Raw genomic sequence first — 144,179 nt, 5'->3', positions numbered from 1 at the left:
TGTTGCCATAAGAATCACAGATAATATCCAAATTTTAGACGAACCAGGCAGAGTGAAACAAACATGCTTCAAATCTTGATCCCAGGAGTATACCTTACTTAATTATTAAAGGTTTTATATAGTTCAAAGTTTCCTGGATTCTGAAAAAACATGGATAAGCAATATTCCAAGCAAAGGTTAAAAAAATTTGATTCCGTTTCCAGAGTTCAGTCCATTTAGTTAAATCTTGTTTTACTTGATATTCATCAACATTTTAGCTCTTTATCAGTCCTATACATTTTCCTTTATTCCAATGCTACAATCTCTATAGTTAACAGAGGCCTGTATTTGAGAGCACCTGTTAAAAGTTCTATAGCTCATTATAAACCGTCTTTGAACAGGATTAAAACAAGACAACAATTGTCTGTGAATAGCAAAATGTCCAGAGTAGTTACAGTTAGAAACATGATTGGCAAAGAAGTTTGATCATTTGTGTGGTTTAAAATAACTTAACATAAAAACCTTAATTATGATTGATAGCATATACTCAGACATTAGAATTTTAGAAATACCATTCAATTTTGGAACATATATAAGCATTATTTACCAAAAATATGACCTAAAGAAGATTGAACATCATTTCGGCCATCCCACGTACCTGAATATGCCAAATAATCGTGTTTGCCTCTCTTTTCTGGATACCTCAGGGGTCCTCTGATGTATTGGAAAAGCCAGGTGCCAGGGAAGACAATTTTGAAACTGAAGTTTGATTTTGGTAAGGCTGTTAAATGTCTGAGGTTTAAAACACTTGATATTATTAAATAGAATTCCAGATTACCATAAGTTATTTACTTTACCTAAATAATGACTCAGACATTTTAAAGAAGCAAAAACCTTTTATATCCATTTACAGAATTTTGCAAAGAGCAGATTAGAGCCTTAGGAAAACTTTGTTATGCTTTTATTTCAATGCTCGATTTACAGAAAAAACACATAATATCATTTTTTTTGAATTTAGTCAATATGTTCACTCAGAGAACCTCTTCTGCAAGATTATTTTCCACCACTTTTTGAACCTTCAGCTTTTTCCTAATTTAACTCAAAACAATTCTTTAATCCTGGCAGAAGTTTACATTTCCAGGCCGTTTTATAACCTTTTACTAAAAAATACATTTTACTATTCTTACACACCTCGCATGTAAATCTATTTCTAATAGTTTCAATTAACTCCTACCAATTTTTAACTTGAAAACTTGGTTAAGTTGCTTTGTGTGCTAACTGCAGCCAAGGTTTACCTTCTAAGTTAAGGGCTTGGTTAGTTCCATATGTCCCCAGACCCTACAAATTGTGAAGCTGCCAAGCCAAATAGGTCTCAAAACCCAAAAAGCAGTTTGTAACCTCAAAACACTTAGCAAACCTTGCATCTGACCTGCATAGTTTAGTTCACCTATTTATATTTTAATTATACTTGCATTTTACTGATAGTCTTTAGAGCTATTTTCTTTTTTTTTTTTTTTTTTTTTTTTTTTTTTGAGACGGAGTCTTGCTCTGTCGCCCAGGCTGGAGTGCAGTGGCGCGATCTCGGCTCACTGCAAGCTCCGCCTCCCGGGTTCACGCCATTCTCCTGCCTCAGCCTCCCGAGTAGCTGGGACTACAGGCGCCCGCCACCACGCCCGGCTAATTTTTTGTATTTTTAGTAGAGACGGGGTTTCACCGTGTTAGCCAGGATGGTCTCGATCTCCTGACCTTGTGATCCGCCCGCCTCGGCCTCCCAAAGTGCTGGGATTACAGGCGTGAGCCACCGCGCCCGGCCCTCTTTAGAGCTATTTTCATTTCTCAAAAATTAAAGTTATGTGAACTGAAAGGTTCCATAGCTTTTAACTTCTCTTTAAAAAATATTACATCCAAGCGCTTGTCTTTTTTAGGCCAAATTAATTAGAGCTCTTTTTACAGACATCACACACAGTATACAAACAGACAGGCAGAAGAGAACCCAGTCGCTGGCTGGGGCCATTTGAAAAACAGAGCTAGGAAAACATGCAGATATGGGACCTGAGAGGGCTCATCCCATCAGGCAGGATGGCTAAACAAAGATGCCCTCAGGATATAAAACAAGATGGAGGCTTGATTTCACAACCAAAATTTTGCAGAGAAAAACAGTGATAGTTGTGGGGGCATGGCCTAGTAAAACATCTTCTAAAAGGCAAAAAACAATTACAAGTTAACTGCTGAGGAGGTAGAGAAGGGGAAGAAAAAAGGTTTAAAAACGCCTGGGGAAGAACCTCTTATTCTTATGCAAGTGGTTCCTCCACCAAGGAGACAAATTTAATTGCTGTGGGTCACAGCTGGCCTCCCTGTCCCCGGGAGGAGGAGACTCTGTGGGTGTCTGGCAGAACAACACCAGCCAGCTGCCCGCCACACCTTAGGCCAGGCCTCCAAGTCCTGGCAGGGAGGGGAGAGCGCTGGGGAGCTGCTGGTCTCCAATCAGTCCGGAAAAAGAAAGGAAAAGGCCATGAATAGGCCCCGGAACGACAGGGTTGGGAGCATGGTTTCCCTCACCCTCAGATGTCTGAGGATGAAAAGGCTTAGGAGCAACAGAAAGAGGTTTTGAATCCCCATTTCACTCACCACTTCTTGAGTCCCCGCGGTTGCACACCAAAAATGTTGCAGGACTTTCCTTAGTTCGGTTCTTGTCCGTCCTACAGCCACAAAAATTCACGCTTGCAGATGGTTTAAAGGGTGAGTAAAACAGGGTTTTATTGAGTGAAAAGGGAAAAGAGGGAAACAGGGATCCTCCGCAAGGCCAGAGTCCCCTGCTAGAGTGCTTCCCATCCACCGTTCCAATCCCAGATTCCACGCAGAAGAGGAGGGACCGGGCTCCTCCCTGCTGCGAATGTCCTGAATTTCTCGAGGCTCCACCCCAGTGGAAAGGCTGGTTGGAGTTTCTCCAGGGGCCCCCTCCCACTTAGGTGTCTCAGTATCTCTCTTGGACATACCAGGTACAAAAGCAGACACCAAATGACACAAGTAACAGGAAGCTTCGCAAGTGGCAGAGACAGAATGCTTGGATGACTGACTTTTCATATCCTTCGTAACTAAGGTCATAAACAGGATCTTAGGCCTGCTATTGAGAGGTCATCATGGTACCTTCCAGTGTTAGGAAAATGCAGGGCAAGGAATTACTGAAGCCAATTCAGTGTCAAAGAGCAGAGACAGTTTCAGGTGAGGCAAGAGAATGGAAATGTCTATTCAGCTCTCCCAGTGAGACACTTAGGCCTTATTCCAGCTGATACCTCATCCTGGTGTCTTCTCTTGGCACAGTCGCTGTCCTCATAAACCCTGGAACTCAGTTTAAGGTAGCTGTCTCCTCCATAGTATTTAAGATACGGCATATTTAGACAACAGAGAAAGAGATGCATGCACGTGGCATGGGGAAGGAAGGTTGGGAGGGAGGGTCTTTCTAGCCTTCTATAAATTTAGTGAACGAATTTATGATCCAACTGTGGGATATGGGAACGCACTCTTAGAGAGACCACCCTGGCTAATGGCAATATCCCGAGATTGGGAAACAAACAACGACACTGTTGATCTCATTCTGGTAGAAGTATTTAAACTTCTGTTTCTCACTAAAAGATATATTGATTCAGGTGCTTAATTACCAGATAAACATATGATGTCATATAAATAGGAAGTCCTAAAATCTCTCATGCATAAAAAGAGTCCCTTCATAGCTAATAATTTGGATGACTTTAATTATTAAATTAAGAAAATAAAAGCAAAGATAGAACACAAGTAACTTTCTCATCGCAGGAGCAGCAGTAAAATCTCTTTATAATGCTGGCATAAAGGGACAGATGTAACATCTGTAATTTAGATTAATCACGCAATATTTATTAGCTTCCAAAGGTGGTAGTAGATAGTCACAGACACACTTAGAAAATGTCAAATTCTGTCTGCCTCAGAAACCTTTTGGTCCCTGGTAGTCTAGTCATTAGGATAAAAAGGCAAAATATGCCCCAAAATGTTAAAAAAGAAACCTTTATACAAATATCTATTATTACATATACATATTAGTCATTTTCCAAATTTATTCAAAGAAAGTTGACAATCACAAAAAAACTTTAATTTTTTTTGTCATTCAAATTCTGTTACATAAAAAGTAAAACTTTAAAACAAATTTGGAGTGCAAAGCCCCTCAAACCAATTCAATTAGGTCTCCAGTCCTGGGATAATTTCTCTCTTTTTAATTTTCTGGGTTCCAGGTCTCTTGTTTTTGGGGTTTGGCAGGGGTACATTTAGCTAGGTTGATGGTAAAGTCAGAGATGGGGGACAGGGGGTTTGTGGATTTAATCGGAAATAGTTCATGAAATTGAGCGGATGTGCGTGAACCTACATGCCTGAGTGTGCGTGCGTGAGTGTGCATGTGTGTCCATTGTTATGTCTTTGAAGCATGAATTAATTAACAGCTTATGGTTATTATGCCAGCCCGGAATATTCAATATAAGCTCAGCTTCTACTAAATGATCTGGCAGGAATCAGATCTGAGTTCATCTACAGCAGATTCAGAGGGGAGAAGGCCTTCCTCGATGGTGAGTGATAGCGTCTACCAAAGTTAAAAATCCCAAATGCATGAGTGCTCCCGTGACTGGTTAATAGGATGGTAGTCATTAGTCCATCAAGATGCCTTATTTAAGTGGAATGTGTGGGCGATCTTGGCTTTATGACCCTGAAGTAAGAACCAGATGCCAGGTATAGTTTCAAAATCGTCACCCCCTAGTATTATGGCCCCGGAGCGAGGAGGGTAGTACTCCCGAGCCGGATGATGATTTCTCGGAGGTTGGTAGATTAAGAGACCAAAATTTAGTAGGAGATATCCATGTTGACGAGGGATTTCTTGATTGAAATGTGCTATGTTCGATGAACAAATGTGTGCACTATGTAATATTAAGCATTCCTAATACGGGTCAATATTCGTGTGGATTAGGTTTTATTGTACACTTTATAATAGTAGATGTGCGATAGTTAAGGAATTGTTAATTTGTGCTTATATGCATGTGGACTGGATTTGTAGTATATTCTTATATATGAATGTACTATGTACAAGTAGGCAATTATAGTACTATATATTATTCATGGGGATTAGCAGTAATGCACGAAGTACATAAAAGCACTAATGTGTTAGTGCTAATTGATTAATACTGACATGGTAGTCAAAGTGTGTGCTGGGAAAAAAATCAGGGGGTAGTTTAATTAGAATTTCAGCCATGGGTGTTGACGATGAAGCGGGAATGCTTTTCCCTTGAGTTGTCCTGGGGAGGGGATTCTCCATTTCTGGTTTACAAGACCGCAGCATTGAATTGTAATACAAGGGCATTTTCATTTAAGTAGTTTATATTCAGTGGTATAAGGATGAGGATGATAGAGAGGTACTTAATAGATGCTGTCTGTCCGATGGCAATAATAGGATATTTGATGGGCTGTCCTCTGATTCATGTGAGTGTAAGCAGGTCAGCCACTGAGGTTCAGTATAGGCATTGAATTAATGGCTTGAATATTATGCTTTGTTGTTTAGACGTCTGAAGTACAGGAATAACTGCTAGAACGAGAATGGAGAATACAAGGGCCAGTACGCCTCTTAGTTTGTTAGGGATAGATTGTAAGATTGCGTAGGCAAACGAAAAGTATCACTTTGGCTTAATGTGGGGTGGGGTATTGAGGGAGTTAGCTAAAGTGTAATTATCTGGGTCGCTGAGGAGGTCAGGCGAAAATAGTACTAGAGTTATTAGAAGGAGGAGGAGAAAAATTAAACCTAGAATATCTGGATTCTGTTTTTAATTTTCTGGTCAGTCTGAAGCCCACTAGCTTGGTGTGGTGCCTGAGACATCTCCCATGATCGCCTCTCATATCCTAAGTGAGTGTGTGTATCTTTGCTGCAGCTGTTAAGGGATACATCTAGTAAATACTTCAAGCTTCCATTTTAGTGACAGTAATATTAATGGATCAAAATCATTGACAAATTCTCCCACTGCCTTTTGTTTCTAATTTGTTTTCTCTATAGCTTTGAGCATTTTGAAGTTCCGAGGGCCAATATCAGGGCATGGCTTAGGCCAGGGAAGCACAGCCGGGTATACCATGAAGTTGGCCTCGAATGTAGAAAAGCAGAAAAAATACTCTGAGCCTATGTGTGGTTCAACATGGTACGTCAGAATAGCAAAGTTCTAGGAGTTTGAAGCCAAACACCAGATAAACTTCATTGAAGTGTACTATGAGGGCTATGGATTCCTCTGAAACCTTTGGCGGAGAATTTGGGGATTAGGGGTATATTGAAGTTACTATTTTCATCAGAGACATGAGATCCTTGGAAGCACAACTTACTTGTCACTACTGTGTACTCTTTAGTTCTGATTTTATTGCTGAGACTCAACATGTAAATCTTTTCCAACTTAACCTGATCCTACAATTATTGCGTGAGGCTACTTTTTACGGAAAGTAACTGTGGTGATATTACACTATCTTCAAGTTTTAGCTCACAAAGTGACTGCCCACTTGGTTCCAGAGATCAGATAAAACTAAACACTGAAATTACATTTAGAATATTATTTTAACTTCATTTGATTATAAGAGGGAAACTTTCTCTTGGAATCAGGAAATAAAGCTATAGAATAAAAAACTTTTATTTTTGTTTATTTTCAAGTAAAATAATAAGGGCAGTAGTGTTTCCTTATGACAGTGGCACTGTGATTTGGTTTCATACAAACTCATTTCATGCTGGGTTTCTGACAGTTTGACAGATTCTGTATCTTGCTTGAAAACATGAGCCTGTAGAGAGCCTTTTGATGACATAGATACACCTTTCTCTGGGGAACATCATTCCTTTCAAGGCAGTTCCTGCTGGTGACCTGCCATCAGTGTTTCTGCATTATGTATGATTCTGTAGAGTGACTGAGATAAACCAGGGGGATATAGAAGAATTATACTGAGGGATCCAGAAGGCAGTAGGACCCTGGCATTCTGGAACCATGAGCAGACCTGGTGACACTTAAAAAAAAAAAAAAGAGGAGTAAGTCCGTAAGTCCTTATGCAGGCAGATCATAGTAGAAGGTATTGTCATTCTGATTCAACCAGCAATGTCATACATACCAAGCAGAGCTTGTCTCAGTGACTATTAGGCTGATAGGTACACATTTTCTAGAATAATATACACAATGAGATATATGAAAGATTATTTTAAAATGTGTTCCCATATAGAAATAAAAAGAAAAAGAGACAGAACTCCTGGAGATGATTCCTAGTGTCAGTCCTGATCACATATTACTGAAATAAACTATTTGCCTATTTCCAAAATAAAATGCTAATTTCATTTAAATAGGAATTTTGTTTCATCACTCTCTGGATAATAACTCTGGCATACAGTAGGCAACCACAATACTGTTAGTTCACTGCTTAAGAAACAGAATATAGCACGTGAAATGTTTAAAGATAAATGATAAATTATTATTTGATAAATGATATGGAGATAAATAGTTCACTGCAAAAAAATTGGGTAGGATATTTTCCTTATATGAAAACAGATTTTAGCTAAATTAAAGATTTAAATAAAACATCATAGTATTATAATGTAATCAAAAAAAGGTCCAATTTGATTTTGCAATTCAGAAAGACTTCAGGGATTTCCTATGCATCAGAATACTGATAGAAACCTAATTGAAAAAAAATAATACATTTGCATATAAATAAAAATGTAAATATTTTTGAAATTCTCATAATCCGTAAGTAATAAATAATAAAGTAGAAAAAGCATTATATATGGAAGATTAGTATATATGGAAGATCAAAGATTAATAGCCTCCATGATCAAAGATTAATAGCCCCAATTCAGAAATAACCTTTGTAAATTAATAAGTAGAGAAAATATCCTAATAGAAAAATGGGTAAGACATAATTTTCAGAAGAAGAAATACAAATGGTAAATACCTATGTAAAAAAAAGTTTAACCACTGTAGTAATCAAGTAAATCCAATTTAAATAAATATTATTATAGCCGAGAATGATGGTTTCCAGCTTCATCCATGTCCCTACAAAGGACATGAACCCATCATTTTTTATGGCTGGATAGTATTCCATGGTGTATATGTGCCACATTTTCTTAATCCAGTCTATCATTGTTGGACATTTGGGTTGGTTCCAAGTCTTTGCTATCTCAGCAAACTATCGCAAGCACAGAAAACCAAACACCGCATGTTCTCACTCATAGGTGGGAATTGAACAATGAGAAAACATGGACACAGGAAGGGGAACATCACACACTGGGGCCTGTTGTGGGGTTGGGGGAGGGAGGAGGGATAGCATTACGAGAAATGATGAGTTAATGGGTGCAGCACACCAACATGGCACATGTATACATATGTAACAAACCTGCATGTTGTGCACATGTACCCTAAAACTTAAAGTATAATACTAAAAAAAAATAAAAATTATTGTAGCCTATTAAATTAGAAGAAAAGATAGATGATACACCAGATATCCAATAGTAGTAGGGGCACTATGACATAGGTTCTCTAATCTGCCACTGGTTAAAATGCACCTTTTTGGAAGGCATTGCTCTATTATATCAATTAGAAATTAAATTGTCTATAGCAAAAGCTGAAGGAGTCGTAATTTAAACTATTCTGGTGTTTTGTGCTCTCACATAATAGGAATACTGGAGATGGAAAATCCAGGGATAGTACCCATCTCCATAAAATCATCAGACACATCCTCTCTCTTCTCTCTCTCTTACATGCACTCCCTCCGCGTGCATGCACATCCAGCCATTATTAGATTGCTATTCATTTTCCTGATGCAGTTGCTAGAACGCCAGTTCTGTGATGACATTCCTGTCTCCACATTCCAGTGCTACAGGTACAATAGAAGGATGTCAAAAAAGTCAGACTTTCATTAAAGAACTTTCCCCGACGTCCATCTTGAATTAGATCTCGCTGGATGGAACTCTGTCACGTAACATTCTGCAGTTAAGGGCATGTGAATGGCCACAAATCTTTTATAAGAGAGAATCAATTTGGGTAGGCAATCAGCAGACTCTGTCACAGCCTCAAAAATTCATACCGAACCCATCGATATCTCAATATCACTTGTAAGAATTAATCTTAGCCACTAGACATATGTAAAAAAATTATTTTACAAATACACTTATCAAAACAGTAGTTATGATAGTAAAACAAATTGACACTATTCAATAAGAGAGGAACTGTTAATTTAATCAAGTTATGGTCACATTATTAATATACTAAAATAAGGTTTACAAATACTTCAGTAAATAAACCTAACAGTTAAACTATATATAATATTGTTGGGAAACAAAACACTTAAATCTCTATCTTTAGAAATTTATACATACATACAGTTTAACTAACTCATAAAAAATATTAGTGCTTATGACTGATTTGTGAGATTGTGGCCATTTTTATTTACTTTTGCTTATTTATATTTTCCAAATGTTAAAAAATTGCATGTTTTTAACATCAAAAAAACTAAGAATATATTTCTAATAAAACATAGTCAATATTTATAGCTGTTACTGTCAAATGGGAATTCTCCAACAATGGTGAGAATATAAGTTGGCCATTTTTTATGGAGGTATATTTGAGAAAATTTATCTATACTTTTATTTCATCTCATTTACCTTAGTGACGAACTGTTAATATTCTGTTCCTTAGTTACACAGCATCCTCTAGTGACAGGATCAGTTCTGCCCTCTCAGACAAATGGCCCAATAATTTTCTAACATCAAATATTTTATATGTGATTTGCTTTTCTATTGTAAATAATTATATTTAACACTGTATGATGTAGTTGTACTTGAATAATTTGTGATAGAGGAAATACAATTTTTTGAAAAATCCATGAATTAAAAAATTTTAAACTCAAATTGCACTTTATTGCTTGCAAAATTAAAATATATTTTTAGATGGTAAAATATTTGGCAAAGTAGTTAGGAGGGAAATCATATTGAATGCACAATTGAACTTTAAAAGAATAATAGCTGAAAGGGAGTAATGATTAGGATAAATTTTTATGTTATTTATAATACTGAGAAATGAACATCAAATAATATATGTGTGGAGTATACTTTCTAAAACTTTTATAAATTACTTATAGAAATATTTTCTTGGGTCTTTTTGCAAAGATATAAATATTAAAACATTAGGATTTAGAGAGCATGTCTTGTTCAGCAAGAAGAGTATGTCTTGGTCTGTAAGAAATTATGAGACTCAGTAGTGTTATTAACAAGGATAGTACATGGTTTTAAACTTTTTCAAGTTGTTTCTGTGAGAAATTTATTCAAAAGACAATTATTGATATTTTATAGAAAAAAAATTAGCTGATGATAAAAGAAAATGGATCAAGCCTGCTTGCTTAAAAGAGTCATGGGCATATTGCCTGCCAATCTTTTCTATCACTTGGGAGAAACTCAACCTGAATCAAATATTTGCTGTTAATACTAATTGCCTCCCATATTTCATATCCTACCTGTTGTAAATCTTAATTTTAAAATAAGAGGGTTTAAGAGTCAATATCCCATAAAAACACTGATACATATTAATTATTCACCCAAGAGATAATGCTTCATATGTCTGTGGAAATTCTGACTCCTCTTACTAACAGCCCAGGTGCCCAGGGATCTGCAGTGCACAGTTGCAAGCCATGTTCAGCCTCTCCTCCCTCTTTCATGCATTCAGATATCACCCTTAGGTATAATAAACTCAGGGCCTTCTGTAATTCCATAAATTTAGTAATCTAACAAATAGATTTGAGTTCACCTGTTAACAGAAGCATCAACCTGAAGCTTCTGGATTCTAGGTGAACATGATTAGAGACTGAGCACAGGTCTCCTCCTAGGAAGCTGTCTCAACCCATCCTCTCTCTCCATAGCATTCTCGTAGTAAGAGCTTCTCCAAACTGCAAACATCACTACACACAAAAAGAATTGATCTCAGTGGCTTTTTAACAGAGAAGTTTGACTCATTTCCTTAGTAAAAGTGTTCTAAGAATAAAAAGAAATAAGATACTTTAAACTTTCATTAAGATTTTTTAGTAATATTGATATTATATGAAAACTATTTTTATGTTGTCTTATAAGTCCAAGAAGTAATTATGTTAATTGTATTAAGATTCAATATTTGTTAATGTAATGGAAAATTAAAAAATAAGTGAAATCATTGCAGTATTAAAGTTGAATTTTATTATTGTGAATTGGTGATTAAGAATCTCGATTTTTTTTTCATGTTATCCACTAGGAGTTTTATAGTTTTACATTTTGCATTTAGGCGTGTGACCCATTTTAAGTTAATTTTTTTGAAGAGTGTAAAGTTCGTGTCTAAATTCATTTTATTTTTATTTTTTTTACATGTGGATGTCTAGTTGTTTTAGTCCCGTTTGTTGAAAAGACTATTTGACTCCTTGGTATTTTGCTTTTGCTCCTTTTTCAAAGATCAGTTCCCTATACGTAGTTGGACTTATTTCTGCTCTCTATTATGTTACATTGATTCATTAGTCTATTCTTTTACCAAAAAGACACTGTCTTGATTACTGTAGTTTTATAGTAAGTCTTGAAGTAGAGTCAGTTCTCTGACTTTACTCCTTCAATGTTGTGTTAGCTATTCTGAGTCTCTTGCCTCTCCGTATACGCTTTAGAATCAGTTTGTTAATGTCCACAAAATATTTTGCTTGGGTTTCTATTGAGATTGCATTGACTCTATATGACAGTTTTGGAAGAACTGACATCTTGAAAACATTAATCCATATTCTGCATGAACATGAAGCATCTCTACATTTATTCAGCTTTTCTTTGGATTCTTTCACCAGATTTTGTAGTGGTTTAAAAAACTAATCCTGTACCTATTTTGTTTGAGTTAAGCTAAGTATTTCATTTTGAGGTCAGCATGAAGCAGCTTATCAATTTGGTATTACACTGCACAAATTACAAGATTTCAAGAACAAAAAATTAGTCAGTTGAAAAATCAACCAATGAAACTCCATGAGTCCAAAATTGAGAGAGAGAGAGAAAGAGAGAGAGAGAGAGGAAGGGAGGGAGGGAGGGAGGGAGGGAGGGAAGCTAGCTAAAAATTGCCATTTGAAGCAGCAATGAAACTAACCTACTCCTTTGAAAATTGGTAACTAACAGGAAAAGATAAAACATACATTTTAATTTTAAATTAGAAATTGCAATTGGCATAACCAACTAAGCCCTGTTGACGATGAAAAGTTCTATTTTGGATAAGAATAACAGCTAATAAATGATAGAAAAAACAAATCACCCTTCCACAATCCCCTCTAATGAAAATATTAACTCAGACAAGGATTATAAACTGATGTCAAAACTATTAGTCATATAGTTAATGAGAGAACAGGAAATTGTATGGTGATATCAAAGTTATATCACATTTTAGCTTCTAGTGGCAAAGAGGGAAATGTGAATATACGGTTGAGGGGTCAGACTATCATGATCCTAATCAAGCAATGAGTCATCAATATTAATGACAAGACAAACTGTATGGTATGTGTTATCTGACAAGATGGAATATAAAGTATACATTACCACTTAGGATGTGTTTTTCCAAACTTGCTTAACTTAAACATTTTAGCCATTATATCTAATCTTCATATTACAGGATCCACAAATGACAAACAACTTAAATGACACCGTAAAAAAGGAACCCCACAAATGTAGAAAAGTTGGCTTTTAGTAGGACCTCAAGCCAGGTCTTCTCAAAAAACAAGAGTAATTAAAAGTGACTTGCTAGGTAAATGCAGCTAAGGAAAAGTAAAAATCAAATGAAATATGTGCCTCTTGAATGGATTATCTTAAGACCAAACTGATTGCAAAGACATATTGGAGACATTTGAGGAAATTTTCTCATACAACTTACTGTAATATAAGATAAAAATGTATTCTTTTGGAAGATGGAGATTATTAACTGAAGAAAGCGTATTATGAAATTGTACGTATAATTTCATTTTGGTAAAAAAATGGACATGCATATATAAGTAGAACAAGTATCTGTGAGGATATATCAAAAGGTAAGACAAACAATCCTCTCTCAGATTGAATATGTGTTTTTAAATTTAATTTAAGTTTTTGTGATCTGTGGTCTCAAAATTTCTGCAAAACAGAAGTTGCTTTTGTAAAATGATATTATTTATTAAAAATAAAAATATCACCCCTATATGATACATTAGCCTATTAAGAAACCATTCGTATGATCTAAAGTGGTGACTAATGTCAGGCAAAGCAGATATAGTGACAAGCTGGATGATGATTATTTTGAGGGAATAGAAAGGGGGCCATTTGTGCATGTATAAAATCAATTCACAGCAAAACAAAGCAATGGAACAAAAACAACTCAATATAACTATGGCTGACACCAACAGTAGTTTTCCTGATGAATCCCTAAAGCAGAGAGGGTTCTTGGAACAATTTTGCTGAGGATGCCGTCAAGTGCTAGAGGTTTGTCTGTGCACTTTTATCATGAATTTGAAAACTGAGCTACAACACAAGTGAATCCTGACACCCTTTTGATGGTGACAGATCATGAAATACTCAGGATGGAGACATCTCACCATCCCCCTCAGTCTCATTAACACTTTATGTTGGTTTTTTATGACTTTCTGCATCTGGACAGCTTTGTGTTAATGGGAAGGAAACATCTGAACTTTCAAAATCTTAACTGTGTGAAGTCAGCACAACCATTTGCCTATGGAAAGTAAACGTCAATACTGACGCCGATATTTTCAAAACTAATATATGAACCTCTCATAAATAATAAACATATCTTAATTGGTACCTTAGAGTTCTATCTTTGAAAAGGGAAACATTTAGTCAGCATTCCAGTTTTTTACTCTTTGTATATGCTAAACTTTTCTTTTGAAGAAAATGCTCTCAAGAACATTTTCATGGTTCAGTTATGATACCTGAAAATGGCAGTGTCTTCCCAAATAAAGTGCTTGCTCCCAAGTTTATGAGACATCTGTAATAATGGCAAAGGGTTTTATTTTTATTTGGAAAAGATTTTACAACAAAGAATCCTAATTATTTTAAGGATGATGAAATTATAAATATCTATATATAATCTATTCTCACATACTTATATACATTTATACATTATTTTTAAAGTCACTATGAGTTTCAATTTTAATCTTAAATTTTTTAAAGTTTTCATTATGTATAGCCTTTTACATTTCTAGGATATTTTCAAAGACAGACAAATATTAATGTATAATAATGTTCATCATAGAATTTTGATTATAAATTTAAGTCAGGCACTTCATTCAGCATCTTTATAATATTAAAAGTCATAAGTTAATCAGGTATCCACTGATTAGGGAGTAGTTAAATACATGTTGAGAGCTTGAAATGTAATCACTAGGGAAAATAAGTTGATATACAGCAGTGTTTCTCAATAAGACGTAGCGATTTTTGCCCCCACAGAGGGCCTTGGTGATGTCTAGACGCATTATTGTTGCCACAGCTGGGGGAGTGGAGGTCCTGCTACCACTGTCTAGTGTGTGGAGCTCAGGGATGCTGCTATACATCCTGTAATGCACAGGACAGCCCCTAGCAGCAAAGAGTCATCCTAGCTAAAGTGCCTAGAGTGCCAAGGCTGAATAAACATGGTCTATGTATATTTATATATATATATATATATGTATGTATATGTATATATATGTGTGTATATATGTATATGTATATATATGTATGTGTATATGTGTATATGTATATATGTATGTGTATATATATATAGACAGAGAAAATATGCACCTTATATATTTAAACGAAAATAAAAAACAAACCAATACATTTAAAAGATTTTTATTAGAAATTATATAACCACTGAAAACCTATAATTTTTGTAATGATACATCAAGACATTCTAGACACTATGCTATTTTACATGAATGATTCTATTAGACCTTCATAACAACCCTATGAAGTAGGTTTAGCAATTAACTTTGCATAAGGAAGCCAAGACATAGCAAGTGTAAAAAACTGGCCAGGCCAGGCGCGGTGGCTCACGCCTGTAATCCCGGCACTTTGGGAGGCCGAGGCTGGCAGATCACCTGAAGTCAGGAGTTTGAGACCAGCCTGGCCAACAGGGTGAAGCCCTGTCTCTATTAAAAATACAAAAATTAGCCAGGTGTGGTGGTGTGCACCTGTAATCCCAGCTACTCGGGAGGCTGAGGCAGGAGCATCACTTGAACTTGGGAGTCAGAGGTTGCAGTAAACTGAGATCGCACCAGTGCACTCCAGCCTTGGCTACAAGAGAGAAACTCCATCTCAAACAAAAACAAACAAAAACAAAAACAAAAACAAAAAACTGGCCAAAGGACACTAAGCAATAAACTGGACTTAGCTCTCTAGACAGGGTGAGGAATTTCCACCAAAGGGTGAAAGGTGCTATCTTTGAAGGAAAGATTAGAGGAAGAATTCACTTCTTATACATTTGTATTTTATTATTATTGTATCATATATACATACTTTTAAAAAATAAGGTGATCCTATATAGCATCTAATGAAATAAGACAACCTGTTTTTTCGCTAGGTCCTATCTCTATGCCCCATTCCCTAGAAGCAACAATTTTTGACTCATTTAGCTCTTTTTTTAAAAAATTTATTTCCATTTTCCCAAATAAGCTCATAGCTTTATCTGTGGACTTCCTAGTATAGTATTCAGTGGAGCCCCATGTACTCTTCCTGAAATCATAAATACCCATCTTTTGTTTTTCCACTCAAGCTGTATGATAACTTTCAGCAAACTAATATTACTGTCTTCACCATATAACTATGTCAAGTAATATTACAGCTGGGATGCACTTTGATTAACTGTATGGTTTTTCACCAGTTAATAATTACATAATTTCATTTTTTTCTTTCCTTTTTAACTATCACTAGTTTATCCCCAAACTCTCAAGTAAAATGTTCATCATAACACCACTAAGCACATCAGGTAAATTACCTCTGTCATTTTTAAAATCTGAAATCTCCCCTCCTAGGTGTCTTTTTTTCTTCTCTTCTAATGGGAACTGAATGTTCTGTGTAAGATGCAGACCATTTATTCCAGGATGCCCTCCCCGTTGTCCCCGGGAGTGCCTTCCCCTTTCTCCTTTGCCAGCACCCACCCCTGTCTCCTTGACCGTCGTGGCTTCCTCTTGTTCAGTTTACTCCTTCATTCCATTGAACAGCATCTTCCTCTGTTTGTTTGTTTTGGTCCTTGTTCTTATTAAAGCATTCTTCACATGGCTGACAAACATCATGCGTTTTAATGTTAGAGTGACTTCAAACTCTAAGAATAGGCAGGGCTCATCATACTGGGCCACAGAGTGACATGAACTAGTGGGATATGGTGGTTTAATTGGGGAAACTCCAAATAACAAGGCATATAAGTGTGTTATCTATCCTTCCACCTCCAGCATAATTTTGCAACTTCTTTTCCAGAAGCTGAGGGAGGAAGTTAGAGTATACAGTTGGGTGTAGGTTTGTACACAATCTCCCTGTCTTCAATATGGCTCCTCATTCATCCCCCTCAGTTCTTCCTGGTGTCCCAGAGTCCAGGGCTCTTGAGCCTTTCTGCCTCAGCTTGCTTTTTGGCTCCCAGGAAAGGAGATTGTTTTTATATAAACAAAATACATTGTCCAGATAGTAAACTTCTAGCCTTTTCTGCCAGTAAGAAAAGAATAGTTGCCTGACATAGAGAGATGTGGTCATTAAGTGTGGGGATGTATATGTTCCTTAACATTTTTTTAGGAAAGCCTAAAATCTTGTACATTTTAAAATCATTTCCTAGATCTCTGCCTTCAAACAGTGTTTTCAATTCCTGAGACTTTCTGATGGTCTGTGACACAATTTTGCCTCTTTGCCCCCCATTCCTTCTTTCTGCCTTTGATAACAATTAACTCTGCTTGACAAGCCAGGATGGTTTTAGGTTTAAATTAACAATTAAAATCATAAAACACAATACAGTTCAGCTAGTACCAAGTTTATTTAGTTTTTAAAAAAGAGTATAGCACAGGGAGAAGACCAAACTTAGCAGCAAGCAGCTAGCAGATGCCTCGTGATTCCCAGAGACAGACTCCAAATGTCCCAGTCATTTCCCATTGTATCTAAGTCTTCATGTGAGAGGAGGCTGAGGAGAGCCATAAATTGGTGTTTTTAGTTATAACTCATTTTTATGCAGCACTCCCAGGGGTATTTGACTAATTCTCATTCCCCGGTGAAACTGCATCTCATCAATGGCCCATTACTCTTCAATTACAGCTTATTCATCAATTTCATGTTATTCATCAATAATAGCTTACTTAATAAATAATCTCTACAACCAGGCAAGGGAGTTTGATTTGGTACAAGCTAACTTCTGCAGGACCTTCATTTACCTTGGAGAAAAAATACAAGACTTTCCTTACATTGGTCTTTCAAGGAGGATTTATTTGAGGGTCAAATTCTCAGGCATCCCTAAACCTAAAGGAAAGACAACAGATTAGCTGTTAATGCTGCCATAGGTGCTTAAGTAAGTGGAAAAGTGGAACGTAAGTTCACTGTCACTTATGCATCCAATTTGCATCTTCCAAATCTTTTTTGACATTTTTCATCTGCCATCCTTCCTCTCCCCAGTTCTCTCTCGTTGATTTGATTCCTCTGCCATCATTTTTTTTTTTTTTGGTATAAGAGAGGATGCAGAGAAGAAACATATGCATATTTAATCTGTAATATGTAAATATATAAATGCTATAAGAATGCTTTGGATACATACATGTTTTAAATCATAGAAGAAAAGACTGAAGGAAATAATGTTTCTCAGGTATGTAAATTAATTTTATACAAAATTTTTTGAAAAAAAGGTATATTGTTTTCACAAGCCACTAAAATGTGATTTGAAAGTGGTTTTATGGTAAAAGACATTTGCTTGATATGACAACCATTTCTCTAATTAGAATAACATAGGAAATAAATTCTGCATGTGCATTAGATGTGGAAAATATGGATATGCTACAATGGTCTTCTGAATCCTTAATGAAGTAGACAATCACAAACTGAAACAAATTAGTAGCAGCAGTTAATACTGAAATATATATTATTGGGTAAATTATATACAATGTGATGCAAACAGTAGTGTATTCATAAATACCATTAGGTGTATATCACATAAAATCTCTCTGTTTAATGTTTGTGTATAAAACACCTTCTGACTTTTAATATCCAAATTTTATAGAGCTTACACACTTTATACAGGAAAAAAGTATATTTATGTTCCATATTATTAATACAACATTTTAAAGAGAATACAGAGCTTATACAGATTTGAGTAATAATCAAAATAAAAGAAGTAAAAAGAAGATCAGAACCAATCTATGGATTTTTGAATTGAATGTCAATGAAAAGAGATTGTGTTTGGATGTTAATGGTACTAAAGGAGGTATCACAGCATCATTTTTTTGTGTGAGATAATCTGCCATTTTACTTGTCCTGATCTCCTTTCCATGGTGCCTTTTCAAATTTAGACCTGGCTGTCACCCAATATTAAAATGAATCTCAATAATGTGTTAAAATTATAAGACAGAGCAAAGCAAGCTTTTTAAAAAAAAAAACTATACACACATACAGAAGTATGTTTTGTGTGTTTTATTGTTATTTTAGAAATTGTTGAGAGTTTACAGGGTTAAATTCTAATGCATTATGTGTTTCTCCATTCAAAATAATGGCAAATAGGCTCTTGGTTCACATTTTCATACAGAACGGATTACCCGTGTTAGGTAGGAAATGCCTGTGTTGTATTTCAGTGCATATTAGTAGCTAAATGTTAAATCAAACTGTAAAATAAAGTTGCATTAATTCATACAGTGTAATGCAGTCAAAACAGGAAACATGGTACAAAACATTTCCTTATATTTAAGTAAATTCCTTTGCATTTAGCAAATGCTTATCTTAGTGAAATCTTGTACAAAACATGTAGCAAGATAATGCTTAAGCTATTTTTTATGTGTGGACTTAATCTTTTAGGTCATATTTGTTCACTTTTGTTCAACACATTTTTATTTTAAATGTTATTGCTTTATCTATATGTATAGTAAATATACATTAAAATCTCCAACTGTACTTGTGAGATTTTTAATTATACCTTGAAATACTGTTTTGTTATATAGTTTAGGATTATATAGATCATATCAGTATGAGATTTTCATTTATTGTTTATTTCTCTCTCTAAATTTTGGACTCATGGATTTTCATTGGTTGATTTTTCAATTGACTAATTTTTTTATTCTTGAAATTTTGTAATTTGTGTAGTGTAATACGAGGTTGATAAGCTGCTTCATGCTGACCTCAAAATGAAATTCTTAGCTTAACTTAATCAAAATATGTACAGGATTTTTTTAAAAAACACTACAAAATCTGATGAAAGAAACCAAAGAAAAACTGAACAAATATAGAGATACTTCATGTTCATATAGAACATGGATTAATGTTTTCAAGATGTCAGTTCTTCCAAAATTGTTATATAGAGTCAATGCAATCTCAATAGAAACCCAAGAAGATATTTTGTGTATATTAACAAACTGATTCTAAAATGTATAGGGAGAGGCAAGAGACTCAGAATAGCTAACACAACATTGAAGGAGAAGATAAAATCGGAGAACTGACTCTACTTCAAGACTTACTATAAAACTACAGTAATCAAGACAGTGTCTTATTGGTGAAAAATAGACTAATAGTATGAAAATCTCTGTGGAATGAATAGTTTGCAAATATTTTCTTTCACTCTGTAGGTTGTCTGTTTTCACTCTCTTGATTATTTCTTTTGTGGTTCAGAGCTTTTTAGTTTAATTAAGTTGCATTTGTTTATTTTTTGTTTATGTTGCCTGTGCTTTTGAGGTCTTAGTCATGAATTTCTTGCCTAGACCAATGTCCAGAAGAGTTTTCCCTGAGATTACTTCTGGTAATTTTATAATTTCAGGTCTTACACTTAAGTCTTTAATCCATCTTGAGTTGATTTTTGTATATGATGATATAGTGGTCCAGTTTCATTCTTTTGCATATGGGAATCCAATTTTCCTGGAACCATTTATTGAATAGGGTGTACCTTCCCCACTATATGTTTTTGTTAACTTTGTTAAAGATTAGTTGGCTGTGGATATGTGACTTTATTTCTGGGTTCTCTATTTTGTTCCATTAATTTATATAACTTCTTTTATACCAGTAAAAGCAGTAACAGTAACCCAATATTGTTTGGGTTAGTATAGCTTTGTAGTATAATTTGAAGTCAGGTAATGTGACGACTCCAGCTTAGAAATTTTTGCTTAGTACTGCTTTGGCTGTTCAGGGTTTATTTTGGTTCCATGAATTTTAGAATTGTTTTTCCTGATTCTGTGAAAAATGACACTGATATTTTGATAAGGATTGCATTGACTGTATAGATTGCTTGGAGCAGTATGGTCATTTTAATGTTATTAATTATTCTTATCCATGAGCATGGGATATTTTTCCATTTGCTTGTGGAGAAAAAATTGTAGAAAAAAATCAGGGTTTTATAATTTTCCCTGTAGAGATTTTGTACCTCTTTGGTTAAATATATTCATAGGCATATTTTTTGTAATTATTATAAATGCAGTTGCCTTCTTGATTTGATTCTCAGCTTGATCGATGTTGGCGTAGAGAAACATGACTGACTTTTATATGTTAATTTTTGATCCTAAAACTTTACTGAATTCTTTTATTAAGTCTAAGAGATTTTGATGGAATCTTTTGGTATTTTTTATATAAAGCCATTTCATCAATAAACAGGAATAATTTGACTTCATCTTGCCTAATATGGATATCTTTTATTTATTTCTCTTGCCTGATTGGTCTGGCTAGGACTTCCAGCTATTATGTTGAATAGAAGTGGTGAAATTGGGCATCCTCGTCTTGTACCATTTCCTAGAGGGAATGAATGCTTTGAATGTTTCCTCATTCAGTGTGATGCTGTCTGTGGGTTTATCATATATGGTTTTTATTATCTTGAGATATGTTCCATCTATGCCTAGTTTGTTGAGGATTTTTATCATGATGGGAGGCTAAATTTTATCAAATGTTTTTCATACATCTATAGGGATGATTACATGCCTTTTGTCCTTAATTGTGTTTGTGTGGTATATCATATTTATAAAGTTGAACTATCTTTGCATCTGTGATATAAAATCCACTTTTTCATGGTATGTTATCTTTTCAATGTGCTGTAGTATTCAGTTTGCTACAATTTTGTTAAGGATTTGTGCATCTATGTTCATCAGGGATATAGTCTGTAGTTTTCTTTTTTGTTGTGTCCTTGTCTGATTTTCGTGTCAGGGTGATACTGGCTTCATAAAATAAGTTAGAGTGGGCTCCTTCCTCCTCAATTTTTTGGAACAGTTTTAGGAGGATTGGTATTCACTCTTCTTTGAGTGTTTGATAGAATTCTGACATAAATCCATCTGCTTCTGTGCTTCCTGTTGTTGGCAGATAATTTTACTACTGATTCAATCTCACTACTCATTATTGGTCTGTTAGGATTTCCATTTTTTTATGGCTCAATCTTAGGGTGTTGTGTGTTTTGAGGAATTTATCCATTTCCACTAGGTTTTCTAGTTTTTTTGCACAGAGGTACTATTAGTAGTCTCTGATTATTTTTTTGTATTTCTGTGATATCAGTTGTAATGTTTCCTATTTCATGTCTGATTTTGTTTATTTAAATCTTTTTTTTTTCTTTTTCTGGTTAATCTAGCTAGCGGTTTAAAAATTTTGTTAATCTTTTCAAAAAAAACAACTTTTCATTTCATTGATTTTATGTTTTGTGTCTGTTTCATTTAGTTCTGCTCTGATCTTTGTGATTTCTCTTTTCTTCTAACATGGGTTTTGTTTGTTCTTTTTCTAGTTTGTTAAGGTGTGACATTAAGCTGTTAATTTGAGATCTTTTTTACTTTTTTCATGTGGGCTTTTAATGCTGTAAACTGTTATCTTAGCACTGCTTTTTATGTATCCCACAAGTTTTGGTAAGTTGTGCTTTCATTTTCATTTGTTTCAAAAGATTTTTCTAATTTTGATCTTAATTTCTTCATTGGCTGATTGCTTAGGAGCATGTTATTTAACTTCCATGTATTAGTATAATTTCCAACATTTCTCAGTATAGATTTCTAGTTTTATTCCAGTGTGGTATGAGAAGATACTTAATACAATTTTCATTTTTTAAAATTTATTGAGGCTTTATTTGTGGCCTACATTTGTTTTGAAGAATATTCCATGTGCTCATGAGAAAAATGCATATTCTGCAGCTGCTGGGTGAATGTTCTGTAAATGTCTGTTGGGTCCATTTGGTCAAAAGCCCAGTTGAAGTTCAGTGTTTCTTTGTTGATTTTCTGGAAATGTATTAACAATCACTGGTTCAGATATTTTTTTTCTCCTCCATTTCTCCTATCTTCTTCTTTTCAAAATCCTACAATGTTCACATTGTACCACATTTGCATAATAGTTATTTATTGTTGTATATATTAGAGATTATATCTTCTTTTACATTTTAATTTCTAATTATTTATTTTATAATCACCTGATCTTGTCTTATTTCTATTTTTAAAAAATAATTTATAATTTTACATTATTTTTATATTATTTTATATTATTTTTAACGGATGCCTTCATTTAACTCTTTGAACATCCTCAACATATTTGTTTTCAATAATATCAGCTATTCTAGTATTTAATTTCGTGTGCTGTAGGCTTCTTGTCCAATTGTTCACTTTGATTTGCAGGTTTTCTTTCAATGGGTGTGTGTCTCTCTCTCTTTCTTTCTCTCTCTCTCTCTCTCTCCCCATCCCCTTTTTCTCCTTCCCTTTTTAAAATTTTTCTGTTTCTTCTATCCAAGTCTATTACAATTACCTAAAGCATAGTTGTATAAAAGTATTCCAGTTATTGCCACGTGAGGATATGCGGCTTGAGCAAACCCTGACCGAAAGTCATTGGCAGCTTGGCTGAGAATCTGGTAGTGATACTCTGTGTTTATCCCCAGACTACATAGCCCCATAGTTTTCTATAAAATCATACTCCAAGCAGCAACAGCTTATTAGTGAGGATTTTGTATTCATGTGTCTTTGTTTGATTTTTCCCCTTTTATGAGTGGCCGACACTCACTCAGCCCTATAAACAGTGAATTTGGCTCTAGACCAAGTTCTAGGGGAATGCACATGTCCTACTTATTACCATGCAGGAGCCAGAGTCTTGATATCAGTCATCTGCTTCTGGACCTAGACATCTCAGTTTCAGTCTCTCCCCACCATTTTACACTTATGTTTTACTTATTGACTGGAGAAATATGGATTCTATAGTTGAGCTTGGCCAAGTGATTTTAGGTTTCTTTCTCATTTGTTATCTTTTATTGCAGTCTTCTAAAGTGGAGTTTGCAGGTGTCATGCTCACCTGAGCTACTATATCTTAATTGTATGTTAAAATATTAAATAATTCAACTAAATCATTATTAATATTACTTTAAAAAATCTAACAACTTGTTTCAATGTTTAGATCTACATTTTTAACTGGATTAGACTCTGATATACACTGCCTTTGCCAGTGCTAAAGCATATACTGTCCTTTAAAATATATTATTTATTTATTTATTAAATATACACTTTTGAATTAGCTGTTACACTTATTCTACTAAAATTGAAGTGCGGATTATTTTCATAATAATATTGCATTTTGAATCATGACTTTATATTTCTTCCTTCATTGATGTTGGAATTAATAAGCATTTCATATAGTTTCTATATCCATCTGTCTATCTATCTACCTACCTACCTAGCTTTCTATCTATCCATCCATCCATCATCTATTGAAAGAGCATATTATGACTCCATATTGATAACCTGGTGCTCATACTGTTGGATTAAGCCATGGATATTAGACAAGTTATTTATCTTCTCTTTTCTTTGGGAATCTTAATTTCTTAAATAAGAATCGTAATAGTAGAATGGCTATGAGATAACACCTTAAAAGTATTTAGAACATTCCCTGAAGGAAAATAGGCATTAAATAAAATGTAAATACTATTATTGTTTTGTTAAAATGTAAAATACTATTGTTATTTTTTTCTATGATGCTAAAATAGTGTTGATAGTTTTGTTTTTAAAATACCAGCAAATTAATTTTTGCATTATTTGCATAAACCAATAATCCTTAAGTATTAACTTTAAAATATTGAAATTAAGCAATTGTTTATTTTTTAATTATGTTACACGATATTAAAGACAACTTTTTAATCAACACTTTGGACTTGTTCTCATTCTCTGTAAGTTTGCTAACAGAGTCTAATACACCGCGGAACTGATTTTCTGGAGCTTGAGTTCAGAAACTAGAGAACTAGGCTTTCGGTTTCGGGGCTGTGTAATTGGGGCTTCCCTTGGAGTATGGTGTAAGAACAGGGAAAGGACCTGGTTTCTGGTACATCTTGTGGTTAGACTGATTTTTGCTACACTGATAGCTGTTGGATATTGGCCCTCCCTAATCCTCACACCCTGCTCACAACCCAGCATGCCACTTCATAAAACATCAAGCGCGCTACTTCCCCTGCAGCATTGGTCATGAGGAATATTTTTTACTATGCTACTGTAAAGTCTGCAGTACTTATATAATGAATCTGCAGGCAGCAATATTCTTTTCTGAAGTCCAGCCACATCCCAGGAGTTTAAGTGGAAAAGAGAAGCATAATCTATCTCTCTTTAGTCTTCTAAGGTTTAGGAAATCATTCTCTCTCAGAGTCAACTAGAGTTAAGTTCCTTGATGGGAAAATCCAGTGGGTTCCAAACTTACCTTCACTTTAGAATCAGTTTTACAATTTAGTGATGCCCAGGTACCACACAAGGCCAATTAAATGAGTTTAATTTATTTTAAAGTAAACTTAGTAAGCTCCTATGTGACTCTAATGTGCAGCCAGGATTGATAACCACATTTTCTAAATAAAAGCTTCATTCATCAGTTCTCAAGTGTTAGCAGGTGTCAGAAACACCTGTAGGGCTTGATAATACATAGATTATTAGGCCTCACCCTCAGAGTTTCTCATTAAGTAGGACCAGGGTGGGCTCGAGAATGTGTGTTTCCACAAATTCTCAGGTGATACTGATGCAACTGGTGTTGGGACGGGCCCTGAGTTAGGTTTTCTTCAGTAAAGGCTCTGAAACGTGGGAGAGCTGTTAACAAAAGCTGAAGTTGAGGCCAGAGAGAGACAGTAGACAGGAGAAGATGAGAAGAACTTAGGTGAAAAGTCACATTCTGAAGACCCACGGTTCATTACCATCCTGCAGATTTGTTTGGCTTTTAGCTCACATGGCATTTTTAAACAAAACAAACCCATTGTCAACACTTAAAAAATTGGGAGATTATGTGGCCAAATCATGATTATTGACTTCCTTTTAAAAATCGGATTTCCCAGCTTGGGGCATGTATTCCCATAGAAGAGCTGGGAGCTAAAGCTAAGCAGCAGATGCTCTTTCACCCCAGGTACGCAGTCTCTTAATTCGCAAGTGTCTCTACTGTCATGCTTCACTTTTCTGTGCCCTTCACCTGACTTCTGCAGGCATTTGAGTTTGAAAACCTTGATTTATATCTTATATTCCAAATTTTTAGCTGTATTTCCAAAATGTGTTAGATAGGAAAGTACCTCTCATTCTTTGCTTAATGGGTATGGAGCAGAAAATAATAATACATTTTTAAAAGTTATCAGGTCAAAGTAGAAAATTCTAAAATAGACTGTTAAAAATAAAATAGCCTGTCCAATTTTTAGAGCTGCCAGGTTCATTGGAGATCATGAATTTCAACCAAATAATTTTGCAGATAAAGATACCAGATTCCAGTTTAATATACTAAATTCTAGAGATGATAAATGACACATCTAATGTCTTGCATCTGGTCCAATATTCATTTTACTATACTCCATTTTGGGGTCAGAAACTCAAATTCTTCAAGCTCCAGGCAGCTAAAGCAGAAGATTAAAGCTGACCACCTAAGTACCAAGGCCAGTGACAAGCACATGTCCAGTCTGGAAGAGGACATGCAGTGTCCATCAACTGGGGCTAAAGGGAAATGGGGGCCTAGAGTTAGGGCAGCGCTGCTAATTTGTTTAAGAAGCTGTAAATCTGTCGGTCTTTGTTTTCTAATCACCTGCAAGCCAAACAAAATGAAACAAAACAACCAAAATATTGAAATTGTCTGCAAAAAAGGTGATCATTTGAAAATGTAAATTTGATCATGGCACTTGACCCATTCAAATAAGTCAGTGGGTTCCTGCTGTTCTAAAGACCAGTGTCTTTAACAACACTGAGATTCTAGTGTTTCCACCCAGTTCGAATCCCCTTTTGCCTTCACCTGTCATTTCCAAGCACTAGAAACTTCGCTTAAACAAATTTTACTTCACTCATCATGGCTCAAGCTCTTTAGATTGGTCATGTCACCATTACATGTCCTTCAGAACTTCTTATTTTTTTTAATGTCTCTCACAATGCTTTGTATATTTAAAGATGCCATTGTTTTTATATCCTTCTCAACCTCCAGATCATAGTCTCCATGGGATTCCTGTTCCTGCAAATGTGCCTGGCAAATAATACATGTTCCTAATACAAGCAAGATAAAAGGCACAAAGAGTAAGCAAAGCTGTTTAAGCTTATTACTTTTGGGAGCAGAGTTAAAACGCACTGAGCTAACAATTCTGATAGTTCTGGGACCCGGCATTTGCATGACACTTCCTGGATGTATGAACTTACGTACGTTTCTTAAATTCTATGGGGTTAGTATACTTAAATATGAAATAAGTATAACACTTTTCTTATAGGATTGTTTTGCAAATTATCTTTGGAAGCTATCATACAGAGGAATGATTAGCATTACTCTTTTTGTGATTTAAATAGATGAATATTTGACTCTTCCAGGATTTAAAACATTTTTTATAAATTTCAAGTAATTTCTTATAATTGGATCTGCCCAAAACCAGAATGCTAGGTCTCAAGAGATAATGTTTTCTCAGTGTTTGAACATAATCTAGTTGACCACTTATGAAAGAACTTTGGCTGTCAGCTACAAAAGTTAGCCTAGGGCTACTTCTGAGATGCTACATTTTTGTAACCCAGTGAATTAAATTCATTAAGCAAAAATGATTCTCACCACCATTTTTTTATAGTCACAGCGCCCAATTGATTGACTTTCTTTTGCTATTTTAACTGATTATATTGTGTCCTTTTAAACCCTGCAGCTTTACTTCAATACTCTAACATTCTGCAAGCTGACTTCTATTGAAACATATAAAAAGAAAGTGGTCTACAATTTACACTCTACATTTCAATATTGGTGTCAGGGAATTACTGGCTTTAACCTTAACTCTATTGTTTCATGATCAAATATGATTCTTCAAGTATTGTTTCTTAGCTGCCCAGAGGGGGATTCTTTTTTCTGAGAAGAGAATCTTACACCAAGCTATTAGGATGTGAAACAAAGAAAGTGGCTTAAACTGTTGAGCCTGTCTTTGTATTTTGAATTGATGCCAAGAATTATGGAGCCCAAGAAAAGTATGTTTCAAATTAAGTACCATCATCTTAAGTGCTATTTCTCTATTGCAGTAGCCTGCCCTTACCTGTGGTTTCTTTTTCTCAAGTTTCTGTTATCCATAGTCAACTGCTGTCGAAAAATATTGAATGGAAAATTCCAGAAACAACTCGTAAGTTTTAAATTCCACACCATTTTGAGTAGTATAATGAAATCTTGTGCTGTCTCACTTTCTGTGACTTGAATTATCCCTTTGTCCAGCATATATATTTTGTATATGCTCCCTGCTAGTTACTTAGTAGCCTTCTAGGTTTTCAGATCAGCTATGGTGATATCACAGTATTTGTGTTCAAGTAACTTTCATTTTTCCTTCATAAGGGTTCCAAAGTACAAAAGTAGTGAAGCTGGAATATTGTTAAAATTGTACTATTTTATTTTAGTTATTGTTAATCTCTTACTATGCCTAGTTTAGAAGTTAAGCTTTATCATAGGTATGTATGTATAGGAAAATCATAGTGTGTATAGGGTTCTGTACTACCTTCAGTTTCAAGCATTCACTGGGGGTCTTAGGACATATATTCCTCAAATTAGAGAGAACTACTGTACTTACTACTGAAAATTTTTGAAAACTTGTGCTAGGCCTGGTGCTTGAGAAGCTCCTAGACTGGAAAGCCCCTGTAATTATGCAAACTCAAGATTATGGATGGTTCTAGAACTCTTGATGTTAGAAATTTCAAATCTGGATATTACACAGAAGTGAGATATCAGAGTAGACAGTTATTGATTAAAATATTGTTTAAATGGCCTCCTGGGATGGTAATGTTAGTGGCAGCAAATTCGTACTCGTCTGCAACAACTTCAATTCTTGCCTCCTCAGAAGAAAGCATTTGACTGAGGGGCATTAGGCAGAGTGAAAGACTGAGGCATGTTTTAGAGCAGAAGTGAACGTTTATTAAAAAGTTTTAAGGCAAAAATGAAAGGAAATAGCACATACTTGGACGAGGGCCAAGCAGGCGACTTGAGAGAGTTGAGGGTACGGTTTGACCTCTGACTTGAGGTTTCATATGTTGGCAGGCTTCTGGGGTATTGCATCCCTTCTCCCCTGAATCTTCCCTTGGGGTGGGCTGTCCATATCCACGGTGACCTGCCAGCACCTGGGAGCGGCCACATGTGCAGTGTGTTTACTGAAATTGTATGCATGCTTTCTTGAGGCGTTCTTCCCTTACCAGTCAAGTGTTCCTGTAAGGACATACACCGGTTAAACTCAGCCATTTTGCCTCTTAGTGTACATGCTTGAGCCCACTCACCAAACTCCTGAAATCTTATCGGGAAGCTGCTAATCACCAGTTTCGGGTGTTTCTATCCATTGGGAGGCTCCCTTTCCCTGGTGCCAGCTGCAACCAATTATTTTAGAGAGACAGTCAACAACTAACGGCGCATCACCTAATGGTCACCTGACATTCCTGGTGGTAGTAGGGGGCCTCTCTGGCCCTGCTCATGTCTGTCTGACTAGCTACTGTAACAGTAAGATATAAATGCCTGAGGGTATCATTGATAAGGAAATAAATCTACTTTACCAGTAATTATTGGTATCCCATAGCTATGAGACTGAGATTAGATGTGTTTCACGACCGGGCACAGTGGCTCACGCCTGTAATCCCAGCACTTTGGGAGGCCGAGGCAGGTGGATCATCTGAGGTCAGGAGTTCAAGACCAGCCTGGCCAACGTGGTGAATCCTCATCTCTACTAATAATATGATAATAAAATATAATAATAACAATAAGAATTAGCTGGCTGTTGTGGTGGGCGCCTATAATCCCAGCTACTCCAGAGGCTGAGGTAGGAGAATCGCTCAAACCTGGGAGTGGAGGTTGCAGTGAGCCAAGATCGTGCCATTGCACTCCAGCCTTGGCAACAAGAATGAAACTCCATCTCGAAAAAAAAAAAAAGAAGTGTTTCATAAGGATGATTATTAACTGATATGGCACAAATAATACAAAGGAAAGGTAGCCTGGTGTAATTTGGTCTGGGCTCTTACCTGTTTGTTGTCTGTTGTCTTCATTATGACCATGTTTCTCTTCCACTAATGCTAGCAGAAGGCCTTTACATCTGTTCACATACCACCTGGAAAGGATTAGCTCACCTCCCTACAACAGTTGAAGGAAAGCACCCGTTCATTCTGATTTGATGAACCAGATCCAAACACCATGACCAGATAATACCTGGCTTCCCAATTGTGCAAGTCCTCATATATCTTTTAGCTAAGCTGTGTAGTTTTATTCCTAGGTTCAAAAGTTTGGGGCTTCCTCTTTACTCTCCTCTTCTTCACTGTCTTCACTGTCTTCTATCTCCTTTTTTATCCTTCCCTTTTCTTCTCTTACTGGTCTCCTGTTTCCCCCTTCCTTTCTCCCCTCTTGCCTTTCCCATTTCCTCCTTTCCTCCATTTTTCTCTCCTCTCTCCCCACTTTTCTTACCAGTGTTTAGTATTTCCCCTCTTTCACCACGCTTTTCTAACATTCTGTTTCCTCTTTCCTTCCCTAGGTCTCTCATCTCCCTGGCCGTCCCCCCATCAACCAGTGTGTGGTTCTGTCCTTACCCCTCACCTTCCCTAGAAAGGGCAGCATGGCTGTAATCTGAATTTGCTGGGCCCTCCGCACTCTTTATTCTTGTTTTCTGAAGGCCTGATCAAATTCACGTAAAGTCCCCACATAGTTATGTGCCTCCTATCTGTGTGCCTCCTGGATACTTCCCACAGGTTATTGTAGACAATGGTGTCCAAAGAGTTGTGGTTCCTCAGGCACCAGAGTTTCACCCTAGTGGTCACATAGTAATCTACCCTTCTCCACATTCTTCTCTGTCTAGTTTCATTCCTGTCCCACCCATGATGCCCGCTCCACCAAGCCATGTATACTCACCAGTGACTGGAGCTAGAGACACACAATATATGACAGCTACAGTATCAGTCTTCACAAGTATAGGGAGATGTAGATTCTTGTTCTATACATGGAAGGTCCTAGCACTAAAAAGAACAAAGTGATTCTGGTGATGTTTGTGGTAATTCATGGATACTTTAATCATTTGTTTCTATAACAAATATATTTGCTTTAAAAATATTTTATTGAAATATTTCATAGATAAAACTGGCTTGTCATCATAAGAATTATAAGAATCAATGAATATGAATAAAGTATACCTAACTGTGCAACCAAATAGCCAGACAAAAAATAGAATACTCCCAGGAAAATAGAAGCATCTACTCATGTGGCTCCTCCAATGACTGCCCTCAAATATGTTAACATTATCCTGAGTTTTAATACAATCTTTTGCCTGTTTTTGAATTTTATATCAATGGAAGCAGATAATAGATATGTTTTTGTTTTCCAGCTTTTTTGTGCATTATATTTGACAGTCAACCATCATAGTTTCAGGTGCTTTTTTTTTAATTTTAAAAATAAATGTTTAATTTTCTATTTGTTTTGTTGAACTTCATGATTTATGCATTTTAGGTTTCAGTATACTATGGGTTTTTTTTGCATGTTTGTTTGTATTTTACTGTCTCTAATTTGTACTATTTTACATGTTTTTTCCTGTAGTGTCTCGGAAAGTATGCATCGTTTTATAATTTTATAATTTTGTGATTCCTTATCTAAATCTATTTCTTCTAATTATCAATGTTGAAAATAGGAGATATTAATTTTAAAACCTCCCCATAAAGAATGTGAGGAAATGATAATAATTTACTAATTTCTATTAGTAACATGTGCTGGCTTATATGGCAGTTTTATGCCCAGCTTTTTATTTCAAATTATTATTAATTTAAAAAATAAATAGTTACTGATGACATTTATAATCTTTTTATATTTTCTGTAATTTTGGCAGAAACTGGGTTATTTTTTACAAAACTTTTTCTCTTACCTAATATGCACAGAGGTAGGTTTCATTTTTCAATATAGGTGGAATAGTGTGAGTTATTGCTAATAGAGTACAGGTCCGTATGATAAATGCATTTCAAGCATAACCAATAAAAACTTCGTTTGATTTGTCAACCTTAGTCTTTCTTGCACGGTCCAGCAGGACACAAATGGGCTTACAGAAGATATCAAGGCTCTAAGAGATGAAGAAGTCACAAGATAGAATGTTGCTCACAGGTCACTGGCCTCGCCCTATTTGTGAGCCACTAAAATTTGGTTCCCCACCCTGATCACACTGGTAGCCTACTCTAATTCAATAACCTTATTAAAACAATTACTTAAAATTAAGTATATCCCTCAAAGTTTTCAGTGCTGACCAACCATCTTCTTAAACCATGGTCCCTTTGATTTGAAATTTTAAATTATGCTTTAACTTTGTGTTAAGTTAGAAACTGTTTTGAACAGTATTTATTATTATTTATAATTGAGCTATAAATTTAACTCTTTTGAAAACCTTAAAATGTGCTTATACCTAAGTGTAATTTGGTTATATTTATCTGTTGGTGATAATTTTTATACATATAAACTATCACATTTTCTTCAGTGTAAGTGCTTCTGCTTTTTTTGGAAAAGAATCCTCTGGTTTTTACACAAGATAAAATGCACCTAGGAATTCAGGAAGCAGTCGGGAGAGAAGTTAGATTACAGTGGGGAGACAACTAGCATAGTGATGAAACAGCCCAGCCGTGAGTGAACTTGCACACTGTTATGTCACTCCATTCCTGACCAGGCCCGCCCAAACCTTGAGGATTCTAGAGAAAATACTGAATGCCATCACACTACTGCTACATTTCTGTGGTATTTCACGGGGCTTTTACAATCTTTTGTTTTGCTACAAGTTTATTGAAATGTCTTGTGTACTCATGTGGTCTATAACCTTCAGATCTTTTTATTAAAAAGTAAATGTAGTCATTTAATTTAATTTTATCGCAATTTTATGAAGAAGGGAAAAGTACTTGCCTTTTCTTGAACGGGAAGCCTTCATGCTATTCTTAGCCTGTGTAAGTAGTTTTAATTAATTAATCAATTAATTTAGAGACAGGATCTTGCTCTGCCACCCAGGCTGGATTGCAGTGGGGCAATCATGGCTCACTGCAGCCTCAACCTCCCAGGCTCAGGCAATCCTACCACCTCAGCCTCCCAAGTAGCCAGGCACTATAGGCACATGTCACCACATCCAGCTAATTAAACTTTTTTTTTTTTTTTTTTTTGGACAGACAGGGTGATATGGTTTGGATTTGTGTCCCCACCCAAATGTCATGTCAAATTGGAGGAGGGGCTTGTGGGAGGTAATTGGATCACGGGGATACATTTTCCCCTTGCTGTTCTCTTGATAGTGAGTGAGTTCTCATGATATTCAATAATTTAAAAGTGTGTGGCACTTCCTTCTTTTTCATTCTCTCTTTTTACTGCTCTACCAGGGTAAGATGTGCTAGCTTGCCCTTCACCTTCCACCATGATTGTAAGTTTCCTGAGGTCTCCCAAACATGCTTCCTGTTATACCCGAGGAACTGTAAGTCAATTAAATCTCTTTCTTTAATAAATTGCACAGTCTTTTTTTATAGCAGTGGTATAATTTTTATAGTTTTTTATAGCAGTGTGAAAATGGACTAATACAGAAAATTGGTACCAGAAGAGTGGGGCACTGCTATACAGATACCTGGAAATGTGGAAGCAACTTTGGAACTGGGCAGTAGGCAAAGGTTGGAACAGTTTGGAAGGCTCGGAAGAAGACAGGAAGACGTGGAAAAGTTTGGAACTTCATGGAAACTTGTTGAATGGTTGTGACAAAAATGCTGATAGTGATATGAACAGTGAAGTCCAGGCTGAAGAGGTATCAGAGGGAGATGAGGAACTTACTGGGAACTGGAACAAAGTTCACTCTTATTTTGCTTTAGCAAAGACACTGGTGGCATTTTGCTCCTGCTCTAGAGATCTGTGGAACTTTGAACTTGAGATTTTGAGTATCTAATGGAAGAAATTTCTAAGCAGCAAAACATTGAAGAGGTGGCCTTGCTGCTCCTAAACGTCTATGCTCATTTGCATAAACAAAGAGAACTTATATTTTAAAAGGAAACAGAGCATAAAAGTTTGGAAAATTTGCAACCCAGCTATGCAGTAGTAAAGGAAACCCATTTTCTGGGGAGAAATTCTAGCCAGCTGCAGAAGTTTGCCTAAGTAAAGAGGAGCCGAATGTTAATAACGAAGACAACGGGGAAAATGCCTCCAGCACATTTCAGAGACCCTTGCATCAGCCCCTCCCATCACAGGCCCAGAGACCTAGGAGGGAAAAATGGTTTCCTGGGATAGGCCTAGGGCACTGCTGCTCTCTGCAGCCTTGGGACATGGTGCCCTGTGTCCCAGCTGCTCCAGTTCCAGCCGTGGCTAAAAGAGGGCAAAGTACAGCTGGGGCCATTGCTTCAGAGGGTGCAAACCCCAAACCTTGGTCGCTTCCACAAAGTGTTGGGCTTGCAAGTGCACAGAAGGCAAGAGTTGAAGTTTAGGAAACTCTGCTAGATTTCAGAGGATGTATGAAAATTCCTGGATATCCAGGCAGAAATCTGCTGCAGGGGCAGAGCCCCCAGGCAGAAACTCTACCAGGTCAGGGTAAGGGGAAATGTGGGCTGGGAGCCCACACACAGTCTCCACTGGGGCACTGCCTCATGAAGCTGTGAGAAGGGGGCCTCCCTCTTTCAGACCTCAGAATGGTAGATCCACAGACAGCTTGCACCATGTCTGAAAGAGCTGTAGGCACTCAATGCCAGCTCATGAGAACAGCCACAGGGGCCGAACCCTGCAAAGCCACAGGGGCGGAGCTGCCCAAGGCCTTGAGAACCCACCCCTAGCATCAGTGTGCCCTGGATATGACACATTGAGTCAAAGGTGATTATTTTGGAGCTTTAAGATTAAATGACTGCCCGCTTGGTTTTGGAATTGTGTGGAGCCTGTAGCACCTTTGTTTTGGCCGATTTCTTTCACTTGGAATGGGAACATTTACCCAATGCCTATACCCCCATTGTATTTTGGAAGTACCTAACTTTTTTTGATATTACGGGTCCATGGGTGAAAGGGACTTACCTTGTCTCAGATGAGACTTTTGACTGTGGACTTTTAAGTTAAGGCTGAAATGCATTAAGACTGAGGGATTATTGAGAAGAGATCATTGTATTTTGCAGTTTGAGAAGGACAGGAGATTTGGGAGGGGTCGGGGCAGAATGATATAATTTGGATTTGTATCCCTGCCCAAATCCCTTGTCAAATAAGAGGGGGACCTTGGTGGGAGGTGATTGGATCATGATGGCAGATTTTCCCCTTGCTGTTCTTATGATAGTGACTGAGTTTTCATAAGATATGATGGTTTTAAAGTGTGTAGCATGTTCCTCTTCACTCTCTCTCTTTTGGTCTGCCATGGTAAGACATGCTTGCTTCCCCTTCTCTGTCCACCATGATTGTAAGTTTCCTGAGGCTTCCCAGTCATGCTTCCTGTTAAGCCTGCAGAATTGTGCATCAATTTAACCTCTTTTATTCATAAATTGCCCAGTCTCAGGTAGTTCTTTATAGAAGTGTGAGAATGGACTAGTACACAGGGTCTCACTGGGTTATCCATATTGGTCTCAAACTCCTGGGCTCAAGCTGTCCTCCTGCCTCAGCCTCTCAAATTACTAGGATTAAAGGCATGAGCCACTGCACCTGGCTTATTTAATTACTTATTTATTTGATTTTATTTTACTTCTCTTATTTGCTTCCTAGTTAATATATTTTTACAAAATTTAAAGGTTTATTGTAGTATAATTTACACACAACATGATGTTTTGATATACCTGTATATTGTGAAATGATTGTCACTATCAAGCTAATTAACTTTTTTTGCCACATCCCTATTACCAACTGTTCTGTGCGGGAAACGCATGAGAGGAGAAGAAAAGACACACATACAGTATCTTTAAGGGGAAAACAACCTTTATCCCATGTAAATGGAAATGCAGTATAATAAGCAAACGATATAATAATAAGCAAATGATATAATAAGCAAATTGATATAATAAGCAGATTGAATATAATAAGTAAATTTCAATGGGAATCGAAGAAGGGAAAAGATATTTACACTCGGCAGGCTATGATGGATTCACCACCAGACTGGGAAGCAACAGCCTGGGCTCCAGAGTCGGACACTGCACTCACCAGGCTATGGAGGATTCACCATCAGACCCGGAAGCAACGGCCTGGGCTCCAGACTCAGCCACTTATCCATGCACAGATGGGGAGAGGTCTCAGGAAGCTTCCGCGCAGTCTGGGACCCTACCTCTTTTTGTAACAAGTTGTTTGGTATGAGGTCCAGTCACAAGGGCCCTTCATGACTGTGCTCAAGCAACACAAAAAAGGTCAACTCGTTTTTATGATTGTCTATTGTTTTTTAATAACCACCATATAGGAAGAGATTGAAATAGAGGTTTCTCCAAAACAGTGCTGGATGAAAGCCTCAAGGGGCTCATACAACCTGTTCCAGGACTTGGTGACCATTGTTTGTGTCCGTGTTCAATTGAGTTCGAATTTAATTTTTAACTTTTCCTCTACACTTGGCCTCAATTTGATACTCAATTGTAGGAAAATACCCTTAGAGATACCCGGGGAAGTCATAGTTGCTATAGGTTACAGATACAGGGTAAGCAGAGGAGAATGAAAACCACAATTAATAAAAACCACACCACCACGGCTTCGCAAGGAGAGTAATACTGTGAGAATTGTCAGGGATATACACATAACATTAAGTATGCAGTAAGGCATAAACCCCTCCTTGGGCTGTGGTAAGCATATCTAATGTCATTCGATTTTCCGACACAACAGTACTCAGCTGAGCAAATTCATCTGATAACAACACAAGTCCAGTGCTACTATCGTTAAGAGCTTTTTCTACATGTAAGCTTAATATTTTAACTTGTTGCTGAGGCAGGATTATACCGGTGGCAGGGGTGAATACTGTGATAGGGTACCACCACCAGGGAGTCCGGCACATTTATTACCAGTGATGTTTGTAAGCATTTAGATTACTGGGGAGGGGAATATCATCCCAGATGGTGAATAGAATTAATGGCCACCCTCAAGTGCATCTCCCCATCCAATGTGGGGATAGGTATCACTCTCCAGGGGACCCACATACCCTAAGGGCCCCCAGGGGACAGCAATGGTTTGACTATAATTGTACTGTTGCAATGTGTTATTTAAGTAACAAAGATGCTGTGTTTCTTTGGGCTTGGGCAAAAATAGACTGTTTGGTTTGGTTAAAAGAAGGCCAGGTTGTACTACAGGTGCTATCCTCCTGACCCCATTGGTAGTGACATAGCCACTCGGAGATGTTGGCAGAGATAATTTTCCAAGGTAATTCATTCCCTGCAGCTGGCAACTTGGCACATAGCCAGCACTGACTGTGGTTGGCTTGTGTTGCAGTGGTGGCTACCCAGGGGATGAACTCATTCCCAGCCCCAGACATGATGACTCAAGTACTGATTACTAGCAGATAGGTTATTCTCTGTAATAACAAAAGCGGAGGGAAACATGATCTCATTTTTCATCTTTAGGAAATTGTACTCTGCCTTCATTTTCTGCTCCCATAGCTACAAGGTCACCAGCCTTAGGGATGGGATCTGATGGACACTGGACCCATATTTTGGCACCAGGATTTAAGTTGCCCACTCTGGTGGACCTGAATTCTCCAGTTCTATATGTTGTTTCTATTGGGGCAGAAATTTCCTTGGGGGTTAATTGTTGGCAAGGTACCACTAACAATTAAGCAACCTGCATCTGCGGTTTTATAGCAAAAGACTCTGGAGCGATATTGTATAAAATGATTTCTAACTCTCCCTGGTAATTACTAACAATTATACCACCATACATTATAATGCCTGCCATTGCAAGGCTTGAACGTGTTGTAATCCATCCACATTTAAGTTTGCAGTTACGGTGGAAATTTTGGCCTGTTGATCTGCCTGCTGATTAAATAGTCTGTCAAGAGAAAGCAGAGGTGCATGAGCATCAACGTAGAAAACAGTGATAATGGTGGTGTGCGCTAGCATTAGGACATCTTCCCAGTATTGTTTTCCCCAAACCTCTTTATTCCCAATTAACCATTTGTTTTGTTGCCACTGGGGCATCCAGGTAGTAGGACCATTTGCTACTAACCAAGAGTTGGTATTCAAGTGACAAAACCCTCTGGCCTCCTCCTGAATAGCTTGGATGGTGGATACTAGTTCAGCCAGCTGGCTGTTCCCACCCCTTCCTTCATTCTTTCATCAGAAATGCTTATGTTTTTTAACAGGATTGCAAGCTACAGACTTCCAGCATCGGGTCCCATCAATATATCTGGCAGATTCATCAGTAAACCAAGCATGTGTCTGATCCTCTGGGCTTAGTTCTTATAAAGGATTTGCCCCATTGGGCAAGGGAGGTTTCCTTCCCTATCTGCAGGACTGGAAAGTTTTGAACATTCTCATGTAAAAGTGATACCCGCTTTGGTTTTGGCTTAGCCTGGTCTTGTATGTACTATTTCCATTTTATGATGCTACTTTCTTGGGTCTGCCCTATCCAGTGAGTTTTGAGGGAACTCATGAGCCAAATCATAATAGGAATTTTAGGCCTCATAAAGACATCATGGTTGAGGCAGAGGTGCTCTGTTTCCAGCCAAGCTCAACAGCAAGCTGACAGTTGCTTTTTGAAAGGTGTGTAAGCTTTGCTGGCCTCTGGCAGCTCCCGGATGCAGAACCACAAAGGTACCCTCTTCCCATCTTGTTTTGGCCAAAGGCTCCAATTAGCATGTTGATCTAGGACAGTTACTTGCAGTTTTACTCACCCATCCCATACGAGTCATAGATTTAGGGCCAGATGCACTGGTTGTTTAGCTTGTTCAAAAGCCATGCTGTCTTTCTTTCCCCAGTGAAAGTCATAGCATTTTCTAGCGTCTTCATGCAGATGTTGTAAAATGTTACCCACGTGAGGAATATGATGTCTCCATAATCCAAACAAGCCAATAAATTTCTGAGCCTCCTTCTTAGTGATAGCGGTTGCAAATTCTAGTATTTTAGCTATAGCCTTTGGTAAAATGGACTATTTCCCTTATTCCATAGGATGCCAAGGAATTTTATAGTTTGTGCAGGTCCTTGAATTTTACTAGGATTAATTTCCCATCCTTGAGATAGGAGCTGGGTTTTTACCTGCTCCAAACCACGTTTGACTAGTTCTTCAGTTTTAGCCTGACCAAGGCCACTCAGACAGCCGCTTTCTTCAGCAATAGGCTGATAGCTTCAAGCCTGATCAGTCAAGGTATAGTCCTGGCATTGGGCCAGGGCCAGTCTGGAAGTCAGATTAGCATTTTTCTTTTCCAGCTTACATTTCTTCTGTAGCAACCAGTCCCTATCTTGACACATAAACTTATAAGCAGTAAGCAAGCACCATCCATGCCGGGAAATTCCCTCAGCTTCCCCTTTACCATCTGGGGTCCCTGCAGCACCTCACACAAAGCCAATGGTTCAAAATGCACTAATTTAGATTCCCAATTTTCATAAAGGCCAGTTACCCTGGACTATTCAATCGCCAAGGAGGAGAACTGGGGGAGTTCCCATCCCGGGACATGGGAGGTCCAGCCCTGTCCTTGTGTCCAAAAAGTGGCATACTTTCCTTTTCGAATCCTGTTCGTGACGCCAAAAATGTTTTGTGCGGGAAACGCATGAGGGGAGAAGAAAAGACACACACACAGTACCTTTAAGGGTAAACAGCCTTTATCCCATGTATATGGCAATGCAGATGTAATAAGCAAATGATATAATAATAAGCAAGTGATATAAGCAGATTGATATAATAAGCAAATTGCAATGGGAAGGGGAGAAGGGAAAAGATATTTACACTCACCAGACTATGGAGGATTCACCACCAGACTGGAAAGCAACAGCCTGGGCTCCAGAGTCAGACACTGCACTCACTAGACTATGGAGGATTCACCACCAGACCAGGAACCAACTGCCTGGCCTCCAGAGTTGGCCACTCGTCTGTGCACAGAGGAGGAGAGGTCTCATGAGGCTTCGGTGCAGTCTGGGACCCTAGCTCTTCTTCTACGGAGTTGTTTCACATGAGGTCCAGTCACAGGGGCCCTTCATGACTGGGCTCAAGGAACACAAAAAGGTCAACTTGTTTTTGCGATTGTCTATTTTTTTTAATAGCTAACATATAGGAATAGATGGAAATAGAAATTTCTCTGAAACAGTGCTGGATGAAAGCCTCAAGGGGCTCATACAACCTGTCCCAGGACTTGGTGACTATTATTTGTGTCCATGTTCAACTGAGTTCAAATTTAATATTATATTTCCTCCACACCAAGAGAAGAATTTAAATGGTTTTTAGAAGCAGATTCCACTGACCTTTTCTTTTTTCTCTCCCGTTTTTTTTAAAAACTTGGTCTTACTGAATAGTAAAGAAATTCGAAGACCTAAATCAAATACAATTTATAACTTTAAAAATACTTTTGTATTTCTTTGTTTTTAAGCAATTTTTAAAATTTCCAATCATCTCTTAAACGCTCTTTTGATTGCTAGTCTCTTATTTAACATGGGAATAACATTCAAGGATTGTACTTAGTTGATTTATTTTTGAGCATTTGCATTTAACAACTTTTTGTTTACCTTTCTCTAATAACTAAAGTTTGCTTGGTGCTAAACTCTGAGGATGTATTATATTTTTTCCCCTTCAAATCTCTACAGTTAATATTCCTTTGTAATCTACATTGGACAAGGTTAACACCAGTGCCATTTTTCTTCTTCTGCAGGTTAGTGAGCCATTATTTATCATCATTATAAGCATCTTACATTTCCACCTTAATATAGCTAGATGGACATCGTTTTCATTAGTTCAGTCTAAGACTCAGTGAGCTTTTTTATGCCTCTTAAAAAATCAGCTTTGTGCCTTTTCTGTCTGCAATTTTTTTACTTTTCTATGATTCTCCTTTTCTCATGTTGATTCAAATTAATTTCACGAAGGCTATAGCCTCATGATTTTCCTTGAGAGTACAAATCAGATATTCTCTAAAGTTTTCTTCTAAATTTTCATGCAAATACACTTTTGAAGAGGAAATTATTCTGAGTCTTCATACATTAGGTGTTCTCTCCCAGTGTTGAGAGATTTTCCCTAGTCTATTTATACTCACTGCGGAGGTATGTTTGTTTAGGATTGATTTACAAAGCTTTAGCAATGGACATGGGTATTGTAAAAAACCACTAGATCCTTTCCAAAGAATTTCACAGTAGGTCACAGATTTAGGTTCTGAGTATCTGTTGTTTTTGTGCTACAGAGGGATTAGAAGTATTAGAAAGTGCCCAAGAATAGAGTTTATGGTGTGATTGTTTTTCTGCCAATCTGATGCTAATGTTATGCCATTAGCAGAAGTGCTTACAGGTTTGCTATTCGGGTGTTTTTTTATATGAAGATTTTGATGCCAACTCCAAGTTTAAAAATATGTATTAAATTTTAAATTTAATTTTTTACGTTTTTAGATTTAGCGGTACAATGCAGTTGTATTATGTGGATATACTGCATACTGTTGAAGTCTGAGCTTTATTGCACCCATCATCAAGATAGTGTACATTGTACACAGCATGTAGTATTTCATCCCTCCTTCCCTTCCCACCCTCTGTCCTTTTGGAATCTCCAATGTCTGTTATTCCATTCCTTATGTCCATGTGTACCCATTGTTTAACTCTCGCTTATAAGTGAAAACATGTGAGCAGTTTTTGACTTTCTGTTTCTGAGTCATTTCAGTAAAGATTATGACCTCTAATTCCATTCCTGTTTGGGCAAAAGCTGTTATTTTATTATTTTTTATGTCTGAGTAGTATTCCATTGTGTGTGTGTGTGTGTGTGTGTGTGTGTGTGTAGACATACGTGTGTGTGTGTATATATATGACTTTTTAAATTTAATATATATAGTGTACATATAGTATATATATGTGTGTATATGTGTATATATATATGACTTTTTAAATTTAATTGTCAATTGGTAGACATTTTGGTTGATTCCATATCTTTGCTATTGTGAATGGTGTTGCAGTAAACAAACCAGTGCTGGTGTCTTTTTGATAAAAATGATTCATTTTCCTTTGAGTAGATACACAGTAGTAGGATTGCTGGATCAAATGATAATTCCATTTTTAGTACATTGACAAATCTCTATACTGTTTTCCATAGAGGTACTACTAATTTACATTTCCAACAGTGTATAAGCATTCCCTTTACTCTGCATCTTAATCAACATCTGTTGTTTACTGGTATAAGATGGTCTTGAATTGTGGTTTCAATTTGCATTTCTCTGATAATTAGTGAATTTGAGCATATTTTCATGTTTGTCAGCCACTTAAATGCCATCTTTTGAAAGTTTCTGCTTGTGCCCTTTCCCACATTTTAATGGAAGTATTTGTGCATTTTGTTTCTTGTGTGGTTGTTGAGTTGTTTGATTTTTGTAGACTTGTGATATTAACTTTTTGTTGGATGCATTGTTTACAAAGATTTTCTCCCATTTCATAGGCTCTCTGTTTACTCTGCTGATTATTTCTTTTGCTGTACAGAAGCTCTTTAGTATACTTTTAAATCTATATATATTTCCATATATATTTTCACAAAAAGATGTATGGTGGTTATTTTAGTAAATGTGCTGGAGGAAACTAAGAGCAGCATCCAAATGTCCATAAATATGTGCTCATCTTGCCTGGAAATCATGTTTTTAAAAATTTTAATTAAAGATATTAGGTTATGACAGAGAGATCATAGTAATTATTAGCACAGCCCTGAGCAAGGTGATGGAAGACATTTGCCTAGAAATAACCTGGTGAAAAAAAAAAGCATAACTCTGAATAATTTTTGGTTATACAGGCTGAATTAATGAGAAATTTTATTCATTTATAATGTGAGTCTGCATATATTTCTTATGTTAAAAAAGGCTACGCAAATTCAAAATTTTGAATTGATAGGATCCAAGTTAATTTCAGTAGTAGGATAATATATGGGTTACCAGCTGTAGAACAATGGCAAATAAAGGCTATTAATGTTTGGAAATTTTCAAACAAACAAATTGCAAAATTTAAAAACATACAATGAATATACTAAATAGAGGAGAGCTGCTTTTCACTGTTTAATGGCAGAGTTTTCTAATTTGTTTGTATTATTTAGGGCCTAATAAAAATTCTTATACGTGCATATGAATTGTTATTATATTTAATAAGGTCAGCAATGAAAATAGAATCAGAAAAATCATGTAGTTCGGTATCAGTTTTGGATTGGAAATTTTGTGGCATCATTTTCCAGCTGTGTGGTCATGGCCAACATCACACAGTGCCTGTGAATACAGTCTTCTTCTTTGTGAAATGTGGAATCAGAGCCTACTTCATTGATTTTGTGAGACTGGGGAAAATGCATGCCGGTGTGGTAGAACAGCTGAAAGAAATGCTCAGTAGTTGGTAGCCATAAATGCCACTAATACTTTGTAACAACCTGTTTCCTTGAAAAGAGAAAGAAAAATAGATTTTTTTCTAAAATAATAATTACAAGTTGAAGCATATTTTTATTATACTTTTGGTTTAGAACATGTCAAAACTGCAGAAAAGTAATTTCATGCAAAACACATTGATAGGAAAAAAAAGAAATATATTGGCAGTATCTTCAAGTGATTTGTCCTGACTTTAAAAGTTTCATGTTAGCCTAGGCTGTCACTTTGGAATACAGGACTCATTTTAATATTTGTCATTCTGTCAGTGCTTCAGAATACATTTCTGCTCTGAAAATAGATATTTCGTTTCTATTTTGTTGACGTTAGAAATTATATTTTCAAAACCTGTGAACATAAGGTTCTATCCTGGCATATGCATTACACAACATCTAACTTGTATGTGATATTTCAGTGACAACATACTGAAAAATATTTGCTAGCAATCATTCTGCAGTGTTCAGAATAATGTGATTTTTAAACTTCAGACAGTTGTATTATTTGTAGATCACACATCCATTTAAAAAATGGTTGAAAAAATGATAGCTATGTGGCAGTAACAGAACTGTAAAAGAAAAGAGTTGGATTGTTTGGTCAGAGAAATACATTTTAAAAGGTACTTCATTTTTTTTCCACAGTATTTTTCAAACAAGGGAAAATAAATTAAATGCCAATTCTTAGTACCAATGAATTCCTCAATGAATGGCACAGTGATTATGTTGTCTACACACACCCATACAAGTCATTTATGAAATAAAGAAAACGAGTCTGTTATGAAAATGTAAAAAAATTCAATTTACTCTTCTGTCTCATGAAGTTAAGGTCGACAGAATTAAGCTAAAGGGAAAGATGGAGAGGCAACTCTTGTGAAAGAGAGATGAAGGGAAGGAGAACAATATCAAAAAGCATTTATCTTTGATTATCTTGCATAACTCTAAAATATTCATTAAGGGTCTGGGGAAATATGGTCCAAAGTGGCTAATAAGGATTATTTCATAGAGTATGCACTGAGGGATATAGTCTTCCATCTTTTCTAGCATTGTATTATAGCTAGGGATACTCTGGACCTAAATTACTTTTGCAGTCCTGTCTTTCCTACAATGAGGATAGCGACTCGACCTTTGGTCATTGGTTCTTAGCTTCCCAACACCTATGTTAACATTTGAGGTTTCCACTAAACCAAGAAAACTGCTGAATGATATAAAATCACACTCCCTACTCACCTCACCTCCCATTCCTGCCCCATGACCCTTTTGCTGCTGTTTCCAAAAAACATGCAAGCAGACCCTTTGCATTTTGTGAATTTCACTAATGGAGAAATATGAAATTTCTTAAAAATGAGGAATCTAAATTCTTTATAAAGCATGGATAGTTCTTACCATGATCGTGTCAATTTTAGAGTTCCTGTTTATTAGTAGATTTTAATAATTTTACTTAACATAAGTAGTTAAATTGCTTTCTTAATAATGTGGAAAAAATTCCTGGATATTTGTTTTTTTTCCCTATTAACTTTAGCATCATATAATCACCCCTAAACCAAATAAATCTGAATGAATAAATCTGCCTCTAATTTAGAATTAAGGTACATTTGTTTCTTGAAATCTTTTTGTAAAATTTTAGGACATAGAAGGCTCATTGAATTGGATTACATTTTAGATTTAAGAATGTAATACTTTAAAAAGAAACTGTATTAGAATTTATTTTTTAATGAAAAAAAAGAAACCATCAAAAAAATGCAAATCAAAACCACTATGAGATACCATCTCACACCGATTAGAATGGTGATCATTAAAAAGTCAGGAAACAACAAGTGCTGGAGAGGATGTGGACAAATAGGAACACTTTTACTTTGTTGGTGGGACTGTAAACTAGTTCAACCATTGTGGAAGACAGTGTGGCAATTCCTCAAGGATCTAGAACTAGAAATACCATTTGACCCAGCAATCCCATTACTGGGTATATACCCAAAGGATTATAAATCATGCTGCTATAAAGACACATGCACACGTATGTTTATTGCGGCACTATTCACAATAGCTAAGACTTGGAACCAACCCAAATGTCCATCAATGATAGACTGGATTAAGAAAATGTGGCACATATACACTATGGAATACTATGCAGCCATAAAAAAGGATGAGTTCATGTCCTTTGTAGGGACATGGATGAAGCTGGAAACCATCATTCTCAGCAGACTATCGCAAGGATGAAACACCAAACACCGCATGTTCTCACTCACAGGTGGGAAATGAACAGTGAGAGCACTTGGACACAGGAAGGGGAACATCACACACTGGGGCCTGTCACGGGGTGGGGGGAGCGGGGAGGGATAGCATTAGGAGATATACCTAATGTAAATGGCAAGTTAATGGGTGCAGCACACCAGCATGGAGCATGTATACATATGTAACAAACCTGCACGTTGTGCACATGTACCCTAGAACTTAAAGTATAATAATAAAAAAAAAAATTAAAGAAAAAAAAAAAAGAAGAAACCAGCCAGAGTTCTTCCTTCCAAAACATACCTGTTTTTTTAATAGTTGTTTTTTCTTTTTTTCATTTTATTTTTGTATTGTTTTACTCTACTTTGGTCCCCCTTCCACCAATTTTCCAAAGGAATGCAAGTGTCTGTTCCTTCCTTTAGGACTTACTCAGGCTTATTCAGCAGCAGGACAGCAATGGACTTGGAAATGTAGCTTAAAGCAGAATTTCAGTATCCAAACAGGTCTGGATAGAATGTTGGGTACAAAAGACCCCAGTAGCAATAAGTTTAGGGATGGGAAAACACCTTAGAAAGAGTCAGACAAGTTCTAAAGACTGGGAAGGCAGTTTCAGGAATTTTAAGAATGAGTAAAACAGCATTTGTGTGCAGGGAATACTAAGGATACACTTTGATTACTGTGCAGAGCTAGGAAGCTGGAAGTGTTATTGGGTATCCCACAGTGATGACTACAAAAATGCTTGGGATTGTTTTTGCGGCTAAATAGAGAGGCAATACCTGGAGGTTCAACTTACTTCTGTGAAAGTTAGAGGCAGGTAGGCCCCTTTGCAGGTTCTGAAAAAATAAGAACATGTTTGGTTTTTAAAATTAGATTTCGTTCCACAAAAAGGACACAGCAACAACACCCTGATACCACATTTATTTCCACCCCCTTACTAAGTTTTTAAAAAATGTGTTTAGTTTATTAATAGATTTCTCACATGCCTTGGGGCTCAGGACACACCACCCCAAAATGTGCTTGTAGGAGACCAGAGTGTGCCACCCTAAAACATACTTCTTTGGCATATTTTGAGCTGGGTTATTCTGAGAAACTGCAGACACAGGAGTAGTTCTGAAAAGCTATGCTTTTGTTAAATAAATTTACATATATAAAGGAAACCTATTTTAGTAAAAGTATCTTTGTCAGGAAGATGACTGCTCCCAGACAACTTTTATTACCTGAGAGACTCTTTATCTATATAATAAGACACCCTTTATTCACCATTTATATGGTTTGGATGTTCTGCCAAAATCAGATGTTGAATCATAATCCCAATTGTTGGGGGTAGGGCCTGGTGGGAGGTATTTAGATCATGGGGCTGGATCCCTTATAAATGGCTTGGACTATCCCCTGGGTGACTGAGTTTTTGTGAGATCTGGTTATTTAAAAGTGTGACACACCTCTCTCCCCTCCCTCCCTCTCTCTCTTTCCTACTTTGACCATCTGATGCACAAGCTTCCACTTTGCCTTCCACCCTGAGTAAAAGCTTCCTGAGGCCTCCCCAGAAGTTGGGAGATGCCGGCACCATGCTTGTACAGCCTGCAGAACTGTCAGCCAATCAAGCCTCTTTTCTTTATAAAGTATCCAGTCTCAGGTATTTCTTTATAGCAGTGCAAGAGTGGCCTAATACAATAATATATTTCTTCCTCTCACCCTACCCTAACTTGTGTTGCCACCTCCCACTAGAAGCTCAAAGCCCCTATTTCTACCTGTAGCTCAGGATGTTATACAATCTTCAATCATCTGACCCTTCCTCTAGTCTCACACTTTATGAGACTCTCATGTGTACGTATGTAATTAAATATGTCTTTTCCCCTTTTAGTGTCTATGTGAATTTGATTCCTAGCCCATCCAAAGCACCTAAAAGGGTGGAGGAAAGCCATTTTCCACTCCCCCACACCTTCACTTATCATTTGTATTCCACTGATTTTGTGGGTTTTACTTTGTGTCTTTATAGTTGTCCTTCATTCATTCTTGTGTCCTTCCGATTCTCAGATGGTCTGAATATCACAATACTTTCTTGCAGGCATTTAGATATTTTAAGTCAAAATACCTGAGAAACAACAACAGACAGAATACTTAGCTTAGGTATTATTAGTTCATCTCCTCCAGGGAGTTGGCCCGGAGAGAGTTGCTCACAGGACTTTCCTCACTCACATCCAGTTCTTCCGTCTGGGAAACAGATAACTCAGAGTGTAGAAACCTATGGAGCTTTTCAGTTTGGCCTGCTAAAGTAAGGAAGGCTTGGTGATCACTTAGATGGTAAGACTTACGTGCACTAATTTTTTTATTTGTGGATTTATATAAATGAAAGTGTTTTGTTTATTGTGTTGCAAAGCATAAGTTTAATTATACTGTAATAATATCACATTACAGTGTAAAGGGAACATGAAAGATGTAACTGAACTCTTATATTTGTTTATTATAAATTAATTTCTGCTTATGGCATAACATTTTGAAAAATATAAAAAATTAAAAGAAAGATGAAATGCTTTATGTGTTTCCTTACAAAGACAATAATTTTATAAATTTTTAATACTTTTTTCTTGTATACTTCTGTATTTTTGAATTATCCATATGTAACTTCAATGTCTGTGAGTTCTCTATATTTTTGGGATCACCTAAAACTTTAATGTTTTAATGAAAAACACTCACATTTCCCATCCTACTTTCAATCTGGTGCCCTTCTTAAGATATCTATAAATTTATATATGTGCTCTGCCCACTGTCCATCTGTGGTCCTCCTTCCACTGTGTTCTCATATACTTTCTTCTTTCCTGCAGTAGTTAGTTAATTTTTTTTCTGTCCACGTTCTCCCATGTATGATCTCCAACCCTTTACCATTGCCCAATGCAATGCTGACAAAGCTCTGTGGCACATGGCTATTTCAATGAAGGCTTGGAGAAAATGCAGGGAGAGTACAACACTGTCTGAGCAAGTTGAATTATAAAGATCTATCTTCCTGGTCCTCTGTCCTCAGCACTCTAAAGAAAGAGCAGAATATTTGAAATTAGTTTTTCTTTGACTTGTTTAATTTGAATTATTTGGTATGGCTCTTATCTGATTCAACCCTTCACTGCCACCTAACATTTTATTTCCAAATAGAGGAGGAAGAGTAAAGCTGAAGGAGTCCAGGAACTTTCAACCAATGTGACACTCTGCCATGCTGACTTTTTTTTTTTTTTTTTTTTTGTGATGGAGTCTCGCTCTGTCGCCCAGGCTGGAGTACAGTGGCATGATACTGGCTCACTGCAACCAACACCTCCTGGGTTCAAGCTATTCTGCTGTTTCAGCCTCCTGAGTAGCTGGGATTACAAGTGCCCACCACCACATCTGGCTAACTTTTGTATTTTTTAGTTGGGATGGGATTTTGCCATGTTGGCCAGGCTGGTCTCGAACTCCTGACCTCAGGTGATCTGCCTGCGTCGGCCTTCCAAAGTGCTGGGATTATGGGCATCAGCCGCTGTACCTGGACAATTATTTTAATTAAAAACTCTTGAAAGTCAGCAGATGCTGGAAAAGGCTTTTCCTGTAACTTCATAAAGACTGGGCCTTCCAAAGACAACACATGTGCCTTCCAATTCCTTCCTGAAGTCTTCTTACCTATTGACTGAGGAATGTAACATTTGGACAGATTTTGTCAGGAACCATTGTTCAATCTTGCAGACCCACTTGATTCCCAAAGAGTATCACTTATTAACCATTGTCTGAGCATTAAACTCACTCATTCTTTCTAAAATCATTTGCTTCCCACAAAGTTGTCACATTTCTTCCTATCTCCTCTTCCCTTATGCAAAAGAATCTGTAATAATCTGGACCTCACTGGGTTGTTGGTTAATCATTCCCATGCGATTCCCTGATGCTATGCATGTTAAGTAGATCTGTATGTCTTGTCTTAATGTCTTCTGTGACGTTCATTTTCAAGAAACCTTAGAGGGTGAAGGAGAAGCTTTCCTTTGGCCCCTGCAAAGCATACACCCAGATACTAAGAATATGTATTTTGGAAAAGAACAAACTTGTGTCCCACTTACCTGTAATGGTAGCAAATTAATTAAGCAAAAGTTAAGCTTAATTTTTCTTAAAATTTAGTATAAACAGTCTAAATGATTAAAAAGCAAGATGCAGTAATCCTTCAAATAAAGTTTCTTTTATAATCCATTTCTTAAATGCCATTCCTCTAGGGGTAGAACAGAGAACATATATTGCTGACAGGTGTGTAAATAGTGGTAAAACAAAACAACAACAACAACAAAAATCTGTGGAACTTTTTGACAAGGCATACACTGATGTGGTTTCTTTCATTTTTAAAATGGCAACAGGCTAAGTATCCACTGGAGCTTACAAATGATAGAATAATTCCCAGCCACCTATAGTTTCATTCTCAGTAGAAACTACTCTACTTTGTTTAGAGCACAAAAATAATTCTGTTATTTCCTTTGCTTCCAAAGACTATTTTTTTATATATGCACCTGAAGAGGGTATAAGCTTGCCAAACTCCATCAAGCTTTCAAAGTTGTCAGAATAATGCCTGGTGGGCCTTTGAGGAGAATGTGTACAGCAGACTTTGGAGACTTGTGTCAACGGGTGTTTATTTTTCCTCTCCTAAATTTTTTTAGGCAGGTTTTTCTGAATATAGAACTTTAAAATGACTCAGTAGATAATAGGCTCACCTGAACTCACCTTATTGTGACTTACATAAAATCCCCTATGCCAAAAGCACATTTTGGATGACCTCCCTGTAAGGAAAGCTCAGACTCTGACCCCGTGGCGGTATAAACCTCCCTTGGATGGAGTCCTTTTATATGCTACAAACTGTAGAGCTTCCACATCTTCCCACACCATAGACAGAGAAGATGTCTCTATCAATGACCAAATCCAAATGCTAAATCCTTATCATTATTTATTTTTTACACTTCTGAGTTTCTTCAAGGCTTATTTTTCATCAAATCTTATCTAAGAAGGGAAAGAGGATATGAATGGAAACTGAAGATGGGAAGATGGAACTGTCTTTCACCACTTCTGTTGTTTTGGCCTGTAGAGGAATCCTGTTCCTGCTGAAGGGTGGCTTGCCAGATTACAGAATGCGATATGTTATTTAGATTGGTTTAAAACATTTCCTGGATGAAAATGTTTGTCTGTGGACATCTTGGAATGTGACATTCCTGTACAACTCTTTTTTTTTTTTTTTTTTTCCACTTGCCTACTACCCTTCCAGGCTGAACTTTACTTAGCTGGCATGATTTATGGGACATAAAAATCCCTCTTTTTTTTTTTTTTTTTTTTTTTTTAAGGCAGAGTTTCGCTCTGTCGCCCAGGCTGGAGTGCAGTGGTGCGATCTTGGCTCATTGCAACCTCTGCTTCTCTAGTTCAAGCAATTCTCCTGCCTCAGCCTCCCGAGTAGCTGGGATTACAGGTGCCCACCATCATGCCTGGCTAATTTTTGTATTTTTGTAGAGATGGGGTTTCACCATATCGGCTAGGTTGGTCTTGAACTCCTGACCTCAGGTGATCCGCCTGCCTTGGCCTCCCAAGGTGCTGGGATTCCAGGCATTAGCCACCACGCCCGGCCAGAAATCTCTTAAGTACAGGCATGGATACATGTGTACTAGCTGAGCCTAGTGGGGAACGTAAAAAACTGGAGAAGGATCTCTCGAAAAGGAAACATAAAATTATTCAAGGCTTGAGTTAGGATCCAAAGCCATTGAAGTGGCTGGGGTGAGGGAGGGGAGGTTGAGCAAAGAAATGTGTTAGGGCATCAGTATGGTTAGCATGGGCAAATAGAAAGTTGTCTGGACAATTAGAAGGCACAGGGGATAACCCTTTTCCTCGATTGATCTTTTCTCTGCACCTTGAAACAAATCTCACTGCAGGCTAGATCCTTGTAAAGAGGCATGTGAAACAAATGTCTCTGCTACGCCACATCTAGGGTCTTTGGTTTTGACCCTTGCCTAACCACTGCTGTTCCTTAAAGTAGACCATGCCGCATTCACGTCCATGTTTTGTACATCCTATTTCTGTTCCTGCAGTGACCTTTCTCTCCTCATCCGTTTGGTAAGATTTTATGTAAAATCCTCAAAATGCAGCTTAAGCCCCTTCTACATTGTCAAGTATTAGTTTTCTGTGGACGTTGTGATAAATTATCACAAACTGGGTGACTTAATACAAAAGAAATTTAAGTAAACGGAGGTCTAGAATCAAGGTGTTTGCAGGGCTACCCTCCCTCCAGAGCCTCTAGCAGAGAATCCTCTTCTGTTTCTCACAGTTTCTGGTGGCTTCCTGAGTTTCCTGGCTTGCAGCAGCATAGCTCCAATCTCAGCCACATCTTCACGTGCTCTTTTCTCTGTATATCTGTGCCTCTGTGTCTCAACATTTATTCTAATAATGACACCAGTGATTGAATTTATGGCCTACTCTAATCCAGTATGACCTTATCATAATTTACATCTTCATTACACTTGCAGATAACCTATTTTCACATAAAGTCACGGTGCCTCTTCCTGTCAAAGTTTGCCTGCTCCCATGAAAAAATTACTTTCTCTGTCCTTTGTCTCCCAGCATGGTTTACTATATCCATCTTTTTGCAATAATTATACTGTATCATAGTTTTTGATTTTGTTTTTTTTTCTTTTTTTAAACGGAGTTTCGCTCTTGTTGTCCAAACTGTAGTGCAATGGCATAGTCTTGGCTCACTGCCACCTCCGCCTCCCAGGTTCAAGTGATTTTCCTGCTTCAGCCTCCCAAATAGCTGAAATTACAGGTGCCTGCCACCACTCCCAGCTATTTTTTTAAATGTCTTTCCCTTCTACCTGATTGATAGTTCCTTAAATACAAAATATATGTGTCATGTATTATTGTAACCCTAGTACTCCTCACAGAGTCTAGTTCACAGTTGGTGCCAAATAAGTATTTAATGGTTTGCAAGTAAGTTCTCAAAGACCTAAAAATTGAGACTTCACATATACTCTCATCTCTATGGAGGATCATTGTTCCGTGTAGCTATTGAAATATATTCTGTCAAAATATATGAGCATTTTCTCAGTGAATGTTCCTTTTGGCAGTTATGATATTTTCACCTCTCCCATTTATGTCTTCATATGAAGCCCTACTTTTCTAGAAAAATCAGGAAGCAAGCTCTTCTGTATGTTATTTTTTTTCCCAAAGGAATTCAATCTATCTTATGAGTGAACAAGGCATTTTTTGTTTATGCTTCTCTTTTGAAAAGCTACTTCTAAAGAAGTTTCTAAAATAATTAAATCTGTCTTACTGTGATAAAGTATTACTATGCCTCCTTCAGTACGCTCTTGATACTCAAATCTTTATTATGAGCATAAAGTGTTTTACTGAGCTGAAATAAAATGACATGCTCAGAGCCTTGAATAAGTTTCATGTTTAACAGCCTCATATGGTAAAATAATAGCATTGATGCAGACCTAAGTTTGTGCCAAATTCTAAGCATGTTTTATGATTGAATCTTCATAAAAAGTGATAAAATTGACACTGTTAGTCCTATTTCACAGATTAGGAAACTGAGGTATATAGTTATTACGTGACTCGCCCAAAGTTATGCAGCTAGTAAACAGTAGAACAAGGATTCAACACAGTGTTATAGTGCAAGAATAAGCACTTTAAGAATGCAGCAATATTGCCTTCTTGGGCTTTCCTCAGCACACTGTGAACTTGCTGGTTCTTAGGTTGACTATCATCTTTCACATAAAAACCTTACCTTCCCTTTTTACTTTCCACTTCTGATTTTAAATGTGCTTGTGTGCCAGGAAAAAAATCAGAGTAGCAAGGCCTGGAAATCTGCAGCTGTGTACCTTTTGCTGGCTTTGATGCATATGGACATGCTACCTTTCTCATGGCAGGGTCCTGTGATGGAAGTTGGGCCCTCTGTGTACCGGCACCTTTCTTTACTTTCGTAGGCAGTTGGGCTGCCCTCAGTTTAGCATGTACCATATGGAGTTCCTAAGTGGGCTCCCTAGTCAAGGCATTATGAAGAGAATGAAAGAATATGTAGAGACAGCTGGTGAATATGAAGTCTAGGAGCAATGGTGGAGCCTCGTCCTTAGACATGGGGAGTGAGTAGAGGGAAGGGTGGAGGTGGGTTGGACATGAAGGACATTAAGAAGGTAACTCCACTGGTAATTGGTAAGGAAATAGAAAATTTAAAAGGTATTCTTTTTAGTATTTCTTTATAGGTTTCACTGTCTCACTTTTTCTCTTAATCTCTAATTTTCAGCCCTTCTTCCATTGCTCAGTCAAAAAATTAATTAAAAGTAGTATTCAAATACAATTTTGAAAGGGCAGGAAGAGAGAAATGGGAGAGAGACAGAGAAAGAGGGAGAGAGAAAAGCAAAAGTTAGAATCTATAAGGAACCAAAAGGTTAAGACAGCCAAGTAGGATTTTCACAAGTTCTGGAATGTCTCTGGCTGACTTTATAGGCTGTTGACTGTATGGTGAAGGAAGGATGGATCAGTCTAATTGAAAAATACAAACTGTTATAGAACCTCGATCTGGGGTATATTCCAGTGAATTGAGGCTCCCTGGTGAATTGTTTCCAGACATGCCTTGAGGAAAATAAATATGTCACCATATGAACACTTTTCCCTTAAGTAGCCTAAATTCTTTTATCTTTTATGGTAGAAATGTTGTTTTATATCATTTCTAGTCTTATTTTCTTAATTACAATTACAAGGGTATGTAGACTATAACAATCCATAGAATGTTGTATTTGTAGAATATAAAAATATTTATTGATTTGGCATGTCACATTAATGTTAACACTAGCTTTAATTTTCCAAAAGGACACTTCATGAAAAGCTAATGTTTACCCAAGGGAGTAAAGATCTGCCATACAATTTTCCCCAAGCCTCAAGCACATCAACTATAGGTTCTCAAGAAATACTTGTTGATAGGTTGACTAGTTGGGGAAGATGTCTGAAGCTTGAGGCCCTCTTTACAACTCTGCCCTTTAAATTCTTTATCATATGCCTTCTCTCTGGCAGGCTGCACTTACCTTCCTCATTTTCAGAGGCTATATAGCCCATCCTATTAGGGAGCAGCTCCTTTTTCTCCCTGCTTCTAATCTCAATCTTCATGACGGCAATGATCTGCACTTTTGGACATTTTTAACTAAAAATAACTGCCCTAAGGAAAACTGAACTAAGAAACCAGGACATAGAGAAAATCAGGTAGTTATGTCTATAAATGTCCAGGCTTTCAAAGTCACCTATGACACTCATCAGGTGGAGGGACATGAAATAACACAGATGTGAAGGGCATATAGGTGACAGTTATTAATATCAGGGAGATTGATTTCATATCCTTGAAATGTACCAACCTTTAACTCCAGGTTCAGCAACTTCATAATTTACATAAGTACAGTCTGTGTCAGTTCATTAGCAGGTCATTAGTACGTCTGGAGAATATGTTCTAAAATGTCCTCAGGAAAATCTCGGGGGAATGCACCAGAAAATAAAATTTTGCTGAACGCCTGTTTTAGAGAAAGTTAGGATTGTGTGTGTATGTGTGTGTGTCTCTCTGTGTGTGTGCTTTCTTTTGCATTTAATCCACCTTCATTTTAGGTAGTGGTTTTGGTGAGGACTGTGTGGGTCAACACCCTGGGGCAACATGAAGATTAACTTCTGAGATATGAGTAGGGATTCAAAACAGGTTTTTACCATATTGTGTTTGACCTGCATGTTCTTAAGTGCCTGTTTCATGCATATATCCAGTTATGTATGTTTTACAGGATATGATGTTTCCATGAATACATCTTATAAATGTGATGTTCAAGTTTGGTGTTCTTCATTTTGGGCAAAAGTGGAAGATAGATAATCATTCCTAAATGATTGTGTGCTTCATTGAAATGCTTCCCTTCAAGTACAAATTGCTAGACATGGAGAGGGCATCTGTCCAGCTAGTCCAGGTATTTGCATTTAAAGCCACCATGAATACAGGTGATAGACTTGTAGAGGAAAAAATAAAATAAAAATAAAATATGTACTTTATTACTATTCAATTTAACTTAAGTTTAGGTGGAGAAGACCCAGAACAAATTGGGGGACTGAGACAATAAAGGGGAATATGGAGAAAAAAAAGGCAGAATGTTTAACATCTTATAGCAAAACACCATAAATAAATGGTGGTACTTTTTTTTAACTGCCCCCTCAAAATGTATAAGAGCTTGGAAATCACTGTGAAGGGGAAATAGGTGCAGGCACATGCCATTTTATTGTGTTTTGCTTTATTGCTCTTTGGAGATCCTGCAATTTTTACAAATTGAAGATTTGTGTCAACCCTGCATCAAGCAAGTCTGTTGGCACCATTTTTCCAATAGCATATGTTCAGCTCCCGTCTCTGAGTCATATTTTGGTAATTTTTGCAATATCTCAAACTTTTTAATTATTATTATGTCTGTTATGGTGATCAGTAATCAGTGATCTTTGAAGTTACTGTTGTAATTGTTTGAAGAACTACAGACTTGTTGAAGGTTCAGGATTTTTTTCTTTTAGATTTAATGCTATTGTACACTTAATAAACTACTGTATAGTGTAAACCTAACATTTATATTCACAGGGAAAGCAAACAATTTGTATGACTGGCTTTGTTACCATATTCACTTGGTTCTGGTGGTCTGGAACCAAATCTACAATAATGCAGAGGAGTGTGTCTGTATCATTCTTCCTACAGTTTGGGAATGGTCATGTGGACTTTCACTGTAATATTTACTTTGGTTAAAACAGAGAGAGAAAAAAAGTTTCAAGGTATAAGTTATGACAGAAGGAGGTATACCTTTGAGGTCATTTTTAAATAAGAAACTTCCAGAAGTCACCATCAACCCAGGCAGGGATACACATCTACCTACCTGTAACAAAGTCATTGACCTCCCAATAGCATATGAGGATTATAAACCACCTATAAAGTATCACAGGTCACAACTTTGTCATGCATTCATTCTAGTTCCAGACTTCTGTTGACTTCATGGGCACCAGACATTTCCACCATGCCTGGATTCATAGTTGCTTTAAACTACTTCCAAAACATTGAACCCAGCTTACTGAATCCATACTGACTACTGCCTTTACCATATTTTCAAAGATTTCTAGGGCTTCGTGTTTTTGGGACTCATTCCTTCATGCTCATTTACTTTTTCCTACTCTAATTAAGTTACTGTTTTTTTCTTCATTATCACTGACATGTTGGGGTATCAACCTTCATTCTTCTCATTAAATTTGCATCTCAGGTCAAGGTGTCTTATTCTGTGGGTCACCAGCATGCACAGCCATCTCACTCATGCTTGGCTGACTGTTACATTCATGTCCTCCATGAATATTTGTTGCATGAATCCATACATTATGATGGCCTGATTACTAAACAGAAATTGAGTTTTAATAAGCCAAAATGAAACATTTCTTTAAGCATTCTTAAGCACTTATTTTGTTTTGTAATTTTTCAAAAAGTGAATATACTTTCCTCATTAAGTATATTTAATTGTAACTGTTTTAATAAAAATAGATGATATAAAACATAAGGGTCATCCAGACTGACTTGTTTCCTGAAGCAGATATCCTTTTGCAAGATCCTCCTCAGCTTGACTGTATTATAAGTGGAAGAGGCATTTGATACACCTAACCTTCCAAACACTGTAGTTTAGCTTAGCTAAGCCTACCTTAAACATGCTCAGAACACTTACATTAGCCTATAGCTGGGCAAAATCACCTGACAACGCAGTCCACTATAGGGAATCAGGGGGTCTACCTTCATGGTGGCATGACTGACTGGGAGCTGCAACTCCCTGCCCCGGCCCAGCACCTCGTGAGAGTATTGTAGCACATACAGTAGCCAAGGAAAAGATCAGAATTCAAAACTTGATGTGCAGTTTCTACTGTATGTGTATAAATTTCACACAATTGTAAAGTCAAAACAATTTTAAGTCAAACCTCAAGTCAGGGACTATATTCTTTCTTCATGTGGGAGTAGCTGGTGGTGGTTTTCACATAACTTAGAGATTAAATTCTTAAACCGTTGATTTGAAAACTGCTATTAAATCTGATGAGCTTGAGCACAGAGTTATTCTTGGGCTTCTTATATACAACTCTGACGTTTAATGGTTTATATCAAATGTGCCCTGTCCTAAAGTTTGACTCAGGATTTGGTGTGATATCCCTACTCCCACCTCCATCGTAAGTGAGCATCTATTGAAAACTAAACAATATGGTATTAAGGTCAGGGAATTAAAAAGAATAAAAAACTCACAAAGAGACGCTTTCAAGGTAGGTAGGAGGAGGAGAATTGGCTGGAAAATTGTTGCTTACTCGGCAACATGTAGGTCCCTGGTGAGACACATTGATTACAGAGTAGGGGAGATAAGAAAGAAAGAACAGAAAATATGCTTCTCTGCCTCCTGGCTTCCAGGTGGACTAGTCCCACTGGAATCTTCTTTGAGAAAAGAAAAAAAGGTTCTGTCATATCTGTATTGGTGATGAAACCACAGGATTTTACGTGGTGAGCCTTGTCTTTCTTCTATAAAAATTCATAAAAGCAACCCTGTGCCTTCTGCTTAGGGATTAGTAAATTGCCTTACTCCTGGGCTCTTGCTTTTCTAGGAGCTCTCCCGCAGAGTTGATCTGAGCACTGTCTACTTGTGAAGCTGACATATGCCCCTGCCTTAAGATCAGCATCCCAGGGGGGCAATCCAATAAAAGTTTACACCTTTCTATTGTGATTATTTTTCTCTTTCTTTTTTTTTTTGTTCTGGGAAGAATTGCATGCATATAAAAGTAGGCTGCAATTACCTGTGAAAGATTCTAAACAAGCTGTGTCCATAAGACTTTTTTGGTTTGCTTATTAGGCTATATTTCTAATTTTTATTTATGAATCAGAAAGGCATTCATTGAATAAATGTCACTTTTAAATACATAAGAATATCTGGTGGGAATTCCAAGTTTATTCTACCTTGATGCATAACGCAATTTGCGGAGGCACCATTCATATTTTGTGCTATGTGAAGGCCACTCTTGGGCACAATGCGAGTAGATGACATTGACATAGAACCTCATACAAATGTTGTTTCCCTACGGTGTTTTAAATTGTGGGAATTTATTTTATGAGCAGAGATAGTAAAGCATTAGTTAAGGGAATAGAAAGATAGCTTTGGTTAGAATACTAACTGCCTTACACTTTTTTTTATCTTGGATAAGTTACCTAACTTCTCTAAGTTTCTCTCCCCTAATGATAATACAGATTAATACTATTGTTTTTCTCATAAGATTTTTACAAAGGTAAAACATAATTTACAACATAATGCATCTTAAACACTTAACTGTATTGATTACATTAAAAACAGGATCATTATCATTAAGATGTATTTATCTTATTAAAAATGATTCATAGTGACAGTGCATGGTTAGCTCATGAAAATTAATATCATAAGTTTAGCATTATTAAACTCAATATATTACACAGACACAAACTAACTCATGTATCAGCCAGAAAAAATACATCTTGAAGATGGATACATTTTTTAATTGTTTGTAATACATCGTGAAAATGAATACATTTTTAATTGTTTGTAATTACTGAAAATATTTTGACATTATCACTTATTTCAAGACCTTAGAAAAATAATTTATTATTTATCATTTTGAAAATATAAGTAATGGGTACAATAGCACATTCATCTTATGCTTAAGTGGTACCTCCCTGAGCTTTGCTCCAATACTGACAATCCCATCCTTTAAAGCTAGTTTTGAATTTCAGTTTAAGTCTAGTTAGCTGGCAAGGCAGATGTCTTGAGATTGTTATAAAATAAGAGCATTTGGTCTCATATCTCATATTATGAAAGCAGTAGAGTTTTTTGGTTAAGAGCAAGGTTCTGGTGTCAGCCTGGAAGGATTTGAATTTTGGTTCTTTTATTACCAGTTATGTGAATTTATGCAAATCATTTAACCCCAAGTGGTTCAGCTTCTTCATCTCTAAAGTGTTGAAAATAGTATCTGTTATATTGTTGTGAACCTTAAATGCATGTAAGCCATTTATAATTGCTTATGTGATACAATGCATTTCTGTATAGCAGAGTAGAACTTCTGCTAGTGGAGTACAGTGATTTCCTCATCTGCAACACTAGACTCTGTATTACTAATTATTATTTTTATTTTTATTTTTTGTAGAGACAGGGTCTCACTGCGTAACCCAGGCTGGTCTCAAACTCCTGGGCTCGAACGCGTCTCCCTCAATGGCCTCCCAAAGTGCTCTGATTATGGGCACGAGCCAATGTGGCCAGCCCTAAAATTTAGAACAGGATGATAGCAGTTAGGCAAGGTGCTGTCTATCAATATGAATAATAATAAAAATAAATAAGTAATGTCTGGAATCTAATCATCTACATCAATCTAATCTGAAATTTAAATTCATATTAGTCTATAGTAGTTTTTGATGCTAGCCAATTGACAATAATATAATTGGCACTGGAAACACAGTATAAGGGTCAATAATTTAGCTGGGAAAACAAATCAAAGATACAGTGAGGGTCAAGAAAGAGGTTTGAATATGTCTTGTCAAATGCCTTGTTATAAGCATGCTGACAATGCATTTTTATTAAATCAATTGCCCTTTGTTTAAAATGGCACTACACAAATAACCTATTATACTAGCTAGTATGTGTAAAAGGACTATATTGACCAGGTAAAAGTGTGTATTTGGAGTTGACCAAAAAAGCATCACTGAAGACAAAAAGGGATCTTAGAGCTTTTAGTGTCAATGAACATGGAGACTAGCCTGAGTTATTCGATTTGGCTCCAAGTTCTAGGTTTGGTTTGGGATAGCCCAGGCTATCTTCTCCTTCCATCAGTGGCAACTTCACATACCAATGGTAGAAGAATAAGAGGAGCAAACAGAAACACACCACTTCAGGCCTAAGTGCTAAACTAGCTGATTGTCATGTCCACCCAAATTTCATTGGCCAAACAAGCTCAAAATCAATGAGGCAAGGAAATATACACTGCCTCTAGTGACAGGAGCTGCCAGATCTCACCCGGTGTGTGGACGCATTGAGCAATGAAGAGTTGGAACAAAAATTCAACCCACCACGCATACTCTGAGTTGAAAGCTATTACTTCCACCAACTTATGATGTTCTTATTTGTGAAGCTGAACTGAACAAACACACTGGCAGCCATTCAAATACCAGAGGATAATTGTTATAATTATCTTAGGTTTTTTTAAGCTGGATATCATGAGCTCTTACCTAAGTTAGCTGTTCACAGTATAATGATTAGATCCTCTCATCATGAGCACCCTCTTCTGGACTTGCAAATCATTCCGGTGTGCCAGGTTTTTCTTAATACGTTTCAACAGGTACTGAACAGAAAATTTCAGTTAATGTGGATGCTCTGGAGCTCCAATTCTCTTATTGCAGCTGAGGATTTCCCTAGCCTCTTAAAAGCTGTATTTGTTCAGACTTATCTTGTTAATTAAAAATTCCAAAACCTTTTTTTATAAGATCTGTTGCCAAAGCAAGTTTCTTTCAAGCATTATTTGACAAGCTAACCTTGTTTTTATATCTGTTGAAATTCATACCGTGATTCTTGTGATCATACCTAGAAAACAAGGGAAAGGAAAATAGAATGGTGTGGATAACAAGAAAAGCCTTTCTTTGTATTTCATTCCAAAGGTATTTGTTTTTTATCAATGCAACATAATGAAATATCTTAACTTATTCTTGCTCCAGTTCCTGCTGTCCATGACTTAAAGTTTGTATCGTTTCTCTCTTATAAAATCTGCAGAACTTTCTCCTTCTGATACGTTAAGACAGTTATATTTATTATTTAAACTTCGGTTCTCTTTAATCCTAACACAAATTACATTTTAAAGAATGTTATATAATTTATATTGCATTAGATGTTATTTGATTAGAGTATGAAAGCACAAATTCATAATCAATTCATGGTTATGTTTTAAAAATTATCTGTGCAGAATCATGCTACATGTTCTACTTATACTTTGAGACTACATGGGTACATTGATAAGGATATAGAAAACTTTTGGTTAAAAATAATAATATATTAAATCCAGTGCTCAGATCTAGGTAATCCCAAAGCTTAATTACAAAGATAAAACTCAGGATATAATAATTTATTTCATTTTGGATGAATTCAAAACCCTGAATATAAAGAAGTAATATTTTCTATGAAATTGGTGATGTGAAAAAAATTGAGAGAAATCAAGATTGGTAATATGTATTAACACTAGTAATGTTGAATACTTATAAATTCTTTACAAAAGATATTTAGAAACTAGTTGAATGGTTGTGACAAAAATGCTGACAGTGATATGGACAGTGAAGCCCAGGCTGAAGAGGTATCAGATGGAGATGAGAAACTTACTGGGAACTGGAACAAAGCTTACACTTGCTATGCTTTAGCAAAGACACTGGTGGAATTTTGCTCCTGCTCTAGGGATCTGTGGAACTTTACTCTTGAGATTTTGGATATCTGGTGGAAGAAATTTCTAAGCAGCAAAACATTGTGTGTGTGTGTGTGTGTGTGTGTGTGTGTGTATTATTTTATTTTATTTTATTTTTTTGAGCCAGAGTCTCACTCTGTTGCCAAGGCTGGAGTGTAGTGACATGATCTCGGCTCACTGCAACCCACCCCCAACTTGCAGGCTCAAGCCATCCTACCAACTCAGCCTCCCGAGTAGCTGGGACCACAGATGTGTACCACCATGCCTGGTTAATTTTTTGTAGAGATGGGGACCTCACTGTGTTGCCCAGGCTAGTCTTGAACTCCTAAGCTAAAGCGATCCACCTGTCTCTGCCTACCAAAGTGCTGGGATTACAGGCGTGAGCCACTGTGCCAGGCCAAAAAAGTAACACATTATTTTTATTATTATAAAAATGGCAAAAATGTCTTATAGGAAATATAAAATATTGTCTCATAGAAAAAATATCAGTCAACATATCTTGAGGAGTATCAGCTTGTACATTTGCCTGTTAGTCTTAAAGTGAGAGTCTAACTAGAAAAAAGTTATTTATGATATTCTTTATTCATTTGTAAACTTTTGTTTCACCCACCGTATACTCAGTATTACACAAAACGCAGGTGAGAGAGCTGGTCATGCCTTCATAGATGGCAATCTTTTCATCAAACTGCATATGGACTAGGACCACCACCCCACCTTGACTTCTCCAGGGGAAGTGCCTAAAATATAAATATTTTGCATGATCCTGAAAATTTATAAATATTAAGGACATTTCAGGCATATTAAGAGATATAAAATATAGTAAACCACAATATTTCATTAAAAAAATTTGAAGATGTCTATGTAGCAGAACTGTGTTGATTCCTCATCCTTTCCCCTTTCATCAGATAAGACTTTAACTAAAACATTTTGTCATAGTTTGACATTTTTCTTTCTATCATCTATCTATCTATCCATTTATCTGTCATCTACTTATCTATAGCTATGTCTATCTATAGATTGTTAGGATGGAATAATCTTAGTCTATCTCTTAACATTCTATAACCCCAATTCATACTGAAATTATATAATTTTAAGATGTAGACATAAATGTGTGTATAGATACTTGGATATCTCTTGTTCTGTATACACATACACAGTATAATTTTGCATGTGTTTAAAATTTATTTATTTATTTTTATTTTTTATTTTTTTTGAGACAGAGTCTTGCTCTGTCGCCCAGGCTGGAGTGCTGTGGCAGGGTCTCGACTCACTGCAACCTCCGCCTCCCAGGTTCAAGTGATTCTCCTGCCTCAGCCTCCCAAGTAGCTGGGATTAAGGGCACCTGCCACCACTCCCAGCTAATTTTTTGTATTTTTAGTAGAGAGGAGGTTTCACCATGTTGGCCAGGCTGGTCTCGAACTCCTGACCTCATGATCTGCCCGCCTCGGCCTCCCAAAGTGCTGGGATTACAGGCGTGAGCCACCGTGCCTGGCTGTGTTTAATATTTATGTAGACATATTGCCATATGCATTTTATGGATTAAAGTGCATTTATGTATACAATAAAAAATGTAGTTTCTATCATATTACATTACTGTACATGTTTTTAAACCTTAATACTATATTGTTCTATAAAACTATTTTAACTTGCTCTTTTATTTTACTCAGTATTATATTTGGGAGTCATCTATATTGATCCATGTGCTTTTTCTCATTTATTTCACCTCTGCTTGGTGTTCCATTGTACGACTATGTTGCAATTTAGCCTTTCTATTGTTTATTGACAAACAGATTGCTTACAATTGTTGACTGTTACAATGGCTTCTTGAACATTTTAATATATGATGTCTATGCATATGTTTAAGAATTTTTTCAGGGTATGTAACTAAGAGCAGAATTCCTCTATATATTTGACAACTTTAAAATTCAGAAAGCTCTTAAAGCAGAAGTACATTAAGATAGCATCTAATGTTTAAGTAATAGTGTAACTGATTTCATCATGTCTTTTCTGAGTCAGGGTTTAATTGTGTAAATATTACTAAATGTATCAGAGACCTGGTTGCCTCAGGGACATGGAAGGAAGAGATACAGAATGAAGAAAAAAAAAAGAGTGGACTAGAGTCTCTAAAGTTAACCTTACAGTCTTTATGATTCATTATGCTCTAGATTCATTTTTTCCTGAGCTTATGGCTACAGTTACTTTTTGGTCTTAGTATGTAAATACATTAATATATCAATAAATTTACCAAGGAATGTTTATTGCTTGGTGCCTACATTTGTTCTTCTGCATTTTTAGAAACCAATCTCATTTGCCTAACATTAGCTAACAGTGAATGCTTCTTACTGTATTAGAAACTAGTGCAATTAGATTACCATTATCGTAAGGGTCACATTAATACATACTTATGACTATAAGACAGTGCACCTTGGAATTATAGAATGTTAAAACTAGAAAAAAACCTTACAAATAATTTACTTCAATTTCTCATATGACATTTGGGAAAAATTAAAGCCTGCTGATGCTGAAATAATTAGCTCAACGTTCCACACTATTTAGTAGTAGAGGAAAGACTAGAATTAGATTACAGAGGACTGAAAGTCAAGTGTTCTAGTCCTCGTTCTACTCTAGTGTGTGAAAACGTTCACTATCTACAGGATGGTGTTCATTTCACTGCATGCCATTTTTCTCGTTCATATTTTTATTTATTCTCAAATCATTGTGAAGAACTTGATTTGTTTTAGTATTCTTTCAGGGATATTTTTAATCTTCAAAGTTAAATTGTTTAAATCTATAAAAGATGCTGTTAAGAATACAGTCACATTTTCCAAATGAGCTATCATAATTGGAATGCACAAAGTTATATATACATCAGAAAAACAATTCAATTTTATGATGGGAAAAATAACATGATAAAGAATACTCAAGTGACAAGAAAATAAAAAGTTCATTAGAACACCCACTGAGGTCTGGCCCCTACTTCCTCATCCCCCATGAAGGGGTTAATTGCAGGCTACAATTGCCAATGCAGGGGTGGGGTCTCTGCAGCTGATGCTGATGTTTCTGTAGACAGAAACGCTGGGAAAGTGCAGATTATGTCCCTGGGGACACTAGAGAGACAACCAGAGTAATTGAGCTCTGTCATCACGTCCAAGGGTTAAATACAGAGACAAAGGAGAAGACAAACCCAAGAGATTCTGAAGCTTAAAAGTAGATGGAGTGAAAATCCGAGGCAGTAGTTTTGCTTTTGAAATATTATATTCATCACTGGGAGACACTTTTGGCACTCTCACAATTATCACTGATGGTAATAGCAAAGACAAAACAAAATTAACAAAACCACAATAACAATGACAACTGCAACAATAAACCCAACAGCTAGTAGCCTAGAGATCATTCTGAGTTCCTCCTAGTATTTTATCACTTTGTATGTAGATTGTAAGCATCAGTACAGGGTCTAGGTTCTGTAGATTTAATTGGGAAAGACTGAACAATTGAAATTTTTTTTGCAGTTATCTAATATAAATCTTGGAAAAATATAATCAACAAATTGCATGTGCCAAAACAGCAGGAGGAGGAAATGGATCATTGTCTTGTGGGAATATAATTATTATTTCAAAAGGACTAGACTCTGCAGTGCTGAAATGCACTTGAAAAAATAGGCCAATAAAAACAATATTTGGGGCAATAGAAATCATTGTTCTTAAACAATTAAACACATGCCAGATAATATTAAGATTATGCCCTGTAAGTTAATAATAATGTCAAACTGTCTCTGAAACTTAATACAACTTACCTTCAGAAATTGAGTTTCTCATAAGATATTGGTTGTGTTCTATGGCTGTTTTTCTCTAGTAGGGAACATCTGTGATGATTTTAAGAGAGGAAGCTTATCCAAGACAACACCTCTCAAGGTAGCAGCACGTTTCATGCCTGAAATCTGGAGCCATCTGGATTTCTTAATTGAAGTAGTGACTCTAGCAACTTTTTCTAAATTAAACTGAAAGCTATGAGTTTCCTACTTGCTATGCCCTTTATTGTTATTAGATATTAAATATTAAACAACATATTCAATTTGTACCAAGACCGAGACTTCCATGCTAAAAGGGGAGGTTTGGGCTTTACTGACTGTTATATTAGTAACTAAGTTGATCTTAACATCATATTTAATTTTATTTTTCTATAAATGAATTTTAGTTGATAATTATATGACAAACTGAGTACATGGCTATAAATTTCCTTAACAAGTTATTGACATATTCATGTTTATAATATTTATAATTTATTTCAGATACTAGATGATTAAAGTGATTTTAAAATGGTTTAAAGAATGGGCAGATTTAGAAGTGTTTAGATCAGTGATCCTATCATTTTCACTCTGGATAATCTGAAAATCTGGTGCAAGGCTGAAATGAAACTATTTTAATTGCAGTCATGCACCACATAACAATGTTTTAGTAAATGACACGCTGCATATTCAACAGTGGTCCCATCTATTATAATGAAGCTAAAAATTTCCTATCGCCTAGTGACATCCCAGCCATCCTAATGTCATAGCAAAATGCATTTCTCTTCTGTTTGTGGTGATGCTGGTGTAAACAAACCTACTGTACTGCCAATCATATAAAAATATAGTACATATAATAACGTACAGTACCTAATACATGATAATGGTAGTAAATGACTATGTTAATGTGTTATCTATTTACTATACTATATCTTTTATCATTAGAGTGATTTTGTTGGGTTATGTAATGTAAACCCTGGAGAAATATGATCAACAAATTGCATATGCCAAAACACTGGGAGAAGGAAATGGATCATTGTCTTGTGTGGGTATGATTACTATTTCAAAACAGTAGAGTGTACTCCTTCTACTTAAAAGAAAATTAACTGTAAAATAGCCTCAGGCAGGTCCTTCAGGAGATATTTCAGAAGGTATTATTATCGTAGGAGATGACAGCTCCATAAGTGTTATTGTCCCTGATGTCTCTACAGTGGGACAAGGTGTGGAGGTGGAAGATAGTGTTATTGAAAATCCTGACCCTGTATTAGCCTAGGCTAATGTGTGTGTTTTTGTCTTAGTATTTTTTAAAAGTTTAAAAAGTTAAAATAAATAAAATTTATAGAATAATTATGCAAAGAAACAAAATATTTTTACAGCTGTACCATGTTTTTGTGATTTAAACGAAATATTATTACAAAAGAGCCAAAAAGTTGTTTAAAAATTGGAAGTTTGTAAAGAGTTACAGTGAGCTAATGTAATTTATTATTGAAGAAAGAAAATATTTAAGATGAATTTAGTGTAGGCTAAGTGTACAGTGTTTATAAAGTCTACAGTAGTGTACAGTGATGTCCTAGGCCTTCACATTCACTCACTACCACTCACTCACTCACTCACTCACCCAGAGCAACATTTAATCCTGCAAGCTCCATTAGTGGTAAGTGCCCTATATAGGTATACCATTTGTTATACTTTCTATCATATTTTCACTGTATCTTTCCTATGTTTAAATATGTAAACACAATTGTCTTACAATTGTCTACAGTATTCAGTATAATATGATGTACAGGTTTGTAGCTCAGGAGCAACAGGCTATACTATGTGGTCTAGGTGTGTAGTAGGCTCTACCATCTAGGTTTGTGTAAGTACAATTTTATTTTCACACAACGATAAAATATCCTAAGGACACATTTCTTAGAACATACCCCTGTCATTAGGCAACACATGACTTTTATTATCTAATATAACTCTAAGGGGGAGAAACTTCATATTGAGAGGAGTTAGCCAGCTTGCTTTAGGCAGAGAGTAAGGGAAGTGTCCCCGGAGAACCTCCAACCTACCCCACAGGTGTTTTTGTAGATAAAGGAACTTGCACGAGGGGCTTGCCTAAATATGCCCACAGTGAAAAATACCATTCCTTAACACATGTGCAATAAAGGAAATAAATCAATATGGAGCAGCTTAGACTAAGGGCCTGCATTTGCACTGGAAGAACAGGGTGGAGCTGCTAGGAATTTGCACCTTAAGCCCTGGTGTTCAGCTGTGAAGGGGGCAACCGGCAACCTGCTTTCAGGACCCTTCTCTTTGCTGAGGGCTTTCCTTTCACTTAATAAATTCTACTTCACTGACTCTCCGGTGTCCCCCTGCTCCACGTAATTCTTCCTGGTTGTGAGACAAGAACTCAATGGAGCAGAAAGACTGAAATAATATTGGACTAGAATTAATGAACTCTTTTAACATTTAGGGTAGTTTTAGTTACTTATTGACTACTAAATTACCGACTTGGATAATTGTTCAGTTATAGAAAATTTGAGGGAATGCTTTGTATTGTATTGTAATAATGAGAGCTGTAAGCTAGAGAGCATCATCAAAGTTGTTTTCATCATTGTGGAAATTAGAGTTTGTTATAAAAATAACCAAGTTACAGATTTAAAAACAAAATGAATCCATTGATTAGGAACCACAAAAAATGCAGAACTATATGGAATTCCAGGATCAGCCCCTTCACTTCTTTTGATTATAAAATAACACTTTTCTCTCACATTGGAAAGACTTTACAGTTCCAACACTCTAGACCTCGAAAATATATTTGATTACTGCATAAACAGACCAGATTAGAAGCCATACCCCTTTCTACAACCCACTGAAAGTTATATGTTTAATCTTTTTCCTTTGATTTAAATACAGTCTTTTAACAAGATGCAAGTTTATCATATAGTGTTTCACAGATTATTTTCTTCTTGGAATTTCTTGGGAAGTTGTAACAATTCTGGCTTATCTCTTGTGCCAGTGAGTTCTTGGTCTAAAACAGAAGGCATCAAACAATCAAAATTCTTGCCAGGATAAATATTTTCACATATAAGAGCTTAGTTCATAGGCCTTTTAGAAGCATGGCATAATGACAAGACTTTTATCTGTTTTCAATTCATAGAATGTATATTTTGATTTCTAGCCCTCTGATAATTCATCCAACTATATTGAGTTTTCTCATCTCTTTTGACCATTGATTTTGTGCAGGCACAATGCTGAAGATGCAGAATGTAGGTAAGAAAGATCTCTAGCCCAGAGAATCTCCTGGTTTATTGGGGTTTATAGAGAGATGTTGATGTCTATCTGTGGTATCTGTTAACAGATGGTAACAGATAAATAACAAAATTGTGTGACGAGAACTATGACAGAAGTGTGCATAGTATTTAGGGAGTTTAAATTTGGGTAATCAAGGGAAAGCCTATCATAGGAGGTAATATGTAAGTTGCAACCCAGCATGACAATATGGCAAGGTCACATTTCAGGTTCAAATTGCTCTGAAATCAGATTTTAACTCTCTCAACTGTGTCAACACAATTTGTTATGTGAACTCATTATCTTCATTTAGTCTTTCTTAGCCTAACTTTCTTCTTTTGTCCTTACCCTAAAGTTTTTCCTTTGTCTTAGCCTAAATGTTGTTATTTCTTCATGTTAAATAGAATTGTATGTTTCATTGTTTTGGTAGTAGGATTTTTTAATATTAAGAAACAATCAAATATTAAATAGTTTGCCTAAATTTACCCAGCTGTTGAACAGTGGAAGAGGAATCTGAATCCAGATAAAGGTGACTCTAGACTCTGCTCTGAACAACAGCCCTATTACCAATCTCCTCAACATGCTCAGAACTTCCTTACAGTCTTTAGAGGACCTTTTAATTCTTTCAGGACTGTTTAAGTTGTAGCTATTAATAATTTTTATTTAGAGACATTTTTCCCCAAACTTGTAAATGATTTCAATAGTTTAAACTGAGGGCCATTTTTAAAAAGCTGGGGATTTTTAAAAAGTGGCCATGGAAGATAAAGCAACTACAACATCAGCAACTGTGGCTAGTGCCATAAAACCTTGACCAATGCACCTCCTTTCCAACTGGGCAAACCCTGCTTCCAGCAGATGTCCTTCTATGGCCACTTCTGGCACTTCTTGGGTATCATCAACCCTCTCACACTCTTTTTCACTGAGGTATACAGTTCTATGACTTTTGACAAACATATTCAGTCATATATCCACCACCACAATTGAGATAAGAAGTAGTTTCATCACCCTAACACGTTCCCTCAAACCTTATATTCAATTCCTCCCTGTCTGCAGGCCCTGGCAAGCAATCAACTATTTTGTTTCTGTTGTTTTACTGTTTCCAGAATGTCATATAAAGGAAATCCTGCAACACGTAAATAATAATAAACTCTGGTAGCCTCTGCTTTTCTTTGGAGGGTCACGGTCTGGCACGTAGGCTCAGGTAGGTAAGCCACACTTCAAAATAATCCTAACTTCTGTGTGGAAGACTGAGGACTTTCTTTAGGCTGAGAAGAATTGTGGGTAGTATGTTTTGAAGATGGACTAACCCATAGAGTCAATGCTTCACTTCTACCCCAAAACTTACTATCCTCTATTACTTCAGTAGTATGACTGTAAAATGTCAGTAGCAGCATCACAAGACGAAGACTCTCAGGAAAGACATAATTAAGTACACTTGTCTTACTTTGTGTCAAGTTTTTAAGAAAAATTTCTATACTTTAAAGAACTAAATTTCAAATATGCCATTGAGAGTGTTTACTAACTTATTGCAGAATTATAATATAAATATTCAAAAGTGTAAAAAAGTATACAACGAATTACCACAAAGTGAACACATTTATATAATCCTCATCCAGGTTAAGAAATGGAACACCAGAAGTCACCCTCATGCCCTGTGCTCATCATTATATATTCTTCCATCTTTTAATGTAATCAAGTGAAATTTATGGTTGTGTATGTAGCAGAATTTCATTTGTTTTTATTGTTGCATAGTGTTCTATTTTGCTAATATGGCATAATATATCTATTTTACTCTTGATAGCTATTTGGGTTGTTTTCATTTGGGGGCTTAAATTAGTCTCCTAGGACTCCTTTAACAAAGAACTACAAATTATATCTTAAAACAACAGAAATTTATTGTCCAAAGTTCTGGATAATAGAAGCCTGAAATCAAGGTAATGATAGGACTATGCTTCCTATGAAACCTGTAGGGGAGAAACTTTCCTAACCTCTTCTAGCTTCTGGTGTTTGCTGGCAATCTCCAACGTTCCTTGCATTGCAAATGGATCACTCCAATCTTTGCCTCCATAGTCCCATAACCATCTTTTCTCTGTGTGTCTCCCCTTTTCCTAAGGACACCAGCCATATTGAATGAAGAACCCACCCAGTAAGACCTCATTTTAATTAATTATATTTTTAAGAACCCTATATTTCCAAATGAGGTCATATTCTATGGGTTAGCACTTCCACATTCTCTTTGGGGAGCACAATTTCACCAGTAACAGGGCTATTATAAATAAAACCTCTAAGAACAGTCTCATTCATGTCACTTGGTGTGCACATGGATGAATTTCTGTTGGATATATACATAAAAGTAAAATCGCTGGAACAAAGTATATGCCTATATTCACTTTATTAGTTACTACCGGGTGTTAGTGCCAATTTACCTTACTCTCAATAGCATGTGAGAGTTCTAATTCTCTTTCCCTAATGTGAAATTCTGAATCTTATTTTAGTCATATGAGCAGGTCGTTAGCAGTATCTCTTTATGGTTTAATTTTCATTTATCTGATTATTAATCAGGTTGAACGCTTTGTCTTAAGTTTATCGACCATTTAGAAATGCCTGTTCATGATTCTTGCCTTTTTTCTATTGAGTTGTGTGATCAAATGTTCTTACTGATTTGTAGGAGTAGTTAATAGAATATACAAATAACTATTTTTTTCTCATGTATTACAAATATCTTCAACCCTCTGCCTTACTTTTCACTCTTAATGATGTTTGTGAATGGACAGGATTTTTTTATTATAATGCAGTCCAATTTATCAATCTTTTCATCTATAGTTAGTGCCTTTTTTCTTGTCTTGTTTAAGAAATCTTTTCCTAACTCAAGGTTATACAGATATTTTTCTAAATTTTTTCTAGATATTTTCTTGTTCCATGTTTCACATTTAAATTAACACTATCTGAAATTAATTTTGGGGTACAATATGGATAAGAGTCAATATTAATTTTTCCAATATGGATATTCAGTGAATCCATCACCATTTATCAAAAAGTTCATGCCTTGCCCACTGCTCTTTGTTCAATCTTTTTCATGAATCATTGTTCATATATATGTGGGTCTGTATCCATGTTCTCTATTGTGTTCCGTGATTATATTAATCAAATCAATAATTGAAGTGTTTAAAAGCTGGGCCTCAGTTCATTTGAGTGCTTGCTAATTTCTGCTGCAGCCTGCTGTTAGGAATCAGAACTTTGGGAACTCCACTGACATCCTGTGTGATTACTAGGGCTACTCCTCATCAGCCAGCCCTGTAACCCAGCATTTGTTCCCCTAGCCCTGTTATTCAGCTGAAAGCTTTGCAGAGCTTCCCATCCTCCAGCGACTTCTTTCAAATTGATAAGTGCCCTCAGGGATGAGTGGCCCCAAAGGTCTAGCTCACTTCTCTGGAAATTTGATCTTCAAAATCAGGAGTTCTCACTGCCTTGGAAGCTCCCCAATGGTTTGAACCAGATTTGTATTCTTATTTTATCTAACTTATTTTGTTTTAAGAGAGAAGAATAGCAAATTTTTTTGATCATTGCTGGGAACAAAACTACTTTTGTTGGATTTTGGATTATTTACTATTATACAATCTCTGCATAAAAACTGCAGAAAGAATTGATACCTCTATTTAAATAATTATGGTGAAGAACATTTACGTATGTATCCATACTATGCCAGTTAACCTGAAGCCCTAAGATAAGGATGAAAAATATGGCAATAATAAATATATAGACTATCACTGTATTCCCACTTCTCTTACTTTGCAAGTGACAGGCTAACACATGAGAAGTCCTCAGCTTTTGGGTCAGGAGCAAAAAAAAAAAAAAAATGAAGTGCTCACCTTTCCTATTTTGTGGCCCCAACAATCCCCATTCATATCCAATACTTTATTCCACCATTTTATTACCCTGCCCATTGTATTGCCTTTGTGAGTCCAATTCCAGCTCCTCTATCTCTGCCCTTATTTGTTATCTTTATTATCCTCTACCTTTCTTATTTCCATTTATTTTCAATTGGAGGGACCTCATTTATTTCCTAGGAATTAAACATTTATTTGATTTTATTTATTTTAAAGACAAAGATTTAACTACAAGGATTAATACCCTGTTTGTTGTCAGTGATTTCCTATTAGGTGAGCAGATTAAGCTATTGGAAATAAGAAACATTCCCTTGAAAAGAGCAGAACTCCCAGCCCATTAGTGCTATGAGACTGTTCCACCATTCTATCAAGCTAGATGTCCCGAATCATGGGGCATTTAGTAACCAGAGTGTTCCATAGAATTGGGTCCTTTGGTGTACTTTATTTGCCATTAAGTATGTTCCCTCTAAATATGTGATATAGTAGGCTGGATAGCATCCCCTCACAATTTATGTACAAATGGAATGTGACCTTACCTGGCAATAGGGTCTTTGCAGATGTAATTAGAAAAGGAACAAGAGGAGATCATACCGAATTAGGGCAGGTTCTAAATATAACAACATCCTTATAGAGACACAAAAGGACACACCAAGACAAAGAGAAGGGAATGTGAAGATGAAGGCAGAGAGTTGGATGACACTCACAATCCAAGGATACCAAGGATTGCTGAAACCCACAAAAAACTAGGAGAGACTCATGAGAGAGTTTCTTCTCAGAGCTTCCAGAAGTAGCCACCTCTACCAATACCTTTTGACTTTTGGACATGCTCAGGCCTATCTTACATAAAGAGTGCTTCTATTTTATGTTAAAATGCTATTGTGCATATATAATTATATGATTTGGTAGATTCTATATTACCCAGTTCATGATATTAAATATGAGTTCTGTAGTCACTTGATATCTCAAAGTCTGCCACTCTTCAGTTTCTATCAGGCCAGCAGCAAGCCAGGAGCTGTTTTCCAAATACAGTCATGTGTCCTTTAATGACAGGGATATGTCATATTGTGTTATCCAACAAACATCATAGAGTGTACTGACACAAACCTAGATGGGATAGCCTACTATATACCTAAGCTACAGAGTATGGCCTGTTGCTCCCAGTCTACAAAACCTACACAGTATGTTACTGTACTGAATACTGTAGGCAATCGGAACACAATGGTAAGTATTTGTGTACCTAAACTTTAAACATACAATAAAAATCTAAAAGATAAAAGATGATATTTCTGCATAGAACACTTATCATGAGTGGAGTTTGCAGGAGAGCAGTTTGTGCTGGATGAGTCAGGGAGTGAGTGGTGAGTGGATGTGAAGGCCTAGGACATTACTTTACACTATTCTAGACTTCATAAGTACTGTACAATTTAGGCTACACTGAATTTATGAAAAATATTTTTTCTCCAATAATAAATTAACCTTAGATTACTGTAACATTTTTTACTTTATAAACATATTTTCTTAACTTTTGACTCTTTGTGATAATACCTATTATAAAACACAAACATAGTATATAGAATTGTGCAAAATATTTTTTCTTATATTCTCATTCTTTAAGCTTTTCTTCTATTTTTTTAACCTTCTTAAATTTTTGTTTAAAACTAAGACAGAAACACGCATATGAGCCTGGGCCCTCACAGAGTCAGGACCATCAATATCAGCATCTTCCACCTCCACATTTTTTCTCACTGGAGCTCTTGATGGGCAATAACACTTAGTGGAGCTGCCATGCACGATGATAGCAATGCCGTCTTCTGAAATAGCTCCTGACATTGTTTATTGTCATTTTTATGGATTAGGCAATATACATAATTTTATATGCCATATTTTTATACAACTGGCAGCACAGTAGGTTTGTTTACACCAGCATCAATACAAGCACATAATATCAATGGATATTGCTGCACTGAGTCTTATATTTTCTCTCTCTTGGTATGACACCCAGAGAATCCACTTCCCACATGTTTCCCAGGTTCCTGCCAATACTAATTAGCAATATTTTTTTTAGTTTTTTAATATAATTCCTTTCTTATCATACTTTAAGTTCTAGGGTACACGTGTACAACGTGCAGGTTTGTTACATAGGTATACATGTGCCATGTTGGTTTGCTGCACCCATCAACTTGTCACTTACATTATGTATTTCTCCTAATGCTATCCCTCTTCCAGCCCCCCACCCCCTGACAGCCCCCAGTGTGTTATGTTCCCCGCCCTGTGTCCATGTGTTCTCATTGTTCAACTCCCACCTAAAAACCCTAGAAGAAAACCTAGGCAATACCATTCAGGACATAGGCATGGGCAAAGACTTCATGACTAAAACACCAAAAGCAATGGCAACAAAAGCCAAAATAGACAAATGGGATCTGATTAAACTAAAGAGCTTCTGCACAGCAAAAGAAACTACTATCAGAGTGAACTGGCAACCTACAGAATGGGAGAAAATCTTTGCAATCTACCCATCTGACAAAAGGCTGATATCCAGAATCTACAAAGAACTTAAACAAATTTACAAGAAAAAACAACCCCATCAAAAAGTGGGCAAAGGATATGAACAGACACTTCTCAAAAGAAGAAATTTATGCAGCCAACAGACATATGAAAAAATGCTCATCATCACTGGTCGTCAGAGAAATGCAAATCAAAACCACAATGAGATACCATCTCACACCAGTTAGAATGGCGATCATTAAAAAGTCAGGAAACAACAGATGCTGGAGAGGATGTGGAGAAATAGGAACGCTTTTACACTGCTGGTGGGAGTGTAAATTAGTTCAACCATTGTGGAAGACAGTGTGGCAATTCCTCAAGGATCTAGAACTAGAAATACTAATTAGCAATATTTTTAAAAAGCTCTTTAAATGATCAACAATTTGCTCCCAAGTAGTCTTACTTTTCTCTAAGTTTCCTATAAGTCTGGAGGCAATGAGTGGGACTAAGTCCTGAGAAGGATCAACAGTAACTCATGTGCCACTTAAGGCTTTTATGCAAAGGGTGGCTACCTCCACAAGGAGACAGTATTTTAAGATGCAAGATTTCAGCACTGTTCATAAATGCCTCAATGATCTTATAGCATAGATTAACATTCCATCCTGTAGTGACTGGCCTTCTCATATTACCGTGGTATGATAAGAGTATTGAAGCCATGCTGCAACTGTGAACAGCTTCCAAACAGACACAGTGGTTGGACCTCAGCCATATTTGTCTTGTAGTTATAAAACATGATTTAAAGTTGCAATCACAGTGACCTTATGCTTATCCACATATGCTTTTAATTTTTATTAATAATTCTTATATATTTTTTCTTATGTACATTCTTAAAATACAGTAGGAGAAGCCAGGAGATTTCCATAATCACTGTTGTTGTGTTAACAATGAAGTGACTCAGATCTTTGATCTCCTTGTGCTTTCTATCTGCATTTCATCTCATGCTGCCCCCAGTGATAATTTGAGTAATCATGATGTCATCACACAGCATAGATTACCTGTGTCCCACCTGTGTCACATTCATCTCCTCCCTTACCCAGCAAGGTTATCCTGCAGTACTCAAATATATGACTAACACCATATCGGAATCCAATATTGAAGCCGTCTTTCCTGAAGCCACTTCAGTACAAATTACTCTATTCGTCAGGGAGTCAGCAGGAAACAGATGGCACACTCAAATTAGGAAAATTTGAGGAGATTTTATTTACGAAGTGACTAATTACAAAGGTAGGGTGAGGAGTGGGGAAGCCACAAGAGATAGTTCAGGTACCTGGAGCTAGTAGCAGCAGCAAAGCTGTCACCATTAGCCATGAAGAGATTAAGGGAGGAAGAAACTCCAGCCAGCCTGAGGCTACATCAATTAGAGAAAACCAGAAGGATAAATCCCTTTCCTCCAATCTCATCTAGCCCAGTGATTTCCTGCTGGCCCATTCTCTTCATGTCTCAGCTCAAAACTCATCTCCTCAAATAATTCTCTTTGTTCAGTCTACCTAAAGTGGCTGCACCATCTCCCTCTCCTCCACTACTCTATCTTATGTTTTTATAGCATAAATATGCATGTATCTGTCTTTTTATCCTGCTACAATCTTATTTTTTTGTACAATTCTCTGATGACAGAAATTATGTTTATCTTATTCTTTGTTGTTTTCTCAACAGTCAGAAGTGGGTCTGGCATATAATACAAAATCAATAAATATTTGGTAAATTATGAAGAAAGAATTGCAAAATATTCTTAAAAGAAGGTGATAAGAACTGAGGCTGATAGTGGTAATTGATTGGAAAAGAAAAGGCAAATTAGAGAATGTGATTAAAGAGAAATTACATTAGAAGTGGGGAAAAGAGACCAAGGAACTAAAGATAATGACACAGAGTCAAACATGGAGTAATCAAACAATTGTATTATAATGGTTTTGTAAATATTTCAAAATTGAGGCTGTTTGGAGGAGATTTTATGTTTACTCTTGGAAATGTTTAAAAGGTTTCCTTAAGACTTGAGGCTTTCATGTAAAATGTATGAAAGATATGGAGATAAGAAAGTGGCTTTTAAGAGATTGCATCAAGAGCAATAACAAAGAAATGATATGGGTGATGACAAATACTTTTTTTTTTTTTTTGGAGACAGAGTCTCACTCTGTCACCCAAGCTAGAGTGCAATGGCATGGTCTTGGCTCACTGCAACCTCTGCCTCCCAGGTTGAAGCGATTCTTCGGCCTCATCCTTCCAAGAAGCTGAGATTACAGGCTCCCACCACCACGCCAGGCTAATTTTTTTGTGTTTTTAGTAGAGATGGGGTTTCGCCATGTTGGCCATGCTGGTCTCGAACTCCTGACCTCAGGTGACCCACTCACCTCAGCCTCCCAAATTGCTGGAATTATAGGCATGAGCCACTGCACCTGGCCCAGATTCATGTTTTATGTGTCTCGTATGTCTGCTGTTTTCTCAAACCATGCCATGTCAACCAATCAATCAATGCATATTTACTGAAATCCTTCTGTAGGCCCAACTCTGCTTCATGTATCACCAAAATTGTTTTCATAATGTAATAGGAACAAGTTTATTTTGAAAAGCTTTAAGATGAAGCTCATCTACTTATGTAGACAGCAAGTTAAATCATTCTCTTCCCTGAAGCATATGCAGATATCAAGTTAGTAAAATAAACAACAAATAAATACAGATTTCAATAAATGAAATAAAGGAACAGAAGGGGTAGTGATGAAGGAAGATGGCGTTGAGCTCAGGATACACGCCAGCATTATGCTAAGTCACTTTCACCCTGCATCTCATTGAATCCTCACAACAACTGCTGGAGCTGGATATCAGTGTTCATCTGAAAATGTTTCAAGTGTGGATGTGAGCGGGTAGGCAAATTTTCTAAAGTCATTTTACTACTAGAGCTGGAAATCAAATTCTCATTTGACACCTAATCTCACATACTTTCCACCACTCTGGTTTTTCCACAGAAGAAAGGATGCAAACCATCAATCATTATGTTGTTACTACATGCAAGGCCAGGGGGCTTTTCCTGAAACAACAGGAGACCTGATATATATCCCTCACCCTATTAAAAAAATAGCAATTATTTATATCCATTGCCTTTGCTTGTCTCCTTCAGTGTATATTCCAACATTTTAACGGAGATTGACTGCGTTTAATTTGAATAGACTTGAACCAGTGTTACAGGCCCTCTTGGACTTATTTCTCATCAAAAAGCTTGTCCTTCCTGTCACCTTTCTCATCCCACCGGTTTGCCCTACTTCTTTTTCCCAGGCTACTCATTTGAGCTGTCCTCTGTGCCTTCTGACCCACTCAACCTCACCCACAGCATCTCACGTTGATGCAGGGCTGCAAAACACTCAGAGGCTGAATCTCCTCCTTGGGCAGCCAGACAGAATGGGTGGAAGCCAGAGTGATGCCTAGTCTGAACAGATTTGGAGAAACAAGATCTTTCAGATTTACCCATTTAGTCATTTGGTAGCCCATTTGAAACTTGTAATCATTCTTGTTACAAATAGTCATTAATTGTTAGCACAGTGTTTGGCAAATTGCATATTGACATTGGGCATGCACTGATGAATATGGTTATTAAGTTCGTTGAAGAGTAACAGAATCATGAGGATTACAAACAGAGGCAGGGAGACATGGGCAAGTGGTATTACCGAAGCAGGGGACTAGGGATGATTAATTCATCCTGCTTGTGTTGAGAGAAGTCTTCACAGAGGATATGACACATGGACTGGGTCTTGAAGAATGGTTACCATCTGGCGGGTAGGAGAGGAGTATAGGAAAAAGTCAAAGGAACAGGAAGGTACATGGTAAAATCAGATAACTGTCATTGTCACAGGAGCCTTGCTTGAGAAGCCACTGTAAGAGTTACAATTACTGCCTCAATAGGCCTTGTCAATGTGGTTCTGATTATAACACAGTACTGTAGTTACTTAATAGACTATAGAGCCTACAGAGATGAATTTTTTTGTAGATCTGTGCACTAACCATATTTTAAACTGTGAAATGTCTCCTAATTTCCTCTTACGGCAATAGGTATTTTGCCATTTTTCTAAAAGGTTAAAGTTTTATGCAGATTTTTGTTTTTTGTCCGGCTCTGAAATGTAACTCTTGCCTGTGGCACTCGGGAGGAATAAAGTTTCTTTGGGATGGAAAAATCACACTGGAATGCAATGTAGTACCTTTGTTGATTTCACATTTCATCATCCTCCACTCATTTCTTCATCGGCTGGCAGTTCCTATTGCCTTGGCAAATCAGCTATCTTCCTATATGATCATGCCACACTTCCTCACTGTAAAACATATTATGGAATCACTGGTATTCTGTCTGATGGTCTAATGCTCTTGCTCGCCGTTACTCCTTAAATGTAGCATCATTTTGATTGTTCTCATAGTGCAAACACTCTATTGTGTGGAGATAAAAGACTAGTTATTCTTCATGCGTATTCTAACTACCATGCATTGCTTTGTACTCTGTAAATGCTGCTTGGAAATATGACTCCAGTGGCTAGTTACTGAGAATATTTATAGCATGCTTTCCAGAAACCTAAAGAAAAGACAGATCTAACTGTGGAAGATTTTGGCTCCGGTTTCTCTGGGTTGTCTGTGTTTTATATGTTCTATTTTTTGCTTTGTGATCTAGCATATGTCAATATTGTAGTGGTTTTTATATGATTAAAAATGGCATGGAAAGATAAGAAAATATACTAAGGCAGCAGCTAGGCTTGTCTGACATACACATGGAGACTTCAGGGAAGCATGCTTTCCCTGTCAGAATCTGACACCATTTTGTGAAATTTGCTCAAGAGACCTGCATATTTAATACCTGTTTCCTTTAGTATATATTTTTCATGACTCACTTTTTTTCTTTCAAAATGCAAATGATTAAACTTTATATAAACAATAAGGAATTTCTATCTAATATATAGTTTAAAGGGGTGTCCAGTCATCTAAATATCGTTATTAAATGTTCTAAAAATAAATTTTCAAATTATTCACACCAGTTTTAACCATTTTGATACTCTAATTATACAGGTGTGAGCGGATTAAGAATTCAAAATAATGAAGTGATGACACAGAAAACTTAGACACTTCCTTGCTTTTTTATATTTTAACCTTCACAATAGCCCTATGAAGGTAATATTATTGTTCTTCTTGGTTGAGGCAACTGAGACTCAGAGAGATTGCTTAAATTCCAAAGGTTATATAGTTACTAAATGGCACATAAACAAATGCTTAACTTGTTGGGAGGCCGAGGCAGGCACATCACGAGGTCAGGGGATCGAGACCATCCTGGCCAATATGATGAAACCCCATCTCTACTAAAAATACAAAAATTAGCTGGGCATGGTGGCATGCACCTGTAATCCCAGCTACTCTGGAAGCTGAGGTGGGAGCATCGCTTGAACCTGGGAGGTGGAGTTTGCCATGAGACAAGATCGTGCCACTGCACTCCATCCTGGCGACAGGGTGAGATTCCGTCTCAAAAAAAAAAAAAAAAAACTTAACTTGAAGCCTTTATATTTTGCCTAATATAATATGTATTGCCTTTCACAGGTGGGGTTCAACTTTAGTACCCTGAAAGATTATTCCCATGTAGTTAATCCATTTGACAATATTCAAGAAACTCAGTACTTGTACCAGGTATAGAATAAATTAGCAGGTTAGGCAGAGGAGTAGGGATTACGATTTAAGTGTAAACTGATTCTGATATGTGATGAAAAAAATTGCTGTCTTAGAGGCAACCTAACAAAACTGCAAGCAACAATATGGACTTACCAATAGTCCAATAAAATAATTTAAGAAATGGTTTACAAATGAATAAGTGATGAGGTCATGGTAACTATAAATTCTAATCAAGGTCATTATATGTAAAAAATGTTGCTGAGAAAACTTGTAACAAAGTTGGCAGTGGTCAACAGGCCAGCTGCGGTGACCAACACTCACCCTGGATCCTACCTTCTTATTAAAAATATTTTGGATGCAAAAAATTAAAGAATTTTTTAAAGATAGTCCAATTGTCTTTTTTTTCTTAACATACTCTAGCTATAAAATTTATTTAGTTTAGGCCCAACATAATGCTTCACTTCATTAAAACACAAGCTTTTTCAGCAATAGAACTGATTTTCATTTATCAAATCAACATGTTTGTGATTATTATTCCTCATAATTAAAATAACGTGTTAACTTACATGGCTTTAGAAAACATGAAAAAGTATACAGACTAATGTAAAAATATAGTAACTGGGGACATGCACCTGTATGCTCAGAATAATGTTCTCTGTAATTTTGTATATCAATATTTATTACTCAACTTTGTATTAATTTTTCATATCATTAAATATTTCCTCCAAAACATGATCATAATGATATCCAAAATTTCCTCATATGGTCATGCTGACTTATATAATGAATCTCTACCAATGAGTATCTAGATTGTTTTTATAGGTTTGTATATGATTAAGAATACTGACATGAATATTGTTGTCCTCAAATCTTTGTTCACATATCTGATTATTTTCTTAAGAGAAATTCATAGAATTATAATTACTGGATGACATAGTGTACACATTTTAAATATTTTTGAATATTAACTTCCAGGGAATTCGTAAAAATGTATTCCCATCAGTTAAATATTGGTATATTAATGTGATTTTTAAAATACATGAAACTGAATATTTTCACACATTATTTAACCACATGTATTTCTTATTGTATGATATTCTTGTACATATTCTTTGAAACTTTTCTCTCATTATCTAAAAGTATAATTGTATATTTTGAAGGCATTTTGTTAATCAGGATATTAACATTTTGAAATTTTACATATTTAAAAAACTGCTTCCATTTAAGTTGTTTATGGTAATTAAAGCATTTTATCAGAATTTTTAAAAAGGTGCTCACATTTACCAGGAATTTTCTTTATGTTTTATCCCTGTGCATTTATACTTAGCAACAATTCCCTAGCTTAAGTACAATTTTATTTGTAGTCTCTTGTGATTTCATTTGCATTTAATTTCTTGTCCAATCCAGAACTTTATTGATCTATGTTAGATTTATCATCTGTTGATATAAAATGTATTGACAAGTAAACGAATTAAGTCTTCTATTTGGTCTTCCCTATGTCAACTTTGCTCCTTTCCAATCCAATCTCTGCATTGCCACCAGAGTAATTTCATATCTCTAGGCCTCCTTTTTCTCATGTTAAGCATGTGGCCACAAATAAGCCATAAACACTGATTCTAATTTTTGAGATCTTAGAATTTTTAGGGGGCAAGACAAGGCCAATTCATAAGAGCAGTTAAACAAATTTGCAAGCTGGCATTTCAAGAAATGCTATCTGGCAATGTGTGGCAAATGACAAATGACAGACATCATCAAACATATATAGATGTTCATACAAAAGAGAGTACTTGAGAGGGCTGATGTAGAATACCTAATGAACTAGGTTGAATTTGAGTTAGAGCTTGAGATATAAGTAAAATATACCTAAATATAATTGAATTTAAACAAAAGGAATGGCAAAAAGAAGAAAGAACAGTGTTGGTAATGTTGGCCATTTGGGGATAAAAATAAATATAACATCTTATTTTAGCAAATAGCTGCTTTGTGGTTGCCATACACCTACAGAATATAATAATAGTGGTTGGTAATAAAAAAATCAATAACTGTTATGTGCTACAAATTATATGACCTCTGAACATTTACTTAAATTCTCTAGAGCCCCATTTTCTCATGGTAAAATGAAGGAGGTCAATTTCTAAGGTCACTTGGAACATAGATAATTATTTGAGTCCATGATTCTATGAGTGCTTAAATTTTAGACAGGTTGGTGAACTGGAGAGTGTTGGAGAAAACCATTTATCAGCTATTAAGTCATTCCACACTGGTAGCTGTCTTCTTTTACTAGCTAAGATAGGCAAGCCATTTCTAGTCATCTTATATTCTAATCTTTTTTTTCCGAGCTATGTAACCTCATATGGACTGTTTTTGACTACTTTGCACTATAAGAAATAATAATTTTTAAGTATTTACTAAGGACTTAAGTATTTATTTTCATTATCTGCACTACTTATACATAAAATAACTGAAAATTATCAAGAAGTGCCCTCAAAATTAACACAAAATTTACGTATACATATACCAAGGCACATTAGCCCACAGGTTTTAAAAATAGCTTGATATAGAAAGAAATTGCCATGGGAAACAATTTTCAGTAACCTCTGCCGGTCAGAATAATCTCAGATCTGTGTTTTGCTGAGGCAGTTTTGCTTCCTATACATTTCACTCAGTTGTCATGCCAACCTTCCAGTTCTTCTTAATGTGAAGATGGCTGTGTGTTAACCTGGACATTTGGAAAGATAAGTTGTTAACTTCCAAACAGAAATGATGATTTAGGGTGCATAGGGTGAGTTGCCAAATGTCTGTTCTAGTCATTTCACTCTAACCAACTTTATAAATGCTTCAGTTTATACCCTGCTTTCTTCTGAAAAAATAATTTTGAACTTACCCATGATTACTGCTGAAAAGCACTCTATATTTCAGTATTTTCCACGGGTAAAAGTTCTGCTAACTTTTTGCAAGTCTTCTTCTAATATCAGAGTAGATACTGCGTTTCATTGCTTATCAAGCAGATAGTATACAGTTGCACATTTCAGGAATATACTGTATCTATAATTTTGTAAGTTTATATGTCACAAATTTTTCAGGAAGCCCTCTCAATTTCACGTATTGTTTTGCGACAGGAAAATCATTTATTTTTTAACTAAAGTTAATATTTTAAATAAACTAATAAATTTTTAAGGATTATCAATAGGTACATTTTCTTTGTTCAGAAAATATGGCCACTTTGCAAAGGGAATCTAGGAAACAGTTATCTCTCTAGTTCTTCAAACAGGCATTTTAATTAAAAAAAAAATACATAGTCACTTAAACTCATTCAATTAATTGAATCTGAAAGTGTTTCTCTCAATATCCAATTAGTTATGGATTCTCCCAAATCTTGTATTCTCCCAAATCTTGTACTTTTTAATTCATCAATCCATTATCACAACACATGTGTAACAAATCCAAAGCATGCTTCTGCAGACAAGTTTGTGGACCTCAATTAACCTTGTATTCTCTCACTTGGATCCTTTGTGTACCTACTGCTCTCTTGCTCATCGACTCTGGGACTAGCCACTTCCTGATCTGTAGCTTCTGAGCATGTGCATTACCCCTTCAACTAGGAAGATATTTGCTTCCTCCATTTTGATGCTCATTAGACTTCCTCATCATTTGTCCATTGCCTCTTTTCAGTCCCCCAGTTAGAAACAATTGAGATTTCAGTACAGCCAGTGTGGTTGAGTCTCTTACTTGTTTCTGCACCTCCACAGGAGTTGTTTTTTTTTCTATAGTTGCCATAGAAGACTATGGCTTTTGTTGGAAATTGCAAGATATTTTGATATAAAGAATTTGAAATAAGACTTTAGTGTTCATCAGAGCTCTGTTTTATTTGCCAGCTCAAAAACTTTAAGTTCCTTAAACTCTCTCATAGTTATATCACATGAAATAGGGATTTCAAAATTTGCTTCATTGGGCTGTAGCAGTGATTAAATAAGATAACATATGAAAAGTGCCTAGTACTATTTTTGGCCAATAGTGTGTTCTCAATCGATAGTAGAACAAATCTAGAAACTCTCAACTTTGAATCTCCTGAAATTTTTAAAACATGAGGTAATTGGGGCTTTTTTTTTTGGAGACGGAGTTTCACTCTTGTCACCCAGGCTGAAGTGCAATGGTGCGATCTCGGCTAACTGCAACCCCCACCTCCCGGGTTCAAGGGATTCTCCTGCCTCAGCCTCCTGAGTAGCTGGGATTATAGGTGCCTGCCACCATGCCCAGCTAATTTTTGTATTTTTAGTAGAGATGGGATTTCACCATGTTGGCCAGGCCAGTCTCAAACTCCTGACCTCAGGTGATCCACCCACTTTGGCCTCCCAAAGTGCTGGGATTACAGGCGTAAGCCACCACGCCCAGCCACGGCTTCATTTTTTAGGTTTTTTTCCTATAGGTGCAATAACATTTCTTTGGGTATCACTCATCACCAGAGGACAGAGAAGTCACTAACTGTACTCTGAAAAACCCCCATCCCATTGCTTGTAACCTTGTGAGGAATGTGGTCTTCTCCCTTAAACCAGATCCAAAGTCTGACCTCACTCTTTGAGAGGTGACATTAATACTATAATTATTGCCTCCACGGATTGGACCAACATTAAATCCGCCCTAAAGAGAGGGCTATTTATGTATATATGAAGAGACTTTGTTCAAAATTATTTCTTCTGAAGTGAGTTGTTGATTAAGTTACTACTGGTTTGGCGTAAGTAAGCCATTTTCTTTTCCTGAAGGTATTTTATAGAAATTTAAATTATAAGGTAAATTTCCCAGCCAAAGAAGTTTATATGTTAGATGTTCACTTTTCCTTCATTATAAACCAAATAAGCTCCAAGTTTTAAAGTAGAGAGCATGAACTTCTTCCATCAATCGAGGTAATTCAGACTGTTTTGGAAGCTTCTCTTTTTTTTTTAATACCATAGAAAAATTAACATTTCTTCTTCAAAATTCGGGGAATAGAGAAGGGGATATGTTGATATGGGAAAAGAGAAAAAGGAAAAGCTTAAGTGTTTTATTATTTGCAGTTCTTTAGTAAAATAAACAAAAACTACAGAGTTCTAACAAACATAATATAATAGACTATTTCAGCCAATCGGAAGAGAATTGCCAAAAATCTAAACTCTATATTTCCTGGTGGAGGGGAAGACACTGAAACCTAACAGATGGAATAATATTGCTAACTTATATAAAGAAGTTATTGAAGAAATTCAAAAGTAATCGGGGGAAGGAGTGGCAATGGGGACCGGTGTGCAAATCAATGCAATGAGAAAGGGCATTCTCACTTATAAGATGGTAAACAGCCTTGGAATTTCTGTGGGGTCAGAAATTGTGAAAGCTAGGGCAAAGTATACTCAAATGAATATAAACAACCTTCTTAGATTATAAATAATACTCAGAAAATGCTACACTATAAGCATAATTTAATGAGAGAAGAAGACCGCTCTATGATTATATCTGAAATAATACAGAAAGGAGGACACTCTGCAACCACAAAAAAGTAAATTATTTCCTTTTTTACATCTAACATGAGTTACCCTTTTTTTAAAAACCAATGGCAATTCTAGTCCTGTATTCATCTTTCTGTTTTCTAATTATAATTATTAAGATGGCGAGTCACCTAATTACCTCAGCTAACTGACAGTAACAAACAAAAGAATGGACTCTGTTTCCTAAGTTACTGGGCAGGGAGAAATATTCCTGGAGTGTTCAAGTAAAGAACTCTGAAACACACTCCTCCATAAAAGAAACAAGCACACTGGAAACACTTGTCAAAACTTATTTTTTTTTTCAGAGATCTGGGAATTAACCAAGAGCATGCAACATTACAAGAAATATTTAATTTTAAAAAAAGACAGAATTTCAGTTACAACAATATTTTTTGTGTCATTTTAACTTATTCCCGTTTCTTTCTCCCTAGTCCTTAGGTAGCATTGGAAACCAACAGCCTCACAATCATGGTAGCTATGAAACCAGCAGCCAAGCAGCCAGTGGACACAACAGAATGGGTTTCAAGCTCAATAAAAGCCTAGTTCCCGGAGAACTGCCATTATTTGACCTGACTAGAAATTCCCGGAAAACCCCTACTCACAATGTTTATCTTTATGTATCCTGACTCAGAGCTTGCTCAGTATGAACAACTATTCTCCTGGTGCATTTGTCAAGAAGAGGAAGAAGGAGAAGGAGAAGAGGGAAGGTTAAGGGGAAGAAGGAAGAGAAAGAGAAGGAAGAAGAGGAGGAGGAGAAGGAGGAAGGAGAGAGGGAGGAGGAGGAGGAGGAAGAGAAAAAGAAGAATCAGTGGCAGTTATTTAACATCACAGCTGTCTGAGTCAGCAGCAAGAGCTGAGGCAGAAGAGGCAGATCAAAAAACTTAAAAGGAGAAGCTAGAAATGAGATGTCGATAAGGGGTTTTGAAAAACTCCAACATATATCTAGGAAATTAGAAGTTCATGCATATGTGCAGAGCTGAGGGCATACCCAGGAAAGATTTGATAAGGTGTTAATCTCTCACTGGGAGTCTGTGGGGAGCACTGGGGTTCTGCACAAGCAAGAAGTAAAGGCTAAGGCAGAGTTGTAAACTGTCAGAATATTGAATGCACACACACACACACACACACACACACAAACACACACACAGTCTCTAAAAAAAAACTAGGAAATGTAATGGTTCAAGGACATTAAGAAATTCTCTATAAATTACTTTGGACGGTATGACCATTTTATGACTATTGATTCTTCCTATTATTCCTAACCATAAGCATGGAATGTTTTTCCGTTTGTTTCGTCTCTGATTTCATTCAGCAGTGTTTTGTAATTCTCATTGGAGACATCTTTCACCTCCCTGGTTAGCCGTATTCCTAGGTATTTTATTCTTTTAAGACAATTTTGAATGGGATTATGCTCCTAATTAGGCTCTTGGCTTGGGTGTGGTTGGTGTATAGGAATGCTAGTGATTTTTGTACATTGATTTTGTATCCTGAATTTTTGCTGAAGTTGTTTGTAAGCTTAAGGAGCTCTCAGGCTGAAACAATGGAGTTTTCTAGATATAGAATCATGTCATTTTCAAACAGGAATAGTTTGACTTCCTCTCTTCCTATGTGGATGCCTTTTATTTCTTTCTCTTGCCTGATAACTCTGGCCAGAACTTCCTGTACTATGTGGAATGGGATTGGTGAGAGAGAGCATACTTATCTTGTGCTGGTTTTCAAGGGGAATGCTTTCAGCTTTTGTTCATTCAGTATGATGTTGACTTTGGGTTTGTCATAGGTAGCTCTTATTATTTTGAGTTCTGTTCCTTTAATACCTAGTTTATTGAGAGTTTTTAACATGAAAGGATGTTGAATTTTATCGAAAGCTTTTTCTGTATCTATTGAGATAATCATGTGGTTTTTGTCCTTATTTATGTTTACGTGATGAATCAGGTTTATTGATTTGCCTATGTTGAACCAACCTTCCATACCAGGAATGAAGCGCTCATGATCATGGTGGATTAGCATTTTGACAAATGCTGGATTCAGTTTGCTAGTATTTTGTTGAGAATTTTTGCATTAATACTCATCAAAGATATTGGCCTGACATTTTTGTTGTTTTTGTTTTTGTTGTATCTCTGCCAGGTTTCGTGTCAGGATGATGCGGGCCTCATAGTGTGAGTTGGGGAGGATTCTCTTCTCCTCAAGTCTTTGAAATGGTTTCAGAAGGAATGATATCAGCTCCTCTTGTACTTCTGGTGGAATTTGACTGTGAATTCATCTAGACCAGGGCCTTTTTTAGCAATCACAAAAAAGCAAAAATTGGCAAATGATATCTACTAAAGAGCTTCTGCATAGCCAAAGAAACTATCAACAGAGCAAACAGACAGCCTATAGAATGGGAGAAAATTTTTACAAACTATGCATCTGACAAAGGTCTATTATTCAGCTTCTATAAGAAACTTAAACACATTTACAAGAAAAAAAATTAAAAGTGGGCAAAGTACAGTAACAGAAACTTTTCTAAAGAAGAGATACATCGAGTCAACAAGCATATGAAATAAAAGCCCAAAATAAGTAATAATTAGAAAAATGTAAATCAAAATCACAATGAGATACCATCTCACGTCACACCAGTCAGAATGGCTATCATAAAAAGGCCAAAAATAACAGATGTGGCAAGATTGCAGAGAAAAGGGAATGCTTATATACTGCTGATAGAAGTGTAAATTAGTTCAATGATTGTGGAAAGCAGTATGATTATGCCTCAAGAGCTAAAAACATAACTACCATTCAACCCAGCAATCCCATTACCAGGTATATACCCGAGGAATATAAATTAGTTTACCATAAAGACACATGCATGTGAATGTTCAATACATCACCATTCACAATAGCAAAGACATGGAACCAACCTATATGCCCATCAATGCAACTTATGCCTATCCTATATACCTATCAATGGATGTAGAAAATGTGGTACATATACATCATGTAATACTATGCATCCATAAAAAAGATGAGATCATGTCTTTTCAGGAATGAGCATAGAACTGGAGACCATTATCCTTAGCAAACTAATGCAAAAACAGAAAACTAAATACTGCATATTCTCACTTATAAGTATGAGCCAAATACTGAGAACTCATGAAAAGAAAAAAGCATTATAAGGGAATAGTATGAATAATTACATGTAGAAATATTAAATATGCTAAACTTCTAACAAACAAGTAGATTAAATTTCTAATTAAAAAAATTCTGGCTGGGTGCAGAGTCTCATGCCTGTAATCCCAGCACTTTGCGGGGGCTGAGGTGGGAGGATCACTTGAGCCCAGGAGTTTGAGACTGGACCAGGCAACATAGAGAGATCATGTTTCTACAAATAAATAAATAAATAAATGAAAAATAGCCAGGCATGGTGGCAAGTGCCTGTAGTCCCAGCTACTCCAGAGGCAGAGATGGGAGGATCACTTGACCCTGGGAGGTTGAGGCTGCAGTGAACTGTGATTATACTACTGAACTTCAGACTGGGTAACAGAGAGACCCTGTCTCAAAAAATAAAAGGAAAAAGAACATTTTCCATAAAGAAAAGACTAGGATCAGATAACTTTATAGATGAATTTGACCACATGTTTAATGCAAAATGAACACCAATTTTTCACAAACTCCTTCAAAACTTGAAAGAGAAGGAATCATGTTCTGACTTATTCTATGAGGCCAGTATTACCCTGTTACCAAAGGCAGACAAAAACATCAGAGGTAAAGAAAACCACTGACCAATATCTCTTATAAATATAGATGCAAAAATTTTTTAACAAAATCCTAGCAAATTGAATCCAAAAACATGTAAAAAGAATTATATAACATAACCAAGTGGGACTTATCCTAGTAATGCAAAATTAATTCAATGAACAAAAATAAATTAATGTAATTTAAAGTAATATAATAACAAACAGAATCCATATAATCACAATAAGCTCAGAAAAATAATCTGACAAAATCCAACACCCTTTTCTGATTTAAAAAAACTCAAAAAACTAGGAATAGAAGACAAGGGCACCTATGAAAAATCTACAACTAACAATATATTTAAAGGTGACAGACCAAGAGTCTTGTCCTGAAGGTTGGGAACAAGACATGTATGTCCAACTATCAGCACTTCTAATCATCCTTATGCTGGAGATTTCAGGCAGGGCAATTAGGCAAAAAAATTAAATAAGTCATCCAGTTTGGAAGCAAAATAGTAGAAATATCTTTATTCTCAAACAAGATGATCTGGATATATACAAAATGCACAAACACACACACATACACACACACACACACACATACAAATACACATACACACACACCCATGCTATTAAAACTAACAAATGAGTTCAGCATTGTGACATAAGAAAACAAAAGAAGAAATCTTCATGACCTTGGATGAGAAAATGGTTTGTTAGACATAACACCAACCAAAAGAACAATCAACAAAAGAAAAATAAATAGGTAAACTGTACTTTATCAAATTAAAAATATTTATACTTCAAAGGACTGCATTAAGAGTGAAAAGACAACCCATAAAATGGGAGAAAATATTGCAAATCATTTATATGTTGAGACTTCTATCTAGAATATGTAAAGAACTCTTAAATCCCAACAATAAAAGATAAAGAAACAATAATACACGGGCAACAGATATGAACACACATTTCTCTAAAGAAAATATACAAATGGATAATATGCAAATGAAAAGTTGCTCAACATCATGAGTCATAAGAAAATTTAAATCAAAACCACGTTGAGATACCATTTCATACAGAATTGGATGGCTAAAATAAAAAATAAGATAATAACAAATGTTTGTGAGTAGGTGTAGATATTGGAATCCTCATACAATACTGATGGGATTGCCAAATGGGTAGCCGCTGTAGAGAACAATTTGGAAATTCCTCAAAAGTTTAAACATAGAGTGATCATATGGTCTGGCAACTTCACTTCTAGATATTTAAAAGAATTGAAAACATATGTCCACACAAAAATCCGTGCATGAATGTTTATAGCAACATTACTGATAGTAGACAAACAGTAGATACAATCCAAATTTTCATCAACTGAGAAGATAAACAAAATGTCACATATCCACTCAATAGAATATTATTTAACAATAAAATAGAATGAAGCAACGATATATACATGTACTTTCAAACTTATGAGAGAAGTTAGTTACAAAAATCCACATATTGTATGATTACATTTATATAAAATAAACTTAATAGGGAAATCCAAAGAGACAGAAGCAAATTCGTGGTTGCCCAGGACTAGGTAGAATGGGAAGTGGGGAGTGACTGCTAACAGTTGCAGTGTTTCATTTGGGAGTAATGAAAGTGATCTAAAATTAGATAGTAGTGATGGCTGCACAACTCTTTGAATATACTAAAACCCAATCAATTATATGCTTTAAAAGGGTGAATTTTATGATATGTGAATTATTTCTCAATAAAGCCGTTTAAAAAAATCAGTCAGCACAAGCCCAAATCTCATAAACAGCCTTTCCAAATTTCCTCTTACCAAAAGGCACCACTCTCTATACTCTCTCTTTGCAGTAAGCTAAAAGAAACTTACCCTTTCTATTTTTACAAGAAAACTTTTTATTGAAGCATAATATACATACAGAAAATTGCACAAATTATATATATAGCTCAGAGAGTTATCCCAATGTGAACACATCTATACATCAATTATCTAGTTAAAGAATTTTAATGCTCCCAATACAGATAGCCCCTCTTGTTTATTATTGTCTGTACTATCACTAATTAATAACTCTGGAGTAGATCTAAAAATCTGAAGTACGTCTACTGAAATCAAACTAACCTAGAGCTGGGAATACCTTGAAGGCAATTAGGTTTTTATTTTGTAGCCTGTGAGTAACCTTGCTAATTTTCTAGTTTCAGAAGCAAGATACAGAAAATAATGTCCCTCTAATCATTACGTCTTTCCTCTCAAAATGTAACCACCATCCTGACTTTTAACACCATTGTTTCTTTTTTTTTTTTTACTATTTTTGAGCTTCATACAAATTGAAAAGGCTACATATATTACTTGATATTTAGCTTCTGCTGCTCAATATTACGTCTGTGAGGTTTTTCAATATTCTTGCAAGTAGCAGTAGACTGTTTTTTTCACTTTTTTTTCTTCAGCTTTTAAGTTCAAGGGTGCATGTGCAGGATGTGCAGGTTTGTTACACAGGCAAACGTGTGCCATGGTGGTTTGTTGCTCAGATCATCCCATCACTTAGGGTTAAGCTCCGAGTCCATTAGCTATTGTTCTTGATGCTCTCCCTCCTGCCACCAACCACCCTCGACAGGCACCAGAGTGTGTCGTTCCCCTCCCTGTGTCCATATGTTCTCATTGTTCAGCTCCCACTTATAAGTGAGGACATGTGGTATTTGGTTTTCTGTTCCTGCGTTAGTTTTCTGAGGATAATGACTTCCAACTCCATCCATGTCTCTACAAAAGATATGATCTTGTTCCTTTTTATGGCTGCATAGTATTCCCTGGTGTATATGTACCACATTTTCTTTATTCAGATTCATGGGCATTTAGGTTGATTCCAGTCTTTGCTATTGCGAATAGTGCTAGTGCTGCAATGAACATACTTGTGCATGTGTCTTTATATGTCTTTATTTCTTTGGGTGTATACCTACTAATCAGATTGCTGGGTCAAATGGTATTTCTGCATCTAGGTCTTTGAGGAATCACTACACTGCCTTCCACGATGGCTGAATTAATTACACTCCCACTAACAGTGTAAAAGTGTTCCCTTTTGTTTGCAACCTCACCAGCATCTGTTGTTTTTTAACTTTTTATGAATAGCCATTCTGACTGGCATGAGATGGTATCTCACTGTGGTTTTGATTTGCATTTATCTAGTTATTAGTGATGTTGAACTTTTTTCCATGTTTGTTGGTTGCATGTATGTCTTCTTTTGAGAACTGTCTGTTCAATTTACCCTTTATTGACTATGAATGTGTTTGTCCTTAGGTCTTTGGCTAGAGAATTTTACCAATTCCTCCATCTGTTTTACTGACAATGATAATGGGCAATAATATATATTCACAGTGAATTATAATTTACCAGTTTTTTCTCTTCTGTGCATCACGCATTTTTCACAAAAGCCTACTGAGGCATTACCACCAAAGACTATAAGACATAGGTTATTTGCCAAATCCGAAGTTACAGGGCTTCTTGAGGTATTTTCAGAAATTGAAACCAAGTCTCCAAATTTCACAATATTTTAATTCATTTTGAGTTTGCGGGAAAGAATAGTCACTTTGCTTTAATTTATCAAGACAAAAGTGGCACTCACTTTCTTCAATAGGTAAACCTTGATTTGTCCTGCCAAAATAAATACTAAGCGTTGCCAGTAGTAAATTCTGATCAGGGTCGAATGTGTAGTATCTGGAGAAATAGCTGTGAATCGTCAAACCTACTTTATTGAATTCCATTGAGGCAGTACTGCTTTGGAAGGAGCTTGCAATGTGGAATCAGACATGTAGGATGTCTTATAATCAACCATTTATTTGTAATGTGACTCTAAAAAAAATCATGTAACTTTTGTAATCCATGGTTCCTTTAATAGCATGACCCAACTAGTAATACTATTTCTGAGGGATTATTTTAAAAAGTAAGTGGGATAATGTAAACTGAATGTGGCACACAAGAAAACTTTATAAATGGTAGTTAATATTTATTATTGTCTGTACTATTATTAATTAATAACTGGAGTAGGGCAGAAAGTCTAAAGTAAGTCTACTGAAATCAAACTAGTCTAGAGCTGGGAATACCTTGAAGGCAATTAGGTCTTTATTTTGTAGCCTGTGAGAAACCTTGCTGATTTTCTATTTTTAGAAGCAAGATACGGGAAAAAAAAATAGATATGAAATATTTCCTCCGAATATCTGTGTTCTCATTTCCTCAGAATTACTCTGCTGTAATCTACGCAATCACCATTTTAACTATTTCATCATGAAACCAGCTACTGGGATTGAAGCCCTGGATTCTTACTATAGTAAGAATCAGGAAGGCATCCATATTAATGAAAAATGACTAGGTCTCATTCTGCCACTATACTTTCTATATATTTATATTCTTTTACATAAATTTTTAAATTTTAAATTGTTGTGGGTACATCGTAGGTATGTATATGTATGGGTTACATGAGATATTTTGATACAGTCATACAATGTGATGTACCCCACGTCAGGGTAAATAGGCTATCCAATACCTCAAGTATTTATCCCTTGCGTTTCACACAATGCAATTATACCCTTCGGTTTAAAATGTACAATTAAATTACTTTTTACTGTAGTCACCCTGTTGTGCTACCAAATACTATGTCTTATTTATTCTCTTATCTGTACTTTCAAACTTTTGCATATGAATATCCAGTTTTCAAAGCACCCTTTATTGAAAAGACTGTCCTTTTTCCAAAGTGTGTTCTTCTCAACTTTGTCGACAATAAGTACACTGTAGATATATGGATTTACTTCTTGGTTCTCTATTCTGTTCCACTAGTCTGTGTACCTGTTTTTATGTCAGTACCATGGTGTTTTGGTTACTAAAGCTTTGTTGTATAATTTGAAGTCAGGCAATGTGATTCCTCCAATTTTTTTTTTCTTTTGCTGAGGATAGCTTTGGCTTCTGGGTCTTTTGTGGTTTCATGTAAATTTTACGATTTTTTTTTCTATTTCTGTGAGGAATATTATTGGTTTTTTGATAGGGATTGGATTCAATCTGCAGATTTCTTTGGGTAGTGTAGATATTTTAACAGTATTGATTCTTTCAATCCATAGATATGAAACATCTTATCATTTTTTGTGTGTCCTCTTCAATTTCTTGCATTAATGTTTTATAGTTTTCATTATAGAGATCTCTCACTTATTTGGTTAATTTAATTATTAGGTATTTTATATTATTTGTAGCTATTTTAAATAAGATTACTTTCTTGATTTATTTTTCAGGTTGTTCAGTGTGTTGGTGTATACAAATGCTGCTGATTTTGTATGTTAATTTTGTATCCTGAAACTTTACTGAATTTGCTTTTTAGTTCTTAGAGTTTTGTGTGTGTGTGTGTGTGTGTGTGTAGTCTTTAGGTTTTTCCCAACGTTAAGATCATGTCATCTACAAAAAAGTATAATTTGACTTCTTCTTTTCCAGTGTCGGTGCTCTTTATTTATTTCTCTTTTCCAATTGCTCTAGCTAGGATTTCCAGTATTATGTTGAGTAACAGTGATGAAAGTGAGCATTCTTGTCATGTTCCAGGTTTTAGAGAAAAGGCTTCCAGTTTCTTCCCATTCAGTTAAATACTATCTGTGGGTCTGTCATATATGACTTTTATTATATTTAGTTATATTCCTTCTGTACAATTTTTGAGGATTTTTATCATGAAGGGATGTTGAATTTTACCAAATGCTTTTTTAACATCAATGGAACTGATCATATAGTTTTTGTCCTTCATTCTGTTGATATGAGGTATCACATTGATTGACTTGTGTATGTTGAACAATTCTTTCATCCCAAGGATAAATCTCACTTCATCCTGATGAATGATCTTTTTAATGTGTTGTGAAATTTGATATGCTCATATTTTGTTGAAGACTTTTGTATCAATATTCATCAGTGATATTGGCCTGTAGTTCATTTTTATGTGTCTTTTGTTTTTGTTTCAGGGTAATATTGGCCTTGTAGAATGAGTTTCAAAGTATTCCCACCTCCTCTATTTTTTGGAATAGTTTAGGTAGGATAGGTAATAGTACTTCTGTAATTGTTTGATACAATTTAGCAGTGAAGTAATCAGGGATTGGGCTTTTCTTTGCTGGAAGACTGTTAACTATGGCCTTGATCTTGTTGCTTGTTATTTGTCTGTTCAGGTTCTAGACATCATCCTAGTTCAGAAACCAATATTATGTCCAATTCTGTTTGTAGGAATGTATCCATTTCTTCTAGATTTTCCAATTTATTGGCATGCACTTGCTCATAGTATCACTAATGATGCTTTAAATTTCTGCAGTATCAGTCATAATGTCTCCTTTTTCAACTCTAATTTTATTTATTTGGGTCCTCTCTCTTTTTTCATAGTCTGGCTAAAGGTCTGTCAATTTTTTATATTTTTTTTATTATACTTTAACTTCTAGGGTACTGCCAATTTTATTCAACTTGTTTTACTTTTTTATGTTTTATTGATCTTTTGCATTGTTTTGTTCAATTTAATTTATTTCTGCTCTGATTTTTATGATTTCTTCTACTAATTGTTGGTTTATCATGCTTTTCAATTCTTCAAGATACATTGGTTGTTCATTTGAAGTTTTTCTTCTTTTTTGATTAGGAACTTATAGCTATAATCTTCCTTTGTACTGCTTTTGCTGTGTCTCATAAGTTTTGGTATATTGTGTTTACATTATCATTTGTTTCAGGAAAGTTTTCAACTTCCTTCATAATTAACTTTTTATCCTGAATTAATTTTGTATTCATAGACATACTGCCCATCATTCAGGAGCATATTGTTTAATTTCCATATATTCATATCATTTCCAAAATTCCTCTTGTTATTGATTTTTAGTTTTATTTCGTTGTGGTTAGAGAAGATGCTTGATATTATTTATGTTTTTTTTTTGTTTTTTTTTGTTTTTCTGTTTTTTTTGTTTTTTGTTTTTTGTTTTTTGAGATGGAGTTTCACTCTTTTCGCCCAGGCTGGCTTGCAGTGGCGATCTTGGCTCACTTGTAATCTCCACCTCCTGGGTTCAAGTGATTTTCCTGCCTCAGCCTCCCGAGTACCTGGGATTATAGGCACCTGCCACCACACCCAGCTAATTTTTATATTTTTAGTAGAGATGGAGTTTCACCACATTGACCAGGCTGGTCATGACTTCAGGTAATGTGCCCGCCTCGGCCTCCCAAAGTGCTAGGATTACAGGTGTGAGCCACCACACCTGGCCTATTTCTGTTTTTTTAATGTTTTAATACCTGATTTGTGAGGTAACATATGGTACATCCTTGAGAATGATCCATGTACTGAGGAAAAAAAGTGTATATTCTGCAGCTATTGGATAAAATGATCTGTAAATATCTATTTGGTCCATTTGGTCTGTAGCACAGTTTAAGTCTCATGTTTCTTTGTTGATTTTCTGGTGAGAAGATCTGTCTAATGCTGAACGTGGGGTATTGAAGTCTCCAGCTATTATTGATAGATGCAGGAGGCAGGTAAGGGAACCTGCACAGGGTCTTGCCTGGGCTTGCCCGCGATGAACTGGGGGTCTGCATATGCGTTTTGAGAATGGGGTGGAGCCACCAGGAATTCATGCCTTATGCAGGGGGAGGAGCCAGGCCTCTTCAGCTCATGTGTGGTGGCCTGGTATTCAATCTATGAGGTGGGAGCCTGTTAGCAGAACCCCCTTCTTCTTTGTTGAGAGCTTTCTTTTTGTCTAGTAAATGTACTCTCCACACTCTTTGATGTGTCCCTGTGCCTAATTTTTCCTGGTCATGAGACAAGAACTGGATTTTAGCTGAACTAAGGAACAAAATATTCCTGGATCATTATTGCATTGGCATGTATCTCTTTCTTTAGCTCTAATAATATTTGCTTTATATATCTGGGTGCTGCAGTGTTAGATGGATATTATTTATAATTGTTATAGCCCCTTGCTGAATTTACCCCTTTATTATCATCTTTGTCACTTCTTACAGTTTTTGTCTTGCAATCTATTCTGTATGATATAGCTACTTTTGTTCTTTTTTGGTTTCCATTGGCATGGACTGTCTTTTTTTTATCACTTTATTTTCAGTCTACAGGTGTCTTAATAGGTTATTTTTTTTTCTTAAACACAAAAAATCATTGAATTGTAATTTTTAAATACATCCAATGTATGTCTTTTGAGTGCAGTGTTTAGTCCACTAATGCACAATGTTATTATTGATAAGTAAGGACTCACTCCTACTATTTTGTTATTTGTTTTCTGTTTCCTTTTTTTGTGATCGTCTCTCCTTCTTTACTTTCTTCCTGTATTCCTTTCAATGAAAGTGAGTTTCTCTGGTGATATGACTTAATTTTTTACTTAATGTGTACTTGTTGTATGTTTTTTTGATTTGAGGTTACCATGAACTTTGAAAATACTATCTTGGAACCCATTATTTTAGGCTGATAACAACTTAACACTGTTAGCATAAACAAAGAAGCAAAAAAAAAACCTCTACATTTTAAATTTATCCCCTTACTTTACAACTTTTTGTTGATTCTGTTTATATATTATTGTAATATATGTGCCATAAAAATTATATTTATTATTTTTATTGGTTCATCCTTTAGAGTTTTTGCTTAAGATAACAGTAGTTTGCACACCACAGTTAGTGTTGTAATATTCTGTGTTTTTCTGAGTACTCACTATTATCAGTAAGTTTTTACTTTCAGATTATTTTATATTGCTCATTTTCTTTCTGATCGATGTACTCCTTTTGGTATTTATGGTAGGACAGGTCTTGTGTTTATGAAATTCCCCCACTTTTGTATGTCTGAGAAAGTGTTTATTTTTCTTTTATGTTTGAGGGATATTTTCACCAGATATACTATTCCAGGGTAATTTTGTTGTCTTTCAGGACTTTAAATATGTCATGCCACTCTTTCTGGCCAGTAAGATTTCCACTGAAAAGTCTGCTGCCATATATGTTGCAACTCCATTATATGTTTTTTTTTTCTTTCTCTCTCTTTCTATCTCTTGCTCCTTTTAGGATCCTTTCTTCATTCTTCATCTTTGGAAGTTTATTAAATGCCTGGGGGTAATCTAATTTGGGTTAAATCTGCTTGATGTTCTATAACCTTTTTGTATTTGGATATTGATTTCTTTCTCTAGGTCTGAGATGTTCTCTGTTATTATCCCTTTAAATACACTTTCTACCCCATCACTTTCTTTAACTCAACTTTAAGGCCAATAAGTCTTAGATCTGTTTCTGGAGGTTATTTTCTAGATCTTGTAGGTGTGCTTTATTTTATTTTATTTTATTTTATTTTATTTTAGTTCTCTTTTCTTTTGTCTCCTCTGACCGTGTATTTTCAAATAGCCTGTCTCCAGGCTCACTAAGTCTTTCATCTTGAACAGTTCTTTCAGCTTGATCAATTCTACTATTAAGAGACTCTGATGTATTCTCCATTTTTCAATTACATTTTTCAGCTCTGGAATTTCTGCTTTATTCTTTTTAATAACTTGAATCTCTTTGTTGAATTTATCTAATAGAATTTTGAATTCTTTCTCTGTATGTTTAATTCCTTTCAGTTTCCTTCACACAACTATTTTGAATTATCTGTATAAAAGGTTGTATGTCTCTGTTTCTCCAGAATTGGTCAATGGTTGCTTATTGATATAGTTTGGCTTTGTGTCCCCATCCAGATCTCATCTTGAATTGTACTCCCATAATTCCCACATGTTGTGGGAGGGAACCAGTGGGAATAATCAAATCATAGAAGCAGTTTACCCCATACTGTTCTTGTGGTAGTGAATTAGTTCTCACAAGATCTGATGGTTTTATAAGCATCTGGCATTTCCCCTGCTGGTACATTCTGTCTTTGCCTGCTGCCATCCATGTAAGATGTGACTTGCTCCTCCTTGCCTTCTGCCATGATCGTGAAGTCTCCCCAGCCATGTGGAATTGTAAGTCCAATAACCCTCATTCTTTTGTAAGTTGCCCAGTCTTGGGTATGTCATTATCAGCTGCATGAAAATGATCTAATACAGTAAATTGGTATCAGTAGAGTGGGGTGTTGCTGAAAAGATACCCGAAAATGTTGAAGCAACTTTGCAAGTGGGTAACAGGGAGAGGTTGGAACAGTTTGGAGGGCTCAGAAGAAGAGAGAAAAATGTGGGAAAGTTTGGAACTCCCTAGAGACTTGTTGAATGGCTTTGGCCAAAATGCTGATAATGATATAACCAATGAAAGCTGGGCTGAGGTGGTCTCAGATGGAGATGAGGAACTTGTTGGGAACTGGAGCAAAGGTGACTCTTGTTATGCTTTAACAAAGAGACTGGTGACATTTTGCCCCTGTCCTAGAGATTTGTGGAACTTTGAACTTGACAGAGATGATTTAGGGTATGTGGCAGAAGAAATTTCTAAGCAGCAAAGTATTCAAGAGGTGACTTGGGTGCTGTTAAAGACGTTCAGTTTTATAAGGGAAGCAGAGCATAAAAGTTTGGAAAATTTGCAGCCTGACAATGTGATAGAAAAGAAAATCACATTTTCTGAGCAGAAATTCAAGCTGGCTGCAAAAATTTGCATAAGTAAGGAGTAGCCTAAAGCTAATCCCCAAAACAATGGGAAAAATGTCTCCAGGGTATATCAAAGGTCTTCATTGTAGTCCCTCCCATCACAGGCCTGGAGGTATAGGAAGAAAATGTGGTTTTGTGTGCTGAGCCCGTGGTTCCCATGCTATGTGCAGCCTAGGGACTTGGTGCTTTGTGTAGTAGCCATTCCAGCCATGGCTGAAAGGGACCAACATAGAGCTCAGGCTGTGGCTTCAGAGGGTGCAGGCCCCAAGCCTTGGCAGCTTCCACATGGTGTTGAGCCTGCAGGTGCACAGAAGTTAAGAATTGAGGTTTGGGAAACTCCACCTAGATTTCAGAGGATGCATGGAAATGCCTAGATATCCAGGCAGAAGTTTGCTGCAAGGGCAGGGCTCTCATGGAGAACCTCTGCTAGGACAGTGTGGAAGGGAAATGTGGGGTCAGAGCCCCTACACAGAGTCCCTACAGGGGCACCACTTAATGGAGCTGTGAGAAGAGGGACACCATCCTCCAGACCCTAGAATGGTAGATCTACTGACAGCTTGCACCATTCACCTGGAAAAGCCACAGACACAATGCCAGCCCACGAAAGCAGCCAGGTGGGGAGCTATACTGTGCAAAGCCACAGAGGTGGAGCTGCCCAAGACTTTGTGAACTTACCTCTTGCATCAGCATGACCTCAATATGAGACATGGAGTCAAAGGAGATCATTTTGTAGCTTTAAGATTTGAGTGCCTTGCTAGATTTCAGACTTGCATAGGACTTGTAGCCCAAAGGCCAATTCCTTTCATTTGGAATGGCGATATTTACCCAATGCCTGTATTCCCATTGTATCCAAGAGCTAACTAATATGCTTTTGATTTTACAGGCTGATAGGCAGAAGGGACTTGCCTTGTCTTAGATGAGACTTTGGACTGTGGGCTTTTGAGTTAATGCTGAAATGAGTTAAGACGTTGGGGGACTGATGAGAAGGCATGATTGGTTTTGAAATGTGAGGACATGAGATTTGGGAGGGGTCAGGGGCAGAATGATATTGTTTGGCTCTGTGTACCCACCCAGATCTCATCTTGAATTGTACTCCCATAATTCCCACATGTTGTGGGAGGGAACCAGTGGGAGATAATTGAATCATGGAGGCAGTTCTCCCATACTGTTCCCCTGATAGTGAGTGAGTGTTCATGAGATCTGATGGTTTTGTAAGCATCTGGCATTTCTCCTGCTGATACATTCTCTCTTTTCTTGCTGCCATCCACGTAAGATGTGACTTGCTCTTCCTTGCTTTTTGCCATGATTGTGAGGCCTCCCCAGCCATGTGGAACTGTAAGTCCAATAACCCTCATTCTTTTGTAAATCGCCCAGTCTCAGGTATGTCTTTATCAGCAGCATGAAAGCAGACTGCTACACTTATGTAGTCATTTTGTGAGGTCATTTTCCTGGGTTATCTTGACACTTGTAATTTTTTGTCTGTGTCTGGGCATTGAAAAGTTAGGTATTTATTGTAGTCTTTGTAGTATGAGCTTATTTGTACCCTTCGTTTTTGGGGAAGGCTTTTCAGATATTTGAAAGCCCTTGAGTGTTGCAATCTAAGTTGATCTGCATTAGGAGACACCCCAAGCCCAGTGGCACTGTGGTTCATGTAGATTAGAGGTACCACCTTGATGGTCTTCGACAAGATCTAGGAGAATTCTCTGGATTACCTGGCAGAGACTCTAGTTCTGTTCCGTTACTTTCTCCTGAACAAATGTAGTCTGTCTCTCTCTCTCTCTCTGTTCTGAGCCATTTGGATATAAAGGTGGAGTGGCACAAGCACCTCTGTGGCCACCACCACTAGGACTGTGCTAGGTCAGACCTGACCCAGCACAGCACTGGGTCTCATTCAAGGCCTGCCATAACCACTTCCTGGCTACCTCCTATATTGTCTCAAGGCCCTGGGGTTCTACAGTTAGCAATTGGTGAAGCCAGCCAGGCTTGTTTCCTTCTCTTCAGGGAAGCAAGTTCTCCTAGGCCTTGGGCAGTTTCAGAGGTAATGTCCAGGAGCCAGGGACTAGAGTCAGAAACCTTGGAAGTCTACCTTGTGTTCTATTGTACTGCAGTTGAGATGACACTAAAACCACAAAATGCAGTTGTTCCCACTCTTCCCTCTTTTCCAAAGGCAGAGGAACCTCGCCCTGTGGCCACCACCACCACAAGCCCACAGGGAATTCTACTAGGCTATCTCTGATGTTCCCTTAAGGCCAATGGCTCTTCAGTCAGCTTGTGAATGGTGCCTGAGGTAGGACTCACTCATCAGGGCAGTGGGCTCCCTTTGTGCCCAGGACAGTTCCAGAAATGCTTTCCAGGAGCCAAGTCCTGGAATCAGGGACCCCAAGAGTCTGCTTTGTGTCCTACCCCTGCTTTGGCTGAGCTAGTACCTGAGGTACGTATGACAAAGTCTCCTTTATTTTCTCTTGCTTTTATCAAGCAGGAGTCTCTTCTTATAGCTACCATAGCTGGGAATGTGCTGAGTCCCATCTGAAGCCAGCAAGTTTCAGAGTCTCACCCAAGGCTCATGACGTACTACCTGGGTATCACCACTGATTATTCACTGAAGAGCCCACCCAAGGGCTCTTCAGTTAGCCAGTGATAAATTCTGCCAGTACTAGGTCCTTCTGTTCGGGGCAGCAGGTTCTCTTCTGGTCCAAAGTGTATTTAGAAATGTCATCTGGGAGCTAGGGCCTGGAAAGGGAACTTCATGACTCCAACTGGTGTCTTATTTCTGCTGTGGCTGAGCTGATTTCTGAGATGCAGGACAAAGTGCTCCCCATTCTTCCCTTTCCTCTCCTTAAGTGGAAGGATGGGGTCTCTTTTGAAGCTTTGAGCTGTGCAGCCTGGAGTTAGGGGAGTTGTGGTGCCAGCACTCTCCTAGCTTCCCCAGTTGGTGTCTCAGTAGGTCACATGCCCCTGAAGTCCCCTGGCTCTGAGCTCAGTTCAGCACTAAAAGTTGCATAGCTGTTGCAGTCCTTGTGGTCTACACTACCTTTCAAGTTTATTTAGAGCTCCAGAGCACTTTAGCCCATGGTGGCAAGGCTTGCAGGAATTCACGTTCTTACTGCTGGGATGGGTGATTCCCCTCTGGCTAGGGCTGGTTTAAATACTCCCTTCATGAGCAGGCATGAACTGAGTTCATCCTAGTTTAACTTTCTGCCATATCAGGGCAGCACTGAGTTCAACGTAATGTCTCACAATTATTGTGCCCTCCCTCTCCCAGGAGTTCAGATTCTGTCTCTGCACCTCACCACCACTTCCAGGGGATGGGGTAAGGGTAGCTTAGCATTTGAAGACTGTTTTTTCTACCTCTTCAAGTGCCTCTTTCGGCAATGGGAAATTAAAACCAAGTACTGTGAGTGCTCACTTGATTTTTGGTTCTATTAAGGTGCCCGTTTTGTGTAGATAGTTGTTAAATTGGTATCCTTTTGGTGGGGTGGGTGGGGTAGAGATTGGAAGAGCCTTCTGTTCTTCCATCTTTCTCTACCTCCTCCTATATTTGTATTCTTCACCAAGAATTGCCAAATTCAAACTTTGGACAGCATATCAACAGCTTACATTTAAATAGTACCTGGTTTGAAAAATTCAAGGTTTCTTGTAGCCAGTATTTATTTTACTTAGTCTCCCAAATACCTTCTGAGTTGTTTACAAAAAAACACAAAAACAATAATATTATTCTAAAATATATATAAGGAGACTAAGAATGAGAGAAAATGAATCAACTTATGAGACTGTATGTTGGGAAACTTATAAAACTGTGAGTGCAGCCTGCCTACCCTTCCATGGTTGATATAAGAGTGTGTCTTATGCCTGAAACATTTTCTTACATGCAGATAACTAGTGCTCACAGATTGTGCCAGGCATATAACTTTGGACATATCTTCCCTTTTCTGGGTTTCTTTTGTCCATTCTTGTTCTGCTTAAGCATGTGTATAATATAGCACCTAACCAACCTCACTGCTATCTATAATCCAAGTGAGGAGGGAAATGGATCATTTATCTTCAGCATAAAGTGGGTAAGTATGGACCATCTCCCTGCGCGAGCTAGATACAAGCTGAGACCTGCTGGCTATGGGGAACCTGTACTTACTACAGAAGCTGATCTTTCTCTGTGTCTTCTCTAAGTAAAGTCTTGTTCCATCCAGTGCCTGTGTGACGGGTGAGTGTGATATTGTTGTCCATGTTTCTCTTAGTAACTGTGACACCTTCAAATGATGCAATGAATTGACACCCTAGGACTGTTCCTGTTGGTAGGCATTGTTGTGCTCTTTGTTATTCTCTCCACAGTGGGACTCTTCCCCCAGGGATGGTAAGAGGGATCACTTGCTGAACACTGTGTGAGTGACTGTGTGAGTGACAGTGGTCATGGTTGCTGACCTTCGTGCTGCCATTATTAACTTGGGTGTGACCAATAATCTTTCCATGGCCTTTTCCTCTGATGTACCTTGTAATCTACATATTGCTACTTATTGCTGGAGAGAAATGGCAGTTTTGTTGTTGTTATTGGCATAGTTAATGTGTTGGACTGTTTTTTCAAAGTACCATTCAATTTGATTTTTCTTCTTAGGTGTGTTGTCAATATCCTATGTATATAAATGAGTTTTAGCATTCTTACAGTTTCCCTGCTTCTCTTTCATTAAAGTGTTTTTGATAACTAGTTTCTATTTTTTAAGCCAATAATTTCTTTTTTCATATTTTACAGTTTCTAGAAAATAATTTCCTATATATTTTTATATTTTTCTGAATGTAACTATTGTTTCCAGTTTGAGAAATAGTGCCTGAGTTCGGACTCCTCCATTTTTTAATTTGTCAATAGGCTTATGAAATTCTCATTCAGTGTTGCATTTTATATTTTTGTAGGCATGTGGCCTAAAGATCTTATACTTGTTACTGTATCATTTGAAACTACTGCAATTTAAGAAATTCTGTGTTATACCCTTGAAATGCATTAAAGGGAAAAATTGGAAATGACATAAAATTGATTTCAGAGAAAATAAAGGATGCATTTACTTTCCCTTTATAAGTATCTTATATTCTAAATCAGTGTTATTCAACAGAATTTTCTGTGACAGAAATATTCTATGACTATGCTCACCACTATGGTTAGACGCATGTGGCTACTGAACATTTGAAATGTGGGTACTGCTAGTCAAGAATTAAATTTTAATTTTACCCAATTCTAATTAACAATTTAACATCTCAATAAGCACATGTGGGTAGTGTTTATCATAATTACAAGGCAGGTCTAGGTCTTACCATTATTATGTGTTTTATACAGTTTTCCAATATTACTGACTTGGAAAATGGTTCATCCGAAGTTAAAAGACCTATAGAAAACTAAAACTAAAAATAAAAATAAATATTGTCATGGAAGCAACATGGAATTTGTAGTCATACAGAACTAAATTTACATTGAAGAAAGCCTTTTAATCTCCTCTAGGTTCTATGAAAAGAGTATTAGTGCCTATTCTTCTTATAAATGTGTGTTGTGTAGAGAAATCAAATGTGCATGTAAACTTCAGCAAAAGTAAGGGACTCAGTCAAAATTAGTTGCTATAAATCTATCGTAACTTGGGTATCCATAGCTTTTATCACAGAGCATTTCCAACTGATCACTTTGGAAACCGTCCTCAAACAGGCATATGGATATTTGCATGCTTTTCTTGCAAGCACACATTAACGGTTACACGTAACATGGTAACATATAATGTGGTAATCTGTAAATGGTAATATTTAGTAGCGTGCTGAGTATTTCATCTAATATTTATTTTGTAAATACAAATGCATGTTTATATTATGACTTATGATTTATTTCACTATTTGTCTCTTGATTAGAGATCTGTTTGTGGTGAGACACATATATATATACTCCCACCTGTTCCCCTTCCTCCTTGGCCTACTCAGCATGAAGAGGATGAGCATAAATATCTTTATAATGATCTACTTCCACTTAATGAATAGTAAGTATATTTTCTCTCTCTTATGAATTTTTAAATGACATTTTTTCATTCATTTATTTTAAGAATATATTATATAATACATATAACATACAAAATATGTATAATCAAGTATGTTACTGGTAAGACTTCTAGTCAACAGTAGACAGTTAATAGTTAAGTTTTTGAGAAGTCAAAGTTATAGGTAGATTTGCAACTACACTGGGATCAGCACCCCTAACCCTCACATTGTTCAAGGGTCTCTCCCTCCATGATCTCTGTTTCTACATCTATCTATCTATCTGTTTTCTATCTATAGAGAGAGTTGACATTGTATATGCGTGTGTGTTTGTATATGTAGACAAATAGATATGCTTTGGTTTTAACTATATATATATATATAGTTAAACATATATATATATAGTTAAACATATATATATATATATATGGCTTTGACTTTAGGAACAAATACTTGAATTACTAAAATAAGGGAACTGTCTGTTCCCTTTGTGCGTTGGTTTCCTTATTAGAGTCCTGTCAGGAAAACTGAAGCCACACTAGAGAAAACTGGTTGTATGTATTGGAAATGCTGAGAGAGGAAAGGATAGAGTCACTTAACTAAGCTGTCAGTATGTGTAGTAAGCAGCAGCCACCGGCCCCTACTGCACAGGTGGGTGAATTAAAGTGAGGAGGAACAGGAGATTTCAGAGACTTAGGAGGGGCCACCTGGGAAGTACTGGAACTACAAGGGTGGAGCTTCTACTTTTCTGGAATCAGAAAAGTTGAGTCCCGTGATTAAAGTTAAAATTTCTTAATAAATGTGCACATCTAGTAATCCTGACAGATGCAAAAAGAGAGGAAGACAGTGGCTTCTGTCATCCTCATGTCATCTGATCTCCTATCAGTGCCTTCTATTGGCAGAAACTAACAAGAAGCTAGCTGTCACAGGGCCTGGGAAATGTAATCTGCATACTCTTAGCCACAGCATTAAAGAGCAAATAATTTGGACATGGGGCTGAAAAATGAAGGGTTTATTACAGGTATATTTTTTGTGAAAGTGATGAAAGCTCACAAAAATTATATAATGGCCTGCTTGCTTGGTGATTTCCAAGCTCCTTGGATTTGTGTTTTGGTGTCTGGCTATACTTTTAGAACATTCTTCTTCATTTTTTCAAATATATCTTCTGTCAATTTCTCTCTTCTTATAGCTAATATTTCAATTAAGAACATATTAAACTATTTGATATTGTACTATGGCTCTTGCGTGCTCTTTAACTTTATTTTCTCTGTGTTTATGTTTGGTTAGTTTCTGTTTACATGTTTGTAAGTTGATCTACTCTTACTTCATCTGAATTGAGTCCATTGAGGAGCCTGTTGAAGGCATTCTTTATCTCCATTACTGTGTTTTTCTTCTTTTTCATTTCCATTTTATTCTTTCTTATAGTTTTAATAATTTCTAAAATTTCTTATTACTCTTGTTTTTAGAGGCTTTAAACTATTAGTTATATTAATTTTAATTCCATGTCAAATAGTCTCAACATCTATGAAATTTCTTGGTCTTGTTTAGTTGATTATTTTGTCTCTTCTAGTATTTTTTTCTTGTTTGTTGATATGCTTTATAATCTTTATTATTCTTATTTGAGATGTAGTCTCACTCTGTCACCCAGGCTGGAGTGCAGTGCAGAGATCTCTGCTCACTGCAAGCTCCACCTCCCAGGTTCACACCATTCTCCTGCCTCAGCCTCCTGAGTAGCTGGGACTACAGGCGCCTGCCACCATGCCCAGCTAATTTTTTTCGTATTTTTAGTAGAGATGGGGTTTCACCGTGTTGGCCAGGATGGTCTCGATCTCCTGACCTTGTGATCCGCCCACCTCTGCCTCCCAAAGTGCTGGGATAACAGGCGTGACTCATTGCGCCAGGCCATAATTTTTATTTTAAAAATCTAGACCTGTTAAGTGACTGTGGTAAATTAGTTTTATGTCTGAGAATAGGCATGACTTTCTTTCTGTTTTACCTTTAGTATGGGGGCTTGATATGATGTGTTTAGGAGTCAAGCTGAGTTTGAGACTTGATTTTGCTGTAGTTACCCTCAAGGCACTGCAAACTTTAAGTAACTTCAATGATACCTCATGTTTAGTGTGGGAGCTCTTTTGCCAGAGGCTTTTTCTCAAAGTCTACTCTGACCTAATATATGTCTTCCCTTTACACTGTGTCTCGGCACAGTGCTCCTTTCTGAAACTTTCCTAGTATTTCATTTCATTCATTCACTAATAAGTAGTAAGTGCATGTTTTACATATGATTGGGCAAGAATCTCTAAACTTTATATTTCAACCTGGGGTGTTAACATTTTTATTCTACAAACATTTAGGACTATTTTGCCTAGTTACGCAAACTAGAAAAACACTTTTGTGAATTTAATTTCAGTTGAATTTTCTTTACAGATTAATTGAATGTAAACAAAATATGAAATAGTAAATAATCTGATCTAGAAAAAGAAGGTATTTTCTATTTTTTAAATTATTCTTTCATCCCCTGAGGTGGCATTTTATACTAACACATGAATGGATTTATTGTTGAAAAAATGCATTCCCTGCCTTGCTGAAGCATTCCTTCTGCAAAAGATCCTTTGAAAAGGACATCCTCTGAATAAAGAGGAATAGAAGTAATTAAAACCTCACTTATTTTGCCAATATGACAGGCCCAAAACAATTTGAATGGAGCCAAATCAATAAATCAAATGAATGGTGATTTAAAATATCAACTGCTACTGTTAGAAGAAAATTAATTTCTGCTTTTTTCCCCCACAAGAGGGGGAAAAAGACTTGAGCAGACAGATCAGTTCAAAAAATAGCCAAAATGTATGAAGTCTGCAAGAGTATAACATTTATATGTTCTTATAATATTTTAACATAGACATACTAAAATATTGACTACTGAAATTAATACATATTTTAACATTTAGAATTGTTTTCTAGTTTTTATTTGATTCTAATATATTATTTCAATTTTATTTTAATTTTTATTTAGAAATTTTATTCATGCTTTCAGCTCTAATCATTACCTCTTCCAAATCATTTCTTAACCTTTTGGAATATACATATCTATATATAGACAGAGAAAAAGAGATAAATTAATATATTTAAATCTATATTTATACCTACCTCAACATTAAAGTCTGAATCTCTCATTTTCCCTGTATGTGGAGTTCCAGAAATCTGTAGGTTAAAGCTTAGATATTTCTTCTGGCATCCAGCAGTGCATTTTGAACTACTGACCTGATAGTTTGTGATGTAAGATATCCTGGATATCTCAATTTAAAATGTCCTAAACTTCTTTTTTTTTCCCGCTGTGGACTCAAGACAAACATTTCTCCTGATTCCGTATTTATACTGATATTAGCACCAACCTCAAATCTTGGAGTTATATTCAATTCACTCTCCAGCAACCAAAGGCCTTAACCTTTTTTTTTTTCCTGCAAATAGCAAGACTTTGGCTAAATTTTTCTATTTCCTGAATAAATCTTTACTGAATCTCTGTGTTGATTTCTGACACAAAGATGCAGTTTCTGTTATATATCATTTATTCATTCAACTGGTATTATTAAACATCTACTTTATGAGAGGCATTGAAAAGCTACAAAGGAACAGGATTGATATGCACCCTGAGCTCAGAGATTATAGAGTCTCTATAAGAACACCAATATTAAATAGTTGTATTGTAATTTGTTGACACATGAGTTCTTAACATAACTCCACTTGCTCTGCAAAAGAAGCTAAAATTTCACCTCCTTCCAAGGAAATTCTGTTAGCCCTTCTTCAGACTCCATAGCCTGGTCATTTATACTGTATTTATAATACCAATCTTTTATCTAATTTTAAATTACTTAATAATATTTACCTCGTTATATGCTCATCAAGGATATTCAACTCCAAATTTCACAGTATCTGGAACTAATAGAAAACCAATAAATGCAGTGAATGTTGAGTACAGATGGAGCATTCCTAACAGAAAATTTGAAATCTGAAATGCTCCAAAATTCAAAACTTTTTGAGCACCAACATGATGCCACAAGGTGAAAATTCTACACCTGCCCTCGTGTGACAGGTTACAGTCAAAACACAGGCACTACACGCAGTATATTCAGCATCCCCAGAGTAAAAAGGCTACTTCTGCCCTCTTCAGCTACAACATATATTTTCCACACATGCCCAGATTTCCCCACACAAGAATGGCCACAAAATGGCACATGAAATGAAATGGCATGGGTGCAGGCTGGATGTGCCGATGGCATGTTCCCACGAAGTTTTCAAAGCCAAGATCTTTGTGCATGAATCCCTACATTTTGTTGTTGTTGTTTACTTATTCTCTGCTCCATGTTATAAAGATATTGCTGAAAATGTCAAAAAAAGTTCTGCATATACACTATGGACAACAGTGATAAGAAAGAGGAAATATTTATTTTTATGTATAGCACAGAAAGTTAACCTGTTAGAGAAACTGGACACTGTAAAATGTCTTACAGAAGGCATTTCTGTAATGTAATATAAGACAGTGTGAAATGTCTTACAGAAGAATATGGTATTGTAGTGACCACTATGTATGATGTGAAGAAACAGAAGGATAAACTGTTGAAGTTATATTCTGAAAGTAATGAACAGACATTAATTAAAAATTAAAAAGCAGTGCATAAAGCTAAAAATGAAGGTCTCCATTGTGTAATGAAAGAGTGTGTCCTTTCACAGTGAATACATGGCACTTATGCTATGCTGATCGTGAAACAAGCAAAGATCTATTATGGTGAACTGAAAATTGAAGAGAGCTGTAAATATTTAACAGGCTGGTTGCAGAAATTCAAGAAAAGAGCATTCTTTTCTAAGGTTTGTTGTAATAAAACAACTACTGATCAAGAAGCAGCAGAGAAATTCATTAATGAGTTTGCCACGGTCATTGCTCATGAAAATCTGATGCCAGAACAAGTCTATAATGTTGATGAATCATCACTATTTTGGCCTTTTTGCCCTAGAAAGACACTGACTACAGCGATGAGACAGCTCCTATAGGAATTAAGGAGGTCAAGGACAAAATAACTGTACTTGGATGTGCTAATGGGGCAGGCACACTAAGTCAACTTGCTGTGATAAGCAATAGCTTGTGTCTTCACTGTTTTCATTTGGTGAATTTCTTCCCAGTCCATTGCTGTGCTAAGAAAAAGGCATGAATCACCAGAACATCGTTTCTGATTAGTTTCACAAATGTCTTGTAGTAGCATCTTGTGCTGCACTGCAGGGAAGCTGGACTGGATGATGACTGCATAATTTTCTTATTCCTTGACAACTGTTCTGCTCATCTTCCAGCCGAAATTCTCATCAAAAAGAATGTTTATGGCATGCACTTTTGCCTAAAATGTGATTTTATTAATTTAGCCATGTGACCATGATATCATTAGATAAATGAAGAGTAAATATAAAAGCACTTTCTCGAACAGCATACCAGCAGCAATGAACAGAGATGGGGGCATGGGAAGTATTCAAAAGAGGTTTAGCATGAAGAATGCCATATATGCTATTGTCAATGCCTGGAACACAGTTACTAAAATGACAGTTGTGTATACCTGGCACAACTTCTTGCCAGTGACTATGTTCAGTGATGATAATTAATGAGGGGATGACTTTAAAGGATTCTGTATGTCGAGTGATTAAAAAAATTGATTTCCTTTAATATGCAAAAAATATACCTTCAGAGTCTGTCAGTAAGCTGGAATAAGTGAATATTGAAGCTTTATCATTGATAATGATGCTCCAGAGTTGTTCATGCATTGACTGATGGTGAAATAGCAAATGGTTGTGAATCGAGGTGGTTGTCATAATAGTGAGATCACGATGCTAGCACCGCAGAAAAAGTGCCTAGAGATGACATGGTAAAAATGTGTGAAGGGCTTATTGAAGAACTAGAGCATGGTGCATTTGTAACAGAACAAGAAATCCTGTTAGCTTATAAAATCAAGGAGAATTTCTAAAACAAAATCCATTGTTAATAAGGCAGATGAGTCTGGAGGAAACATTTTAAAGAGCTATCCAGCAGAATGCCTCCTTATCCCTACATGATTTACTTTCAGGTTCCTCAACTGCTTCTAACATTTTCCTCACCAAACAAAATAAAATACAATATACAGTAAACTTTTAATCAAAACACAGCATCGTAGGTGGAGATTGAAAGCTTGCCATTGTTCGTGGATGCTGTGGTTCAACATCTGATACAGGTATTCTGGTGATGCTACTGGGCTGCTTAGCTAACCTGATCATTTTACTTTTTTACTACATTAATGGTATGTCATATTTTTTACTGTTAAGCACTTATGTGTAAATAACTGTAAGAAAATGATTGCTTATTGGCAGCATATAAATTCAAAGTCAGGAAAGATGGTGGTGTCAAACAACCACAGATTGTCCATAAGGTTTGCTGTGATAGTGCCACCTTTGGTTTCTGATGGCTTACTGTGTACAAACTTTGTTTCATGCACAAATTATGAAAAGTTTGTATTAAATTACCTTTAGGCTATGTTTTTAACATATATATGAAAAGTAAATAAATTTTATGTATAGACTTGTGTCTATCCTCAAGATATTTCATTAGGTACATGCAAGTATTTCAAAATCTGAAAAAATTGAAATTTGAATCTCATCTGGTTTCAAACATTTTGAGTAAGGGATACTTAACTTGTATACAACACCAAGTGTATATGTTTTATCAAACAGACTGTTTTCAAATTCCTTTCTACTCTGTTTTTCTTGTTTTTATTCTTCATTGCCAAGAAATTACACAGTTATCAGCTGCCTTATTATTATTCACAAACGTAGTGTTACACATGTTGGATTATTTTATTTTATTTTTTATTTATTTATTTTTATTATTATACTTTAAGTTTTAGGGTACATGTGCACAATGTGCAGGTTAGTTACATATGTATACATGTGCCATGCTGGTGCGCTACACCCACTAACTTGTCATCTAGCATTAGGTGTATCTCCCAATGCTATCCCTCCCCCCTTCACCCACCCCACAACAGTCCCCAGAGTGTGATGTTCCCCTTCCTGTGTCCATATGTTCTCATTGTTCAATTCCCACCTATAAGTGAGAATATGTGGTGTCTGGTTTTTTGTTCTTGCGATAGTTTACTGAGAATGATGATTTCCAATTTCATCCATGTCCCTACAAAGGACATGAACTCATCATTTTTTATGGCTGCATAGTATTCCATGGTGTATATGTGCCACATTTTCTTAATCCAGTCTATCATTGTTGGACATTTGCGTTGGTTCCAAGTCTTTGCTATTGTGAATAATGCTGCAATAAACATACGTGTGCATGTGTCTTTATAGCAGCATGATTTATAGTCCTTTGGGTATATACCCAATAATGGGATGGCTGGGTCAAATGGTATTTCTAGTTCTAGATACCTGAGGAATCGCCACACTGACTTCCACAATGGTTGAACTAGTTTACAGTCCCACCAACAGTGTAAAAGTGTTCCTATTTGTCCACATCCTCTCCAGCACCCGTTGTTTCCTGACTTTTTAATGATTGCCATTCTAACTGGTGTGAGATGATATCTCAATGTGGTTTTGATTTGCATTTCTCTGATGGCCAGTGATGGTGAGCATTTTTTCATGTGTTTTTTGGCTGCATAAATGTCTTCTTTTGAAAAGTGTCTGTTCATGTCCTTTGCCCAATTTTTGATGGGGTGGTTTGTTTTTTTCTTGTAAATTTGTTTCAGTTCATTGTAGATTCTGGATATTAGCCCTTTGCCACATGATTATCTCAATAGATGCAGAAAAGACCTTTGACAAAATTCAACAATGCTTCATGCTAAAACCTCTCAATAAATTAGGTATTGATGGGAGGTATCTCAAAATAATAAGAGCTATCTATGACAAACCCACAGCCAATATCATACTGAATGGGCAAAAACTGGAAGCATTCCCTTTGAAAACTGGCACAAGACAGGGATGCCCTCTCTCACCACTCCTATTCAACATAGTGTTGGAAGTTCTGGCCAGGGCAATTAGGCAGGAGAAGGAAATAAAGGGTATTCAATTAGGAAAAGAGGAAGTCAAATTGTCTCTGTTTGCAGATGACATGATTGTATATCTAGAAAACCCCATTGTCTCAGCCCAAAATCTCCTTAAGCTGATAAGCAACTTCAGCAGAGTCTCAGGATGCAAAATCAATGTACAAAAATCACAAGCATTCTTATACACCAATAACAGACAAACAGAGAGCCAAATCATGAGTGAACTCCCATTCACAATTGCTTCAAAGAGAATAAAATACCTAGGAATCCAACTTACAAGGGACATGAAGGACCTCTTCAAGGAGAACTACAAACCACTGCTCAAGGAAATAAAAGAGGATACAAACAAATGGAAGAACATCCCATGCTCATGGGTAGGAGGAATCAATATCGTGAAAATGGCCATACTGCCCAAGGTAATTTATAGATTCAATGCCATCCCCAGCAAGCTACCAATGACTTTCTTCACAGAATTGGAAAAAACTGCTTAAAAGTTCATATGGAACCAAAAAAGAGCCTGCATCACCAAGTCAATCCTAAGCCAAAAGAACAAAGCTGGAGGCATCACACTACCTGACTTCAAACTATACTACAAGGCTACAGTAACCAAAACAGCATGGTACTGGTACCAAAACAGAGATATAGATCAATAGAACAGAACAGAGCCCTCAGAAATAACACCGCATATCTACAACTATCTGATCTTTGACAAACCTGAGAGAAACAAGCAATGGGGAAAGGATTCCCTATTTAATAAATGGTGCTGGGAAAACTGGCTAGCCATATGTAAAAAGCTGAAACTGGATCCCTTCCTTACACCTTATACAAAAATTAATTCAAGATGGATTAAAGACTTAAATGTTAGACTTAAAACCATAAAAACCCTAGAAGAAAACCTAGGCATTACCATTCAGGACATAGGCATGGGCAAGGACTTCATGTCTAAAACACCAAAAGCAATGGCAACAAAAGACAAAATTGACAAATGGGATCTAATTAAACTAAAGAGCTTCTGCACAGCAAAAGAAACCACCATCAGAGTGAACAGGTAGCCCACAAAATGGGAGAAAATTTTCGCATGTTGTATTATTTTATTACATGATATGAAAATAGCAATAAAATGAAACATAATGCATGATAAACAAATGAGTCCAGGAATTACTCCGAAGTAATTCTTCCTATCATCTTATGAACGCATGTAGTAGGCACGCATATAGAATAAACAAAACCTGCCTAATGCATTCTGATGTCTTCCTTTGTTTATGTTTTGTTTTGATTTAAAAACGTGAAAAACAGTCAAATTATAAAATTAAAACAAATCACAGAGCACATGTTATGTCAATACATTTTTTTAAGAAAAGAATGGAATGTTATTGGTTGATCATTTTCTTATTAATCACACCAGGGGGCAAATGTAATCTATTCTTTCAATCCAAATCTTTGCTAAAAAATCACAATACTTTACCACTGAAAATAACCTAAGAATGTGCCACAGACTAAGTGAGGCTCCAGAAGTATAATTCTTTTGGCCGCCTGATTTTAATAGATTGCTTTTTGAAATTTCCATATCCAAGCTACAAAAGGGTTAATTTTTATTATCGGACTGCTGGAGAAGGTTTTTAAGGTTATTATTCTCAAAAGAAAGGGTGTATCATTGTAACAGATGAAGACATTTAGAAACCAGTTTAGTTTTAATGGTAGTCCTATTTATTTTTATGCAAAAACAATGATTCTTAGTGAAGAAAGTGGCATCTTTGGGAAGATGGCATTTTTATAGAATCAAGGTTAGACTGGCAAGGCAGTTGCTTAGTGAGATGGAACTAGTAATTCTGTTTTATTGTTGACTAATTGCTATTGTTTTGCTTTTCCAAATTCATTTAAATGAAAAGTTAAATAGCACTTAATTTGACCTTGTTTTCACAAAGCTTTTTTTTCATTTTTTGGATTTATTATTAATTAACATGTGATAATTGTACATATTTATGGGGTAGAGTGTGATATTTTGATACATGTATACAATGTGTAATGATCAAATCAGGTTAATTAGCATACTCATCACTTGAAACATTTATTATTTATTTGTATTGGGAACATTCAAAGTCCAAAGTCCATTCTTCTGCTATATAACATATAATAAATAATATAATTTGATATATAAATAATACATATATAATAATATAATTATTAGTAATATATAATATAATACATATTTATATCAATATAAATATATTATGTATAATATATAGAATAAATAATATAATAAACAATATAATATATAAATGTATAATAAAATATACTATAATAAATAATATACTATATAATATATATTTTATTATATAATATATAATGCTATATATTATATAATAAACTGAAAATATATAATAAACTGTTGTAAAGTGTAGTCACTCTTTAGTGCTTTTAAACAATAGAGCTCATTCCTCCTATCTAGGTGTACTTTTCTACCCATTGAACAACATTTGGATATCCTCTTTCCTTTTATACTTCTCTAGCTCTAGTAACCACCATTCTACTCTCTACTTCTATGAGATCAACTTTTTTTAGCTTCCACTTATGAATGATAACATGGAATATTTATATTTCTGTGCCTGGCTTATTTCACTTAACATAATGTGCTCCAAATTCACCCATGTTGCTACTAATAACAATTTTGTTCTTTTTTTTAATGGCTAAGTGCTATTCCATTTTGCATATATACAGTTTTTTTTTTTTTTTTTTTGAGACAGAGTCTCACTCTGTCGCCCAGGCTGGAGTGCAGTGGTGCAGTCTCGGCTCACTGCAAGCTCTTCCTCCCGGGTTCAGGCCATTCTCCTGCCTCAGCCTCCCTAGTAGCTGGGACTACAGGCGCCCGCCACCACACCCGGCTAATTTTTTTTGTATTTATGGTAGAGACGGGGTTTCACCGTGTTAGCCAGGATGGACTCGATATCCTGACCTTGTGATCCACCCGCCTCGGCCTCCCAAAGTGCTGGAATTACAGGCGTGAGCCACCGCGCCCTGCTACAATTTTTTAAAAAATCTATTGTTTTGTCAATAAACAATTAAGTCTGTATCTTGACTATTGTAAATAGCCTGCACTAAACATGGGAATGCAGATATCTTTTTAATATGTTGATTTCCTTTCATTCTATTTACTCACTATTGAGATTGTACAATAGTTCTATTTTTAGTTTTTTGAGAAACTTCTATTTTCTATAATGGTTGTACTAACTTACATTCCCACTAATAGTGTGTAAGAGTCTCCCTTTCTCCACATTCTCACAAGCATTTATTTTTTATTTGATAGTAGCCATTATAACAGTAGTAACGGAATATCTCATTATGGTTTTGATTTTCATTTCCCTGATGATTAGTGATGTTGAGGATTTTAAAAATACACCTGTTAACTACTTGTATTTCTTTTGAGACATATCTATTCAGCTCATGTGTCCCTTTAAAAAACTAATTTCTGTTTTTTTATTGAATTGTTTTAGTTTATTGTATATCCTAGGTATTTATTTTGCTGTGCAGAAGCTGTTTAGTTTTATGAAATTACATTAATCTAGTTTGCTTTTGTTTTCTATGCTTTTGAGGTCTTTTCCATAAAATCTTTGCCTAGACCAATGTCTTCAAGCATTTCCCTGAGTTTTATTCTAGTAGTTAAATAGTATTAGGTCTTACAGTTAAGTCTTTAATAGATTTTGATTTGATTTTTGTATATGGTAAGACATAGGGGTCTAATTTTATTTTTCTGCATATAAATACCTGGTTTTCCAGTATCATTTATTAAAGAGATTGTCCCTACCCCAGTAAATGTTCTTGGCACCTTTGTTGAAAAGCAGTTGGCTTTAAACTTGTGGATTTGTTTCTGGGTACTCTATTCTGTTACATTGGCTTATGGGTCTGTTTTTATGCAGTGCAATGCTCTTTTAGATACTACAGCTTTGAGTATATTTTGAACTCTTGAAGTGTGATGCTTCCAGCTTGGTTCTTTTTACTTAGGATTGCTTTGGCTATTCAGGATCTCTCCTGGTTCCACACAAATTTTAGGATTGTTTTTTCTAGTTCTGTAAAGAGTATAATTGGTATTTTGTTAAGAATTATATTAAACTTTTAGATTGCTTTTGGTAGTAGGCTCATTTTCAAAATATTCTTCCTATTTATGAACATGGGATTGTGTGTGTGTGTGTGTGTGTGTGTCTGTGTGTATTCTCTTTAATGTCTTTAATTAGGGTTTTGTAGTTGTTCTTGCAGAGAGCATTTGCTTCTTGTGATAGTTTATTTCTAGGTATTTTATTTATTTATAGGTACTGAGATTACTTTCTTGATTTTATTTTTTTGAGATGAAGTCTCACTCTGCTGCCCAGGCTGGAGTGCAGTCGTGCTATCTTGGCTCACTGCAACCTCTGCCTCCTGAGTTCAAGCGATTCTCCTACCCCAGCCTATAGCTGGGATTACAGGCCCCCACCATCATGCCTGGCTAATTTTTGTATATTTAGTAGAGTCGGGGTTTCACCATGTTGGCAAAGCTGGTCTCGAATTCCTGACCTCAGGTGATCTGCCCGCCTCAGCCTCCCAAAGTGCTGGGATTACAGGCGTGAGCCACCGTGCCCGGCCTACTTTCTTGATTTTTTAAAAGTAGTTTATTCTTGGTATATAGAAACACTGCTTATTTTTTCTATGTTGATTTTGTATTCTGCAACTTTACTGAATTTTCTTATCATTTCTAAGAAATTTTTGAAGAGATTTTAGGGTCTTGTATGTATAAGATTATGCCATATGCAAACAGACAAATTAACTTCATCCTTTTTCAATTTGGAGGCTCTTTATTTTTTTCTCTTGCCTAGCTGTTCTGGCTAGGACTTCTAGCACTATGTTGAATAAAAGTGGTAAAAGTAGGCATTTATGTCTTATTCTAGATCTTAGAGAAAAAGCTTTTAACTTTTCCTCATTAAATATGATGTTGGCTATGGGTTTATCATTTATGGCCTTTATTGTGTTGAGGTGTTTTTTTCTTTGCCTAACTTGTTGAGAGTATTTATCGTGAAGGAATGTTGTATTTTTTTCAGATGCTTTTTCAGAATTTACCGAGATGATCATATGGTTTTCGTCCTTTATTCTGTCGATTTGATATATCCTGTTCATTAATTTGTCTATGTAAAACCATCCTTGTGTCTTTCTGATAAATGTTCCTTGATTATGATGAATGATCTTTTTACTGTGTTGCTGTAGTTGGTTTACTAGTATTTTATTTTTCCATTTTATTTTTATTTTTATTTTTTTTGAGATGGAGTTTCTCTCTTGTTGCCCAGGCTGGAGTACAATGGCGCAGTCTCGGCTCACTGCAACCTCCATCTCCCAGGTTCAAGTGATTCTCCCATCTCAGCCTCCCAAGTAGCTGGGATTACAGGTGTGCACCACCACCCCTGTCTAATTTTTTATCTTTTTTTAGAAGAGACAGGGTTTCACCATGTTGGTCAGGCTGGTCTTGAACTCCTGATCTCAGATAATTTGCCTGCCATTGGTTCAATTTTGGTTGCATGTGGTTTTGTTGTCTGTGTCCAAAAATTTGTTCATATATAGTTGTTTGTAATAGTCTCTAACGATCTTTTGTATTTCTGTGGTGTTGGTTGTAATGTCTTTTTTTTTTTTTTGGATTCTACTTTCATTCTGGGGGGTCTTGTTTTCTTTTTTCTTGGTTAATGTAGCCAGTGTTTTCTCACTTTTTTAATATTTTCAAAAGAACAACTTTTCTTATTGAAATTTTTATTGGTTTGTTAGTCTCAATTTTGTTTATTTCTGTTCTGATCTTTATTATTCTTTTCTTCTACTAACTTCGAATTTGCTTTGTTCTTGCTTTTCTAGTTCCTTGAGATGCATCATTATATTGTTTATTAGAAATCTTTCTACTTTTCTGGTGTAGGCATTTATTCCTACGCATTTCCCTCTTAGTAGCATATTTGCTGTATTCTATAAGTTACGTTTACATTTTTATTTGTTCCTTCTTAATTTCTTCATTGACATATTGGTCATTCAAGATTGTATTGTTTATTTGTACAATTTAAAATTTTCTGTTTATTGATTTCTAGTTTTATTCCATTGTGGTCAGAAAAGATACATAATATAATTCTAAATCTTTTAAATTCGTTGAGACTTGTTTCGTTGCCTAACACGTGGCCAGTCCTAGATAAAGTTCCACGTGCTAAGGAAAAGAATGTGTATTCTGTAGTTGTTGCATAAAATGTTCCTTAAATGTCTGTTTGATCCATTTCATCTAAATCATACTTTAAATCTAATGTTTCTTTGTTGATTTTCTGTCCAGATGACCTAATGCTGAGAGTGGGACATTGAAATTCCCAACTATTATAGTATTGGAGTCTATATATTCCTTCAGATCTAATAATATTTGCTTTATATATCAGTGTGCTTTGGTGTTCAGTGAATACATATTTATAATTGTTATATCTTCTTGCTGATTTATTCCTTTGTCATTGTATAATTACAGTTATTTTATTTATAGTCTGCTTATCTAAGTATAGCTACTGCTGCTCCATTTTGACTTCTGTTTGCATGGACTATATTTTTCTATTTCTTATTTTTCCATTTACTTATGTCTCTTTAGAGGAAGTAATTTTCTTGTAGGCAGCATATAATTGGGTCCTTAAAAAATTACTTGAGCCAGTTAATCTTTTAAGTGGGGGCATTTAATCTATTTACATTCAAGGTTATTACTGATAGTTGAAGACTCACTCCTGCAATTTTGTTAATAGTGTTCTGGTTGTTTTGTATTAATATATGCTTTGTTCCTTTCTTCCTCTCTTATTGTTTATCATTGTGGTTTAGTGGTGTTCTGCTGTTATAGGGTTTTGAATCTTTTCTCTTTCTCCTTCATGTGTCTGTTCTACCAGTCATTTTATACTTTTCATGTATTCATAAATGTAGCATTATAGGGTGATTGTAATTAACAACAATTTATTCTATATGTTTAAATCACTAGAAAAGCAGATTTTGAGTGTTCTCAACACAAAGAAATGTCAAGTGTTTGAGGTGATGGATAAGCCAATTACCCAGATTTGACCATTATGCATTGTACACACATATCAAAATGTCACATTCTACCCCATAAATATGTGGGATTATTATGTGTCAATTAAAAATGATGAAAGCAAAAGAAAAAAGCTGAGAAATTAACCAAAGTTAGCCAATAAAATGGTTTTTGGAGTGATGTTCTTTGCTGCTCCTATAATCAGTCTGGTCAATAACCGTGAACTTGAGAGAAATACATGATGATAATAACATAGGGATAAGTAAGTGTCTTTTCTCAGAGAATTGTCCAATCTATTCTGATCACATCAATGTCATGTGGTCAAGGGCTATGTTGAAATTAACTTTAACTTGTTTAAATGATGGAATCAGACCATTTCAGTAATTAAAGTATTTCATAATGTGTTAGGGTGTTTGAGTAGATGAGCATTCCACAAAAACACACAAACACATGCACAGACACAAGTGTAGGTAGAAGTTCCTGAAAATGTGTAATTTCAGAGGTGGTCATCATATAAAACCACTCTGCAGATAACATAATTTCAGATACATATAACAATTATTTGCATAAAGATCTTTTCCGTTTAATAACACCAGGGAGGATATTATGAATAATTATGACGGATGTAGTTTGATGAGTAAACAAAATGAGAACATTTATAGTCCAAGAGAAAATGAATGCCAATTATTTTGGGGATAGTGAGTTTTATTTTGAATATAACCTCAATAATAGAGAAACATGTTTGCAACCTGGGTGTTATTCATATATCCCCTGTATCACCTACATTTGTTCTTACACATATTTGCTCTTATTTCTTATGCATATTTCCATGAGATTTAAATGATTTCTTCAATAAAACATTTACAAACTGCTTTTGAATTGGGACAATACACATACTAAAGTTTGTTTATATTAATAAAATGGCTGTGGTTTGATTTTCTTGTTTTCACACTTTTTTCTGAAAGCTCGATTTGCTAGCATGGCTAAAAAATACTAAACATATTGAATGTGTTCACTATTAATGTTCCAGTTGGGGATTTTGTGGGGTGTGTGTGCTGACTATTTTGTTTAGGTGAAAATGCTTCAGTCCCCTAAGATCCAATGAGGTGGTTAGCTTTAAGAAATTACCTTTTGACAATACCGAATGTATGCCTTTTTTCATAGAAAAAATTGCTTTAACCATTATAATGATTTTGTACATGTATCCCACAAGAATATAGTACGATTGGAAATGGAGGATCTGACTAGAATTTGAGGAAATAACAAGAACATATCATCTTCTGGGACTGAAGCTAATAGAACCAGTATAAGAGGAATCGAAATAGCCAGTCTTAGGCATGAACTTCTTAGTTTCAATGAAAAAAAAATACTAACTATGATATGTAACTAACCTGCACAATGTGCACATGTACCCTAAAACTTAAAGTATAATAAAAAAAAGAAGTAAATATTAAACCATGTGTATAATGTTATAACAAAAAAAGCATACAAAAGGAAGGTGGAGATACCAGAAAAAAGCATATGCCACTTTGCTTTCTACATTTTTTAATAAATAGGATGCTCTCAGTAAGTAAAATCATTTCCATTTTTAAAATAAAGGTCTTACTCTTATCAATTGCTAGGGCAGATGATGAGGGGAAGTGCAAGAAAACCCCACAGGGTATCACAGGTTAGAGCCATGATTCTGAATACAGAATGTGTCCTCAGGTTTCCCAAGGTTGTTGAGGCACACAGACCACCGGAAGTTGTTTGAAGCACAGGGCAAGAGAAAACAAATGTTAGGCTTGTTCTAGGAGAGCTGAGGGTCAAATTCTGCTTCAACATTTTTTGAGCCAGAAAATATAAGACAGAGATATCAGAGCCATAAACCTGGTAGTTGTAAGAGTGGTAGATCAGCAAGAGTGAAGGAGGATGGCTACATAACTTACAGGGCCTAGTACAAAATGAGTGTGTGCAGCCCTTTATTCATAATTATTAAGAAATTCAAGATCGGGAAAAATGGTAAACCAAGTATGGACCCTTCCAAGTGCTGAACCCTGTGCAGTTGAACACATAAATGTGGCCCAGGGAGAATGAAGCAAAGCAGAAAGATTCACATCAAGGCATCATTTCATCTTTTAAACAATGTGAAAAAAAAGACAATAGATGCTGGGAATCATATTCATATTGTTACATTTAAGTGATTTTCTCCCCCTTAAGCTTTATAAAAGTTTGTTTTCTGTGACAAGGCAATGCACAGGCAACAATATTTTACATGACCAAGTAGAATGTTTTTAATGTTAATTATTGAGTACGTGGTGCAAAATAGTGATTTTTGTGATTCATTTAACTTTGTTTAAGAAAAATTATTTTATAATTTTAGCTTGTAGACTGTTTTCATCCACAGACCAACTAGGAATGAAAGGATTTTTTATTATTCAAATTCAAGGACATTGTATGATACATTAAAAATTACATTTGGGTTGTTTCATTAATGTAATATTCAAGACTGTCAGTGAATCAATTAAATTAAATTAATGTAAATTTTATATTATGAATGTGTCAAGCTACTGGAAAGATAATGAATGTTTTCCTATTTGTAAATCAAGAGTTTACCTAAAGTTTATTTGATACTAACTTATATGTTTTGGCTCATGTGTGCCCACCCAGATCTCATCTTGAATTGTACTCCCATAATTACTACGTGCTGTGGAAGGGACCCAGTGGGAGATAATTTGAATCATGGGGGCAGTGTCCCCCATATTGTTCTTGTGGTAGTGAATAAGTCTCACGAGATCTGATGGTTTTTATCAGGGGTTTCCGCTTTTGCGTCTTCCTCATTCTCTCTTTGCCTGCCGCCATCATGTAAGACAGGACTTGCTCCTCCTTGCCTTCTGCCATGATGGTGAGGCTTCCCCAGCCACGTGGAACCATAAGTCCAATTAAACCTCTTTCTTTTATAAATTGCCCAGTCTTGGGTATATCTTTATCAGGAATGTGAAAACGGACTAATACACTAACACTGATACAGTTGTGTGTGTGTGTGTTTGTGTGCATATGTGTTGTCTTATCTTCATGTTTTAAAACATTTCACCAAGGGTGGCAAAAGCAAGCAACGAACCTGAGCCACCTAGAATTGCAATGTGTTCTACGTGAAGGAGAAAAAGCCAATGATCTTTGAGGAACAATAATAAAAAATAATCTAATTCTGGGGACGTTAAACCATTTCTAGCAGCTAGATATTTATGTATTTCTAAAACTAATACAAGGTCTTTCGTGGAGTTAATTAGAAAGAAATGAAGGTGGTATCTATTCCGATCACATCACAGTTGTCATTTCTCTAACAACTCACATTACTTATTAGAGGGAACAACTTGCTTCAAAATTGCTGCAGGGGCCAGAGCCTTTTCAGAATAGACTTTCTATGCCTGAGAAATGACTGTTATAAGCAATTTACTCTTAAGTTTTGGGCTTTAATACAAATACACATTTTTTCTTCCTAAAAACATTTTAAAAGCCTCTGTATTTGAAGGGCTAAAGCTACATTTCAACCCTGGCTACCCATGAGAATTACATGGGGAGGTTTTAACAACCTCACTCCCAGAGATGTTGAATAAGGACGTGGCATAGCTTCTGTAGTTTTGTATTGTTTACATTCCCCAAGTAATCGCAATGTCTAGAAAAATTTTGAAAACCTCTGGTTCTGAATCAAGATGTGTATAATTTATATTGTCTAAAGATAGAAGGATATTTGTTGCTTTGATAATGACAGATCAAAGTACTCCAAATCCCTAAACCTTGGGATCCCTTTCCTTTGTGTAGTTTCATATCTTAGGTGTGATAATTTTGAAGATGAGGATCTGAACAAGATGGATCACATTTATCCTTCTGTGGCAACACCTATGATGTGATGTCTTTTAGGGGCTGAGGGTAAAGCCGCAAGGTTCTGCACTTATGGAGCCTTGGTGAACATACGCTCATTAGTCTGGTGGGAAGTAGAAATGGCATCACTGAGGGGGTTCCTGAAAATGGCCAGGAGCCACTATTTGTGACAGATAATGAGGAGTCAAAACTTTACACAGTGACTGAATCTGAAGTAGCTGAATAACTCAAGCATGAGTTATGCTTGCCAAGCAGCAAACTTCTGTCTCCTGTGCATATGACTGGCCCTAGTGAGGAGGAAAGTTAGAAAACTTTCCATAATCATGGGTCCTATAATCATGAAATCCACAAAATAATAGTTTAGTTAGCAGATCCAAATCACTACGGTAAACAGCACACGCAACTGAAGACCACCAAATGGCTTTTATGATACCATGGTCATAGTGGTGAATAGCATGGAGACTAAGAGCGTAAGAGCCTGAAGCTAAATCGTGGCCCTACTGCTTGTGAGCTGTGGAACCCCAGTCAAGTTGTTTTGGCTTTCTAGGCTCAATTTCCTCACCTGTAAAATGGGAATATTAAAATTAGCTAATCTGAGTTGTCTGGAGTTTTCATTAAATTAAAATGGGAATAGTGTTTAGTATGTGGTAAGTAGTCAATATATGTCAGTGATTTTCATTATTTTGGGGTAGTGCAACTCTGATACTCCAAAAAGGACTGAGAATATTCCCAGTACTTTAGCACTTGCTATGCTAAATAGCTTATAACTCAGAGCTAGCGGGACACACCCGCTATCAAGAGCTGTGAAGGGGGTGACTTACCACCAGGCGCACTTCCGTCTGTTGCTGTTGATTAAACATGCCGTTGAAATTAAACTTGTCACACGCTAATTATAAAGCTGGCGTTGGCTAATTCATGTGCCTTTGAAATATACTCCCAGAGAAGCAGGTAAACAGTGTCGGCAATTATAGCATCTCATTAATTCTGTGAAAAGTGATAATATTAGTTTGAATTAGGTGGTTAATAGTCCCCTTTTCCAGAAAAAGCGAAAATGATGGAGGAGTTGAAAAGCTTCCAATCTGCTACCAGATGTAAAATTTAAGTATAAGGAGAATCCTAGAATTTGAAACAAGGAGGTTTTTCTTGGCAAGCAAACCGCATGCTAACTGAGCGTAGTTTGATGACTGAAATACCATTTCTGTAACAGAGAAGCTCAGTTTGTTGTAAGTTCCAACAAAATTATTCCCCAGAGGGTCAGACAAATGGGAATATCTTTTGCACGTGACATTCGCTGTAGACAGCCTAGATTTCACTGGGCTAGTGCTGCAAGTCAGCACCACTTAAGACAATTCCGGGACTTCACAGGCTATTCAGGCCAGCTGTTCAGCGTGTGTCTTATTGTCTGGGTTATTAATGCACTAGTTAAGACTAGGGTAGAAAAAAATTATCAACAAAAAAGGCTTGGAAGATTCTTTTCTTATTTATTGTACATTAAACATGCTTTTCATGGCTCTCTTACAACAGAGAGCATTTACAATTTTTTTAAACAACAGGCCACTTTTATTATATGTATACCTTCATGTTTATACCAGCAAATTTTAGAATCTTCAGAGTTTTCAGATGCTTTGTAATGTAATCCGTTTGGTACTGGCTATGAATCTCCTAAATTGCTTGTTCAAATACTTCCTTCATCTGCATACTGTAGTCTCTGAATTGTCCATAGCTTTAAATTCAGTATTAGTTTCCCTTTAAGATTCTTTGCCTTGCTTATTGGCACTGAAGTTTCATAACGATTGCTGGCTCTCACCTAAGGCAACTCAGCTATTTCCTTCAGATTTTGACCTCAAGAAATTCCGGGTACACATATGACTAGTCTGACATGGCTTTATTAACCCTGTATCTCAGTATATGGTCCATTAGAGACATCATTCCCATTTAGGATTTTAATTGTAATGCACGGAACAAGCAGATCAAATCAGAAAAATATTAAGTGAAAAACACATGCAAAATGTATAGCATTGTATCAATAGGATTTTAGTTGACTTCTTAGTAGAAACAAACGTGCAAATTGTAGGAAACTACAGTATAAATTATGTAGTTTCTTCAACAAATATTTTGCTTGGCAGAGGTAGGATAACAATGATAGCAGAACCTGAGGATTAAAAAAATATTAAAAAGGATATTTAAAATATTAGGTGAAACTAATAAGTGTTAGACATTCTAAAAATCTAAATTTTGTATTGATTGACTTTTATATATTATTATTTTTATTATTTTTACTCTTTTCAAGCAGTTTTAGGTTAACAGCGAAGTAAAATGGAAAGTACAAGGAGTTTCCATATAAGCTCCCCCACCACCAGCTTTCTCCACTATCAACATCCTATACCACAGTGGTACATTTGTTACAATCAATGGACTTACGTTGACTTATCTAAAATATATGTTTTTAATGTTGTTGGTTAATTTGTAATAGCATGTGCATGTGTATGTGTGTGTGGTGTGCATCCATGTATAATATTTTTAATAGTGATATTTTACCTGTTTGAACTGTATTCGTTTGGCAAAGAAAGATGAATAAAAGAAAATAAGATAGAAATGGATTTTGATAACTTGTAAGGATATGCATATTCATAATTATATTTGAAGCAAACAAACAAAACCATTGATTTTGCAGCTTTATTTTATTTTTAATTGATATATAATAATTGTAAATATTTCTGGGGTACAACGTGATATTTTGATACGTTTGTACAAACTGTAATGATCAAATCATGATGATTAGCAAATCTATCACCTCAAACATTTATCATTTCTTTGTGGTGAAAACATTTAAAAGCCTTTCTTCTGGGTATTTTGAAATATACAACACATTATTGTTAGCTGTAATCACCTTATTGTTCAGTAGAACACCAGAACTTATTTTTCCTATGTAACTGTAACTTTGTACCCATTGACCAACCTCTCCCCATTCTCTCCTCCACCCTAATCTTCCTAGCCTTTGGTAACCACTAGTTTAATCTCTGATTCTATGATATCAGCTTTTTTAGAGTGAGATCATATGCTGTATGTCTTTCCATGTCTGTATTTTTTCATTTATAATATCCTCCAGGTTCACCCTTGTTGAAAATGATAAGATTTTCTTTTTTATAGATTAATAGTGTTTCATTGTGTGCAATATTTCATTATGTGCATATATATTTTCTTTATCTATTTATCCATTAATGAACACTTCAGTTGATTCCATATCTTGGTTATTGTGAATAAGTGCTTTGAATAAATGTGGCAACGAAGACACAGAAATGACCGACAGGTATATGACAAAATGTTCAAAATCACTCATCATTAGTGAAATACAAATCAAAACACAATAAATATCACCTCACTCCAGTTACAAGAGCTGTTATGAAAAAGAGAAAATATAACAAATATTGGTCAGAGTGTGGAGAAAAGGAAACCCTTCAACAGTGTTGGTGGAAATGTAGACTGGTACAGCTGCTGTGGAAAACAGTATGGAGGTTCCACAAAAAATTAAAATAGAACTACCATATTATCCAGCAGTCCTACAAATGGGTATACTCAGTATTCTTTGAATATATATATATCCAAAGGAAATGAAGTCAGTATATTGAAGAGATACAGAATCATCCAGTTAGGTAAAGTAGTTGAGATGAAAAGTTAAAAATGGTAAATTAATATTAATTATTTAAAAATAAGAAATTTAGATTCAGAAGGTGAGATACACAGGCCAGGATCAGTGGTTCACACCTACAGTTCAAGCAGTTTAGGAGGCCACAGCAGGAGGATCACATGAGCACAGGAGTTTGAGACCAGCCTGGGCAACATAGGGAGACCCTGTATCTACAAAAAAATTTTTTTAATTAACTGGGCAAGTTGGTGCACACCTGTGGTCCCAGCTACTTGGGAGGTTGAGGTAGGAGGATCACGTGAGCCCAGGAGTTCTAGGCTGCATCAGTGAGCTATGATTGTGCACTTCAACCTGTGTGACAGTATGAGATCCTGTCTAAAAAAAGAAAAGGAAAAACAATAAAAGTGAGATACACAGATGACTTCCATAGCTGGCCAAACTGGAGTTTGGATTTTTCATTAGTTGCTTGCTATTTTTCAGTTATTTTCTATAACTCCATAAATGGATTCCCAAAGCCTGCCTTGCATTTTCCTGAGTCTGCAATTATGGTGGGTGCAAACCCAGCAAGATACAATACAGGCCTTGGAAATTAATTCCTGGAAGCATCATGTGGGACTTGAAGAATCATAACAGTCCAAGTTGACAGATGAGATTTTGAGATTTCAACTGCGCATGCATATCTCTTGATCCGGTAGAAAACTCTTGCCTATAAATGGCATTGCCTTCTCAGTAGCACCCTCCAGGTCCCGGAAGTGGATTGTAATCTCTTAGAAAACTGTACTGCCTGTCACGAGTCATTTGTGTCTACTGCCTTGCAACGTTAGCTTCGCAGCTCAGCAAGCATAAGCGTTCCTCTAAAAGACTATAAATTTCACCCACAAACTCCTTATTAGACCTCCTAATAACCACCTAAATACTTCAGTTAATCATATTGAAAAGAGGACCAAATGGAAACTAATGTTGGGACTTTTACAGTAGTCTTTGTAGATAAAGGGAAATTACCTACATTTTAGGGCTCATCAAACTCCACAAATGGAGTTATTTGCCCTTCTGATTTTGGAAATATATTCATCTCATATCATTAGAAGATAACTTCTGTTACATTTCTTATTATTGGAATAATGTCTTCTGTAAGGTAATTTTTATCTCTGCTTCTTCCACAATTGGAAGAAAGACTAGTACTGTATATCATAATGTCATTTGTTTTCTAAATGTTTTATTTAATGACCTCCTTAGATTTAAAATATCTACAAATAACAGCAGTTTAGAGAAAACATCAAACATATTTATAATCTATATCTTGTTTCAAATGTCTCTTGATAACTCGGTATAACCTTGCTCACATCACTTATATATTCTCTGCCTTAGGTTTGAAAGATTGTGGTAATTATTTTAGGATAGAAATTTTCAGTGTTTTGAACTAAGTTAAACAACCCTAGTTCTAATCCAGTTTTCATCACTAATAATCTAGATTACCACAGCAATGCCATGTAACATTTTTAGATCTTGATCTTTGCTTTTATAGGAAACACATATTGAACATAGTGAATGCAAGACCCCTTCCAACTCTAGGAATCAAATATAGGAATATTTAACTTCGAGTCAGAATTTTGTAAAATAAAAGTTTTGTTGTGATTCCTTTTAGTTTTGAAGTGATTGTATTTAACCTGAAAATATTTACTTGCCCTTACTCGATCTCTTAATGCTTTAAAGGAAAGGGAAGCTGTCTATCATGGACTATTGCATTTGAAAGTAGATTTAAACTCATAGAAGCCAAGTAGAATGGTGGTTACCAGGGCCTTGGCTGGGAGTTGATGGTGAGGAGAGACTGGGGAGATGTTGGCCAAAGGCTAAAAAGTTTCACATAGATAGAAAAAAGTTCAGGAGATCTATTGTACAACTAGGCGTGGTGTACATAGTGATAGTAATTATCATAACCATACATTGTATACTTGAAAATTGCTTAGAGAGTAGATTTTAAGTGTTCTCACCACCACAAAATGACAAGTATGTGAGATAACAGAATGTTAATTAGCTTGATTTAGCCATTCCACAATGTATACATAAATCAACACATATTGTAACAATGAATATGTATTATTTGTCACTAAAAGTAAATTAAGAAAAAACAAACAAATAAATAATTGATTAGTTTGTGAAAAAAATTAAGCATACCAAAAGAATGTAATAATTTTTTTGTTATTATACTTTAAGTTCCGGGATACATATTTGGAATGTGCAGGTTTGTTACATAGGTATACACACGCCATGGTGATTTGCTGCACCCATCAACCTGCCACCTACATTAGGTATTTCTCCTAATGCTATCCCTTCCCTAGCCCCCAACCCCCCCACAGGCCCCCATGTGTGATGTTACCCTCCCTGTGTCCATGTGTTCTATTTTTTCAAGTCCCAATTATTAGTGAGAACATGCAGTGTTTGGGTTTCTGTTCCTGTGTTAGTCTGCTGATGGTTTCCAGCTTCATCCATGTCCCTGCAAAGAACATGAACTCATCCTTTTTTATGGCTGCATAGTATTCCATGATGTATGTATGCCACATTTTCTTTATCCAGTCTATCATTGATAGGGATTTGGGTTGGTTCCAAGTCGTTGCTATTGTGAAAAGTGCTTCAACAAACATATATGTGCATGTGTCTTCATAGTAGAATGATTTATAGTCCTTTGGGTATATACCCAGTAATGAGATTGCTGAGTCAAATGGTATTTCTGGTTCTAGGTCCTTGAGGAATCACCACACTGTCTTCCACAATGGATGAACTAATTTACATTCCTACCAACAATGTAAAAGTGTTCCTATTTCTCCACATCCTCTCCAGCATCTGTTGTTTCCTGACTTTTTAATGATCGCCATTCTAACTGGCATGAGATTGTATTTCATTGTGGTTTTGATTTATATTCGTCTAATGACCAGTGATGATGAGCTTTTTTTCATGTTTGTTGGCTGCATAAATGCCTTCTTTTGAGAAGTGTCTACTCATATCCTTTGCCCACTTTTTGATGGGGTTGTTTGTTTTTTTTTTCTTGTAAATTTGTTTAAGTTCTTTGTAGATTCTGGATATTAGCCCTTTGTCAGATGGAGAGATTTCAGAAATGTTCTCCCATTCTCTAGATTGCCTGTTCACTCTGATGGTAGTTTCTTTTGTTGTGCAGAAGCCATTTAGTTTAATTAGATCCCATTTGTCAATTTTGGCTTTTGTTGCCATTGCTTTTGGTGTTTTAAACATGAAGACTTTGTGCATGTCTATGTCCTGAATGGTATTGCCTAGGTTTTCTTCTAGGATTTTTATGGTTTTAGGCTTTATGTTTAAGTCTTTAATCCATTTTGCATTAATTTTTATATAGGTATAAGGAAGGGGTCCAGTTTCAGTTTTCTGCATATAGCTAGCTGGTTTTCCCAACACCATTTATTAAATAGGGAATCCTTTCCCCATTGCTTGTTTTTGTCAGGTTGGTCAAAGATCAGATGGTTGTAGATGTGTGGTATTATATCTGAGGCCTCTGTTCTGTTCCATTGGTCTGTATATTTGTTTTGGTACCAGTACCATGCTGTTTTGGTTATTATAGCCTTGTAGTATAGTTTGAAGTCAGGTAGCTGATGCCTCCAGCTTTGTTCTTTTTGCTTAGGATTGTATTGGTTGTATGGGCTCTTTTTTGATTCCACATGAAATTTAAAGTAGTTTTTCCTAATTCTGTGAAGAAAGTCAGTGATAGCTTGATGAGAATAGCATTGAATCTGTAAATCACCTTAGGGAGTATGGCCATTTTCACAATATTGATTTTTCCTATCCATGAGCATGAAATGTTTTTCCATTTGTTTGTTTCCTCTCTTATTTCCCTGAGCAGTGAAGGTCATGATTTTTTAAGCAATATTACTGTATCTGGTAAAATGTTCTCAGCTTTGCAACTCTTCTGGTGAGAAAACACATACACAAATTTTCATGGCCTGACTACAATAATGAGAAATATAATACGTATTGGTTTCTACAGTCTTACAGATACCGAAAATGGCATGCCTTACTTTTCATTGTAACACTTTCTTTGCATTAGGTTGCACTAACTTTAAAAGCTCACATAATAATGACGCAGCACATATCAATAAGTTAACTTGGTGAATATCAGCCACCTAATCCTCTTATTATGGCTGCACAATCAAAATATAAAGAAAAATCTTCATTTTAACACTATTCATAATCCAAGTAATAAACCACATCTGAAAACCCTAAGCATTAATATTTTTTATTATTCAAATTTTATTAAATATTATGCACAAATCCAATAAAGAAAGGACTAAGATGTTCAGCTAAACATGAGAGAGATACATTGCAATTCTTAAACATGTAAGTTGGGGCAGGCCATTTTATTTTTCAAAAAGTCAGTGAATTCAATGAATGCTTATATATTACAGTTTAAATATATTCCAGAATACTCTCAATGTTTATGAGCTATTGTCAAATAAAAGGTGAAATTTGCATAACATAAAATTAATGTATTTCTAATTAGATAATTTGATGGCATTTAATACATTTACAGTGTTGTGCAACTATCACCTCTGTCTAGTTCTAAAATATTTTCATCACTCCAAAAGGAACTCTGTATCCACAAATAGTTATTCTTCATTTTCTCCTCTCCCTGGCAATCACTAATCAGCTTTCCCTCTCTATGGATTTACCTATTCTGCCTATTTCATTTAAATGGAATCATAGTATATGTAATATTTTGTGTCTGGCCTCATTCACTCGGCATGTTTTCAAGATTCATTCATATAATAGCATGTATCATCACTTTTCATGCTGAATAATATTCCATTGTATGTATATGTCACATTTTGAGTATCCATTCATCCACCGATGAACATTTCTGTTGTTTCCACCATTTGGCTCTTGTGAATAGCGCTGCTGTGTACTTACAGCATGTACTTGTTTGAGTCCATTTCCAATTCCAATTCTTGAGTCCATTTCTTGAGTTCATTTCCATTTCCAGCTCTTTTGGATACACGTCTAGGATTGTAATTGTGGGATTATATGGTAATTCTGTTAGATTTTTGAGAAACCACCAAATTATTTTTGCCATATAGCCGAACCATTCTATATTCCCCTCACCAATGTAGAAATATTTCCATTTCTCCAATTTCTCATGATGACTTATTTTCCTTTTTTTTTTTTTACTTATAACTATCCTATTGGGTATGAAGTGGTACTTCATCGTGGTTTTGATTTACTTTTCCCTAATGACTAAAGATATTGAGCGTCTTTTCATGTATGTGTTGGCCATTTGTATATTTTCTTTGGAGAAATGTCTATTTAAGTCCTCTGCTTATATTTTAATCAGGTTGTTTGTCCTTTTGCAATTGCATTATAAGTTCTTTTTATATTATCTTTACCAGACCCTTATAATATGGATGAATTGCAAATATTTTCTCCCATTCTGCACTTGTCTTTTTATTTTATTTATAATGTCCTTTGATGCAAAAAATGTTTTAATTTTATGAGGTGTAATTTATCTATTTTATTATTTTGTTTCTCATGCTTTGGGTGTCATATCTAAGAATCCATTGACAAATCCAATAGATTTGTCATGAATATATACTACTATGTTTTCTTTACCATTAGTTTTATGGTTTTAGCACTTATATTTAGATTGAACTATTTTGAGGTACTTTTTATGTATGTGTGGCAGGTCTCAAAATTTATTATTTTGCCTGTGGATATCCAGATATTCCAGCACAATTTCTTAAAAAGTTCATTCTTTTCCAGTGATGATCTTGACACCCTTATCAAAAATTAATTGGCAATAGATTCATGGTTTACTTCTGGACTCTCAGTTCTATTCCATTAATCTATATATGTATTATTCTGGTATCACACTGTTTTGAATTTTTTGCTTTGTAATAGGGTTTGAAATCAGGAAACATGAGTCATTCAGCTTTTTTTCTTTTGTAAGATTATTTTGGCTATTGAGTCCCTTGAAATTTCATATAAATGTGAGAATTGCTTTTATCATTTTTACAAACAAGGCTGTTGGGATTCTATAGGGATTGCACTGAATTTGTAGATTTCTCTGGATAGTATTGACATCTGAACAATATTAAGTCTCAATCCAAGAATGTAGGTTGCCTTTATTTTGATTTTTTTTCTAGCTGTATTGAGGTCTAATTGACAAATAAAAACTATATATATTTAAGATGTGTATAATATTTAATATATGTATACATTATAAAAGAATTACCATAATCCAAATAAGCAATTCATGTATCATCTCAAATAGTTATGTTTATTTTGATGAAAACATTTAAGATCTCTCTTAGCAAATTTAAAGTTTATTATTATTAACTATAGTAATCATGCTGTACACTAGAACTCCAGAACTTATTCAGGTGTAACTAAAAGTTTGTACCCTTTGACCAACATCTCTCCATTGAGTCAGCACTCTACCAAACCATTGTAACCACCATTCTAGTTCTAAGAGTTTGAATTGTTTAGATTCCCCTCATAAGTTATGTCATGCAGTATTTGTCTTTCAGTGTCTGATTTATTTGACTTAGCATAATGTCTTTGATGTTTATCCATGTTGTTGCAGATGAAAGGATTTCCTTTTTTAAGTTTGAATAGCATTCCATTGTGTACGCATGTATGTGTGTGTATATATATGTGTGTGTGTGTGTGAATATTTCACATTTTCTTTATTCATTCATCCGCTGATGGACACTTAGGTTGTTTGCGTATCTTGGCTATTATAAATAATGTTTCAATGACCATGAGAGTAGAGATATCTCTTCAAGATCCTTATTTCGACTCCTTTGAATATATATCTAGAAGGAGGATTACTGGATTATATGGTAGTTCTGTTTTTTGATTTTGTTTTGGAAACTTTATACTGTTTTCCATAATGGTTGTACCAATTTGCTTTCTGACCAGCGATTTACAAGGGCTTCCTTTTCTTCATGTTCTCAACAATACTTGTTATCATTAGTATTTTTGATAATAGCCCTCCTAGCAGATATAAAGTAATATATCATTGTGGTTTTGATTTACATCTTCCTAGTGACTAGAGGTATTGAGCACTTTTCGTATGCCTATTGCTCACTTTAATATCTTTCTTGGAAAATGTCTATTCTTCCTCACTGCTCACTTTTTAATCAGGCAATACCTCTTTATACTATTGAGTTGTATGAATTTTTAATACATTTTGGATAATAGCTTCTTATGAGATATATGGTTTGCAGATATTTTATTTCATTTTATGGGTTGCATTTCATTTTGTTGTTTATTTTTCTGTGCAGAAAATTTTAACTTGATATAGTCACAAATATTAATTTTTGCTTTGTTGCCTGTGCTTTTGGTGTCATAGCCAAAAAAGTCATTGCCAAGATAACGTCTAAAAGGTTTTCACCTATGTTTTCCTCTAGGAGTTTTACAATTTTAGGTCTATACTCAATTCTTTAATTTACTTTGAGTTAATTTTTTTGGTAAAAGATGAGTTCAATTTTTTTTATCTTGCATGTCCATATCCAGTTTCACAACACCATTTATATGAAGAGGCTATTTTCTCCTCATGTATTCCTGGCACCTTTGATGGAGATTAGTTGAACATATATATATATATATATATAGGCTTATTTCTAGATTCTCTTTCTGTCCTATTGGTCTAGGTGACTGTTTTTAATGCCAGTACCATACTGTTTTCATTACTATACCTTTGAAACATAATTTGAGATCAGGTACTATGCCAGCTTTGTTCTTGTTTCTCAAGATTGCTTTAGCTATTATGGGTCTTTTGTGGTTCCATGTGAATTTTAACATTTTTTCTGTATCTGTTACAAATACTATTAGAATTTTGATTGAGATTGTGCTGAATCTGTAGATTGCTTTTGGTAGTGTGGGCATTTCAAAAAATATTAATTCTTCCAAGCAATGGACATGGGGTATCTTTCCACTTATTTGTATCTTCTCTGATTTCTTTCATCATTATTTTGTACTTTTCAGTGTATAGATTTTTCATCATCTTGTTAAACTTTATTACTATTTATTATTTTTGATGCTCTTTTAAATGGGATTATTTTGTTGATTTTGTTTTCAAATAGCTCATTGTTAACATATAGAAGCGCAATTGATTTTTGTATGTTGATTTTGTATCTTGAAACTTTCCTGAATTTGTTCATTATTTCTGTCTTTTGGTGGAGACTTTAAGGTTTTCTGTACATAAGATCATGCCATCTGCAAACAGACAATTTAACATCTGCCTTTCTAATTTGTATGCACTTTGTTTTTTTGTCTTGCCTGATTGCTCTGGCTAGGACTTCCAGTACTATTAATGTGTTGGATATAATGGTGAGAGTGGGGATCTTTATCTTATTCTTCATTGTAGATAAAATGCTTTCTGGTTTTCACTTTTGAGTATGATGTTAGCTGTGGCCTTGCAATACATGACCTCTACTAAGTTGAGGTAGATTATTTCTGTATCTAATTTATTGAGAGTTTTTTTATAAAAGGATTTTGAACACTGTCAAATAGGATATAATAATATGATTTTTATCCTTCATTTTGCTCATGCAGTGTATCACATTTTTGTATTTGTGTATGTTTAACTGTCTTTGCATTCCAAGGATAAATCCCACTTGATTGAGGGATATGATCTTTTTAATATGCTGTTAAATTTTATTTGTCTGTAATTGGTAAATGCTTTGCATCTATGTTCATGGGGATGTTGGCCTGCAATTTTGTATTTTTTAGTGTTATTGTCTGACTTTGGTATCAGGGTAATGTTGTCCTTGTAAAATTAGTTTAGTAGTGTTTGCTCCTCTTTATATTTTTGGTTAAATTTGAGATTATTGGTATTAATTCCTTAAATATTTGGTACAATTGAGCAGTAATAACACAGGCCCTAGGCTTTCCTTTTATGAGAGACTTTTTACTTCATCAATCTACTTACTTGGTATTTGTTCAGATATTCTATTTTATCATGATTCATTCTCAGTTGTTTGTATATTTTTAAGCATTATTCATTTTTTTCTTTCTTATTTTTTGGCATATAGCTGTTCATAGCAGTCTCTAATGATCGTTTCTATTTCTACAATATCAGTTGTAATGTCTGTCCTCTTTCATTTTGATTTTCTTATTTGAGATTTCTCTTTTTTTGTAATCTAGCTACAGGTTTGTCAATTTCATCTTTTAAAAAATCAATTCTTAGTTTTGTGAATATTTTCCATTGTTTTTCTAGCCTCTCTTTCATTCAGCACTTATCTTTGTATTTTCTTCCTTCTAATAACTTTAAGCTTAGTTTATTGTTGTTTCTTTACATACTGGAGGTGTAACATTCTATTATTTACAGATTTTCTTTTAGAACATAGCCATTATTGCTATAAACTTCACTGTTGGAACTGTTTTTGCTGCATCTCATAAGTTTTGGTATGTTGTTTTTCCACTTTCATTGATCTTCAGCAGGTGCCTTTACTGCCATGTTGGTTATGGTATGTTAGGTGCAAATGCTGATAGAGCAACTGGGTACTGAATCATGGAAAGGTGGGGAGTGACAGTGGCTATGGGGCCTGAGGCACAGGATAGCCCACTGTGGTAGTGGCTCAGATGTCTAAGGTGTGGCTGCTCCCAATATAGCAGTAGAAATGGTACCCAGAGGACAGGTACATGCAGAGAGACCCGCTGTGGCAATAACTGGGGTATGGCCTAGCCCACACAGATGGTGATACAGTGGCTCTGGTGTTTGAGCTAAAAACACATGAGCAGTGGAGGCACAGAGCTAGAGTCTGGAGTACAGGGGCAGTGGCTCAGATGTCTAAAGTATACGTACTCATGTAGTGGTGGTGGAGCCACAGTGTGTGGTACTGGTGTGTGCAGATCAACCGAGGCTCCAAGGTAATGTGCAGTCCTTGGTGGTGAAGGCTACTGGGATCTTCCTAATCTATTTTTCTCCCATGAAGAAGTCATGGCTGAGGGAATCCTATGGGAACTGAGTCTGCCTTGCAGGCATTCTAAATGTCTAAATGTCAGTGCCCTCAGTGTTTGAGGTGCAGACGTGCAGTATGGCTGCAGAGCTGGGATATGGAATACAGACATGCGTGGAACTGCTGCACATAGATTTGAGAGGTATGTTGGTCCTGGTCCCAGGGTAATAAAACAGAGGCTCACTCTTGTGGATGGTGGGTGCAGCAGCATATCCTCTCCAAGGGGCCAGTAAGCAGTAATGGCTTTTATTTATCTCAGTGACAAAAGATGCCAGTGACCTTTGCGGAACAAGTATCTATTTGCCGTCTCTTGTGAGGGGATGAAGGCTGGTATCTTCTACTCTGTCAGACTGCTGACATCACTTGAGTATCGTTTTAGATGTAAATTTTTCTTGAATGCACTTTCTTGTGTAAAGGAAGTTCCCATCAATTGATAATTTTTAGAGTTTTTTTTAATGAAGTGGTGTTAGATTTTGTCAAATACTTTTCTGCATTGACTGATATAATCATGTGGTATTCCCCTATTGTTTTAGTTACATGTATTATATTGATTGATTTGCTTATGTTGAAACACTGTATTACTAGGATAAATCTCACTTGGCCATAGTGTATAATCTTTTAATATGCTACTGGATTCAGTTCAGTATTATTTTATTGAGGATTTTTACATCTATATTCAAAAGTCATATTGTCCTGTACTTACGCGTTTGCTTTCTACTTTGATATAAGGGGTAATATTAGCCTCATTGAATTACTTATCTATCTTACTCATTTTTTTAAGAGCTTGAGAATAATTAGTGTTAATCTTTATTTAAAATTTTTGGTAGGATTCAGTAGCAAAACCATCTGATCTGAGCTCTTTTTGGTAAGATTTTTGATAACTACTTCAATTTTATTACTTGTTATTTGGTTTGTTAAGATTTTATGTTTCTTCTTGAATCACTTTTGGTAATTGTGTGTTTTTAAGAATTGTCTCTTTCATCTAGCCTATCTAATTTTCTGATGTACAGTTGTTCATAGTATTCTCTTATAATCATTTTTCACATTTCTGTCATGTTGGTGTAACGTTGCCACTTACATTTCTGATATGTTTCTTGCACTTTGTATTTTTTTTAGTGAATCTAGCTAAATGTTTGCCAATTCTATAAAGTTTTTCAAAGAATTAACTTTTTTTTTTATTCTTTCTATTGTTTTAATATTGTCTATTTTGTTTACCCCAATCTTGATTATTTCCCTTCTTCTCCTAGGCTTTAGGTTTAATTTGCAATAGTTTTTATTGCATTAGGTGTAACATTAACGTATTTATTTGATATACTCCTTTTAAAAAAATACAGGTTTTGCCATTATAAAATTCCCTCTTAGAAATAATTTTGTTGCATCTTATACATGTTAGTGTATTATATTTTTATTTTATTCATCCATAATTATTTTCTCATTTTCTTGTGATGTATTATTTGATACATTGGTTGTTCAACAGCATGTTGGGTAATTTCCACATATTTGTAAATTTTTCAGTTTTCCTTCTGTCATTTATTTGTGGCTATTTAATTTTGTCTGAGAAGCTAATTTATGTTATTTCAATAGTTTTAAATTCATTGAGACTTGTTATGTGGCCTAACATATTGTCTGTGCTGAGGGATGTTCTGTGTACACTTGAGCAGAATGTATATAATGCTGTATATTCTATTGTTGGGTGGAGTCTTTTTTATATGTCTGTTAGGCCTAATTGGTTTTTAGTGTTTTTTCAGTTTCTTTATTTTTTATTGATCTTCTGTTTGGTTGTTCTATCTATTATTGAAAGTGGGATATTAAGGTACTCCAAGTATTATTGTAGAACTCTGTATGTCTTCAATTCTGTCAATGTTTGCTTTATAGATTTTGGGGCTATGTTTTTGGTCCATATAGGATTATAATTTTTAAATTTTTTTGATGATTTGACTCTGTTATCAATATATGCTGTTCTTTTTCTATTGTAAATACTTTTTAGTTCAAGTGTATGTCTGATATTAGCATACCTACTTCATTTTTTATTGGTATATATATAGAATACCTTTTTCCATCCTTTCATATTTTACCTATTTATGTCATTGGATCTAAAATAAGCCTTATATATAGTACATAGTGGGATCAAGTGGTTTTCTTTATAAATTCATTTTGCCAATCTCTGCCTTTTGACATGAGAATTGAATCTATTTATATTTAAGGTAATTACTGATAAAGAACTTATTTCTGATATTTTGCTACATGTGTTCTCTGTTCATTATTCATTTCTTTCATTACCATCTTATTTTTATTACTGGCAGTGTACGGTTTTGATTTCCCTCTCATACACTTTTATATGTATATTTTTGAGTTCTTCTTAGCGATTATCATAGAATTTAAGAAATGTTCTAAATTTATAATCATGTAGTCTGAATTGATGCTAACTTAACCTTAATAGCATTCAAAACTCTGTTCCTGTATCGTTCCACCCTCCCTTTACATTGTCATTGTCAGGAACTACATCTTTATTCATTCCATGTGTATTACCATACATTTATAGTTATGTTTTAGCATTTGACTTTTAAGTCATATAGGAAATTTTAAGAGGTATTACAAACCAAAAATACAATGATAGTGTCTTTTATATTTACCTATGTAGTTACCTTTACTGGATTTCTTTATTTCTTCATATAGCTTCAACCCTTTGTCTAGATTATTTTTATTTCAGGCTGGAAAATTCCCCTTAATACATCTTTTAGGACATGGTTAGTAGTGACATATTCCCTCCCTCAGCTTTAAAAAAGAAATCTGAGGATGTGTTAATTTTTATTGCATATATGAAAACTAGTTTTGCTGGACAAAATTATTATTTGTCAAGAACTTTTTTTTCTTTTAGGACTTAAAAAAATGCCATCCCCCTCCCCTTTGGCCTCTGTGGCTTCTGATGCGAAATCTTCCATTGATCCTACTGAAGATTCCTTGTATGTAACAAAGTATCTCACTCTTGCTTTGTTGAAAATGTTTAATTTGACTGGCTTTCAACAATTTAGTTATAAGGTGTCTCAGCATATAGCTCTTTGTGTTTGTCTTTACTAGAATGCACTATACTTCTTAAATATGTGGATTAGTGTCATTTATTAAATGTGAGAAGTTTTGGCCATTTTTTATAATATTTTCTGTATCTCCTTTTCTCTTTACTTTTCTTTAATTCTCATAATACATAAATTGGTATGCTTGATGATATCCCAGTGGTCTCGTAAGCTCTATTAGCTTTCCTTATTTTTTTTTGTTCTTCTCATTCTGAATAATTTAAATGAATCTGTCTTCAGGTTTGTTTGTAATGTCTTCTGTCTGCTTGAAGCTAATATATAAACTTTCTTATAATTTTCTTGAAATTTCAATTCCTGTACTTACTAGCTACAGAAGTTTTGGACTTCTTTCTTTTTATAATTTCAGTCTTTTTATTGTTATTTTCTATTTGTGCATACATCATTCTCTTGGTTTCCTTTAGTACTTTTTCATGATTTTCTTTAGATCTTTAAGGACATAGTTGACTCTTTCTTTAAAGTTTGTATCTAGTAAATCCAATGTTTATGCTTTCTCAGGGATGGTTTCTGTAAATTTCTTTTGTGAATGAGTCATACATTCATGATTTTTTCTATGCCTTATAATTTTTTGTTAAAAACTGGACATTTTGAACATTCTAATGTGGTAACTCAATTTCTGTATTTCCCCCTCATAATATGTATTTTATTGCTGATTGTTTACTAAGTTTTCAAAACAATTTTATAATGTCTATTTTCTTTATCTGATGTGTTTTCTGAAGTCTGTTCTTTTAACTTATATTTAGTTAGTGTTTTGACATAGATTTTACTGAACATCAGAAAAGGAGAAAGAAAAGAAAGAGAAAGAAGAAGCAGCAGCAGAAGAACAACAATAAGAAAGGGAACTCTTACTATCTACATAGATTAGTTCTGTGCTAAGACCCTTTTTCAATGTGTAGCCAGGCTTTCTACAACTCTGTCGTATTTCTCACCGAGTGCTTGTGCTGATCCTCACGATCAGCCAGAAGACAAAGCTTAGAGTCTTCTCAGATCTTTTCTGAGCAGGGATCTAGCCCTGGGTACATGCATTACTTTCCAAAATGTCCAGTATTCACAAACACTTTTGAAGCCATAATTTCCCAAATAAACTCTCCAGCTTTTGCTTTCATGGTTTCAGTGTTCTCTTGTTTCCTTCGATTCGGTAGATCTATTGTGTCTTTTGAATTGTAATCTTTTGCCCCCAGTGGCTGTAAGTTGTATATTTGCCTTACAGTGTTTCTGAAGAATGCCTATTACTTTTTTATCCTGAGTTCCTAATTAGATGAAACTAAAACAGGCCCCTTGTTTCTGTACTTCAGGTTGACTTAAGTTGGAACAGACAAACACCATTCTTTCTTCATGAATAATAATTTTTATGGCTTCTGCCTGGCGAGGTATCAGAGTCCCAACATCAAAAAATGGTTGGTTTGCAGGTTGTAGGGTAGTAAGAAGCATTTACCTATGATATTATAGGTTTGAAAACGAAAGTTTTATTAAATAGAAAGTATGAGCACACAGCAGTGGATTTTTCCCTATGGGTATTTATGGACTGTAAAGCCAGAGTTTAAGGGTAATTTGGACGGTATTAGCAACATAAGTCATGATAAATGATTACCTTGTAGACATTTTGGTGCCGTACACATTTTGGTGTCATGATATCATCAAGGGTTGCACAATGAGTTTTGACCTGCATGCATTCTATAAATATATCAAAATTCTCTTTATAATTTTTTTAAGCCTGGTACTGTGGGAGTTGAACAATGAGAACACATGGACACAGGGAGGGGTACATCTCATACCAGGGCCTGTTGGGGGGCTGGGGGGCTAGGGGAGGGATAGCATGAGGAAAAATACC

The sequence above is a fragment of the Gorilla gorilla genome, chromosome 11 (assembly GCF_029281585.2).
Source record: "Gorilla gorilla gorilla isolate KB3781 chromosome 11, NHGRI_mGorGor1-v2.1_pri, whole genome shotgun sequence".
Lineage (NCBI taxonomy): Eukaryota > Metazoa > Chordata > Mammalia > Primates > Hominidae > Gorilla > Gorilla gorilla.
Note: the sequence above shows the minus strand (reverse complement) of the source record.